This window comes from Ambystoma mexicanum, chromosome 6q, assembly GCF_040938575.1.
Source record: "Ambystoma mexicanum isolate Mex_15411 chromosome 6q, UKY_AmexF1_1, whole genome shotgun sequence".
Taxonomy (NCBI): domain Eukaryota; kingdom Metazoa; phylum Chordata; class Amphibia; order Caudata; family Ambystomatidae; genus Ambystoma; species Ambystoma mexicanum.
Window position 1 is genome coordinate 139,653,676 of NC_090937.1, and position 144,179 is coordinate 139,797,854.

A 144,179-nucleotide genomic window follows, 5' to 3' on the forward strand; every position below is an offset into this window, starting at 1 on the left:
ATCACATTGTAAACTCATAACAGAAAGTACATACAAGAATGTCCACCTTCTCTCCTCATGTAATCTTCCTATATTGCTAATTCTAATATCTAATGTGACAAGCAGTATTTGTTTCTATCACTGTATAATGGAACATAATATGGAATGGCTGCAGGAAAATGTATCCTACAGAGAGGAAGACATTAAAAAAAGATAGTCAAGAAAAGGAACCACAAGTAAATACATCAAATTCAGGATTTTGTTAGTACATTCTATATATGTATGCAAACTTGGACTAAAAATAATATGTTATTGAACAAACATCAGTCACCAAACAGATTTAGTTTATCTCACTAACTTTAAATGTATATGCAGCCAATACAAATATGTGTAAAGTATATTATATCTTCAATTGTTTAAAACAGATGAAGAAGTAATTCAAGTCTCAAGAATATTCAAGCTGGAAGCACCACAACAAGTACCCACACATACAATTATGGATTCCTTAACAAAACTAAAAGAACTATTAATTAATATTCAACGTGAAATACAATCAATGAAAAAGGACATTCAGAATTTAAGAAAAATCATAGGCAGTAAAAATCCAGATAATTGGGCTAAAGAAGATGTATCATATTTTACAACTAAAAGAAAAAGAAAACCAACAACCACACCCCTCTAAATAAACCTGTTTTCAACAAACTGTGTTTGAATATTTATTTACCCTTGAAGGTGTTCATCCCCAAAATACAATTGTAGACAAATAATAAGGACACACCCCTGTAGGGAATGAGACCAGGAGAAGGGTTGTGAGGAGAAGCAAGTTTTATAAAGGTATATGCATGCAGAGGACTCTGCTGCCTCAAGAGCGCTCTGACCAACAATACAGAATACAGTACATTATATGCTTTAGAATCGTCACTAGTGACGATTCTCTATAGGCACATCAAGTTGTATTGGGATTGGTGGACAACAAAGTTACAGTATGGCAGTAAATGGGCTGGCTCCACATGATTGGCTGGTGCAGGTCTGTTACTTCAAGCGGCACATGGTTAGCTGGGCTCATCTGGATGGTGTGAAGGTCAGGATGGTTCCATGGGAAGAGGTCATTCTGTCTAAGCTAAGCTACATGCTATCTCCTGACATGCAATGAATAATACAGAATATAAACCATGTACTAGTATGTGGGGACACCTATAAATTGAAGACACATATTTACACATTTCAGCCTCAGGCCTTTGTGGTCATGAGGGGTACAAGGACCTTTCCCCCCAGGTGCGTTATCTCTGGGCTTGATGTAAGATTTATTTACATTGGTGCCCAATTGCATGAGTGAGTGAATTGATAGGTGTTGGTTTTAGGTGGGATATATGATGGCATGATACCAGTTATATTGGTGGCACTCTAGGGTGGTCATTGGGGAAGGATCACACTCCTGCTACATTAAAGAAACCATGGAAGGGCAAAAGGTTGAAGCAGCAATAACTTTCAAAGGTGGAGGTGAGAGGAGCAAGAGCAGGTTTGTGGAGATGAATGGGCCACAATTGAAATTCATCCCTGGTCACACACAGGGCAATGAGCTCAGAGGAAGGAAAAAAGAATACAGTTTCTGTTCGCAACAATTCGTACCAGAGCATCCATGAGAAATAAGCCTGTGTAGCTCAGACATGGAAGGTGGAGGTGGGGGCTATCTGTGTACGCGGTGCACAACATTGCAAAAGGACAGAGGAGGCTTTGCAGGGCTTGTGATGCGGCCTAGTCCAAAAATGGAGTCGAGGTATGCATACAATGGAGTCTTAATGTGTCTTGCAGTAGCCCTGCTTCCACTGTAACCAGGGAAGGGCAAGGAGGACGTCTCCCCACTATTGCATGAGTAGCAAGTCTCTTTTGTGCCGAATGTGTAGGGTGGGCAAATCAACCCTTCCTCCCTTACACCCTTTTCAAGTATGTAAACTTATGAACAGTAAAAAAAGAGTACATAAATAATGCACTTTTTACACATTACATCTATAGCCTCGGTTAAAGTCATCAAAACTGCACCTAGGACTCTTCCCAGATGTTGCTATAGTTAGCCGGACCTCCAACATCCAACCGCTCATTGGACTCAAACGTAGCCGCTGTTAAACATCTATGTTTTTTTTAAAAAAAAGCCATCTTTCTGAAAAAATCAGTTCTATGACACACTTCCTTTAATAAATATGTTTTACAAACAATGTTATGAACCTCATATTTTCTATTAAGTGCATCACATGCACTATATATGATACAACAGTAGTTCTTAGTACACAGTTGTTCTCTTTAAACACAGTAATCATTGGGTGATTGGGGAAAAAAATCCAACTCGGATTAAAAAACACATACAACAATATAATAAACTATAAGAAAATACCACTACAACAACCAAACACAGATAGATAAACTGGGTGAGAATAAACAAAGGACATTATACTGTGTTGTTGCAGGACAGAGGGTGGGGAAGGTTAACAATATTTGGAGAATAAGAGAGAAATGGGTGGGATAATACAACTTGGAGAACAAGGGATAGAAAACAAGCACACATGTAGAAACACGAGTACTGTCATTTAAAAAAATAAAACACAACTACAGATAGTTCACAAAACAAAAGCATTCATTACACGGACGGCGGTAAGGGTTAACGGTCAACGTTAATGGCAACGGTGACCGTTAACCCTTACCGCCGTACTACGAGGTCCCTTTGCGGGTTGGAGGATTTAACGCCTGCTTCTTGCAGGCGTTAAAATCCAACCCGCTAAGGGACCTCGGAGCTAATTACGGCACCGCAAAATTGCGGTGCCGTAATTAGCGCCTTCCCCATTTCCATAGAGCCCTATGGGGCAGAAATGGGAATGGGGAAGGGCAATGGCGGAAAGGGGATTTACCGCCCCTCCAACCTTGGAATGGGGCGGTAAATCCCCTTTCCGCCAAGGCGGTGCCGATATTTTACCGGCATGAGCCATGGCGCTAATAGCGCCATGGCTCACCGCCTACCGTGTAATGAGGCCCATTGTCTTTTTACTGTTGTCATTTTTATTGTTTTAGATATTCCTCCCTGGTTGGTCATTTCAACATGTGTGACAATGAGTGTACCAGTAGTAATGACACTGGGCCTCATTACGAGGTTGGAGGTAGCCATGGCGCTATAAGCGCCTTGGCTCCCTCCAAAATCGTTCTGACTCCGGTCTGGTGGATGGAGCAATTACTGGTCCATTCCGAAGTTGGCGGGACCGGTAATTCCCCATTCACCAGAGCCATTCCCCATTCCCATTTGAGCCCCCATAGTTCTCAATGTGAAGGCGGCAATAATGGTACCACAAATTGCTGTACTGTTATTGACCCTGGTATCCCTTTGCGGGTCCGTCCTTAACGGCTGGTAAAACCACGCATTAAGGAAGGACCACAAAGGGAACTCGTAATAGGGCGGTAAGGGATTACTGTCACCGGTGCCCTTACCGGTGCTGGTAATCCCTTACCACCTACTTCGTAATGACCCCCATTATCATTTGGGTATCCAATCCATTGCCGCCCAGGAAGAAAGCAACTGGAATGGAAACCACTGCTGACAGTTGGTGCTTCTTTAAAGTCAAAGAACACTGTACCAGAAAAGAGGCAGAGGAGGTACTTTGCACATTCTGCAACAAACCTCTACGCTGTTGCCCTTCCACTGTTCCGTCTCAAAGCCTGGAAAGCTCTATTATGATTAATCAGCTAGTGCAAGCCCACTGGGATGTCGTTAATGATGACTATTGGAAATCACAAGAACATCACAAAAGAAAAACCCTGGGTCCCATTCCTAGTCTAGAGGAAGATCAACACCACCTGCAGAACCTCCATCCACCAATGCAACAACACCACCAACTGCAAATGAAGCCTCAACTTCAGCAGCTGTGACAAATACACAGCCTCCTATTTTACATAGTCCCGATATTTCCAAGTCATATGTAGGTGATGCGTCAAATGGGTAGCCTGGAGGGATGCCACATTTAAGGAATGGGAGAGGTTAATCACAGAACACCGGATTACCTGTCATACTTATTTTTTTTCAGTGGCTATTTGTTTTTCCCCTTCCAATGTCATGTCACAAAGACTAGGAACATAAATGAGAACCCATCTAGTGCAAATGAACTGCAAAGATGTGGATGACGTGAATCAGAAATCACATGAACACCACAAACTAAAAATGCATGAGGGTCATGTATTATGTGCACAAAAATCAGCACCACCTCCAGCAACTGCGTCAACCAGTACAACATCACCAACACTCAGAAATCCCTTGACCTCTGCAGCAGTGTCAGATTCTGCAGCAGTGTCACAAGCACTTTTACAATTTTACCAACTGTTCGATCTCCAACAGTGCCACTATGTTCTGAATATAGGTTGAACTCTCACTGGAGTTCATTTTACAACATCTAGTGAGAGTCCACAGGAATGAGATTGATATAGATACAATATAATATACAAAAAGAAAACACTAAAATAAACTTGCAAACCACCATGAATTCAACTACCTCACAAAACACTAAATACCTGAAAGTGCATTAAAATTACAAAAAATTCAATCAAATTATCCTTTCAACCTCTCTAACATAAATACAAAAACTAAATGCCTGCAGTTAAATGTGATTCATTGACAAATCTAATTTTATATTTCTAAAACTTGAAAAAAACATTACATGCATGCCCACAATCAAAGCAGATGAACACAAATCATAATGACCAACCAATAGCTGTGGTAATACAATTTACACACACACATGTTATACTACAATACAACTTAAATGATGAATACAGTACAACACTACTCATGTGCTTATGTAAAGTAACTGAACAATAAGAAAGCAAAGTAAAATACATAGCAATAGCATAACATATCACAGCCACACAATATAATAGCATAAATGAAAATACACAACTTAAAGTACATTGTATGGCACATCTAAAAGTAGACTACAATTGCTCCTTTTTATATTAATTTTGTTACTATTTTCTTTAGTTTCCCTCCAAAGTCTCATATTCTTAAACGTCTGAAAACACACATCTAAAATAAAAAAAAGACTCACTAATAGCTAACAGGTTACTGACCATGGCCTCCTCACCTCCCCTGACCTCTCCCTTTCACCCCAGAACACACGCTGCTTCTAAAACACAGTTTGCTTTCAGATATTGGCTCTTTGTGGCTATATCTGAAGCTACAGAAAGCTTTGTGTTGCAGACTCAGCCCGTGAACCCCCTCCAACTCCCATATTTCACTCAGTGCCATGTAGCCATCCCCCACCTCTACCCTGATGACATTTGTATATTTTTTGACCTACCTATAGCTTTTTCCTGTGTTTCATTTTCCCATAACCTCGGTTATAGCGACACATATATCTTGCATCGAGATAAAAACAAGATGGCGGTTGTTTCATTTCTAAAAAACCATGATCCTGCATTGCACATGGGAAATATCTCTATTTTCTGGGGAGAGCGACGTACCCCCTTCTCCGTCAAATATTTAAATAACTACTACATAGAATAGCCCCAAACCATGCATGGTGTGCGAGTGAATGCTTTGTGCCCAAGTTGTTTTGGACCTGGTCTAAATCAGCCCACCGGATAGGGTTGCGTGCTTTGGCAGCAATGTACCCTTTATGTCTATGGGAAAATGAATGGGAAGTAGGCCACACTTTTGGCAAAAAATATTTTTGGGATGCTTAATAACCTTTTTATTTTTCAACAAATGTTCACAAAACTTTGCAGTCTGATGGGCCCGCAGGCTTTTAATCACTTTCAAAATTTCAGTCAAATCCGTTACTCAAATCAAATGTTATTAACAATAGAGTTTTAAGGGGTTCCTATGTGTCTATGGGCCTCATTACACGGTAGGTGGTAAACCATGGTGCTATTAGCGCCATGGTTCATGCCGGTAATTTACTGGTACCGCCTTGGAGGAAAGGGGAATTACCGCCCTATTCCAAGGTTGGGAAGGCGGTAATTCCTCCTTCCTCCATTGCCCTTCCCCATTCCCATTTTGGCCCCATAGGGCATAATGGGAATGGGGAAGGCGCTAATTACGGTACCGCAAATTGGGGTACCATAATTAGCACCCCGGTCCCTTTGCGGGTTCGTTTTTTAACGCCTGCTAAAAGCAGGCGTTAATGTACCGACCCGCAAAGGGACCTCGTAGTAAGGCGGTAAGGGTTTACCGGTACCGGTAAAATACCGGTACCGGTAAACCCTTACCGCCGTCCGTGTAATGAGGCACTATGACTCATGTTAACTATAGGGTGGCTATATAATTTAAACATGCCGTAAAATATAAAAACTAAATTGAAAACACTATAAATAAAAGCTCATCCCTGTAGAAAGAACACAGAATATACAAGATATTAAGATGCATCAATCTGGGTGATTAGATATGCGCGTGGGGCAATTAAACCACAAAGTTCAAGAAGGATAAGAGGTTCTTGAGTTGCAGATATGGATTAATGTGACTTAGCCAGTCTCTTGGAGTCAAAAGGGACTAGATTGGCAGTTATCAGGCAATAGTAACTTTTGAAGGGCATTGACAATTTGACAACAGCGACACCGGCTTCTCTGCACTGTTCGTCAATGTAAGTCCCTTTGAATTGCAGTAGTCATGGTCATCTAGCAGCATGCAAGCATGGCTCAAACTGACAAAGGTTGCAGTTTGAAGCATTACTCAAGCGATGCAAATCGAGGAGGTAACCATGTTCGGTTCATTCGTTGAAGTTCGATGGCGTTCAAGCTGGAGACAGTATGCGCAGGTGAGTAAGTTCGATTAGAGGGCTCGAGGTTGTGGTTCAGAGAGAACACCAGGGCCTGTTTGATCCTTGAGCAGATGGGCAAAGAGGCTAGTGGGTTGAATGGCAGTTTTGAGCAATGCATGTGCAGCAGGTATTGATGGGCTGCAGCTGGCATGGTGTGAACTGGTCCAAAAAATGGAAATGTGATTCAAATGTTATGCAGTACCAAAGGCTGCTCTGGAGGTTCCTGTGACTCTAAATGGGTTGAACATGATCAAATCACAGATTTCAGCACTTTAAGAGCAAAATGGTTGAAATTATTCTGTCCTAATCTCAGGAGCTGTGAGTCCCACCCCATGGTCTCAAGGATAAAATGGGTCATTTTCTCAGTCACACAAAACCGGGGTATGCTGGCGCACACCTACAGGGGTCCTTCTAAATGGTGATATACTGGGCAGTAGTCTGGCTGTTAGAGATGGTCCTGGGCATGGTTAAGGGACAGAGCTTGCCTCTGCATTGGGACACCTGCCTTCACCTCACAACTGGAAATCTTTGGAAAGAACTGTACGCCCAACAGGGTCCAACAAAATATTCTTGTAAGTTTGAAGTTCAAGATGATTCAAAGGTGTGAGAGCCATGTGTTTAAAGGCAAACTGTCTAACTGCATGCTCTTCGAAGTTTAATAAGGCTCTTGATAATATTATGGTAAAAAGAAAAACTCTCATTCATTACAATAAGTCTATGATAGTAGCTCTTTTAAAAACAAAAACATAGTATTGTTCTGATATGTGTAATGAAATACAAAATACGAAGTGACAAGAGCATGTTATGAAATAATTGCCTAAGGTTAATGATGTAATGTATAATTCCACTGGAAGTATTCTCGCTTCTGTAATACTCCTGTTTAGATATTGTTCTAAACAGGAGGAATGGAAGTATAATTTGAAATGTAACACACTTGTTGCATGCACAAAGTGCTTTATTAATCTGTACACACATTGTATTTAATGTTATTGTAAACCATTCAGTTGTGTGTAGGAAGTACTTTTTGAATCTGAACGTAATCTGCTTTGATTAGTCCCACACATGTTAGTAATGTCTATTTTGAAGCTGTGTGACTAATCAATTGTATTGTATGCACACGGTTTTTACACATTTTAACTTGATAACTTTTCCTTGCATTTTATATACTGTATCGATGATGAATGCAATGTTGCCATGCCTGTTTTCATATGTTAATGTTAAAGGATATTTGTACTGTGCACTATCACCACCGGAGTGGTCCCGTGGCGCTCTGACGGCTCTGAAAGAGGGAGATGGGGGTGAGTTAGTGAAAATAAGCTGGAAAAATGCAAGAAAGCAGTGATGTGCTGTTGGCAACCTCAGCCCGGTGGGTCTGTTGGCTGGGCTTGGAGTGTTTTACGGTCGGTAGTCACTGTGTGCTGTTTTGCAAGTCTATGTGCAGTTTGTTTGTTGTTGCAGTGTAGTGAAGGTTGTGCAGATTGCTGTGTTTTAGGCTTGTGGTTGTGTTTGGTTAGAGTTTGAGAGGTGTATGCAGAGGGGTGAAATAGTTAGTGGATTGGTTAGTTGGCATTGCTGCCCTTGCAATTATGTCTAGGTGTGATGCTTGCTATCATTCACTATTCCATCAGAGGTTCACGCTTGCTAGCCCTCAATATTCTGACTAGATGTGAGGCAGGCTAGTGATCATGATTTCATTCAAGTGCTGCACTTGTCATCACTCACAGTTTCATTTAAGTGTGGCGCATGCTAACAGTCACATTTCCATCTAGATATGACGCAAGCTAAAGTTCAGAATTCCATCCAAGTGTGGCGCATGTTAACATTCATAATACTGTCTAGACACAATGCAGGCCAAAGTTCAGAACTCCACCTAAGTGCAGCGCACGCCAACACTCACACTTCCATCTAGATACGATGCAGGCTAAAGTTCAGAATTCTGTCCAAATGCGGCGCATGTCAACATTCACATTTCTATCTAGATGCGATGCAGGCCAAAGTTCAGAACTCCATCCAAGTGCGGCGCACACCAACACTCACACTGCCATCTAGATGCGACGTGGCTAAAGTTAAGAATTACATCTAAGTGTGGCACATGCTAACATTCACATTTCTATCTAGATGCGATGCAGGCTAAAGTTCAAAATTCCATCTAAGCGTGGTGCTTGCTAACATTCATAATCCTGTTTAGACGCGACGCAGGCTAACGTTCAGAATTCCATCCAAGTGTGGCACATGTTAACATTCATAATCCTGTCTAGACACAATGCAGGCCAAAGTTCAGAACTCCATCTAAGTGCGGCGCACGCCAACACTCACACTTCCATTTAGATGCGATGCATATCCTACCAATGATATTTAAAGCACTATATAAATGCCAAGTAACATAACATTACATAACAGTATGTTAGTGTGTAATGCAGTGCAACATTTATAGTCCAGACAAGAATGTATTTAGGTTGGTGTCATTAATCTCTTTAATTATGCATGTTGTAATTTTATGGCAGGCCACGTTATGGAGAGGCAAGGTAAAGTGGCGAGGGCTTTCTGGAGTAGAGTGATTGCTCTATCCTCCACCCATGCCACACTTACAGTTTTGTTGGTGTCTGTTTGCTGCTGGCATCCTTTGCTTCCCCTGTGGACACCTGCAGACACATCTTGGAGCCGTCAATGTAGTAGCAGCCCTTAGCCGAAGGGGCTGCCAGGCAGAGGGCTGCCCTGATTCGGTCTGGGATAAGGAGTGAGTCGGCCAATCAGGGCCGGTGGGAGGGCGCGGGAGGCGGGATGAGCAGGCGAAAACAATGCGCTTGCAATCGGGTAGCAACAGGGGACTGGGGGGTCAAATTCAGGCTGAGCATGTTTAAAATGACGATCTAAGGGGACCAAAGGCACTTTCATACTAACTTGCAGCTCGGGTGGAATGAGGGAAGAGCTGCCTTCTACACTGTGTACACTGTGCAAGGAGAGAAGAATGGGGAAATGAGGGATCAGGGATGGGCTGGGAGGTGGGAGTTAGGGCCAGGAAAGGAACCAGCAAGTCCGGGGAACAAGCACAGTGAGGTATGTGTAAATTAATGCTGGTGCTTTATGGTATCTTTATCAAAATAAAGCTTATAATGAATGAAGACAAAAGCCCTGAGGTGATTAGACTAAAGCTAGCCTGCTTTATGGGTCAAATCCCTGTTCTTGGAACAACTGGACTTTGCCTTCTGGCATCACACCGAAAGTGCTTTGTGATACAGGAAGTGGAGGTGATGGGAAGGAAAGATAGAGGGACCGAGAAATAAGATGGTTGAACCGTCCTCTAGCTGAAAATAGCTCTCTCTCCCTACACTAACACCACACCCTTCCCTTCTCAATAGAATCAAATATCTTTTAATATGCAGCACCCTGTTTTGAACCTACTCCTCTTAGGGATGGGATTTCCCTTTCCTGTTCCACAATCAGCTTCCTATGGAGTGAGCGTCTCACTGTGGAGGGTGTTACCTGCCCTCACAAAGGAACAAAGAGAGGTAACCCCCAGGTTTGCAGTCTTGTTAGTAGCAGAATACACAGACCACTTCTACAGCTGAACTGGGCTTGCAGGGCTGACACAGGTATGATATCAAATTGATGTGGCTAGGATAACTATGATAGATGTTGTCCACCATAAACTCAGGCATAGTTTATATTTAAAGTTGTGTGTGCTACCAGGATAACATACTCAAAGTTATGTCGTTTTGGAATTGGGGTGCAAATCTTAAATGCAGCCCCTGCTCTGCAGAGACTTGGCTGTCACGGCAGCAGTCAAGAGGGCACCTGTGACCCCTGAACCTGCGATGTGCTAGTGGAGAGCATGTGCTGCAGATCAGGCTACTGATGCAGCAGGGTACATGTGTACACTATGCCTTTGGGCATGGAGCTTAAATGGGAATCTGACTAGCAGATTGCTCTTTCAGCAATGGAATTATCTGCATCATGTTATTAATTAATACAAATCAAAACAATCCAGGGATTCTACACACCTTTGAAAGATGGCAATCCTCAGAGAATACAACTCTCATCAGTCCTAACAATCACAGTGAAGGAATTGTGGCAGTCGTAGTCCAAATTATCTGGAGAGCCAGAGGTCACAGACTCTGTTCTAGAGTATTTTGTCAGGAATAGGGTGGCATAGATTATTCCTAGCTATGCCGAACATACATGATACTTCCAATGTCTCCAGAATTGTCATGTATATCTAGAACGAGGGATCCCCATTCAGATACACTCAAATTAGGTGAGACTTTCCCATTGTGTGTGCCCATCCTAATGTTGCATTTGACCTATTTGACCTGCATATTTGATGTAGCTCCCTGTGCCTTCAGGAGCAGCTCTGCCAAAGCATGCTTCCTTTAACTTGTCAATTTGCACTTAATGTAAGTAGCGCTGCACGGTCATGGGATTTGCTATACATGCAGCAATAAATAAATAAATAAATAGCGTTAGAGTGTTCCGCTCTGTTCAGCATCTCCCGCACTCCCTTGCACTTCGTGTTACTGCACTTGCACGATCTGAATGTCACAAGGCTCAGTAGGAACGTTTAATTATTCTTCATCCTTGTTTCCCCCAACTCTTTTGTCTTGTTGCGCCTTGAAACACCACTTGCTGTATAGGGGCATTATACACAGCCAATAAATACAATGCAATACATGTAGGAGACTATGCAGATGCAAAGAAAACCACACCGATTTTGCAATGTGTGTACAATGCATCCACGGCACAGAGAGAATAACTCTGATTGTTATTCACTAAACATTGTTCTGCAGATGCTCCTTTGTGCAATCAGAGCACATTTACTGTGCAATGCTATATGGATTGCATCGGGCTGCTTTCTGCCCTTCACACACATTGTTCTTCTGCTTTGGACAGTGTCCCCGACATTTGAACATCTTTCCTTATTCAGGTGGGTCAGTGCAAATCTGACCCACTACTTTTAATCAATCACACAGGTTTTTAAAATGTAAACTCAGCATCGCTGCTTTGCCTACAAGTCCTTGGATTGCCAGATGGCGCCACAATGTCATCCCTCCCGCAATGTGTTCCCACCGAGAATCTATAACAAGTTTGTAAGACGTCTGATTTCTAAGCATCCTTAACGGCAAAATAATTGGACCTGCAGAGGCTCTAGAAGGATTGAATGCAGTCGATGAAGGATGTTGTGTGTTTCAGGTACTGCAGCACTGCTGCTCTCCATACACTTGAAGCCAAATGTATCGGCCTTACGTATTCCAGAACGGAACACCAGATACCTGTATCGGCCGTACGTATGCCAGAACGGAACACCAGATACCTGTATCGGCCTTACGTACGTCAGAACGGAACACCAGATACCGGTATCCACTGGTAAAGAGTATGGGTCTGTAGGATTGCTTCAATATTTGATTGACTTGCAAGGCTCTGGTAGCCGGAAGAGGGGGCTTATTAGGATGCATTAATATTGATAATTGTCCTCGCCTTGGCACGTGCACATCCAGATGGAGCCTCTTCGCTTATTGACAGATTGTGAAGATTGGCACCAGCAGCAGAGGCAGCTGCTTCTTGGGCCTTGCAAGCGGCTGCACCCGGGAGACAGATTTGGATGACCGAGCAGATTTAGACTGGCTGCTCACTTCTTAAGAAAACAGCCGCGCATGCCAATGAGCCTTCGATTTTACTGCCGCTCTTCTTTGTTACTGCCTAAAAAACGTGTGAAAACCTTAAACACATGTAGCTGCATCAGAAGCAGCACATACAGATGATCACGAAGACACAAGTATGTGCGACCCACCTACTCCATTTCTTAGAAGGGTAAAATGGCATGTCCTGATTTCCACGATATCACAATAATATGTATCAATTTTTTTTGTTTTGTTTTCAGTGAAGTCTTGAAAAAAAGTTCTGTTTATTCGCACTCTTTTGTTTTTACAGGTGGCAATTAGTAAGTAAAAACTGTACACTATTGGACTCAAAACATGTGATGCATGCAAACATGGGCTAGAAGTGTTACAATTCGAAGCGTAGTCCGCCAGCAACCAGGGCTCAAGTCGAGGGTACACGCAGGGGGACGGAGTCCACCCTCTTTTTTCAGAGGGTGGACTCAGTCCCCTCAGCTAAAATGAGCAACATTGAATGACCTCTTTGAATTTATGAATGAAAGCCAACCTCGGGGATCGAACGGCAGTCGTCAGCTTTACAGCCACTTTACTACTGTGCTATATAACCTGATGAAAAATAAACTAAAGGTGAAATGTTTAATGTCGGTACTGCAAGTTTCAGGCAACACATTTGTATTGGTTCTTGGAGTTTAAAACATGCACACCTTTAACGTTTTCAAAAACACTAGTAGAAGAAAATATCCTCTCTTGGTTTTGTGTGTGTGTGGGTTTTATGAAAGGGAAATGACATTCAACCTGTGCAATTTTGGTGGTTATACAAAGCCAATTTAATGAAATGTGCATATTTAACCTTGACATGCTAATTTATGGCAACGTCACATCCCATTGCATTTGTTGGTGAGTCCCCCCACTGTTATTTTTAGGATTAGACCCCTGCCAGCAACACCAACGCAGAGTTTGGCAGCCATGTTGCTGCAACATTTATTCTCACACATGACATATACAGATCTCCCACAGATTAAAACATGAATGAATACTATCTCTTTTGCGTACAATCTTATCTTCGGTAGAGAACCCTTGATTTGTAGTCTCCTTCGACGCTCAACAGTGCTGTACCAGAATGAGAGCCTTATAGGAATTATGCAGTAAGATACTGGAAAAGATAAGCTGTTCCACACAGGAACTGTTAGAACATCCAAGCAGGGTGAAATCACTGCTATATCGATATACACAAGGAGGGTTGTGTTAGCTCTTTTCCTAAGCATATACCCAGTTAAAGTGACCCATGCTGTCGTTATCCGTTTTCGCTGGAACTTGTTTAACTGCAAACAAATTATGATAAGGTATAACACGATTCTGGCGAATTCAGGATTATGCAGATTCTGTCAAATAAAATTTAATGAAGGTATGGTGGAAACAGCCAAACGCTGGGTTCTGGACTGCCCGGTGCTGAGTAATTTGCAGAAAAACTTTATTTGGGTAAGCTAGTTCCCCTGTCCTCTAGAAATAATATGAATGCGCTCTGGCACAGATGTTTGGCAGGCAGAACGACGTCCTCTGTAAAAGGAATTACCTGCTTTATTAGAACACTGAATTTGGATGAATCTTAGGATGTGTTATATCATATTTTAATGAATTTATTTATTCTATATGTAATTGATGAGAAATGAAATCTAACGCAATTGTGTTCGCAATCACTTTGTTCGTAATCACTTCTACTATTGGTTTTAATGATTGTTACATTAGAAACAATGTTTTTGTTTTTTCCTCCTTTTTCGTTTTAATTGTTACGTTATTAATCAATGTATCTGAAGTTTTATTAAATGTTGAGTTATCTCAACCCTAAAATAAAAAATAAAACAATGTCTTTCACCTTTCCTGTAGCTGTAACCGATCGGATCTGTACTCTGCAACCCACAAGCATATCCGTAGCCACTAAGACCGGGCAACACACTTAAAGGTTTGTGATGAAAGCCTTGTCAAAATTTACAAAATATGTACCGTGGACCCAAATGTTTTTTGCAGAAATGTTTCTATATCATGAGTGTACATGTTTTCAGCAAATGGAATCCCAGGTATAACTCACTGTGTTTCTCTGGGATTCTGGGTCTTTCCTAATGATTTTTGGTTCAACCAGGAGTGTCAGTTCTTACACGGAATCTCAACCCTAATTGTCCTGTTAATAGCCACCTCAGAGCACTAGAATCTCTTGAAGTAAGATTAAGCAAGTGCCATCAGACCCCTAAAATCTCCCCTCAAAAGTTAGAGGATATTTGCAAGGCCCAGTTCACATTTTGACTCATTGTGGGGTTTAGCTAGGCAGCACAGGAAGGTATACATACAGAAGTCTCGGAATCAGAGGGGGGCTGGAGGGTATGTGGAGAGTTTTGGCCAGCTTTTAAGGGTTTAGAGGAAAGTTCTGGACACTTTGCTAGTTGTGTTTGATTTAGAGTAGTTTGCTGGTCTCAGGAAAATGTGTGTTGCCAATTTGAATTCCTCATTATCTTAGTGATTGTTCAGTGTTTTGTTTATTCCCCCCCCCCCAAAAAAAGAAAAACGGACCTTTATTTTGTTCTCTTTCCCTTTTGCTCCTCCTAATAAAACAAAAAGCACGTCCCCAGTTCTATTTCAAAAGAAAGGAACAATGTTGTTTACCCATCCCAGTTTCATCTGCATGTTTGATGTTGTTGTAATCTCATTGCTATCATTTCTCTATTTGCTCTTGTTTCAGTTGAATTGGTTTGTCGTACACATTGTACCCCTGTACAAACGTGAGCTTTCTAGTGAGTTCACTTGTTAAAGCAATGTTTTTGGTTTTAAGAGGTTTCGGTTTTGTGGTTTCTTCGAGTTCTCATTGGTGATGGGTTCTCTTAAATGCCATGCATGCAACACTGTGAAGGGATGAAGATGGGAGGAGATGAAGAAGGTCCTTATTTCTCCCTATAGAAGTAGGACGATTGTCCTTTGAAGGATGAGGGGCAACATAATGCTTATCATTGTCCCTGATTAATTGGCTTACTTCATGCAGCTTTGCGGGCTCTCTTGCTCATTTGGCGGGCTGCTGAAGAATTGGGAGTGTCCTACTGAGAGTGACAGAGGAGGCAGGGACACGACAATCAGTTGAGCCCTGCAACACAAAGACAAGGCAGGTAGGCCCTCCAGTGGAGGCTCCCACAGAGGCACCAATGGCAGAGGAGCGGAGGGACTGCAGGTGGAGCAGGAGGATATGATTTTTGTTTTCCTATTGGAGGAAGAGATAAATGGAGCAATCACCCTGGAAGCGTATTTTAGATAAGATCCTGCCTTCATGATGGTCATAGAGAAAGGAGAAGTCTTCACCTAGCAAGGGCAAAGTGCCTTGATAGGTGAAATCCATCCGGATGAGTTTCTGTGTGAGGCTGGTGAAGGAAAAGGTCCTATGCCCTGTACTTACCATTGTCGATGAAGCAAAGCAGGTGAGGGAGGAGTACCAAAGAGAGGAGACTTTCATGCCCCTCCACAGTCCACTTGTTCCTGGGTGTGGGAGTTGTTTGGCCTGCCACTGGGGAAGGCTGCTAAGGAAGAGGATGTGGGGGTCGTCTGCAGGGTGTAGGGCTGTGTGAAGAAAGTGAGGTGGGTGCAGAGAGGCAGAAGCAAGAGCTGAAATACCACATTTTCTGGTGACATGCTGACAATTTCGATGCAAATGAGTCTGCTGCCAACCCTGAGCAGACTAGTGGCCTCCCCCTCCCCCAACCCTCTTTGGTGATGAGGATACGTTTTAGAATTCCTCAATGGGCAGGGTACAGCATAATGGCATCAGGTATAAAGTGTCAAGCAGCATAAACAACTGCTGCCACCCAGCTTGCACAATTGGTGACAGTGACACTGCCAAAATGAAGCCAGCATAAGCACCCCATTGCTGACACTGCCCCAACAAGCAGATGGAATGACACTGTGAGCTGTTGTATTTTTGGACAGAATCCTTAAGAATAGATTATGAGGCTGACAGGCACTAATTGCCCCAATTAGATTGAGCCTATAAACCAAGGGACCTGGACTTTTGGCCAGTAGCTGCTAACTGTCATGATGTGAATGCATTAATACAATCCTTTCCTACTGTGGGTACTGTGTAGGTGGAAGGGTTGATGCAGTCATGGAGGCTTGCATGGGGACTCACCACATGCAAGAGTGGCAGCTGTCTGTGGGAGAGATGGAGAATTTAAGTAGCATCCCATAATTTGTGGGAGTGCTTGTGAATGTTAGCTTTGGCATTCTCTGTGTGAGAGCCAAATAACATTTATGTGCCCTTTTTGATAGACCAAAACTGTAAGGAATGGATGAACCCTGTGAGATTGACCAAGGGCTTATTTGCGGTGACTGTGCACTGTGACAAAGACCAATAACAATAAGAAATGGCTGTACCCCATCTGAGAACAGGTAACCTTAAGGGTGGCTGCACACTGTACGAGTATTAGAACTATATGTAGTGGATGAACGTTATGAGATCCTCAAGTGGTGGCTGCACCATGTGAGAGTGAGTGGTATCGTTAAGAGGTATCTCCATACTGTCTGAGAACCTGATAACTTGAGCAGGGAGGAGCGCTGTATGGGAGAGACCAAGACATTTTGACAAGTGATGCTTTTTAGTAACATTCAAAAACGATACTGTTACATGTATGTGTAAGTCAGCAACAAGTCCCCATAACTACTACAGTTATCATTTGGTCAACCTTATTAAACCATGTAACAATCACGCTTCTCTTTTTAGCATCTGACATATACTAGGCTACAAATCACAGACAGCATACGTGCTGGTGTGTTGGCTATGGGTAGATGTCATTCTTCATTCTTCCGCAATTAATTGACTTATCATTTTCAACATGGGGCACTGCAAGGTTTAACCTGTGATTAGAGTCAATAGCGCTGACGGCCCGAAACATGCTCTCAGACTGTACACTTGTGGGGGCAAATATATTCAACAACATTTCTTACAAGTGCAGCTGTCAAGACACACCACCCACGGTACAAATAATGCACTGGGTCATCATCCATTCCCGCAGGAGAAGTATCCAGTAAATAGGAATCAAGCATCTGCACAGCTGATATTCCCATTGTCTGCTCCTGCTGACGACCCATATGTATTTAATATGCCTGAGCCATTGAGACGGATGTACCACATCACCTTCTCCTGGTAGACTTTCAACAGATGTCAATGATAGCCTGGGCATCAATGCCTTTATCTGTGAATGCTCTTCCTGATGCCTGTGTTCTTTTTCCAATTGCTATTGCAAGCAATGCTGCAAGGCATCTTTGCACATGTACACTTTGTTTTCCATCTGGTGATGCTTGCTGTGAGTTCATCTCCAGGAAACATGTGGGTCCACAGCAGTCACATTAAAATGTGCAGCCATAAAGGAAGGCACAATGTACTCAAGTTTACCTTTAAAATACTCTGCCTGGGCATCACCAACTAAAGTGAAATGCTGGTCCATCACCAGCTGGGGTGCATCAGCATGATCTGCCAATGCAGGAGCCTTGTCATGTTGGACATGTTGTGCACACGCAGGTACACCACTCAGTGAACCTCTTTGAGGGACACATTGTGCTGGTTAACCTACAGGGTGGCCTTCTTGAAAGAGTGTAGCACAGCGTAAACATCAGACAGCAGCTGCCATTGACACAGCGTGGAACGTATAACATTTAGAGCTGTGCTCTGAGAGTTGCAGTAATCTGTGATGACATCGCACTGCTCATGTAGCCTGCGCAACATATGCAAAGCAGAGTTCCAATTCATGAACCTCTCAGGTCTTCAGATTGTGCATTGGCAAATGCTGACACACCTACAAAGGGCATAGAACGTTTTTGGCCTGGTTGGAGGGTGACATTATTTACTGCACCATAGCGACCATTTCTTCCACAGGCTGACAATTGCTTATCAAGCATGTAACCATGAGTTGAAGGAAAGATGCAAAGAAGGCGGCATGGATTTCTAAGGCAGCAAGGACATTTGATTCATTGTATGCTGAACAAATCAAATTCTAATTATGCAGCTGAAAACACTGCTCCTCCACCTCCACGTCCTACAACTTCTCCCAGATGTCAACTCCCATGCAAGTTCTGCTCTGAAACCCATGCATAGACAACACTGCCTGATATGTCCAACTTGAAACCTAAGGGAAACCTCTTGCTGCTGTCTGTTCCCTTGCAAATAACACTGATAATTTCAAACAAACCATTTAAACAATTGCAATATGTTTTTTTAGATAACAAATAGTCCTCTTGAAAGATGCATGTTATATGGTAGGTTAAAAGGAGAAGACAGATTAATATGTACCATTCTCAAAAAGGTTTATTCGAAAATAATAAAGAAAAGGTCTAACTTTCCCTATCTAACACAACTAAACGAGGGTGCTCGTCATCAATGGTAAAGTCCACAGCAAAAGTATGTCCTCCCTCCAAGACCTGAGGTTTCGTCACTTTTTTTCTGGCATTTGGCCCCGATGAGGTCAAACAGAGGATACATATTGATCACAAATTAAGTCAGCAACCCAAAAATTCAGGAATCAGATTAAGCGGAGTCGCTGTTATTTGTGGTTCGATTTATTTGACTTTGTGTATTTGTTAGAGTGTTACTTATAAAAGTGATAGTGATTTTTGTACCATCCTGCATGAAAATGACGGGATTGAATATTCATTTCGGTTTTGTATACACACTTATTTGAAAAAGAGTTCTTCATTTATGGAAACTACAATGTACGTTTAATATATGTCTATGTATTTTTGTATACGTTAATTGAAAAATGAAAAAATGATTGATATATAAAACAATTTGTTTATCAGCTAATTAATACATGTTGAAAAATGCTTTTTTGAATACTGTATGTGTATTTGCATGCTTTAATCAGCAGATACAGTTAAAACTTTGTTGAGGATGCTAATGGGCAGATTGTTGAAAGCCCTATAACCAAAGAATTAGATGCAAATCAGAGAAGACTTACAGGAATTGGAGTAAGTTAGTAGAAATATATGTGGCAGGGCGAGAATCGTGAATCCTTGAATGACTCTCATTCTTCTTATGGTTTTGCCATTCACTGGGATGGGTTTGAGCCTTGTCAACTATGTGTTCCCCACTGGGACGAGTAGGCCAACTCCAATCATTATATCCATGCTTTCAGAGGGTTCAAATATACTCGTCATATATGCCCTGTTCCCCAGGTTTCCCGCTCTCCCTGTTACATTTATTTTAGTAGGGCTGTGTTGCTCATTGGCAATTGGCTCTCTTCGGTCTGCAGTCAGGATGGCATTACTGTCCGTACACTCTGCTTCATTGGAGACACGTCCGTGTTAGTTTGTGGTATCGGCATAGGAGGTGTTTGTGTCTCACTGCCCTCTCACTCCACCAATTAGATTCCTCTTCTTCCCAACGGTTTCTCCTGTCGGTAGACATACCTTCCTAGGTCTGTCTTCGGAGCGCTTCGGCTAAAGCACTTTTGTGTTGGGCTTTCTCCTAAACCCTTCTTGGATGTCCCTCCTGTGATGTACACGCATGTGACAAACTTCCTCCATTTGTTCTCCCACTCCATGCACGTCAGGCGCCTCCTTTCACACAATGCCAGCAGCTCAGCAAAGCAGTGTTCTCCCTGAGTCACCAGCCTCTGTTCTCCAGCCATGATATGATATGATGTGATAAGGCATATATAACACGCCTATACACAAGTGTTTTGAGTCGCGACAAGGCAAGGGAGGGGGAACAGAGGGAAGACAGACAGCGATCCTACTAGGCCAAGTATCATTCAAATCGCGCAAGTGCATGTGAAGGGGGAAAGGGAGAGGGGAAAGTGCAGTACATGGGAGAGGGGAAGTGCAGTACATGGGATAGTAGAATAAATAAGATAAATAAATGGCAGGATGGTGGCAAGTGCAAGGTAAGAGCAGACATAAGTGCTGGTGGGGGACTGTAGGGATACAGAATACAGTCCCCAGGTGCGGGGTTGCCGGGGAGGCAGTGCACGTGCGCAAATGGCGGGGCCTGGGCCCAAGGTCACAAAGGGTGGCCATGTAGCCAGTGCAGTTTTAGCTCGGAATTCAGTAGGGGAGAGAGGGAGACAAAGCAGAAGAAAAGAGGAAGGTTTGGAGGTGCTTCTGGTAACGGAGATGGTTCTCCTCAAGTTTCAGGGAGGCAGGAAGGCTGTTCCAGAGGGAGGCCCCAGCCGAGGTGAGAGATCTACCACCAACTCGTTGCTTGGAGAAGCGACTGACCCTGAGGGAGTTGGAGGCGGATGAGTGAAGAGCTGGAGCAGGAAGATATTTGGGAAGAGATAGTTGAAGGTTTTGCAGCCCCAGGCCCCAGAAGGCTTTGTGGACAATGCAGACGGTTTTGAACTTAATCCTTGCAGCCACTGTGAGCCAGAGCAGAGTTTTCAGTCCTGGAGAGATACAATCCCATAGCTTGAGGCCAAGGACAAGTCTTGCAGTCCTGTTCTGGATAAGTTGCAGAGGGCAGAGTGTAGAGGCAGGCAGATTTAGATATAGGCTGTTGCATTAGTCCAGCCTAGAGAGAACCAGGGCTCTGGAGACGGTGGGAAATAAGTGAATGCATATAACGAGCCAAATTGCTAATGCATGCAAATATTCCTTGGTATAACAACAATTGTTTTACAACAAACTAATGGGTGAAGAGACCATCCTAAAAGCAGCATTTCAACTAATGTTCGGATGCAGGTCCAACCACCTCCCCCACCCAAGCGGTTCTGACTGAGAGCTATGCGGTAAAGAGAGCTGCAATAGATAACATAAGGTATCAGGCAGGAGGGCGAGGCCTGCATAAGGGATATCATAATAGATGTAGGGAGTCCAGAATGGGGGGTAACCTCGGTGGGAAATATGCTGAACCAATACCATTTAGTGGAGTTAGGTCTAAAATGGGAAGGACTCAGCACTGGCAGAAAATGGCCAGAGTTGTTCAGCTCCAGCGCACATTTTCATCCCGTTCCCCTTGCAGGCTGGGGAGGAGAAGGTTATTTTGCTCACAAGATATAACTGTTCATTGTGCACACTGCAGGTCCTTGCCAGTCGAAAAGGAATGTGAGCAGCGAAGAATGGGTAGTGGTGTACCTGGCTACGATTGATGATCTCATAAAAAGCAGGGAAGAGGTCTGAAGCTGCCAAAACATAGATCCCTGATATAGAGCTCCCATGTGCCCCATCCCGCAGCCACTCTGTTTGAACTACCAGAGGTGCACCATCCAGAGCTCTAAATCTCTCAACTGACCATTGATTGTGTGTCTGCACCATGCAACCCTTGAGAGGGGGCAGATGCCAGTGGGGGTGTCCATAGACCATGCCCTGTGATTTGTACTGCGAGGTGCGCAGGGTAAGAATAGTACATTTAAGCCAACAGTGGGGAGACATGGCAGGGGTGCCAGAGCATCTGGGATCGAGCTAAGTTTCTCACATTTCTGAGGGCTAACTTGACCTAAAACGGTCCACCAAGCTCATGTCTAACTTACCAGGTGCACATCACATGGTCAAAATGTGAAATAAAGGTCTATTTATCTAATGAACCAATTAAGTTACTAGGGTGAACTCATCTCTGCCGAGGTTCATGTGAAAGAAGATCGACACACTCAACTACAGCCAATCATCGGATGCTCTATAAGCGGTTGACTGTATGTACATAGTGGGGCCCCAACAAAAATAATGAAGACATGACACTGTATATTGGTTTTCATCATGAGTGAAGTTTTTGTTCCTTAAAATGCTTTGTTTGCCATGAACTAACCATTGTGCTCCACAGCAGTAAGATTTGAATGCCCCTATTGACATGTATTTTTCCTTTTGGAAGTAAAACCTTGCTATTCTTGCAAATGATGTTCCGAGCTTTTTTTCCCTATACTGTTGCATTTATGCTGTATCTGTTTGTCTGGAGATCTGCCTCACAAATTTGGTGATCCCAAAGGTATCCCACATTTTCTGCAGAGACAGATGCTTCCTGGCAGTACATCTCGAGGGGTGGTGCCCACCTGCAGCAACCAGTCCGTTGTGCCCTAGCTGGAATGGTATCCTCATCCGACGTAAAGGGGGTGTTGGAACGATACATAGTCGTTTTTGTGGTTTATTGATTTTGTTGTTGGTTTTGACTGGACCAAGAGGGGTCCATGGTGTTTATGGAGTGGTGTATGGTGTGCAGGATGGAGGTGTGAGTGGTGAGTGTGGTAGATGGCATGGAAAGTATTGGTGCAAAGAGTGGGAGTGGGTGGAAAAAAAAGGGTGTGATACGGGTGAACAGTTAATGATATTGATGAGGACTTCAGGGGATGTGGGCGACAGATGGGTACAAGGGAATTGCTAGGGCAGTTTTCTGACAGACAAATACATTTTCTGAGCATAAAAAAGGATAAGACGGGTGGCAACGAATATGGCGCCAAGGACCCCATTCAAATATATGTGTACTGCATTGCCTTTGTATAAGGATAATATTTTTAAGTACTATAAGCAGTGTGTGTCCGAGACACGGGGAGGGTTGTTCCAATCATGGCCCGAGCAGGATACAAATAACAAAGGCATATTAGGACATATGTACACATTTTTGCCATCTAAATATAAGGATAAAAAGCTTCAAAAGAGGAAGGAATTGTTCAAATTGTGGAAAATGGTGAAAGATTTAGAGGTCGCTCCCTTAAGCCAGGCGAAGTCACATGCAGGAGTACTCACAGTAGAAAGCAGAACTGTCCCCACGGCACTGCCTGGGAATGATTGTCCTACCCCCTCCGGACCAAGTTCAGAGAACAAAGAGCGTTGTGCCATGCTGTAACCTCTGCTAGGATTCTACCCCACCCGTGTCGCCCTAGGCTACACAAACCGCACATATGCCCCCCCCACCCGCTAGTGCTCTCCCCCTATCACTATGACAAGCACAGTATCAAAATATTCCCAACACAATGCCCTCTTACACAACCAAGCCAAATGGAGAGGCAGCCAAGGGTATGATACCCGAGAAGGAGGTAGAAGATGCTTTAAAAGCATCACAGGAAGAATTGGCTGTATTTAGAGTAAAGAGACGGGAATGACAGAAATCGTTATTTGTATTGGACAAGTGGCGAGCAGAAGATATTTTGTTCAGGATCGATAGCAGCGATATCAAGAATGTACATTTGGAAAGGGAGGGCAAGGTAATAGGAAGACAGTGAGTAGGAAGTTTGACTTATGGGACGGTGAGGTCAGAAGACGAGATGGGCGGAGACCCAGGAGAAGACGGGTGGAATATGGTGGATGAGGTGGGGGAAGGAGAGGCCCTACCTGCGATGTTGCTTCAAGTGGAAATCTTAGAGGGACGCAATTGCGGAACAGATACGGGCGAATAGCAGTAGCTAAAGGGAAGGGTGTGGAGAAGAAGATGAGGAAGGTGAAGGCTACACAGTTCTCCCTACTGCACAAAAAGCCAGGAAGAGCACATTATATTTGGTGGCCACAGATGGACACAAACAACTTAATTAAAAGTTTGCCATTCCTTTCTGCTTGGGAAGAAGATTTACGCATTTGAGAAAAAAAAAGGTGGGGATTACATTGGCTGCGTGAGATCTGAAGAGTTTATTTGTCACAATACTGGGATGTAATTTGGGGAAAGGCGAGGTACCTGGGTGTACGATTAGGGGATGATATTCATAATGGCGCCCACTTTAACAACATTAGAGCCCAGGAGTTGGCAGCCCTGTGCTGTGCGTATCCTAATATGATCAATCTCCAATCGATTATGAAGTGTGCAATGGGAGACGATGAAGACCTGGCCCAGTATATTTTACAACCCCAAGAGATGTGGAAGGTTGAACAGGGGAATCGTGGGAATGGGCGATCCCCTTCTTTTATTTTGTGACAAAAAGGGGACGTCTCAAGGTGGTTCAAAAGGCCCTCAACAAAATAGTGGGGATAGAAAACAAAGGGTGGGTGGAGATACAATCTAGTATCATACACCACTGTAAACGGTTGAAAGAAAAGAAGGAAATGTCCCAACTGCTTCAGTAAGAGGAAGCAAAACTAGTACAAAATAAATTAGCAAAGATATGGAGTTGCCTGTGATCACAGCATTACACGGCCCCAGATAGAGACAAGGGTGGTGCAGGCAACATGTGAGCAGACACTGCATGGATAGGAGGGTACAACTGGAAAAGTGGGTTTCAAACTCAATACCAGGATTTATTTATTTATTTATTCCTTTATAAAGCGCTCAAAGCCTCAAGGCAACTAGGCGCTGAATACAAACTTATGAAGATGGTTACAGGTATTTGAAGCCTAGCGCCAGAGTTACAGAATTACACTTTTACAGAATTACGCTTTTACACATTACACAATATACATTTATATACACAAGAAGGACCCCAAGTAGTACCCTTTTACACTTTACACAAAGTACATTTATATACACAGGTTTAAGCGGTATTGAACCAATACCCAAGCATCTACTGTAGTAGATGTAATGGCCCTGGGGAGGCTACTTGCATGGAAAGGGGGGTTTTGCGGGCCATTTTAGAGGATGGGAGGATTTGAGGGGAGGTACGATTAGTGGAAGATACAATCACATTTTTTCTAGGACAAACACCTATCCAGATTTGGCCAGCCCACAGACAGTTCTTGTGTGCCCAGTCCTGTCCATCGCTGCTGACCCAGAAGAGGAATCCTTGGTGGGAGTGTACTTAGCCAACAAGCCCTTTATTTTTATGGTAGACACTGACACCACAAAATCGTGCATCAAGGAGGAATATTTCCTTAATCAGGTGACATCATGGACATGCAGGGCTTCTTTGGGGCACTTAAATCAGTTGCTTTTAAAGAAGAATTGGCTAAGAAATTGGAGGGCAAGAAAGTGTGGGCTCCCCTGTTATTTTCAGAAACCTCCTCTTTCAATTTATTGGGATGAGATGTGTTCAGTAAAATCAATATGACCATCTTGTTTAGTGAAAGAGGAATAGTGTGTTCCACCCCAGGGATGTGCGTATAACATCCATTGTATATATTCATACGCTAGGAAGTGAGGTGGCAGCTCGAGGAGTTCTGATACACCAAGGCGTGTTCTTTTACAGTCTGGCAATGTTGTTGCATGCAATTCCAAGCATAGGAAATGGGTGGTGCAGAGTACCCATTGATTTTATGTTCAGACGTGCAATGCCCCAAGAGCACATTGCGGGACGATCCTCATGCTAGATATTGAAGGAGCATTGGTGGCAAAGGACAACATTTTTTGATAGTGGTATACCCGCAGGGGATGCAGTGGCATACAGTGCTGTGCATTGATCCAACAATGCTATAGGAGGAATAGACTGACACTGTGTTGTTTGAAGACAAGGATGAGGAGGGGGAGAGAGTAGTCGCCATTATATCCTCTGTGAAATTATCATCCAATATCGGAAGGTCCCGTTTCCTATGTTTGTGGCAGGCAGGGTTCCATCATTTAGTAAAGAAGATGTGGCCCAGGTCCCTGATGTATTGTGGACAACCAACACCCATGATGTAGGTCCCCTGAGAAGTGTGACCTCAATACGAATCACCCTTAAATCAGGTGCATGTTACCACAAGTTAAACAATGCCCATTGTCAAAGGAGGTGGAGCAAGGCATCAATTACACCATCACTGCACTGTTACATCAATTAATTATTGGATCTTCTAATTCACCATGTAATACGGCCATCTACCCTATTAAAAAGTCAAAGGGTACCAGCTGGAGAATGATTCAGGATTTGCACCCTCTGAATGACATAGTGCAGTCAGGATTTCCAGTTGTACCAAACATCACAACACCATTATGCAACATACCCACAGCAGTTACACACTTCACGGTCATAGACTTGAAGAATATGTTTTTCTCTGTGCCTTTACACCCAGACTTTCACTATCTCACCGTATTTACCCATGGTGGGAGGCAGTTCAAACACACACGTTTGCTCCAGGGGTATTGTGCGTCACCTAGCATTTTCAACAGGCTGCTGTACACGGATTTGGGCAACATACATGTGCCCAGTATGATAATCCAGTATGTAAATGATCTGTTGGTGTGCAGCACTAGTGAACAGCAGTGCAGGACAGATTCAATCACTCTTTTACAATTGTTAGCAGACAAAAAGTACAAAGTGGGTATGACCAAGTTACAGTATTGCCAGCAAGAAGTGGTGTATCTTGGGCAGCTCATTCCTGTCCAGGGTAAACAAATAATACTTGATCGAGTAGCTGCAGTGTGCATCATCCCCAGCCCATCACAGGAAACTGCACGCATACATTTTCCGGACTGTGTAACTAGTGCAGGGCCTGCATCATTGATTACACCATGTACACACAACCCCTTTTGCAAGCACTGAGCGATGCCCAGAAAACAATAGCTACTATTAAAAGGACAGAGGAGATGCCCACTAGTTTTAAAGAACTCAAGGAACTGATTGCTACCACTCCTGTGTTGGCAACCCCAGATTACACTCACAGTGTTTACCTTTTCTCACACTCTGATGGTCAAATGATGACATCAGTACTGACTCAGAAGAGCACAATGGGCCAAATTCCCCCTGCATATTACAACGGTATGTTAGACCCCCATCCTGCAGGGTCAATTCCATGTAAACAGGTGCTTGCTGAATTTGCCATAGAGAAGTCTGCAACTATCACCGTGGAGTGTTCCATCACTCTCTGTGTGGAACGTGCACTATTTGCAATTCTAGAAAGCTTTAAATCCATGTTGACAACACAGTAGGCATTCATGCATGAGATAATACTGTCTAGCCCCAACATCCACATAGTACAGTGCAAACAGTAATCCTGCTACCTTTCTGACTGAACCTATCACTGATAATAATGAAGTGCACAACTGCACAACCTATGACGGGCCTGACAATGACATCCTAAAAGCATGCAAGGTATTCTTCGTTGATGTATCAGCAACTTTTGACCAAGAGACATGCAGGAGACAAGCAAGAGACATACAGGTGCAGCTCTGGCCCACCTAGTTGATAGAGAATATGAGACAGGGGCACAGAATAGTTTGCCCATGCATTATTCCACCCAGGATGCCAAACTGATGTCTTTGATCGGGGCACTGGAGGCTTCTCAAGGATGCAGAGTGATGATTTACTCCAATTCGGAATATGTTACCACTACTTTGCATTCCAGTCTGGCTAGGTGAAAGAGGAGGGGATTTAAGAGAGAAGATGGACTATTCTTCAGCATATTCTGGTTCGGTAATACCCTGGTCCAGAGTGTAGGGTCCTCCTGCGTCTTTCAGCATAATTGTTTTTTCAGCCCTTGGCTGTGCAGGTCTTCAAATGTGTACTTTTTTTGTACCCCTTATCTAGGGGTTTATTGTATGTATGAATTGTTTTTTCCCCAGTGTGGTTTTCGTAGCACCTGTTGGTGGAGTATAGCGACACCATGGCTGATTCAGACACTACCTCCTTTACAGAGGCACACATAGCAGAACTTATTGAGGGTCCTTAATATTTTGATAATCTACATTTATCTAATCAAGACAACAGTAACTCCAGTGAAGCCTTACTTAGGCTTAAAAAGAAGCTATTCCAAACAGAAATGCATGGGCATGTGTTGAAGGAATATTTAAAATCAAGCATTATACTACAAGGCCTGCAAGTGAAGATTTTTCCTTGTCTCTTTTTAGATGACTTGGAATATAAGACCGCTTTTAGTCAGGTGGCGACTAAATGTAGACGAGACTCATTAGTACTGACTATAACAACAGCCTAACGAGGGAGCCACAAAATAACAGAAACACTAGTTGAACAAGGAACAGATTGTCTAACTAATGCATTGATTACTGAGGCAAAACAAAAACTTGAACAGTTAGAGAAATCATTTCAGGAATTCAACACTATAACTATTGAAAAAAAGACACATAAACTTAAGAATGATATTTCTATGTTCATGAATGAGCATGTATATCCCTATTTGGCATATAACTTTAGCTATCAATTGTTCTGGAAATTAATACAGGAATGGGTCAAAAAAGATGGGTCACTTTTTCAGATACTTCATCAAGCAACTCATGCAATGAGGACTTGTCTAATCAAACAGTGGGTGGTTACCCTTTTCGAGCAAGGGGCAGTTGCAGAGGCCGCAGAAACGTCCATCAAGGCAGAGCAACCAGCAGTATGCAAATGTTGAATGCCCCCCCCCCGCAGGGGCCATCATAACAGGATTTTCAGACACACAACCAGGCTTACGGGTGGTAAAAGAAGCTTCTCACCAGCAAAGTAAAACACTTCTTGAGAAAACTTAGATTGAAGTTTTATTTTTCTGATAAAGCTAATACCACTGAAGCTAATGTATCAGGGTTGACTGTACCGTCATCCTTCACTCCCACCTCTTGTGACATTCCACCAGAGTTGGTTACTTTCGAAAGAATTGTGTTGAAAGAACTTGAAAAGCCTATCCAACACCAGACAAATGTCGTCCACCCTAATCTAGAACTGTCAGAATTCTGAGCCATTGAATCTTTGGCTCATGATACTTCGATAGTTATAAAAGCGGCAGATAAGGGCAGGAGCATTGTGGTCTGGGATGCAAAGTCTTATGATCAGGAAGTCCAAAGATTGTTGGACATTCCAGGCCACTACACAAGAATTTCCAAAGATCCAACAGTGATGATTAAGAAGAAAATCCTACTGTTGATTAAATGAGCGGTACAAGAAGGATATTTATCCACCAAACAATTTGAATTTATCAGTCAAAGTACTGCACTGTTTTATATAATTCCCAAGTGCATAAGGATACTTCCAATCCTCCCATTGTATCGGGCTGTGGGTCAAATCTTGAGCTGTTGTCTCAATATGTAGATTTTTTTATTAAACCAATTGCAATGGCCACAGCCACATTCTTACTTGACTCAAGGGATGTGATTAGCTTAGTGGAAGGCTTGGATTTTGACTCTAGTAAGCAAATTCTTGTGACACTCGATATTGAAGCGCTATGCACCTCACGATAAAGCAGTGCGCAGTTTACAAATTATGCTAGAAAGACGCCCCACACCACATGATGTGCCCACAGATGTTTTGGAGTTTGTGTGCTGAATTGGTACTTTAAGTTCAAGGAGACCTTTTTTTCTGCAAACTAAAGGGACCGCCCTGGGCTGAACTTTTGCTCCTAATTTGGCCATTATTTTCATGGCGCTGTTAGAAGAGAACAAAGTTTTGAGTAACATGAACCCGTTTTTTGAACAGATCAAATATATCAACAATATATTGACGATATTTTACTTATCTGGGAGGGCAATGTGAGACATTGCTATTGTTTGTGGATTGGCTTAACCAGGTTGATCCTAACATACATTTCACATTTGACTATTCTACTATGAGAATCTCATTTATGGATTTGGCAATTTATAATGAGTGAGGTACCCTGCCGACTGAACTTCATAGGAAACCTACTGAAAGAAATACTACGTTGCAATTCGACAGCTAACATCCTAAAAGTCTGTTACATAATCTTCCCTATGGGATGTTTTTACGTTTATGTCATAATTGCACAAACATCACAAACTTTAATAAACACGCTGATGTTATGGAAATAAGGATCCCCTAGGAAATTCATTAGACATTCTAGAAAACGAGTATGGTACATTAATCTTGAGTCACTGCTCTGCCATAATGTCAGACCTACTGATCAAGACCAATTGGTGTTCGTGTCTACCTTTTGCCTGCATAGCAATGCCATTAAAGGAATAATTCTAAAGAATTGGAGAATTCTCAACTCAACGGAAGTTAAATTACAAAAACCACTGTTTGCATTTAATAAAAGTAAACATTTAAGACAGAAACTCACGCGTGCCAGGCGAACTTCCCCTAAATGTAAAACAGTCAAAGGCACCAATTTTAATCCTGTGTTAGCACATTATCCTTGCACTTCATGTGTGGCTTGTATTTGCATTTGTATATGTTTATTTATAACGCGCAGACCATCAGGCCCGGGGGCATCAGAGCGCAATTTGTACAGGGTTGCAAGAAAAGAACATACAGGCAGATAGATTACAATAAAAGTATATCAAAACAGCATAATAACAATCTTAATAATTACAAATATTACACATGGTACAGTGTCCCTAGGCTCCGCAGAGGAAGTATCCCTGAAGTATTCAAAGAAAATTACATCTTTTTGTTGTGAAAGTAGGACACAGGACTTATGTACTTTTAGTACTTGTAAAAGTAAAAATGTAATCTACGCGGTCCAATGCCGTTGCCAAATGTTGTACATTGGTAAAACCTCAAGACAGGTACATGTACGCATTAACGGACATCGATCGAAAATCAGAACAAGCAATCTTAATGCACCCATGGTTCTCCATTATGTGGAGATGGGCCATACTGTGAAACAGCTACCATGGTTTTGCGTGGTAAAAATTCGAGAAAGCAATACATCACACACAATAAATAGGCTTGCATAGAAGGAACAACTTTGTATTTTCAACCTTAAAACATTAGATAAAGGCATCAATATGTTAGAACCATGGGATTTCAACTCGTAAATAGAGTGTAGAAATTTCATATTTTGCAAATTCTTGTTAATTTCTTGTACGGATGGGACTTTGATGTGCAGGCGCTGCCCATCTTTGTTGTTGTATCTGTGTACATTGGCCAGCATTTTTCCATTCTATTGATGCATATATATTTCATTACATACTGCTCCTTTAAATTGGGCATTGCTAGCTGGGTTAGTAGAGTCCCCTAGAAATGGGTCTTTGCATAGCCGCAGTGGTTGACTATCTTTCCATTCTTTATTAGTTGGTGTAATCTCATTTAGTAGTGTGATTGGCCAATTGGGTTACTGACATTCATAGTAGAAGGGCAGTTCCTTTCTCGTTTAATAATACGGCAGCCTTTCATGAGTCACGACGTACGCACTGATCACATGATACCATGGACAATCGACCTTCTGACGACTTGTGTACGTTTCCACACAGCGTTGTGGTGGCTAGCAGGCAGTATGTGCATGTATTCCGTGCACAGCCATATGTACTACATCAGTAAGTACTTCTCTGATGCTTTACATTCATTTATACTTTCAGAGCTGCTTCATCTTTATTAAGGTAGCTTGACACTGCTCCTTAATAATCTATGTTAGTGTGTTCATGTTATTCTAAACATTTGGTTGGCATTTGAGATGAAATATGTTTTCGTCTGTAAGAAGTGCAACAAACGATGTGGCCTTTATTTAAACCCTGATCCTTTTTTAGGAGACAGATAGGTTTTCCTGCCAGACCCTTTTGAATGATACATGATCTCTTGATTGTGTCCCAGATATACATCTTACGTGCTTTCGTCACATTTTTATGACACGTATAGGTTTTCTTATCGGACTCTTCTGAATGATATATGACCCCTTAATTGTGTCCAAGATATACACTTCATGCGCATTAGTTACATTTTGGAGACGGCTCTGGTTCCTGAGTGGGAAGCCTTAGTTTGCTTCTTGTACTTATGTGGAGTAGCAGGCTCCAAGTTAAATTCTGCAATCTCCTTTTCCACCCCATAGGTTGTATGGAAATGTAGCCTGATTGAATTATGCATCCTGTCTACAAGCAAGACACTACAGTGCTAGAGCCAATTTTATCCTGTCACTAATGTATAAATTAACGGTGACAGTATCCAATAGGAATGAACCATAATCTGTTCCTACTAGTGAGGTGAGCAACTCCTGTTAACAACAATTGACAACAAGTTCTGATAAGTGGCTGCATTTTCAGCATCCTCATAACTTTCCTTGGTTATGTCCATTTTAGACATTGGTGCTACTTCTGTACAAGAGAGCATATTATAAATGTATGCCTGTGGCGTCTTTGAAGCACATGGGCGCTGTTAGGTAAGATTTCCACAGAGCTGGTAAATCTTCCTTTCCGGGTTCAACTCCAGAACTATTTGCTTTTCCAGTGGGATATTTTTGATTAATACCTCAGTGAGTGGGAACCTTTTTCCACACTCACCTAATCTTTAACTCTTTTTATGGGTGTCATTTTTAAGACTCTCCATAGAGTCTTTTAAAAGTTATCATGTCTAAAAACGTATTGGAAATAAGTGCCTGTTGATACCCTAGGGGCTCCCCATTTAACTTTCTTGTGCTAAAGCTTGAGTGAACTACCGTTCCCATGGGTAGAAAGGATCTTTGGATCCGTTTTACATTTTATTCTGTGAAACCAGCACACCCCACCTTATGTGGAGTGCTGGGGAGATACAATGTATCCCCTTTCACATTAAAACTGTAACATTTCTGTTACAGTGACAAGCTTACCTTTAATGGCTGGTGGCAGTGTTACCTTTTACTCATTTGGTGCGCCTTTACCACGGGATGTAATCACAGCTGCAGTAAAGGCACCTAAAGGTGCTAATTTTTCCAAAATGGCCCCTGTCTTCTTTTTCTGCCATTTTAGTGTTTCGTGTCGTTTCTTGTCTCTTCCCCTGACATCCAGGGCAGGAAATTTCTTTGTTTGAGTTTTATCTTTGGCGGGATTCCCCTGGACACCCCACCCAGGCTCCAGTCAGTCTGTAAGCACAGGAAGTGGGGGAGGAGTCCAAAACTCCCTCATCCTTTGTTTTACGCCTTCTTTCAACTGGGATAAATCCCAGTGGGGGGGGCTGGCTGTCCTGATTGTACAACCAGATGCCCCTTTCTTGTAAAATGCAGGTAGAGAATGCAGAGGTTGTGCTGTAGTTCCTGATAAACTCCCGTCACAAGAGTGCTGGACCTTTTAAACAACAATAATTCAACCACGATTTTCTGTCTTCTGTGCTCCTTGAAAAGGCACCTAATCCGCAGAATTGCATTCAGCCGTGAGGGAAATCTTGCCTAGAGCCTTCTTCTTTGATCCCTGCTGCAAAGTCCCTTCTGAGGTCTTGTGTTCAGTCTCCAGGACAAGGAATCCACTAACTGGGTATTTGGCTGCATTCCCTGAAGTTCTCCTGCTGCAATCTCCTCTTCTTTGCTGAGGTACTGTGTTGGCTTAGGTATATACTTACCTTAAGCCTGTTGGGATTTCTATGTAGCTTTGGGGTGTCTTCTGTGATTGGGAGGTCCCTCGTCCAGTACACCCAGTCCCACTGCTAGAATCCATTCATTCGGAAACAAATTATACATAAACCATTAACAGAGTAAAAATGCATACATTACAAAGATCAATTCAACATATTAAAAAATGTCTAGAGTATATATTTACAAACAATACATACAGATTTAAAATGTGCATGTGTGTAAATTAGATAATGTCCACAAGAAGCAGCCAAACAATTCATTAAAATTAACATTTTAGAGCTCAATCAGATTCTCTGCTACAGTTTTGGATCTCCGATACCAGGCCCGTCTCAAATAATCCACCATAGGCCAGGCCACTGGAATCGTAGCCGCCAACAGCAAATAGCATAAGGCTGGCTTATCTGAAACATGCCGGCCGACCTGAGTAGTGGCAAGAGTGCTCTCCGTCTTAAGTCTATATAATGTGGGCAGAACAATACAAAGTGCAGGAGGTCCTCCGCCGGCCACTGACAAAAGGGGCAAGCTGTGGGTTGCACACTATCTGTCCAGCTTTTAGTTTGTGCCCCTAACCATAAGCAATCAAACCGTGCTCGCGTCAGAGCCCAAAGGTCTACAGGGTTATCACTATTAAGTAAATACGGCTGGATAACATCCGTTATTGCATACACAATATGCCTTCTGTTTGCAGCAATGTGTAAGGCAGCAGACTCACTATAAGCCACCAAAATGGTTTTGTGCCCTGACCATACATGCGGTCAAAATGTTTGGTGGGCAAACTAGGTTGGCACCGTTTAGCTGTTTGATGCAATTCTGAATATACCTGAGCCATGGAATTTTCTTTACTGCTGAGCTGTTTAGAAGGGCTCTTATAATCTTGTGGGATAGAATTGTTTTCTGATTTGCCCATAATGCCAACCAATGTGAGACCGGGGCCAATAGCTAGAATCCTGCTGGGGTGTCTTCTGTGAACCCCCTGGCCCCTCTTCTAACCCTAGAAGTAAAGTACTCACCTGTTTGCCCAGTTTTCCTAAGGAACTCTGGCTTTTGCTACTATAGAACGTATTCTAACACTGCCTGTTGGTCACTAGTCCTAGTGACCCCCATTCTGCCACTGAGAACACTTATGCTCCAAGAATAAGGGGAAGACTTTGAAGGGATTGGGACTTCTGTCTACAAAAGAAATCAAGTGTTTTATTTACTTGTAAAGAATTGGTTGGTAACTGTAATTCTAAGAGTGAACAGTTACAAAAGCTTTTACTGATCTTGAATGTTTGATGCACTATTCTTAAACGTATGGTTAACATCTTTACTTCCTTAGCCACTGTTTTGCCATTCTAATAGAAAGTAGATGTGAAGGTATTTTACTCTCCTGTGATTAGGTTTTGCCTCTTTACAAAAGTAATGTGTTGGTTTCACCAGAATATTCCTGTAGGGTAATTGTATGAGTGTCCTCCAACTGTTGGTATCACCATGTTAGTCATGTTAGGGTAACTGTATGAGTGTCCCCCAACTGAGTCTTGCTTCCCCTGACTTGCTCCTAGCCTGTCCTTAATAAGTCTACATTAGGTTGTTGCCTACCTAGAATAACTATTCAGTAAAGTGTGACAATGGGTTTTACTTTCCCCTTCATTGTGAACTTAAAGTATGTGGGTTGTACTTACCTTGTGTTAGCTGTGTGCCATCCAAAACAAGTTACCAAAATTATTGCTTACCTCAATCTGGGGTTCCCTGATTTCCAAAGCATCTGTAATTGTATATTACTTTATTAGGTTTGTACTGCACCTAGAATAAGTGTTTCACCATTCACCAAAAAGGTATATTGTCCAGGTGACTGTTTATGTGATTTGTTCCAAGAGTCACTGTACAACTGGAAGGGCTTACTGCCCTTGTATTACCAAAAGTAATCTGAAAGTAACCATTGGTCTTTTACTCCCAAAGAATAGGCTTAACCTATACTAAATGTGTATAACACGATTTTGACTTCCCTAGAACTACTGTTAGGTGTTCCAAATAAGGTTTATACTTGGGTCTGTGTACTTTCAAGTATAGTGTTGTGTTTTATATTGTGATTTCATGTAATGTGTTATTACTTACTTAACTCCTAGATTTATCTGGGCCTACCTGTATTTAAATAAATCCTTTAATTTTACAATACATAGTGTTTCAGTGTTTCTTTGGATCATTTGTATTACAATTTCACTTGTACTGTATCTTCTGCCCCCTCTCCCTCCTAAAATAAGCCTGGCTGCTCTGTCTACGCTACCCCGAACTCAGGTGGTACAGCCTTATACTAGGAGTGGAGTCTTGTACTGCCTCACTTGAATGGTTTTACTAAGCCCTTAGTTGGACTTCAGAAAAACTGTCCTAACAGGTGCTTATGTGAGGTCAGTCTGATATATCTATTTCCTTTGGCTCTCCTTTGAAGCACATGGTCCAAATAACATATTGGCAGCCTCCCTTCTCAGACTGATGCTATTTGGATTTCCTTGGTATTAGTCTACTCTCAATCACAGAGCACGTATTTCTTTTTTGCTTCACTAACCGTTTTGCAGTGGGATAAGAGGGGCACTGTTTTTTAATTTACATAGGTGAACCTGGGTATGTGAGATTGGTTCTTTTTCAACTATATGTCACATACTTCGATAAGCTTATTAAATTCGGCTGTTGTAGGCAATCTTAATATATTTAATGTTTTCCTTCTTTCCCCTTTCCCTTCTCTTGTTTGTTTGTTTGTTTTATTATTTATAATGCGCACCAGACTCAAGGGTATCAGGGCACAGCAGTTACAAGAAAATGCGAAGCTTAGTTACAGAGAATCATAAAGTGGGATACGTTTCTTGCAAAGCAGGGTATACTGCCATATACAGATATTACAAGGCATTATGTACAAAGTTATAGTTACTATCGTGGGGTAGCATATAATGAATCATGAGGTGAAGTACATTTCTTACAATGGCGGAATATACAAATATTTACAGATGTTATAGACAAATTACACAAAATAGAGGTTACAGAAATGGGGATAGCCAGTGGGCTATTATTATTAGATACAATTCAGTTGTACACGCAGATGGTTGTACATCATGTGAATTAGTAGTCATTGGATTTCAGCCACAGGATAGTATTGGTTCTAAATTTAAGGTAAGACTGGTCTATTCTCAGTGTAGGAGGCAGGGAGTTCCATAGTTTAGTGGCTTTTATGGGGGAGCTGTTACCTCCAATTGTGGATAGTTTAAATCTAGGTATGGACAAACAATCCCTGTTTGCTGATCTGGTAGGTCTTAGGGATGTCTGTTTGTGGAATCTCTCAGAGAGGTAGATAGGGGTGGCGTTGTTAGGAGATTTATGGGTAAGCAAGAGTTTTTAGGAGGATTGTGTCATTGGTCCAGAGTCAGTTATTCTATCGCCTGCTCTCAGAGATGTGCTTTCTTTTGGAAATACCTGCTGCTCTAAGGGCATTGTTTTGTAAGGTTTGGATTCTTCTAATGGTGGATTTGTTAGAACCTATGTACAGGGCGTTGCAATAATCCAAATGGAATAGGATGAGGGTTCTGGCCAGGATGGTGCAGCTGTTATTGGAGAGAAATGGCTTACTTGTTCTAATAAGTTTGCACGTATAGGCCGTAGAGGACGCTAGCGTGTTGACATGTTTGGAGAATGAGAGCATAAAGTCAAGCTAAAAACCTAATGTTTTTACCTCCTGTGCTACCTTAATGAGTTTACCGTCAATTATAAATGAGGAGTAGTCAGGTCCTAGTTTTTTTAAGTTAGTAAGGGAACCCAGGATGATGAGTTCTGTTTTATCATCATTCAGGCATAGACCGTACATGGCCATCCATGCCTGGATGATGATGCACACTCTGTTCACCAATGCCAAATCCTTGTCATAATTCCCTGAAAGTGGGAGGAGGATGTGAGTATCATCTGCATAGTTAGTGTAGGTGATACCAAGATGGTCCAGATAATCCAAAAGGGGCTTGGTGAAAATATTGTACCGTGTGGGTGAAAGGCAGGACCCCTGTGGCACGCCACAAGTGATGGGTATGGGGTCTGCCACTGCAGAGGGCGAGAGGACCCTCATTGTTCTGCCACTTAGGAAAGATCTAATCCAAGTTATGGCATCCTAAGAGAAGTGTGATGCTGTGTCGAGATGGTTGCATGAAATTGTATGATCCACCAAATCGAACACAGCTGAAAGGTCCAAGAGGAGGAGCAAGGCTGATTTACCACTGTCTCTAAGCTCATTGACTTGGTTCTTGAGATCAATGACAGCAGTATCTTTTCCCTGTTGTGGGCGGAAGCCTGATTTCCTAGCTCCTAGCAGGTGGTGTAATTCCAAATATTTTTGTATTTGTGTGTAAGCCACCTTGTCTAATATTTTTAGAAGAAAAGGGACTGTTGTAATTGGCCTATAGTTGGTAGGTGTTGAGAGATCTACAGTCGTTCTTTTTAAGAGTGGGAGTATCCATGATTGTTTGAGGTTAGTGGGGATGGTGCCAGTGGCAAAGGAAGCATTGATAAGCTTGGATATGAAGGATGATAGGTCTGGAGCCGCATCCTTAATTAGCTGTTCCGGGCAGGGATCACCCTGACAATTGGATGGTTTGAGGGACAGAATAATTCTTTCCACCTCAAGGATGGATACTTTGGAGAAGTTGAATTGGGTGGGTTGGGCTTCGGCTGTGTTCCCAGTTATTTTAGGTGATGGTGGGTCCTTTAAAGAATCTTTTTTTTTGGGATACTTTGTTTTGTAAGGTAGATACTTTATTAGCGAGTGCATGTTGGATATCTGAGCACCATTTTTTATCTTTGTTACAAGTGTCTGGTATAGCGATGGGAGTCTCTAATTCTTTAAGAATAGTACATAATTTGTTCATATTGCAGTTAGCTTGGGAGATATGAGTGTCGTAGGATGCCCTTTTTGCTTGGCAGATTTCTTTTTTTTATAGAGGGATGAAAGTTTGGTAAGCTATCATTTGTTGGCTTGCGAGGATAGTAGTTTCCAAGCAGCCTCGCAATTTCTTTTTTGTTGTCTTAGATTTTTTAAGAATGGTGTGAACCATTTGTTCAGATGGTTTTTTGGCTTACTTGGTCTGAGTTTGAGGGGGCGACCTGGTCCAGGGAGGAGGCCATGATTTTGGTATACTCCTCAACCAAGCTCTCTGTGTCAGTGCTGTCAGGAAGTGAGTTAAGGGTAGGGAGTAAGGCAGGGATAAGCCTATCCACTGTGATACTCTTTTTATTTCTAGTTAGTGTAGGTGGAGCCATGGGGGCAGGTGTGGGTAGGGGTTTGTTGGTAGAGAGTGTAAATGAGAGTAGATAGTGGTCGGTCCAGGCTAGCGGTGAGATGGTAAGGATGTTGGCATGACAGGTGTAATCTGCCACCCAATCTAGTATTCTATTTTTGTTATGTGTGGGGGTTGTGCTTCTTTGGGTGAAGCCTAATTCTGATAGAATATTCGCCATTGCCAGGGCAGGCTGATCCGAAGGGTCTTTGAAACCCAGATTAAGGTCACCTAGTAATAATACTTGTGTTGAACTTTTGAGGTTATTAGCTAGGATAGTATTAATATCTTCTTCAAATGTCCCAGTTGGGCCCATAGGGCGATATATCAAATGGATATTGAGGGTTTGGGAGTCAATCAAAGGTACTTTGACTGAAAATACTTCACACGATTGAATGTCATAAGGGGGGGCTAACCTCATAGAGAGGCTGCATTTGCAGATAATGGCAATACCTCCGCCTCTGGTCCCTTGTCTGTCTTGTCTCAAGATTGTATAACCGTTGGGGACTGCTAGCATAAGCATAGGGCCTGCTGCGGCATGTAGCCATGTCTCGGTGATGAGGAGGAAGTCTAAGTTATCCCTCAGAATCAGGTCGGCAATCTCTGTGGCATGTGCTACTAGAGAGCTAGAGTTTATTAGAGCTCCTTTAATAGGTGGGCTTGTGAGAGCTGTAGTTGCTGGGTGGGAAGCTAGCTGGTCTTTAGGATTGAGGCACTGGACTATGCAGCTTTTTTGTCTTATTGGGCAGTCGTATGCTAAATTGGTACTTACAGACTTTGGCCAGGCAAGGTTTTAGGTGTCCTTTTTCCTATAGAGGTGGGTAGCGAGCTGATAGGAAGCTCATATATTTTGGCAAGTCTAGCTCTAAGACAAGTATTCCTAGACTCCGTTGTACAAGGGTTGCTCGGGGTTCGGTGTTGAGAGTCATCCATAGCTAAAGGCTGTTTAGTTTTAGTGTTGTTAGACAGGTCGGGGGGTGTCGTGATCGATAGGTCCTCAATGGCCAGTGTGTGATGTCTAGCAAAGCAGAGTGTGAAACTCAGTATGAGTAATGAAATGCAGATAGTCTGGCTGGTAGCTGTAATGAGCATGCTAAAGCTTAGTGAGAATGTCACTTTTTAAGAGGACTGGTTCATGTAAAGCAGTGGTGACCTAATATATGTACGGATTGGGTAGTTGTGACTGAATATAGGTACAATCTGGTGGACACATTTGAGTATACGAAGGTGATAAACATAGAATAACAGACAGGCAGTTGTGTCCGGAGATAGCAATTGCTCTAACAGTGCTGATTAGAGGCAATGCATTTAAATGGTTAGGCTGTTATAAGTCCTTCATAAGTGAATGTGGTTATAAGCATACAGCTCAGAGTTAGGTAGGCAGTTAATAGTAGCAGCAGTGTGAGCCAGTAGGCAGTTAACAATGGCAGCAATGTGATCAGGTAGGCCGTTAACAGTAACAGCAGTGTGATCGAGATACATAGGAACTAATAGTAATAGAGCATATAATATTTTTTATAAGCTGTGTACTAGAAGTAGCATACATATGCAATAATATAGTTCAAGGCACCGTTAGGGAGTGCGCGCAGTTGAGTAATATCGCTAGGGATCAAAAGAGTGTAACTGTACATGTAGCATGAAAGATAATGGCAATGTGCTTGAGTAGCATACATGGCTGACACTGTTAATTAATGTGTGAACTCATTTCAGCAAATGCTGATATTCATGCAGAGCGCAGAATCACATTATGACAAGGATGGCACGATGGCAGAGGTAACGTAGTGATAGTAGATGTAGGAGTAGTACAAAGTCAAAATATATCTGTAGATGAAATTCAGGTAGAAATGCAATGGATGCACAGCGGTTAAAATTGCTTAGTTCAACTCTTACAGTTATGATAACAGCATATTAGTAACAGCGCAGCAATAGCACGTGTTTGCAGGCCTCTGTGGAACTGTGACTTGCATATCGGTGAAGGTCTTTGGGCATAAAACAGTATCTTTATAAATTAATGGGGCCGGCAAAGTGTCTATTGGCAGGCTGAGTTTGGGTTGTAAGGCATTTCAAAGAAGGTAGCAGGCGCTCCTCTCCAGAAAGAACATGGAATGATAACCTGTTCTGAGATGAGAGTTTGCAGCACAAGCTTTTTGCTCACTGTACTTTTCACAGATGGGAAATATCCATTTGCATATCAGTCTTTGTCCCGCCCACATGGGCAGTCCAGCACCAAAATGATATGGCAATTCCTCTCTGAACAAGAGTAGCAAAAGCAACCCCATACACGTGTTTCAGCCTTGTTGGGCCTCATCAGTGAGGTGAAGCTTTGTCGCTCTGAGCACAGTGAGCAGGGAGTACACGTCTGGTTGCCCCCAATAACTCAGGATGACCAACCCAAATTTCTTTTCAAACATTTCAAAGAAGGTAGCAGGTGCTCCTCTCCATAAAGAACATGGCATGATGACCTGTTCTGAGATGAGAGTTTGCAGCACACACTTTTTGTTCACTGTACTTTTCACAGATGGGAAATATCCATTTGCATATCAGTCTTTGTCCCGCCGACATGGGCAGTCCAGCACCGAAATGCTATGGCAATTCCTCTCTGAACAAGAGTACCAAATGCAACCCCATACACGTGTTTCAGCCTTGTTGGGCCTCATCAGTGAGGTGAAGCTTTGTCTCTCTGAGCACAGTGAGCAGGGAGTCCACGTCTGGTTGCCCCCAGGTAACTCAGGGTGACCAACCCCAAGTTCCTTTCAAACATTTCAAAGAAGGTAGCAGGCGCTCCTCTCCATAAAGAACATGGCATGATAACCTGTCTGAGATGAGAGTTTACAGCACACGCTTTTTTCTCACTGTAATTTTCACAGATGGAAAATTACCATTTGCATATCAGTCTTTGTCCTGCCCACATGGGCAGTCCAGCACCAAAATGCTATGGCAATTCCTCTCTGAACAAGAGTACCAAATGCAACCCCATACACGTGTTTCAGCCTTGTTGGGCCTCATCAGTGAGGAGAAGCTTTGTCACTCTGAGCACAGTGAGCAGGGAGTCCACGTCTGGTTGCCCCCAGGTAAGTCAGGGTGACCAACCCCAAGTTCCTTTCAAACATTTCAAAGATTGCTCACTGTACTTTTTACAGATGTGAAATATCCATTTGCATATCAGTCTTTGTCCCGCCCACATGGGCAGTCCAGCACCAAAATGCTATGGCAATTCCTCTCTGAACAAGAGTACCAAAAGCAAGCCCATAAACGTGTTTCAGCCTTGTTGGGCCTCATCAGTGAGGTGAAGCTTTGTCTCTCTGAGCACAGTGAGCAGGGAGTCCACGTCTGGTTGCCCCCAGGTAAGTCAGGGTGACCAACCCCAAGTTCCTTTCAAACATTTCAAAGAAGGTAGCAGGCGCTCCTCTCCAGAAAGAACATGGCATGATAACCTGTTCTGAGATGAGAGTTTCCAGCACACGCTTTTTGCTCACTGTACGTTTCACAGATGGGAAATATCCATTTGCATATCAGTCTTTGTCCCGCCCACATGGGCAGTCCAGCACCAAAATGCTATGGCAATTCCTCTCTGAACAAGAGTACCAAAAGCAACTCCATACACATTGGTTGTAAGGTAGGTGAAGATAAGTGTGCGGGGGCCGTGGTGGGCTGGTTGAGAGCAGAGCTTACTCAGGGTAGATGGTAGGAGGAGGGGAAAGGGGCAGGTAACAACAAAGGTGGCGTGAGCCTTGAACAAATAGTGCGGGCTCTGAGGGACATGGCAGTTGCACAGCGGGGTGTTTAATGAAGTCTCACCTTATTTAGGCAGGTCTGTAGGGTGCAGAACAGGCGATTAAGACCACGGGTGCTCTGTAATGCTTGGTCAGGCTCAGTCAGGTGGAGCCTTTTTCGGTTGCCTTCGTCGGTAGCCGGCTTTCACCTGCCGGTGCCCCACGATTGTTGTTTCTGTAACTGGCTGAGTGCACTAATGATTCTGTGCACATTTTATTCCAGCACATCATATTGTTTTCCTGATGAAGACATGGATTAAATCATTTCTATACGTCGAAGCGGTTGAACAAAGTTGTAGATGTGATCATATGAATTACAATAACTAGATCTACTCCATCAGTTGACTATATGCTCTATAACTGTTGAAATTCTAACATGAATGCATTTTACAATATGTTCCCTTTTTTTGCGACTGTTAGAATGTCTTATTCCACATTAAATTCATTTTGGTAGATGTTTTTGTTGAATATGGATGTATGGTTGGGATTGATTGTGGATGAATGGCTGAACTGCTCACTGTCATTTGTGCAACTGGCATGATTTCAAAGTTGATGTTTTCCTGCAACGCAAATGTAACTTGAAGTGTTGATTAACACATGATTGATTCATTTTTTTATACATTTTGTATCATGGTAAATAAATGTTGATACTTAATATTGGAATAAAGTCCTCTGGACAATTCTTCAGCATATTCTGGTTTGGTAATACCCTGATCCAGAGCGTAGGTTCCTCCTGCGTCTTTCAGCATAATTATTACATGTCTTTAAACTAACATGGAATGCTTCGAAGGGAAAGCATCTGTATCTGTGGGAAATAATATCAATTGTAATAAGAATCTGTACATTCCAGATCTCAAAAAGGGCACTGCAGCACTTATGGACACTTTCTGGATGTTCAGCCAGAAAGCGTTTCTGCACCTCTCACCATAATGGAGGGGCAGATGTTTACTTGCCACCCTGCATGCACCAATCCTTTTGGTTCCAGAAGCACATCTCATTGGTGTGCCAAAAGAGAGCACAATACAACTAGGGTCACCCACACCCCAGGACCAGCAAGCTACATAAAGTAAATGTTCACTTGAGGACAAAAGAGACAGTCCAACTACCTTTCCGAAGATTATTATAAGTTACTGAAAAAATTCATGGCAAGTATTGGTTATATAAGAAAGCTGAAGTATTTTTCGCGTCCATACTGTTGAGAGGGTGCAGGCTTCGGCAAATGCTAAATGGTTACAAAAAGTCAGGTTGGAAGTGAAAAAGCGAGCCAATGATACAGAACAATGACTCAATGCCATTAACAGCAACATGAGAGCGATCAGGTTGATGACACTCCAGAATAGATACATCTTTGATCTCCTCAGTGCAATGGAGGGATGAGTATGTAAGAATATTGGTTAATCATGTTGCACCTACCGACCACAAAATGATGCAGAAAATGGGTCCCTGCACAAGTTTATGACAAATATGCAGAGGGAAGGAGGAATTGAGGTGGATGACTGGTTCAACAACCTGTTCTCATGGGCTCCATTGTGGATGGAAACACTATTGAAGACATTGGTTCCCATCATAGTACTTCTGTTGGTGATGTTCTGCACCTGCCAGATGGTCATTCGGTGCTGTGCAAAGACTCTTCCAAATTGAGCAATGATGATGGTCACAATTCTGGTAAAATGCACACATTATGGTACAAAAGATGGGCAAGCACAAACAGATTATCCCATGTACAGCAGGTGTGTGAGGATTGAGAGGTGTATGGATCCCCTGTAGACTGTAACCACACCTATGCCAGATCCTGAAAATTATACTGAACACTGGATAGACTTATCCAGTTATGGGGGATGTATTTAGCTGATATGTACTCCTGGACAATATGTCCAGGTGGGTGAGAGTTTGTGAGATGTATGTTGAGTTTGGGTACCAAAGGAGGGAACTTGCAGGTATGAGGAGACACAGAGAATGGCAGCAGAGTTAGTTAATATAACATTAACTAAAGAGGGCAATTTTGGGATGCAGGTCCAACTCCCCCTCCCACCCATGCAGTTCAGACTGAGAGTTATGCGGTGAAGAGAGCTGCAATGGTTAACATAAGGAGGCAGAGGGCAGGGGGAGGTGTAGTTAAGGGATATCACAATAGATGTGGTGCCCAGAATGGGGGGTACCCTCAGTGGGAAATATGCTGAATTGCCACCATTTTGGGGAGTTAGGCCTAACATGGGTAGGACCCAGTGTGATGCTGGAAATGCATTTGAGGGACCAGACCTCTATGTCCTTGTCTTGTACTCCCTTATCATGTGTGGTTTGTGTTATACTTCTTCATAGGAGTCCAGTGGGACTCCTGGCAGTGCGCCTCTTCCTCTCTTTGGTTGTGGTGAACAGAGATGGGATACCCATATGGCACCCACGGGTGGGTGTACAACCCTGTACCACAAGGGCATGCTTTGTGCACCTGTGTATTGCCCACAGAGCAGGGTATGCGCTGGTGGCAGCTCCATGTTGAATTTCACAGGTGGTCTGAGTATTCTCCATTTTAGGATACCTAGATCCTGCCATTGGAACCAGTGGATTCCTGATAGAAGGCACAATGGTCCCTGTGGCTTCTTGGTTTCTATTGCATGTTACCTTGTTTCCCCAAAGTCCTGGGAAGCCCTGACTCTGTCCCTTCCCCTAACTTGCTGTTGGGTGGAAGAACCATATATCGTATTGTGCGGAGGTCCAGGCTAAACTGGCTTGAGCCTTCCCAGTGATTGTATGTTGTGGGTACACCTTTGGGGTGGAACCTGTGTGAGTAGAGCGTTTGACCAGTATGCATTCTATTTTATGGGTGTTCGGTTTCTATGAGTGTGACACAATGAATGAGACAGCACTGCCTGAAATTGACATGAAGGCAGCAGTGTGGTGTGCTCAAAGATTGGGTGTTTGCCCCAATCCACATTCCTTGTTAATGGGTGTCTAGGTGGACGTGAATAGCCTGAATGCCTGTGAGCCTGATAGGCTTTCTGCCTGCATGAATGCCCTTCTGTGTGATCGGCTGACTGAGCCTGGCTCACCCCGAGTGAATGAGGGACAGATGGGCATATATGGGACCTGCAATGCAGGAAGCTAAGTGAAAATCCTCTAGCTAATCCGATAAGGTCAATCTCTGAACAAGACCAAATTCCAAAAATGTCAGCAATATATCTCACCCATAAGTGGATGTTGCTTTTCCAATCAATTCTTGACAAAACATGGTCAGTCTCAAACTTGAACATAAAGCAATTTGCGTATGTAGGTGCCATAGTTGCCCCATTGATGTTCTGGATGTCTGTAGGCAAAATGTATCCTTGTACTGAAAATACAAGTTCTCTGCAATGAATTGTAAAAGAGCAAGGACTAACTCTTTGCGAGCCTCTATCTCTGTTTTTCTTAGGAGCATCTACTCTATAGCTTTCACTCCTAAGTCATGGGGTTTGGAAGTATAGAGACTTTTAACGTCTACTGTGAATAGTATGAAGTCTGGATTGTATGTGGTGTACTTCAGGATTTGCAGAAAATGTGTGGTATCTTGTATATAGGTGTGTGTGTGCGGTGGATCAAGGTTGCAGAAAATAATCAACATACTTGCCCAGTGGTTGTAAAATGCTGTTCATTCCTGCTACTATCGGACTCCCTGGTGTCAATGGGGGACGTTGTGTATCTTCGGAAGAATATAAAAGGTGGGGATTCTTGGATGGAGATTCAAAAGAAATGTATGTGTGTGGTCATAAATCCGCCCTAGACCTTCCGCTTTCTTGAGTAGTGCTTCTAGATTCAGCTTGATGGCAACCGTGGCATACCCATCTAAGGAGGCATACATGTTAGTATCTTCCAGCTGTCACATACATTCCTCATCATAAACATTGGTGTTCAGAATGACTAAAGCTCCTCCTTTGTCAGCTGGTCGAATTGTAATTTCTTTAGTGCAGTACAAGTTCTTGATCAAATGCATTTCATGAGGTTTCAAGTTTATATGTGTCGGGCATCTGTAGCTAATCTTTTCAAGATCCCTAGTTACCCGTCGTTGAAAAATCCCAATGCGTGAACGGTTATGGGAAGTTTGAAATGACTCTTAGCGCTGAATTCTTTGTATTCTGGTTCCTCCTGCTGACCGATGTTTTGGCCACTAGTGTCCAGTTCATCAAAAAAGACCCTCAACTTGAGTTTTCTTATGAATTTATAGAGTTACTTACTCTCAAAAAGGGTAGTTCCATATGTTGGTACAAAACTTAAGCCTTTCTGAAGTGCCAATTTCTCTGCTGAAGTTAAAGGTCTGGCAGAGATCTTGAAGACTACGTTTTCTTTAGCTGTTACCTCGTTAATCGACCTTCTCTTTGATTTCCTCCTCCCTCTATGGGTTCTTTTCGTCTGGCTCCTAAGAAAGACACCCCTGGTGTACTTGTTGTACTGGTTGTTGTCTCTGTGTTAATATTACTGTTAGCATTGTTGGCAAGTGCCATGCTGGGTCTACCTGCTTCATCTCTCTGAGATTCTGAGTCAGAGCTGGAGGTGTTGTCTGAGTTATTCCTGTTTGGTTTGCTAGGAAGCAATGGTCCATATCTATCCATCCATTTGTATACTTCCTCATTAATTCTCAAACCTCTAGGTATACATTCATTTTTGTAGTATCTGCCTAATGTTTTGGCATGCATTTTCCGGTTCGTCTCTTTTCTTATAAGCTATTCCATTTGTTTAATGCATTTAGCTGGATCTTTTGTACTGGTGTTGGATTTACCTATTGAAGTATCACTAATCAGAATCAAAATGGCTGATGCCTCTTCCGAAGTGAAACCAAACGTTTCTGCATATTTTGTAGAAAGACCTTCAATGTCTTCAAATGACATATTTAAAAGCAAAATGTCTCCATAACAATGATATGTCATGTGTGCCACCACCTGAGTGTATCGCAAAGGTAGAAATGTCAATGCAGATAGGTGGGCTTCAGAATAATTGTGTTCCACTTATTTCAAGTAGTGATATGTTGGATCTCAAAAAGGTCCAGAGACACCTGGAATGAAAGTACAGCAATGCAGGAAGCTAGGTGAAAATCATCTAGCTAATCCGTCGCTCTCAGACTGTACCCCGTGGGGTTACTGTTAATGAATACACACATAGAAAATAGATTCACAAGAAGTAGGGGTGTTTAGAAGCACACCAGCATTTCCCAATCTACTCCAATGAGTAGATCAGACGTGAGACGACGCTGCTGGCTGCACACTTCCCAGTGCGCAGCCCCACGGCGTCTATCTTGGTTGCCATTGCTACATTTCAAAAGAAATGAATGCGCAGCTCACGGCGTGGTCATGGTTTTCAACTTGCTTGCGGTTACTGTAGAAGCATTCTTCACCACATGTAGCAATCCCATCCGGGAGCTACGAACACCAGATATTGGAAAAGAAAATCTGTTATAGCATATGGTTCAGTACCTATTGGTACTCGCCAGAGACATCAGACGCTGCTTGCCAAAGCACACCCACAGGCGTGCATAGCAACGGCAACTGGTCACCATAACATCTGCATTTAAGTACACAAGCGTGCTCTCACGCGCGTTTTCCAGTCACGTTCGAATTGAGCAGTGCCCACGGGTAAGAGAAACCTGCGATATACGAAGCAGAGATAAGTTTCTTATTTCTAATCTCATCATTAGTTACTTATACAAGTGTCCTCTCCTTATTCCCTTAAGCGGAAGTATCCTTTTGGGGACAGCTCTGAATGTGACTATATCTCCATGCACATATCGTGCGTAACAGATACAGTGGTTACTTTGTAACAAGAAGCACACTTGTAAGTTTTGAATGCTTGAATGCTTCCCTTTCAGTGACACTGTTAAGCATATAAGAAATTGCCAGTACATCAGCAACAAGCCATCTATTTATTTTTCCCAGTGCAGTTTTTAACACAAACTGGCCAACACTAAGTCATGCACTAGGAGTGCAATTCTAAGGTACAGCAACTATACATTTACAATTATATCTAAAGGACAGCACTGTTTAGACAATTCATTACATGCTTTGCTTTTGTCTTTTTTCTTTTTGGGTAATCTTGTGGCACGTGAATTGTTGGTATGTAATTATACATTATTTGCATTGTTATTACCTGTACATTCTTGACTTTGTTGAATCATTGAATTTGGTATTGTGAAATTGCAATTACAATTAGGGTTTTGCCCTGATGAAGGAGTAGTTTGACTCCGAAATGCATTGGCAATGGAGCCCTCTATGTATTGAAGCAATTGCTGGCCAATGACTTGAAAATAAATCATCACAGAGTTGATTTTGTTCATCATCAAAATGACCATGGTCTTTAGTTTCGAATGAACGTATCCCTTCTAACAATCTACTTTGTATATGTGTATTAATTACCCACAGTAACCCCGCGGGGTACAGTCCTAGAGTGAAAGATTAGCTAGATGATTTTCACTAGCTTCCTGCATTGCTGTACTTTCAGTCCAGGTGTCTCAGACCTTTTTTCAGTCTGCTCCTTCTAAAACTTTTTTGTAACACCTTTTCCTTGAAATTCAACATATCACTACTTGAAATAAGAGGAACAAGATGATTATGCTGCCTGATATTATATGCATAGATATATCTGGGGACCTCTCACTTCTGACTTTGTTCAGAAGCTGACGTTGAAACTTGAAGCTGCTTATCCTTGAAGCCCAGCTGGAAGAAGAATTGCTGCTGCTTTCCTTCATCAAAATCTAAAAGCTGTTGAGTCTGTCGAATACTGATCTGAGAGAGGACCTGGCTAGGAGACCTCTCCCCAAGCTATGAGGAAACATTGTGAAAAAGCTGATCATCATCGAGGTACCCTGGACGCCAGTCCCGAAAATGCTGTCGACCGGAGAAGGAGTCCACAGAGAATCATGAAGTGAAACACCAGGACATCAAGGTCATTGAAGTCCATTGCCATTGACTGTGGTTCTGAGGATTACCGTAAATAATTGAAGCCAGTTGAGTCATGTCACCCAGAAGTGGGGACAGTTTGAAACTGTGCTGCTCGATGACCAGAGCGCAATCCTCCACCTTTGCCTAACAACATTTGAACAAAGGGCTCCATTGCCATCACCGTTGACCACTTTGACTCGCCGGAGATAGTTGAGGTCCTCAGCTACCGGGTATCCTGCCACCCAAAGCCAACAAAAATGCTGGCATAATGAATATCCAACGTCCAGCCAGTGGTTGAGTCCTGATCGCCAAAGCTATCCTGAGGAACGTGCTGCGGTTAAAGCACTGACATGCCAGAGGACCACTGAAGCATCTCCCAACACCCGATGCCTGCTGCAGGGCCTATATCCATCGCTGAGTCGTCTTTGCGGCACCAAACTCTTGGCATCGAGGTGGACGAGGTCTCATCTTCCCAGTACTTACACGAATGATCATTACAGAGCAACGCAAAGGTCGAAGCTGCAGTCTCGATGCAAGTGTTCATTTTTCTATGAGAAATCTCGACGCTCTGTGGCTCCTGCTTTAAAGGGAGTACACTCTTGTGGGATTCATCGATGGACTGTCAAAGAAATGCTTCTATCTCAGGTGGATTGGGGTGGTTGAACTTTTTGACTAGGAAACAAGACTGATTATACATTTATGGACTGGGCTTGATAACACTTTTATTACAGGTTGCCCAGGTTGGGGTGAGAAGCATTCTGCCATTGTTTAACCTAACTTGCCTCCCTTCCTATGATCTGTGCTGTTACACCTTGCTGCCCGATTTGTATGATATCTTATAACTTTCAGCAGTTGATGCATTTTAATGGAATCTACAGCTAAGTGTGGTACCACATAAACATTTTATATATTTGCCATATTAGAATTTCCAGAGTACAAAGTGTGTTATTAATTGTGTATATATCTCTGAACCTTATTTTTATATAAGGAATTGTGTAAACACATAACATAGTTTGTGTAAATTCCTTTGTGGGGGCTTGGGGACTCACAGTTCTTAAGAACCAGCCCATATCACTCATGAGAGCTTAAGCCTTGGTTGCTCATCCATTGCTACCACAATAAGGAAACTTGGCTGGGGTGCTCTGTGCCTCTGCTCTGTCATATAGATGGAAGAAGTCCAGATACCCCCCTCCAGTCTTTACACCCAGTACCATCAGAACATGGCCAGAGGTTTTCTGCTCCAGCACACATTTTCATCCCTGTTCCCATTCCAAGCCGGGGGAGAGAAGGTAATTTTGCTCACAAGAGATAACTGTTCATTGTGCACACTGAAGGTCTTTGTCAGTTGAAAGGAATGCGAGCAGCAAAGCTTGGGTAGGGGTGTGTCTGGCTTCAAAGGACGATCTCACGAGACACAGTGCAGATATTTGAAGCTGCCAAAACATGTATCCCCGATTTAGAGCGCTCAAGTCCCCCAAATCCCTTACACAGTGTTTGAACTACCATTGGCCAACCATCCAGAGCCCTAAATCGTTTAACTGGTGATTGATAAGTTTGCCTGCACCGTGCAACCCTTGGGAGGGGGCATTTGCCAAAGGGGGAGTCAAAAGACCATGGGGGTCATTACGACCCTGGCGTTAAGGGTTTAACAGCGCCGTAAAAGGTGTTGACGCCGTTAAACCCTTAACGCCTGATTACGAGGTCCCTTTGTGGGACCCGACCTTAACGGCTGGTGTACACCCGCAAAGGGACCTTGGAGCTAAGTACGGTACCGCAATTTTCGGTACCGTACTTAGCACCTTCCCCAGCCCCATTGAGCCCTATGGGGCGAAAATGGGAATGGGGAAGGGCCATGGTTCAATGGGGAATTACCGCCCCGCCAAGCTTGGAATGGGGTGGTAATTCCCCATTGAACCATGGCGGACCCGTTCCAACACCGGCACCAACCATGGTGCTAATAGCGCCATGGTTTAGTGCCGGTGTTGTAATGAGGGCCCATGTCCTGTGATTTGTGCTGCGAGGTGCACAGAGTGAGAATAACACATTTAGGCCAATGGGCCGGAGGCATGGCAGGGGTGCCAGAGCACCTAGGATCAAACTAAACTTCTCAAATTTCTGAGTGCTATCTTGACCTTGAGAGTATCCACCAAGCTCATGTCTAAGTTACCACATGGTCAAAATGTGAAAAGAAAGGTCTATTCAGCTAATGAACCAATAGACTTACTAGAGGTCCGAGGTCCATTCTGCCAAAGTCCATGCTGCCGAGGTCCACGTGGAAAAAGATTGACACACGCAACGTCAGCTAATCTTCAGATGGAATGTGAGTGGTGGGCTGTATTTAGATAGGGGCCCCACAAATAATAATGAAGAAATTACACTGTATATTAGTTTCATTATGAGAGACATTATATATTGTGCCTTAAAATACAATAAAACCATGTTATTGTTGTAAAAGGTGTTCCAAGAGTCTGTGTCTGGTTTTCTGGAGGTTTGCCACACACAAATCAATCCCTTACATTGAAAAACTATCGTACTGAGCTTTCTTTTCCCCGTGTTTTGTCACTAGTGGATGCAGCTGGAAAACAAGTTTTATAAAAGCTTTGAAGACAGAACAATTTAGCACCAATATGTATATACTTTAACTAAAATCTGAAAAAAAATTAGATGTAGTGCATCTCCATTTGGTTTAAATAATCCATGTTTAATGAAATACCAAAATCCACAAATTGCATAAAAAGTTCTAATTGACACATTGTCCAAAATTATTAAGAGCAATAGCCATTGTGCACAGGCAATGCATTGTTGAAAAACAGAAACTCAATCAAGGAACACAAATACCTCCTCATCACTATTCAATCCACAGGGTTTCATTGTGTTCAGTTGTATTTTGAATCTGGATTCTAATCTGTGTAGTTGAAATTCGCTGTTGCCTTTTCTTGCATGTTTAGGGACATGTGCAATACGAATGAATTTACTGAAATGTGCATTTCAACCATGTGTTTTAATAATGTGTGCTGTCAATGGATAACTTAGATCTTCATTCTTGATGGCTCTATATTGCTCGAGAATAGGTAGTTTTAGATCATTAGTAGTGGAACGTACATATGTTATCTCACACGCACAACAGATAATATAAACGGAAACCTGTGTCAAACATTTGATTAAGTGGTTTGTTCTCCAGATACTCTTGATCATCATTATATTGTATTCAATGCATTATTATCCCATTTGTCACCTCTTACATTTGTCACATTTACAAAAGTCTATCCTTTTTTTTTCAAGAAAAGTAACTTTTTCCTCATTCAAAACTCTTGTCAACATACTTGGAGATAATCTTGGTTTTAGAGTAGAGGTTTAGGAGTAAGTGATTCTCGGGAAGGAACCCAAAACCTTAGCTAGGTCTTTATGACCATGGTGTATTGGCCAATGATTACTTAAGATTTTTGTAATATTATCTGATTGGTTGCTGTATTTAGATATAAACCTAATTGGGCAAAAATCATTATTTTCTTTATGTTTTGAACCACTCGTCAATAGTTAATTTCAGCTTCTACCCTAGGTCCTCTGTTGTGTTTTCAATCATTTGTGGTAAATATCCTCTGGGCCAAAAATGGTCTCCTATATTCTCACCTTCATTTAAGAAAATTAACCTCTTCTGGGCAATTGCGTTTTGCTCTCAAAAGTTCTCGAAATGCAATACATCCTTTCAACTTTCTAGGATGATGACTTTTAGCATGTAATACTGAGTTGATAGAAGTTCTTTTTATGTAGAATTTACTAGTAAGATGATTGTTCACAATTTCAAACATTATATCTAAAAAGACAAGCTGGTATTTACTGGCAACGAGTGTCACTTGTTCATTCAATAACTTGCTATTAAGACAACCCACATATTCCATCAGCAGGTCCAAAGGACCATCCCAGTTATAAATAGATTGCCTATACATCTGTACCAATGGACTGCATGATCAATATGTTTATCATATTTCTCTGTCCATGCTACAGTTTCTTCCCACTATCCCAGGTAGAGGTTGGCATACGTAGGAGCAAAACAATTTCCCATTGCAGTCCCACATGTTTGCATGTAGTGCTTTCCTTCAAACAAACAAAAAGCATTATTTTCCAAATTGAATTTCAACATTGTCAAAAGAATGTCATTATGTTGTTTCAAGTTAATAGATATAGTATCTAAAATTATTTGTCACGCCACTAAGCCATTCTTATGAAGAATGTTGATTTACAGTGAAACAAGGTATAAGGACACCAATATGAAACCTGGTTCACAATTAATGTTCTATATCTTCTTAAAAAGATTTGTCATGTCCCGGATGTACAAATTAAGACCTAGTACACATGGCTGCAAAAAATTTAGAGGATGCTTCTAGCAAGGAACCCAAAATGGAAACAATAGGTGTGCCAGTGGGATTATCCGTGATATTGTGCATCTTTGGTAAAAAAAAAAAGACAAGATTTGTGTAACTGGATAGTCACATTTGAGAAACAATACCTCCTATGACTCAAGAAAATTCCTCAATTTAAAATCCTTCAGCTGAGTGTGAAATTATGTTTGTGTATCAATCAATGACTCATCTTCTTCTAGCTCATATCAATTAGTGTTATTTGGTTGTTGGTAGGTGTTTCTTAGGTATAAGTCTCTATCCCAGATAACAACACCACTCCTTTTTCTGCTGCTTGAATCACAACATGGGTGTTCTTTAGGGGGTCAATAATGGCTTGATGTTGTTCTCTGCTTAAACTAAACTGGTTATTTTGATTGGAGTGCCCAACTTCCCCAATTCTTCAATCACCATTTCTTTTATTTTTTGTATTTAGTGCTGCTGGCTAACAATCTAGTGTTTTGCATGCACTTTTACAAAAATGAAAATCAGCTTTATAAAAAAATAATCACACAATATACAATCTAAGTGGTAGTTAAAATAAAAATATGAAAACACAGTTAATACATGTGCTAGACCTGTTATAGTTAACCACAAAAGTTTTGAGTTACCTTTTTCAAGAGAATAGCAATTTTAAGAAGCATGCACTCCCAAACATGCAAGGCCGAAGCCGTAATCACCAAGGACTCAGCAGAATATATAGGTGATCTTAATTTATCAATCACTATTTTGTCAAACACATCTATGTTGGTATTACAAATCTGGGGGAAAAACTTAGATTTTAACTTAAGGCCACTCTCCATACTAGAAACTGTAGGGATGCCATATTTTTCATAAATGGTCAAATTATATAACATTTCATGTTGAATATCCCCAGAAATGTTGGACTATGCTAAGTTATCAAAACAGACCAATGCTGATAGAACTATTGACGAAACACTTGAGTACAGGCATGTTATAAATGCCATATCATATCATATCATATCATATGACTGTGATGAGATGATTAATTTCTTTAACAAACTGTTGTTTGTTCTCAAATATGTTTTAGTAGTGGTGAAATCTTAGCGGCACACAGGATAGAACATCTGTAATTTCAGTTATTTTTCCCTCTTTCTCTTCCTCTGCCTTGCTGTCCTCTTCTATAGCATGTCACTTGATTCAACATTACTTCTATCAGTTGACCATTTCTTCTGTCTTGTCTTTTTCTTGTGTTTCCTCTTCCTTTTCCTGGTGTCCTTCCTCTGGTTTTGTGCTTCAGTTTGCTGTCCATAGGGAGTAGTTTAAACTCTTCCAGGAAGTTTAAACAAACGTGTCCCTGCTCCAAATCTGAGCGTCCTATTTCTGAGCTGGCCTGTTTTTCAGAAAGAACTTCTGATTTTTGACATGCTCCTTTTCATGTTTCCATAGTCTAATCTCACCCTCAATTCTCAAGATTTTCTCCTAGCCTTGCCGTCCTTTAAAACCCTTGAAAGTCAGCAAATTGGGAAACTCATGACCAGCTTAACTTGACATATTCCTGTTGATCTCCCCATAATGCCATTTTGAATGGCATTGTGATTTCCTTCTCTTATAACAGATATTAGTTCTTGAGCTTTACAATGGGAATGTGCAGAGTTAAGCCTATCCTGAGTTTTCTTTTCCATAGCGCAGAATTTTAGGGGTTTTGTTGCGTTATTTTTACTCACCTTAACTGCACTTCAAGTAAAGTTTTTTTTTCTTGAATTTCAATGGTTTTGTTATACCATCATTTTTGTTCATGACCACTGTATATTTTTAAACACTAACTGCCCACTAACCATGCCACTAAATAATGCATCCCTGCTCTCCCAGACCCTCACTAGGTGCCACCCTCACGATTACCTGCTCCCACCACTCCCCAGATGGCCTCATCACCTCCCATTCCCTCTCTGACTCACCCCACAACACTTGTTGTTTATGTGACTCAAGTTCAGTTGACATGTTGGGTAGCTGGGATTATAGCCCAGGTGATGCCCAAGGGTATGTGAAAAATGTTTGTGCCTCGTTTTGCAAACATGATCCCTAGACCCCCTCCAACTCCAAAATCTCACCTGGTGTCCTACTGCCTCTCCGCATTTCTAAACTGATGTTATTTGCTTGTTTTATTTCATGCAAATGGTGTTGTTTGCATTTTATTTTCTGATACCTTGGGGTATAACTGCGGGTTTCACTCACATTGATGAAAATCAAAGATAGCGGCTGTTTCATTAATACTAAATTCAGAACACAGGTTGAATGAGGATACAATTTAAATAGAAACATTATTTTATTTACACATTTTTCATCTTTGTCAAACCGCCATAGCTGATTTATAATACATTAGCAATACATTATCCACACAATATAATACAATTAAAAACATCACAATATACATACACAGAAACATCATAAAGAGCAATGTGAAAAAGTGCTATAATGATTAATATCCACCAAGATGGTTGGGATTCCAAAGATGTGCAAAATGGACACAAATGCCACTGATAGGTGTAGTTATTACACCTCACTTATACCACATATACATAAATATAACAAAGATTAATAAAAAGCCACAGTCTACTATGCAAGACAAATATATAACAACTGTGTTCCAGATTCGTATGGAGCTCTTCTGAAGGGTATTGTTATTTACCACTTCTTGCTAGTTTCAACATCTCTCCTGAATATGGTAATATTTTCATCAGGACAGGCTATCCATATTAATTTCTTTTCAGAAGTTCATTGATCAAGTTGGTTCTAAGTGTTCTTTACTTCTTCTGCTCCTCACAAACTTTGATTTCTAATGACAATCTTGGTTCCCGTGTCACCAATCCACAGCTCCTCCAAATAGGTTTCTTAAAAAACATCACATATTCAAGATATGCATTAATGTATATAGTGCAGGAGTACCACAATGCCGAATGAGCCGGCTATCCCTGTTTCATTTATAAACATCCTAAACACCTGGATAGTCAATGTATCTGAGCAGATATAAATAGCACCCCCTTCTCTGTTAAATAATAACATGAGTGCTGGACAGAATAACCCAAAACCACAAAAGGATTATGGGACTAATTCATGGAAGTGTTTTATAATGGCAAATCCCCATTGATATGATATGATAGTTTATTTATATAGCGACCTATACACAATGTGTTTCAAAGTGCTTCAAGGAAAGGAAGGGAACAAGTGAAAATACAACGACATTCTTACAGGCCATAAACAGTAAGGATGTGAAATTAACTATCGTACTCGGCCTGACGACATTTCAGATAGTGCAAGTGCTAAGACATAGATAAGGAAGGGAGGGGGAGAGTGGGAAGGAAATGGAAACAGACAGGCGAATACCGTACTAGGCCTGACAACATTTCTGGTAGAGCCGCAGGAAAACAAAAGGTGCGGTAGAGGAGTGCAGAAAGGGAGGGGAGGAACAAAACAAGTGACTATCGTACTAGACCTAACAACGTTTCAGATAGTGCTGGAGGGAGGGGGGGCAACAGTAAGGGGATAGGGGAGCGACAGACGAGGTTGCTATCATAGTAGGTCCAGGGACAATTCTGATAGAGTAAGTGCATAGAAGATAGTAAGGGGAGGAGGGGAGGAGAAAGGAAAAGGGAGAGGGGAGGGGAGCAGAGAACAGAGAGTAAGCAGTCAAAAAGAGTGGAGAAGCAAGAGAGGAGAGCGAATAGCATTGAAGAAGTCAGTAGTAACACATGATGTTGCAAGCCAGGATACAAGATGAAGATGGAACAGCATGAATCAGGGCCACCATGAGTACACGATGCAAAGGAAGTCCAGCATGAGAGTTGAGAAAGGGTGACGCACCGTGAATCAATGAGGTCCTTAAAAGTAAAATCCAGCATTGGCCACAAGACGGTGATGGTGAAATCAGAATGTATCAGGACAGACTCCTGTGTGTGGGAAGGGGGGGCGCAAGGGAACAACACAGGGGGACAACACAGGGGGACCGGATAGGGTGGGGATGGCCTGTTGAGACAGAGGGTGTAAACACATGTTGGTGCATGCTTACCTGCTGCCTTAGCAGGGGGTCGGACCCTGGATCCTCCTGGTCCCAACAGGTCCAAACAGCAATAGCCCTTTTCTTTGACTGCCCCCCACTTTGGACGCCCGGCCTTCATCTAAGGGTTAAGAGCAGGAAGGAAGAGGCAGGGCTAAGAAGGTGGGCAGGGCTTAGGCAGGTGACCTAGATCCACTTACACCTGCTCCCCAGCTGCAAAGGAAAAGAGGCTGGAGGGCTCCTTAAGTAGGGAAAAGAGCAGCAAGCAGGAAAGCAGCAGGTGGGCGGGGCTTGCTAAGTGGTGAAAAGGAGTGGCAAGCAGGAAGGCACCAGGTGGGCGGGGCTTGCTAAGTGGTGAAAAGTAGTGGCAAGCAGGAAGGCACCAGGTGGGCGGGGCTTGCTAAGTGGTGAAAAGGAGCGGCAAGCAGGAAGGCACCAGGTGGGCGGGGCTTGCTAAGTGGTGAAAAGGAGCAGCAAACAGGAAGGCACCAGGTGGGCGGGGCTTGCTAAGTGGTGAAAAGGAGCGGCAAGCATGAAGGCACCAGGTGGGCGGGGCTTGCTAAGTGGTGAAAAGGAGCTGCAAGCAGGAAGGCAGAAGGTGGGCGGGGCTTGCTAAGTGGTGAAAAGGAGCGGCAAGTAGGAAGGCACCAGGTGGGCGGAGCTTTCTAAGTGGTGAAAAGGAGCAGCAAACAGGAAGGCACCAGGTGGGCGGGGCTTAAGCCAGGTGACCTAGATCCACTTACATCCGCTCCCCTGCTCCCCAGCTGGAAAACACTCTGTGTATAAGGGCCTATAAGTCTACGCTTCATGCTCAAATTGTTTGAAACCTGGTCCACATCTGGCCAGTGGTTTTGGCTGTGCGCTAGAGCAGAAATAAAACGTACCTTTTTAGTCTTTGGAAAAATGAATGGCAACTAGGTTGAACGTGTTTTTTTTGTTTTCTTAATAGCTTTTTCTTTTTTAAAGAATCTTTCTGAAATGTTCCAGTTTTGGAGGTTCGGGGAGTGACGTACAACATTGTCTGCAAAATGTTGACAACACCATCACACAAGTCAAAAGCTATTAGCAAATCACTTTTCAATTTCCTATGTAATTCTGATTCACATTAAAGATAGGGCTGTGACAGCCTCCCTATAATATATATTAAACAATGTACACAAGTGTTAAAGTTGAACAAACAAAAAAAACTCACCCTGTTTTAGTTTTGTAATATTTAGCTTGGGTTGTACCATTTTTTACAGTGAATGTGATGTAATATGTTTGATAAATATTTGTTTGGGTTTGATACAAATATGAAATTATGTTCATTGATTTATGTTTTGAATGTGTATTATATTTGGGCTGCCTTTTTTACTATTCACATTTTCCATTATTTAGTAATTGCTTTTTAGTATAAGTTGTTTGTTTAGATTTTTGTTTATGTATGACTATTACAATTGAAATGTTAATACATGGGTACATTGAATAAGCTGTGTATATATTGATGGGATTTGTTGACATAAACATTACTAGTTCGTATTGTATCATACACATTTCTTTTGTTCAGTGTATACTTTATGTTTCTATTTACAGCATATTGTATTTTATGTAATGTATTTCTAATTGTAAAATTTAATTGGTCTATGAATTTTAATGCAAATTATAACATGTAAATGTCTATCAGTATAGTGATGTTTTATTTTGATGTTAAAATATTTTTTTTGATTTAAATATGTGCTCAGTATTTTATTTTTAAAAATGTATTGTATATATTCATGATTTATATACATTGTATTATTTATATTCGGGAAAATGGAAATATAATATTTGTGATGGCCTCCACATCATCCCTTAAAACCACCTCTTAACTCCACATTGTTACATTTGAACAATTCCAATTATAATGTATGCATGTATACTAGTTTTTTCTGGGTATCATTATGAAAATCACCAAAAGTATATAAAAGTAGACTTACATGAAATTAATATTAAAATAATATATTTTGAACTTATAGTTTTTGTATGTTGTCTATAGCACATAGGAACATTTGAAGTTATGCTATATGTTGTACATATTTTTAATATTTATGGATTGTTTTAAATAGTTTAAAGTGTCCTTGTGTTTGTTGTATTATTTTATTAATGTTTAAAATTATATATAAATGATGTACTGCATTCTAATTGCATACATGTGAATCATTTTACTTTAAAAGTACATATGTTTGATTTACATTTTTATTAAAATATATAATTTTGTTTCAGTTGTATGATTTGTGTTATTGAATGTTTTATATGTAGGAAATGAGAATAGAAGATAATTTTAAGCATTTGTATTATTTAGTTATTTATTGTTTATTTATAATGAGCACTATACAGCAAAAATAGTGTTTAGAGGGGCATCAAGACAAGGAGGGCAGGATGAGGAGGAAGGTATAAAAAATAAACATTCTTAAAAGGTCTTGCAGCATTCAGAATGTGCAGGTGCTATGGCATGACAGCTAGGGAGGGGGGTAGTGCATGGAGGGGGTAAAAGTGATGAAACCAAACAGTAATGCTCTGAATAGATCAAGAGATGATTAAGAATGTGCCAGTGGTGAGACATGAACAGGGGGGAGGAAGGGGAGTGCAGGAGGGGAAGAAGGTGGGAAGTACAGTACAAAAATCAAATTAATAATTGCTGGAATAGGAGGAAGGTAACTGCAATTATGGAAACCAACCATGCAATCATGACAATCTGGTAAGAGTGCCTGCAGACTGGAAAGGCCTTGCCTCAAGGGATGAAGAGCTACACCATGCATGCAGGCAAGCAATTAAGAGCAGCAGGTATTAATTGCCTGCAGACTGGACAAGCCTCACCTCAAGGGATAAGGGGCTTCATCAGGAGTGCAGACAGGCAATTAAGACAAGCAGGTATGAATTGCCTGCAAATTGGAAAAAACCTCACCTCAAGGAATGAGAAGCTACATCAGGCATGCACATAAGCCAAATAAACGACTTTGGAGAGAGTGCTCATGTTTATAAAACCTCACCCTATGGTGCAGGGGGTAACATCACATTTGTAGGTAAAAATGGTAAGGAACATATTTTTACTGCCACCCTCAAGGTGAAGAGATGCATCAAATATGAAAGGAACAGGTAAGTCCCATAGCTGAGATCAGCATGAGGCAGGGTACAAGTCGGGGTAGGACAATAAAGTCGGAGACATGAGTCGCAGGTAGAACGAAAAAGAACAATAAAATGTGAAGTGCCGCCAAGGTAGAACATCAAGTCAGAGATAGTCATAATCTACAGTTGGAACGCAAGTGCCAGGTGAAGCCATGTTTGTTAAGGGTGAAAAGGAAGCAAAAACAGCCATGCAGGAGGCGAGGTGAAAGCTAGCTCTGATTAGAGTGGGGGCATAGAGAAAACAAATTACGGTGCTGTAGAATGAAGGAGGGGTTGGCGGTATGTCAGAATGAAAATAAATCCAGAGCCACAAGAGGTTGGAGCATGAAAAAACACTAGCCTCATCAACAGCCACAGTAGATATCCAGTGCGCATGGGCAGATCACTGGTGAAGGGGTGTAGAGGGAAATGTATAGGGGAGGAGAAGCAGGTAGTTGGAAACACTTACCGGAGAAGGACGATCCAGAAGGTGCAATATGAAAAATGATCCAAGGTATGCACAATGGCTATAAAATGAAAGGGCTGTGATTGGCAAACCAGCCACAGCCAGACAGGCCAGACAGGCAATGGTCTTGATGTGGGCCTTAGTGGTGGCCGGCTTCCAAGGATTCGCCAGATAAAGTCAAAAGCAGACAATCATAGCTGTGTTAGGCAGGAGGCAGAAGCACACAGAATAAGGCAACAAAGGATTGAAAGGGTGGTGGCCCTTTTTGAACAGCCACAATGCCAAGGAATTGCAAAAGCCCAGGAGGTCTTATCTTGTATGTATTAATGTAACTTATTATGTAAAACAAATTGATGTTTTTTATGAGTTTTGTAATTATTTTTAAAACATAGAATGTTACTATTATGTTGTAATACATGTATTATTATTTCAAATTGAAAAGATGTGTTTGTATTAATGCTATATTGTGGGAAACACCTAGCATTAATACATGTTTACTTTTTAAAAGTATGTCTTGATGATTGATAATATATAACGTTTTACAGATCAGTAGCAACATTTGTTTCTCCTACTGCAATTATTCTCCCACATTTTAAGCAATCTAATAATGTTTTTTTGCTGTACTAATTACTGAGGGATTCTTTTTATTTTTTAAACTTTGGATTTTATTAGCATTTTGCATAACATAAAAACAGAAAACGGGGCCTAACTGAAGCCCCCATCCCCCCCCTTCGTAGCGGTCCCCCTCCCGCCCTTCCCCCGTTTGGGTATTGTCCTTCACAGCGATGGTCACGCACTGACCATCCGGGGGCACGATTTTGGAACTAGTGAACATCCCATCCCGATGTCTGCTGGACCCCATACCATTCAGCGAGGAATGAGCATGAGTCATTGTTCACCAAGGCAGTCAGTTTGTCCATCAGGAACATGTTCTTAAGTTTTTTTGTCCAGTCTTCTTTGGAAGGTGTTTCCGGGCTCTTCCACCTCTGGGCTAGGGCCACTCTGCCTGCTCTCAACATAGTTTCCCACATCCTTGGGTACCGGTGTATTTCCGCTTCCTCCGGGGGGAGGCCCAGCAACATGGTCAGCGGGTTGAGGGGTAGAGGGTCCTCCGTTACCTCCGCTATCCAATCTCTCACCGATTCCCAATAGGTCTGTACCTTCGGGCATAGCCACCACATGTGACCTCTAGTCCCTCTCTGGCCACAGCTCCTCGGGCATTCGGGTGATACCCCTGTGAACATTTTTGAGAGTTTTTCCGGGTCCCTGTGCCACCCCTGCAGGATTTTAAAGTTGTGTTCCATATCTGAGGTGAAAAGATTGCCATGGAACGATATCCTGAAAATGCGAGCCCAGGCGTCCTCTGATATCTCCACCCCCACCAGATCGTTCCAAAAATCACGGAAACCTCGCCTAGCCTGGAGGTCATGGGTGTTTAGGACAGTGTACATACAGGAGACCGCTCCCTTTCTAGAGGTTGCTGAGTCGAGGAGTTTCTCGAAGGGAGTTAGTTGTCTCCGCAGGTTAGGGCCCCATGCAGGGTCATTGAGGATGCCCTTGAGACAGAGGTAATCGAAAATGGAGAGGGTCCCACCTCCCAGTCCCTCCCGGAGGTCCTCATAACTCAAGAATTCTCCCTCCCTGAACAGCTGGCCCGCCCATTCCAGTCCCGCATCAGACCAACTCTGGGATTGTCTAAACCCTCTGCTGCCCAATTTCAGGGGGGGCCCCCACAAGGAGGTCATGGGGGATGGCCACGAAGAAAGATGTGCTGTCCGGGGGCATTCCCTCCAAATGTCCCAGAGGACACCCAGGGTCGGGTGGGACAGTACTTGTTTCGGGATTGACCTGCGAGGGGCCCACAGGAGGTCACGCACTTTTAGGGGGTGGACGTCTATGTCCTCTATGTATGACCAATATGTCCATAAACCTTCCTTCATGTGTTCTAGAAGGACCTGCAGTTGTGCTGCGTGGTAATACAATTGAAAATCTGGGAAACCAAAACCCCCCCTCCTCTCTCGGGAGCGTCAAGGTGGCCCTACCAATCCGCGGGGTTTTCCTCTGCCAGATGAAGTCCCGGACCCCCTTGTGTAAGTCTATAAATGTTTGAGCGGGTACCCGGGTAGGGAGGGCTGTGAAGAGGTATAAGAGCCGAGGCAGTATGTTCATTTTGACTGCCGTCATCCGACCATACCATGAGAGGATCATTCCTCCCCATCTCCTCAAGTCAGAGGCGATCTCAGTTAGCATCGGCTCATAGTTGGAAGACCCTAGTTTTGTTAAGTCCCTAGTGAGGAGAACCCCCAGGTATTTTATGGTGTTCTTGCCCACCGCTATCCCATAAAACCTAGCCAGGGGGTCCAGTATCGGGTCCACCAGGCGCATCGGAAGGAGGACAGACTTGGTGGTATTTATTTTCAGGCCTGAGAACCTCCCGAAGGAGCTGACCAGGGACAAAGAGGGGAGGGATCGAAGAGCCCGGGTCCACTAGGTATGCTAGGATATCATCCGCAAACAGGGACAGCTTGAATTCCACCTCTCCCCTTCTAATACCCCTGATATCTGGGTGGGACCTAACCGCAATGGCCAAAGCCTCCATCGTGAGGACATACAGAAGGGGGGAAAGAGGGCAGCCCTGTCTAGTCCCTCGGGTAAGAGGGAAGGATTCCGACAGCACTCCCTTCACCTGGACCCTAGCGGTAGGGGCTCTGTAGAGGGCGGCGACCCAGCTCAGGATGTGCGTCCCAAAGCCCATTCATTGGAGGAGGAGGGTCATGTATCTCCATTCTACTCTGTCGAAAGCTTTTTCCGAGTCCAGGGACAGAATGCATGCCTCGAGATTTGAGTTTTGGGCGAAATGAACCAAGTCTATCGTTTTGCGGATATTATCCGATCCCTCTCTGCCCCTAATGAAACCCACCTGGTCCCCGTGGACTAGCTTCTGCATTATCCCCTCCATCCGCCTGCCCACCACCTTGGCCAAGGTTTTGACATCGATGTTAAGCAATGATATGGGTCGGTAGGACGAACACTCCCTCAGGTCTTTACCTTCCTTGGGAAGGACCACTATAATGGCTCCCATCATGGTGTCGGGGAGGGTGCCCCCTTCCAATACCGAGTTGAAAACTTTCGCCAGGTATGGAGACAGGGTAGATCGGAACCTCTTATAGAAATACACCGAGAAGCCATCCTCCCCCGGGGAAGTCCCCACCTTCATCCCGCTGATCGCCATCTTCACCTCCTCCTCAGTCACCCTGCCCTCCAGCCCCTCTGCCTGATCCCGTGCGAGGGAGGGTATCTGTATGGAATCGAGGAACTCTTCAATATGGGCATCGCCGCCATCATATTCGGAGGCATATAGTGACTCATAGTAATTACGGAAGGCTTCGGTTATATGGGGGGTGCCATAAGCCAATGTACCCCCGCTGTCCCTCACTCCCTTCACCATTCTGCTCCTCTGGACCTCCCTCAATTTCCAGGCCAGGATCCTGTCCGCTCTGTCCCCCTTCTCGTAGTATTTCTCTTTGACCATTTGGAGGCTTTTCTCCGTTTTATGGAGGAGTAGGTCTTTCAATTGGAGCCTGTAGTCCTCCAGGGAGACCACGCGGTCTCGCTCTAGGGTCTGTGCCGGGGAGCCCCCCGGTTGGAGGCGTGCTATTTTTTCCCTCAGAATCCTCTCCTGGGTCTCCCTTTCCCTCTTCTGTCGGGAACCAATTTTTATGAGCACTCCTCTTAGTGTTGCCTTGAAGGCGTCCCAGAGAGTGTGCATGCCCACCTCCCCGTTGTCGTTGAGCTCGAAGAACTCTGTGATGGCCTCCAGTACAGTCTGGGCATGGACCACGTCTCTCAAAATGGTGTCGTTACATCTCCAGCGTCCCCTCTGTTCTCTGCACCAGTCCCCTGCCAAGGTGGCCCTAACCAAGTCATGGTCCGACCAGGGGATGGGGTCTATCCTGTAGCCCGCTATGTGTGGTCGGAGTACCTCGTCCACAAGGATATAATCTATTCTGGAGAAGGCTTTGCGGGTGGAGGAGTAGTATGAGAAAGCGGGGGTCCCCACTCGGGGGGTGGGTAACGTGTCCACCAAGTTCAGGTCATCATTCAACCTTTAGAAGCAGCGTGACGTGGCATCACCAGCGGGTCTGGGGTTTGGTGCACCTACCCGTTGTCTATCTCTGGATGGGTCTAGGACCATATTGACGTCGCCTCCCACCACCAATGGGCCTTGGACAAAGGTTTTCAGCTTTTCCCCCACTCCCTCCCAGAATTGGGCCTGGCCATCATTCGGGGCATATACAACCGCCAGGGTTATGGGCGATCCCTGTAGGGAGCCTCGTCTCGTACGAAGAGGTAGCGGCCTTTCGGGGTCCCTTAGGAAGGAGTCTTTCTCGAACCCCGTCCCCCTAGCGATCAAAATTGCAACCCCTCTTTTCTTTCCCTTGTGGGATGCATAGAATATCTCCTCAATTCCGCCACCCCGCAGCCTGGGCTCCCTCCCCCTCGCCCAGTGTGTTTCCTGCACAAAGAGTATGTCCAGCTTAGCCCTCCTAAACTCCCTACTGATTAGGGATCTTTTCGTGGGGGTGTTCAAGCCCCGCACATTCAGGTTTCCACCCCTAGGGCCGGTCGGTCGTCAGCCATAGTCGCTGTCGCCTTTCCCCTTGGTCACCAGTGTCGCATGGACGCTCCCTCCCTGCTTACTGTGTTTTCTTGTTTGGACCTCTTTGAAACGTTTCCCCAACATTCCCCCCAACGCATTCCCCGCCCTAAAGCCCTCAACTTGTAAACAAACCCACACCCCCCTCCCCGGCGTCCAGCCATGTAGTTCTTCCATTCCTGGATTGTTGGCTGGACCACCAGCCGGTTCCTCTCGGCCAGGCGTCAAATCCCAAGCTCGCTACCGTAAGCCCCCCCTTCCCCCATCTCGTCGCTCCCCCGACCCTCTCAGTTTGGTTACTCTCCCGGGCCTTGGTTGATGCATCTCTCGGTTCCCACAGTAGTTATCCCCCCATGCCCCCTTATACTTGCAGTTCAAGGGGGTTCAGCAAACCAGGCATCTCCAATATCTTTCTGTTTTCTAGATCTGATGATCCCCGTGGGGTCGCTGGTGTCAACCCTCCGAGTCGGCCCGGTCTTCCCCCATTGGTGTTGGTGGCGCGTTCAATTTCTTGAACTTCCTCGCGCCAGTTTTTCTTCTTCTGGAGTTGGGCTGCCCGGGGGTGCCCCCTCTGAGCGCCTCCGGACCCACTGGTTCCCTCCGGGGGGCGGGCTCTCCCACGTAATCTTGGATAGCGCCCTTAATGTCTTCTTCGGTTACCAGCGTTGTGCGTTGGCCTGAATATTCAAAGTACAGGGAGAAGGGATATCCCCATCTGTAACGGACACCCTTCTCTTTAAGCTGTTGTGTCAGAGGGCGGCACATCCTCCGTTTGGCTAGGGTGTAAGCTGAAAGATCTTGAAAAATGGCGATCTGTGCGCCGTTATAGGTTATCGCCCCCGCCTTCCTCGCAGCCTCCTGAACTTTGGCTTTCTCCGTGTAATAGTGGAAGCGGGCTAGGACCGTTCTGGGGCCCCCCGCTCTTCCCCTGCCCTGTGCACCCAGTCAAACATGAGTTCCGTCGTCGTTTCTTCAGCAAACAAGAGGGTGATGATGTCTCTCACCACTCGGGTCAGCTCTCTCTCCGTTTCACCCTCCGTCTCCGGAATCCCAAAGAACCTTAGATTGTTCCGCCTTTCCCTGTTTTCGTAGTCGTCCATAATCCTGGCTCTCTCTTCGTCCCTCTTCTCCAGATCCGCTAGCCGTGTGCCAAATTGGATTTCCTGAGATGTAGATGACGATTGATAGTTTTCCACTTGTAGGACTCTATCCTCAATTTTGTCCACCCTTTGGTCCAGTTTCTCAAACTTCTGGGCAATGTCGGATCTCATTTCTCTGATCTCCTGAAGGATGGAGGCGAAGCCCTTTTCCATCGTCATTGCGGGTTGGCCTGCAGTTTCCGTGTGGGCCATGGCTCCGGATACAGTGGGGACCTCGGTCGTGTTTGCTGTTTCTTGGAAGCGAAACGTTTGTAGGGCCTTCTTCCAGCTCATGGGGTGTCGTTGATCCCTTGCCGCGGGGTCTGCTGCGGTCCGGGGGGCCCTAGGGGGGAATGGCGTGCCACCCCAGGACCAATCCGTAGTGCGTCGCACCAGTGGGGTTTGTAGTTGATGGATTGTCCCCTGCGGGGGGGTGGGGGCTGCCCTCCAGGCGGGCACTCGCCCCGCCAACTGAGGACAGGGCCTCTCACCTGGGTCGCGGGCAGTCTAAGGGTGGGCCGGGGGTGCGATGATGCGAAGGGCGCCGGAGGTGTGTGCTAGTTCTCTTGGGCGGCGTGATCGTGGGGTCTCCCTTCGGGGTTAGGGTGCCTATTGCCCCCCAGCTGCTTGGTGGATCACGGTCCAGCGGGCCCCTGAGGTTATGCTGCGCTGACCAGGGGTCGAGTTGTTGTGGGTCTCCGTGGCATGGGTTCTGGTCCTGATTAAAGATGGGGCGGCCCCCCAATCGGGCCTGATGAGTGGGAGGAGGCCTCCGGGCGGGCACACGCCCCACCGGGTCCTGGTGGAGGCCACACACCCAGGTCAACCTCCTTGGTTGGTCAGGTCCTGGCAGACTGCGGACAGGCACACGCCCCACAGGTTAGCACGGGGGCCTCCACCTGCTGGAAGAAGCAATGGGTAAGACCCCACTCTCCCTCCTATTCCTCCACCCAGCTGCGCGGTATGTCCCGATTTGGGTGGTCTATGTAGGTGTGTTCCGCTATCCCGGGGACGTTCCGATGTGTGTTGCTCAGGTGGGGCTTACAGGATCAGGCTGTAACTCCCAATGGGGATGGGGTAGGCCCCCCAGGTGGGCACACGCCCCACCGACCTCCGGCAGGGGCCTCTCATCTGGGCCGTAGAGTTGCTGTCATCTCCCAGGGGGTGTCCCCCCCGGGGTCCTCCGCTGCGTAGCTGGGCCTAGCCCTGCCTTGTCCACGAAGCACTGTGTGGAATCGAGATGGGATCCTGGCCGGATCCGTGCACTCCCTGTGTGCTTCAGGGGTAGTCCGGTTCGCTGGATAGCCCTGTGTGAGGTGGCTACATCGATGTCCTCCGCCCCCGTGGCGGGAGGGCCGGTCCACCACTCATCCGGGGCGCTGCCTCGCAGCCCTCCCAGTGCGGAGGCCTCCTCTGTGGGGTCGCGGTCCTCCGCCCCCCGGGCTCCGATCCTTGTGTGTGCCTCTCCTCCGGCGGGGTCTGGGGACTTGGGGCCGGGCTGGAAGGACAGCCTATCCCTCTGTGTGTAGTCGGGAGGGGGTGCCGCCGCCGGTCCCCCTCCGGGGGGCGTCCCTCCATCGGCACTCGCCTCGCACCCCTGGGGCCAGCGGGGGTGCGATCCGTCGCCGCAGCCTTCTCGCCGCGGAGGCCTTCTCCGCTTCTGGAGCCGCCGAGCGCGGCGTCTGTAGAGTCGGGCTCCTACGGTTCCCAAACTCCGGTTCCACGTGGAGTTGGGAGCCCGTTCCTTTGCGCGGGGGCGTCACGGACGGGTTAGACACTCCTGCCTGCGGTATGCTCGTTCGGGGGGCTCGGGGGGGCTCAATCCCCAAAAAAAGGCCAGGCCTCAGCAGGAACTCCGCAATCAGGCAGCCATTGCCTGTGCGCCCCCTGGTGGCCTCCGTGGGATTCTTTTTTAATTGAAGTTTCTTTGATTGTTTTATTTTTATAAACATTTTTAAAATATTTGTTCTCATGTTTATTTCAAATATGTGCAATCAATACTGAATTTCTTAAATTATTTTTTGGGCTTACCCCTTTTTAATGTTGCTTTGCAGATGGTGCAATTTACTTCAGTAACATGTTGCACATCATCTGGTTGAGGAGTTTCAAAGTAGTCCCAAATCCAAGATCTTAATTTACCAAATGGAATTGTTCCAGAGGTGGTTATATTTTGGTTATGCTTGTGAAAGCACTTTACTTTACTTTTATTTACTTTATTAACATGTGTAATGCACACAATAAACCCATAGGTGTGATGGCGCAGACAAAAACAAACAAACATTAATCCATAAACGGTACATGTTATGGGGTAAAAAAGATTCCACATAGAGAGTAAACAGAATCAATGTGACCGTGATAGCCATCGCTCCAGCCCAAAACCAGACATTCATTAGTAACACAGTAGTTATATTGGGGGAGAACACAAATGAACATTTCTAATGAAGGACTATAACATTTAAAGAAAAACTTGAAATGCTTTTACTATTGCTAGTACTAGGAACATGTTGTTATGATAGTACTTCAGTTGTTGAACTTTCTGATGTATAAGTTAAAGAAGTAGCAGAAATAGGTACACTTAGTTTTCTTGGATTTTGTGGGCCATGCTAGTTTTATTGTTAAAAATTCTACAACTTGAAATTGAAAAAATGTAAAGTTGTTTTTGTGCTGATATTATAAGAGTTGATATTGGGAAATCAATATTTCTTTTTTAGGAATAAAATGAGTTTCAGATTTTGAAATAGAACTAGTCAAAGTGCTATGATGTAGTTCTGTTATTTATCTGATTTAAAGTACTTTGCACCTTTCAAATGGTACTGCAGTACAAGGTAATACGTATTGTTGGGCAGCTTCTTTAATCACATTGTGTATTTGTCATAGTACTAGTAATAGTAATAGGGAATTAATTGATGGTATTGGTTAGAATCAGTTTACTTTCAACTCTTGAAGTGTAATATATTGAATATTAGGTGATGTATATTTTTTATTTTGGTGTAACACCACTTTTATTCATTGAAGTAGTGCTAGTACTGACAATAGGCAATGCAGTTTTTATTTCTAATTCAATAGAAGTATGTACTGTAGAAAGACATTCAAATTTAGACTGAGTACTTTTAATTCATTTAAATTTGTTGACTTTAGACAATTTGCACGTTGAATGTAATTGATGACATGTGGTACCAGTAGTCTCAGTGCTAAATCAGGAGTTTTAAATAGTATATCACTATTTTCAGTTGTTTCTTTTAAATAGTTTAAATGATTTTTGGATACAGAAGGAAATAAAGTCATCCAGTGAAATAAATGTTGTTGTTTCTGTAGTAATTTGTTTTTTAGATGAATGTTTGCAATGTTTTTCTTTATGTTTTTTCTTTAACCACTTTCGTTTTATGCTTGCAATTTCCCACTATACCAAAGGACAATTTGCTTATTGAAAGAATGCATTTTTTAAAATTGTTTATTACATTTTTATGTTTAAAATACAATTGTGTTTTTGGTTTTTGTTAGAAACTTAAATTAATTTTTACCGTTCTTGAACCCCAAATTTGTTTCACTTTTGATATAATTGCCCAAGTTTGAATTATTAAATGTGCAGTAATAAAACACAATATTATTTTAAATGTATTGGACAAAATGCAATTGGGTGTTACTTTTGGTAACTTTGCAAGTTTTACTTTTCAATGTTTTTATTTATTTGTATAATTAATTATACTTGCATGATTTATGGTAATGTTTACGTTATTTTTCTTTTGTCAATATTTGGTGCAATTGTTTTATTATCTTCTCTTATTGTTGATGTTTATGTTGATGTTTCTACTATAAAAATTTAAGAACAAGTTATAATAATACAATAGGTATCCGTTAGTAACAATGTAATCATAGTAACATTAGTATCATTATTTATTATTGTAAAGTCTGTAATATATCAAATGTAGACATATATAAGTGACATATATAAGTGACTCATTAAAAGATTATATTTGAATGAATATGCTTTGTAGTTTAAGCATACCTTTTATACAAGCTTTACATTATGTTTATTGTGTAAAGTCTTTTAAATTTTTACATGTATGGTGTTATACATACTGTTTAACATATGCATGTGTTGAAGCCATTACTAAAATTGTATGAATTTAACAAGAGTTGAAAGAAAAATAGACATTATATAGGTGCAAGATTATTTATGTATACTCATGATGTTATAACTACTGTTTGTGCTATACACCAGGCTATTATACATACTGATTGGCCTATACACTTGTTAAAAGTGTAAAGTGTATCACATATACGCAGTGCCACCAAAATGACATTAAGCTTACATGAGTAATTATTTAAGGTATATTACTTCATGTAACATTATGTATACATCTATAGAGTGATGATGTGGTACAATTTTTTGATTTGTACGTTGATGTTATACATACAGTTTTACATACAAACGTGTTAAAGCTGTTAGTAAAATGTTATGAATTTTAAACGAGTTGAAAGGAATGTAAACATTATGCAAGTGTAACATTATTTATGTATGCTGATGATGCTATATTTATTGCTTGGCCTATGCACCTGGATGTTACACATGCTGTTTGCCATATAAACCTGTTGAAGTTATAATCACATGTATGCAGTGCTTCAACACTACATTTGCGTTCATGATTAATTAAGTATACTATGTCATTCATGTTATGTATACATGGATATTCTTAAGATGTGAAGAGTATAGTTTACAAGCTGTGCATTGTGTATCATGCTTTTTTTTCTGTGAAGGATATAGTTTATAGTGCTATGAATAGTATGCAAGTGCCTACATTCATATTTATTTATATGTTGCATTACAAACATAACTGAATTTAGCATACACACTTACTGGAGTTATGCAGTATAGAAGGCATTTACACTATTATAAAAAATAAATAGTGCACTACAGTTTAAAGTTCTATTTCTAGTTGTATTGCATTATTAAATAAGTAACTAAAGGATCAGTTTTATTGTCTACAATGTTCACATTTAAACAATATTTCAATTTACTGGAAAAAATAATTTTATATAAATGACTTTACCAACTGGGCACTGTTGAAGGCTCTAGAGGAGTGGTTGTGGTTGACATTTTTTAAATTTGATGCGATAAAATTGTAATCCATTATTTATTTTATAATATGAATTAAAAAAATACAACTTTAACATTATTTATAAAACTAGAGGTTATTTTTATGGAAAAGGTATAAAACCTATTAAATGGAAATTACTTTGCATCTTCACTGGTCGCTGTATTCAATTGAAGTGTTTAATCTTTTAATCAGTCTAATTAGGCAATTTCTGTATTTGAGCATGGTGTAAAGCACAAACGGCATTTGCTTTAGTTGTAAAATAAATGATTCGGGATGTTTCTGTACAGTGTATGGTTAGTGTATATTACACATGTGCAGTTGATCATTTTTTGCATGTACCATTTGTGAAAGAAAATGTGTTTTTTTGAACAAAGAACATCATGTTGCAGTTTTTTTTAAATTACACACCAGATAAGTGTATATGGGAAAGTGGTTTGATTTTTTTTTATATTAACATTTTAATATTGTAATGTATATTAAGATATTGAAGTTTTGTAATAAAATAATGTTAAATGTAAGTAATGCAAGACTGTTCAGCAATACACATGCGTGTGTATTTCTAGTGTTGCAGCATCTTTCCAGTCACGTGAGTAGCAGTATAGGTGAAGGACTTTTACACTATACACACAAACTATGTTTGTATATTGAATTATGCATATTGTACGTTAGGCATGCATGTACGTATGGTATGCAAATTATTGTAGTTTACGTTTTGCATGCTTGTATGTGTATTGAAATACACATGTCCTTCATTACGCATGCACTTGCACATGTATTGTTTTGGTAGTTTACATTTCAAATGCTTCACTTGTTTTGTAATTATGCATGCATTTGAATATGTATTTTTCCACTAGCATGCAGTGATTGAATGTGATTTGTTTTTCCTTCAAATATTTGTAGAAATCATGGTAATAACTGGTGACTCCTAGGTGTTCTGGCGTGAACATTACATAAGGCGAGTGCTCACTGTTTCTCCATTTGAAAATGTAAACGTGGACAGGCATGGCTTGCGCTGTGGCAAGTGGAGAGAAATGATTGAGAAACGTGTTGTGGATTATGACATTGGTTGAAAAAATGAATTATTTGTAATACATGCTGTTGGCAATGATTTGGTCTACTGAAGTGGAGCTGAATTATGTTTTGACATTAAACAGACTTGATAGGTTTAGTTTTTCATGAAACACAATTTGTATTGTTCTCCTTGTCACCATGTAGGATTTGGATGCATGGAGGTGCAAACCATTGGAAATTAATCATGCGCACATTTTCTTTTATAAAGCATTCTGTATTTATTGGCTTTTGTATATGTACTTTCTTTGATTACATGTTTGTTGGAATGTATACACAGCATGGGTGGGTGCATATGTTGTGTGTGTGTGTTTTGTTTGATTTCTGTATTTCAAAGCTTGAGTGTCTTTTGAAATGTGTATGCATTGTGGGAGTGCGTATGTTGTGTGTGTCTGTTTTGTGTGAATTCGGTATGCAGTGTGGGTGGGTGCATATCTCTGTGTGTGTGTGTTGTGTGTGAAGTTTGTATTTTCTTGCTTCAGTGTCTGGTTAAATGTGTACACAGTGCCACTGGGGCATATAGTGTGTGTGTGTGTGTGCATGCGTGCATGCGTGCGTGCGTGCGTGCGTGCGTGCGTGTGTGTGTTACAGTATTTTTAGGGTGGATTGAGTTCATTTGTGTAATGAGGGATCAGTTTTTTTAGGCAACATAGTTGACAAATGCTAAGATGGATTTCTATAATCTGGCCTGGTGGACAGATTTTAGGAGGCCACCCTAGTTATTGTGAACAGGGCAACTATGGGAGTTTAGCCAAACCAATCAAGGTAAGCATAGAAGAGTGGTCAAGGCTATGTTTCAGAAAAGGTGAGTGGGTTCAGGGGTCCATAATGAGTCCACACAGTGAAATATACAATGATTCTGACAGGTAAGTACAGAAATACTATATTTAATATATGTCCAAACACACACTATGAAAAGGAATCTAGTAGGTAATGTTATCACACAACACTCTAGATATAGAACATATATACAGTCACAGTTGGTTATAACAATGCACACAATTCACCAATACACCAGAAAGGGAAGGGAAGTAATTGAGCAATTGTATAATCAGTCCCCAGGAATAGAAGAACTGATGACTTGAGTCCAACCTTAGGTTGAATGGGCCCTTGTGCCCAAAAGTTCACAAAGTACGTTTAGAAGATCGGACAAAGGTAGGAAATGTTCATGTGGGTGTGAAGATTGTTCCTAAAGTCTTTCAAGGGGATTTACATTTCAGTAAAGTACTTTTCCTAGCTTCTAGCACCCCTTTTTCAACAAACTTTGAAAAAGCAATGGAATAGAATATAAATCAAAAGTTCTTCACAAACTTTAGAATGGGAGCAATAGGGTCACTGTAAAGTATGCTGATTACTCACTGTTCTTACTCTGATTTCCCAAACCACATGGCAGGTCAAATGGGTGTTACTGGAGCTAGGTTTTCCCAATGCTGGATCTAGTAGAAGATGCCCAGGAGCTGCAGCTGCAAGGAAGTTTTTGGTCGGTTTCAGTAGCTGAGTGCAGCCCTTTTCGAGTGTAGAAATGCAATAGGCACCAATACAGGACTCTTCAGGACACTATACCAGATCGGTGAAAGCTGATTTCAGAGACAATCACATCACATGGGAAACAGCAGGTTTCTCATTAGTTACAAACAAAGGACAACTTCCAGAACAGGACCCATCAATGCTGGGCCACAAAAACTTGGCAGGAGGGTGACTTGGTGGACTAGCTGGAGAATGCCAAAGTTCTTGGCTAAAATGCAGAACAGTGATGTTTCTGATACGTTATCCCAAAACAGAGCTGGTCAGTCCACCGGGTGGTGCAGGGGCACTTTTAAAGGCTCCAGGCAGCAGGATCATGAGAAGGCATCAAGACTGGTAGGTCCTACCAGTTTAAAGAGTCAAAGCACCAGCAAGTGTCTTCTGAGATCAGGTAGTCCAGCAGGGCTTCACGGGATTGCAGCTAGAATGGTCATCAGGCCTCTTCGGGATTTGTCCTCAGGTCTTCCATCATCTCCGCAGCTACACAGGGTAATTGGCACCTCTTCTGATCTGCTGGAATGGCTGCAGGACTCCTTTTCTTATCTTAAATTCAGTGATAAAACGCAGCCCTCCAAAAGAAAGGATCTGCACCACTCATGCACACCAGCAGTGGTCCAATTCAACACCACTGTGTGGCTGACTCATGCATGCACAATAGCCACACTGGCACCAGTTTGTGGATTGGTCATGTGCCCATACACAGATGGCATGAGGTAGCCCAAAAAAACTTCCGCTCTCCAGGGCAAATGCATGACAATAAAATATAATTCCTCACCAAAAAACAAGTGAGCTGTCTTGTGGCACGGCCATCTTGGGCCATTAGCCACTGTTAGTAGTCAAACGCAGTAAATACAACTGTGTTAACTGAAAATATAGCAAAAATGGTCAACATGTAACTGCTTCCACCAGCTTGTCTTTAGGTACATTTAAAGTGATCAAAAATCTATTTGGTATAAGTCTAGGGCAGGGTTGTCCAACTCCAGGCCAAGAGGGCTGGAACCTGATGTGGTTTCAGGATATTAATCATTAATATTCATGAGAACAAATGTGCATACATTAAGAATCATTACATGTAAATTCATCCCATGAATATTAAAGAAAATCCAACACATTTCTATCCCTCGAGGACTTGAGTTGGACAACCCTGGTCTAGGGTGATACAAACATATCCCCATGGAAGATGCTGTGTGCAATAGGAAAACGTTACCAAAGAGATAACAAGTAAAAAGCCAAAAGGGAAACATAGTTTCTCAGTACTGACAGTCTGAAGGACTAGTCAGTTTCCCCATAACAAATTAGCAAAATGCCATTCAAGTGAAGCTGAAGGCTTCACTTCTCTGTAAAAAGTCAGGACAAGGTATACAACCAAAGCAAAATATGTGTGGATCCATATAATATGCCTAAAAGAGAAACCATTCCTAACAATGAACTACATTATGTTTTGCAGCAAGAGAATGCTTTACTTGTGTTTTTGTATACAACATTTGTCATTTATTTTGGTTTTGCTGCTTTGGTTGGGCAGCTTTACTTTTTATTTGCTTACAGCATAGTTATTTTTTTAAATGAATGTTTCCTCATTTAATTGCTTTAATGTATGTATTCTCTTTGATTACATGTATGTTGGAATGTGTAGGCAGTGTGTGCGGGTGGTGTGCTCTGTGTGTCTGTGTGTGTGTGTGTGTGTGTTGTGTGTGTGTGTTGTGTGAATGATGTTTTTCCTTGCTTGAGTGTAATTTGGAATGTTTACACAGTGTGGGATGGTGTGTATGTTTTGTGTGTCTGTTTTGTGTGAATGATGTATGCAGTATGGGTGGGCACATATGTTGTGTGTGTTATGTCTGGATTTGTATTTCCTTGCTTGAGTGGCTTTTGGATTATTTACACATTGTGGATGGGGGCACAAATTTTGTGTGTGTGTGCGTGTGTGTGTGTGTGTATGTGTGTGTGTGTTACAATACTTTTAGAGTGGATGAGTTCATTTAAGTGATGAGAGGGACTGTTTTTTAGGCAATATTGTTGACGGGCTACATAATATTTTGCAGTAAAGGGGTGCTTTACTTTTGTTTTGGTATAAAACAATGTTATTTAATTTGATTTGGCTGCTTTGGTTGGGCTCCTTTACTTTTTTTTTGCAAACAGCTTAGTTATTTTTTCAATAAATGGTTCTTTATTTACTTGCATTACAGTATGTATTTTCTTTTCTTGAGTGTATTTTGGAATGGGTACGCAGTGTTGGTGGGTCTCTATGTTGTGTGTGTGTGTGTGTGTGTGTGTCTGTGTGTGTGTGTGTTGTCTGTGAATTCTGTATTTCCTTGCTTGAGTGTCTGTTGGACTGTGTATGCAGTGTGGTTGGGCACATATGTTGTTATATTGTGTGTGAGATGTGTGTGAAGTTTATATTGTCTTGCTTGGGTGTATTTTGAAATGTATGTAGTGTGTGTGGTTATGTAATAATCTTGCCTGAATATTGTTGCTTCACTTAAGTATTTCCTAGCTTCAGTGTATGTTTGTAATGAGTATGCAATGGAATTGAGTGTTTATGTTTTGTGTGGGAATGACAATGGGGTGGGTTTTATGTTATCTGTGGTCATGATAACAGACTGAATACAATGTATTCATCAATCTCATGATAGACAGCCTATATGGGTTGTTCGAGTCCCAGAAAACCTTCCTTTTGATGCCACGGATCAGGGGAAATACTTGTGCTTCTTTTCAAACAGATGAACCGTTGGCTCTTCCTCCACCTCATGTGCAGGAGTCTTGAAGATCATACATTCGGCGACATAGCACAGGACTTTGGCTGTTGCTGCCTTGTCCAGGATCATCCCTTCAGGTCTTCCTTCTTCCTCTGAATATACTGATTAAATAGAGGAGGAACGACAAAGGCGTCTCTGTCTTTTTTCTAGATACTGAACCCTTTTTACTCGACTTTTCCTCCCATGGAGACACCTTTTTCAATCTCAGAAGTGCAGGTACTTCCCTGTCAGGATCACCCGTAGATCTTTTCTTAGAAGCAGAGTCCCCTGTGACCGAGGATGATGAGGGCTATTTCAAATGCCTCCTCTTCATTGATTGCTTCCTCATGGTCAGATTTGCACTGAAAAATCAGTCACGAAAACCCTGGCACACAATAAAAACAGGTGAGATCAGCCCCTCATGAGAGGACCAATCCTTCAATTCATTTTGGCACTGACAGGTGAGCCCACCCTTCAATGGTAGGGGATCAATCGTTGGAGTCCAGTCACCTGTGGGGTCCCCCTGCTACTCCAAAAAGAGGTGGAGTCAGGCGTGTTAGCGATAATTCTCCAAATGTGCTAATTTCCCTTACCTTTTGAGACCCCCAGTAACTTTGCTAGATTTATAGAATTATATTTTTTTTACCTGGGAAGAGTGTGAGCCTGTTTTCCCACTCTTTCATGTATTTTGTTTGTGTTTTACTTTTGTGTTCTTTGGTTATGGAGTTTTTAAAACAACTCCAGTGGCATCATCTTTTTCTGTGTGTCACACAGCACTTTCAGTGCAGTGGCACAGGGGTGTCCTTTCAGACTCCTCAAAGGTTTAAATACCTTCCCTGAGACTGATAACTGTCTCTCAGGACATGTAAAGTTAAATTGACTTTACTATTCTCTTTAAATTTACTCACCCAGCACACCCTATCTTACTATAGAGTGCTGGATGGGTTGCTTATCTTCCCCTGAGTCAAAACACTCAAGTAACAGTAAAATGTTACCTTTCCTATTTTACATGGCTGGTGGCAGTGGTTTAGATAAAATACCGTGATTTTTTCGTGACCGCTAACGACGGTAGCTCAAAATCAGGGGTAGCCATGTTTTTCAATATGGCGAACCCAGACCTATCTGTAAAAACAGACTTCGGTCATGTTTTTTCGCCATTTCTTTTAGTAAAAGTCTTTCTTGTGTGTATCTCTGTGCGCCAAACCAGGTTTGGTCCCTTTGTTCGTGCCCTTTGGCGGGCCCCTGTGCTGAAGCCCTCCTCTGGTGCCAGAGTGTCTGGGGTGGACAGGATGTGAGGGAGGTGCCCAAAACTCCTTGTGCTTAGTCTCCCAGGAGACCTGAATGCACTCTGGTGTGATTGGCTGGCTGACTTCCGTCAAGGACAGCCACCCTGCTGGGTGAGTGAGAGCCAGGCTGAATGAATGGGGGAAAACTGTTTAAAAGCGCGTCTCTGGGACTTGGAAAACAGAGTCAACCACTGGAACGAAATAACCAAAGAGGGGAGGAAGGAAGAAAAGGGCTGCTGCAACTCCTGGACGACCGTTGAAGCCCTGCTGCAGGTCCGAATTGCCTGAAACTCTGACGACAGAGAAGCCCTTCAAAGACAACTTCTTCTCTTCAGTTTGGTGGGAACAATCAACTCGCAAGACACCTGGACACCGTCCTACTCTGGTCGAATTTTCAGCAGAGTGCTGTTGAAAACCGGATAGCCAGAGGGAAGGAAACCAGGGGGACTTTAAGGAACTCCAACCTTAAAGCCGACGTCTTGCTACAGCTTTTGGCCTCTTCCCTGGGTAGTGCAGTAACCTCCCGATGTCCTCTTTCTTGTCCCCACGACTGAAGCACAGGAACAGCGAGATATACTCAAACTGCCAAGAACAACTGTCTCGGCTACAGCTTTCTTCATTTAAAAAGGTACTGTGCAAACCCGGTCCGGAAATCTTTTCGGCCATCGAGAAAGTGCGTGAAACTTTCCTCAACTACCAAGGCTTGTCCTTCCCTAAACAATCGTTAAACTTTTTACCTAGCCAAATTCTTTAAAAATCTGTGCCAAAGACTTAACCATTATATACCAGAACTGTGCTATTCTATACAAAAGACTCTGAACTGTTGGCTTTGACCCAGGCCTGTTGAGAAGAATTGCTGATTGTATTTAACTGAAACCCTTTGCCCTTCCTATGAATGTATTTGGGATGTCTGTTCTTTTAACCTTGTCTTTTCCTCTGAAGTATCTGAAGTGCCATTTTGCTTCTACTTCATTTTTGAGTTAAACTTGTTAAGTTACTTACGGGCTGGATTTTTGTGGTGTATCTGTGTGTGATATTGAGCTGCTTTTGCTAGTGTAATGTTTTACAAATGATTGAGTAAATAAAGAAAGCCTGAGTAATTCTTTACTTGAATCACTGTATTGGTTGGTCCTTTATGTTCTACTGCTCACTTAAACTCTTGAGATAAGTCCCGCTGCTCAGCCATCGCTACCACTTTACTGTGTAGTACAGGCTTGTACCAAAGATGAAATTGTGCTTACACTTGTAGTCCTAATTTCCTGTAGTGTTCCCAAAGAATACTACAGGTGATTCTGCCTAATGAGGTGAGCACCAAAGCCTATGTGTCTGGGACAGCACTCTGTCATGGCACCACCCCCTGATGCCCAGCAACAGATTGGGACCTTGCCCAAGGAACCCATCTCTTGAAGGGATTGGTGGACACAGAAGAGTGGGCTGGCCCGCACTTCCCCAGCCTTACCTGTGCTGCACTGCATGTCGGGTCTATGGTATTCTGCACCCCAAAGAGCTGCCGACTGGAAGGAACTTCCCTGGGGCATGGTCCCTGCTGACCTCCTCTGCGGTTTCTACCCTGAGGAGGATGCTACTGACCCAGGAAACCAGCATGTCTACAACAACAAGCCCTGAAAACACAGAAGGAATGTAGGAACTCCCTCTTTTTGCCCCAACCCTCCAAGCATTGGTGGCAACCTTCACCTGCTTCAAGGATGGCCCAACAGTACCATAGTATTGCTACCAGAAAGTAGAAGAAAAAAAAACAGGAAGATGAAATATAAGCCTCATCCTTTATAGGGAGGGGGGTCTCAATTGGGGGCTTTAGCTAATTTTGGGGGTTGCTGTTAGGAAGGGCAGACCTTTCATGATTGTGATTTGTGACGAGGAAGAGGGATGTGGAGGTAATGTGATTTGTTTTTGTGGCTACGTCGTTTTTCAGTTGTTTTTACCAATATTGATGGACTGGTCAGATCAGTGGCAAAAAGAGAAGTATCTATAGGACAGCTTTGACATAATAGAAATGCTGAGACATGGATTGATTGGAAAGGAGGGATCACATGCGTTCTCCAGAGGGATGTGGGATTTGAAATTTGTTTAAGTGGTGGTATTTCTGTTTTTCTGATGTTCACTTCTCACTGCTGGAGGACAACAGAGCAGAGTTATGTTGCATGACACTCACCTCCCTGCCATTTATAAAGTCCTGACTGTTCTACATTAATTACTGGTAGCAATTGTAAGTTCCAATCCAGATAAAGGGAAGGGTATACTGTTGGCACGTGAAGGAGAATATTGCAAAGTTGAAAGGTAGAAAGTAATTTAAAAACGAATGTCAAAAAGCATTGATACATATGTGTCATCCCACAGACCATCTCTCTTTACTGTGTGCCCATGTAAATACGAATGGATGGCAAAAGATCAACAACAGGCAGGTTAATAAGAAGCAGAAACTCGAAGCAGGGATGGCACTACACAGTCCACACGAACTTTTTAAAGCACATCTGCCTGGAGTCTGGCGATAACTAAATGTTTCCCTCGATAATCCATTCCATTCCAAATCCTATAACTGAATGAACGCAATGCATTGCATAACTCCAAAAAGGAGAGCTTTGAGCAGTTTTTTGGTTTAAGCAGTTCCTGAGTCTGGCTCTGTCCAGACTTTCGCTTGAAAGCAAAATCAAATAAAAAAGCTGCAATAAACCCAAATTGAATTCAACCTTAAAACACCCATTGGCGTTCTCGTCGCCACCAGGCTGTACTACATTAATTGATTATACATCAAATGTGTTTTATTATTGATGTAATCATATTCGGAGTTAAATAACTCAGCAGCAATAGCATTAACACTTTCAAAACAACATGCTTAGGAAGCTCAATCACTAGCAACAATAAATACAGTCAGACAATAAACTCTGAATTCTGGGTATATTGTTCCCTTGTGTACTATAGATATACTGCATTTTCCAAATTCATTGAGTATGATTTTATGTTAATTAATTCATACATTGTGAGTCGCTATAATTAGACTGCGAACCTCCTAGTATGCATGAAATAAAGCTCCTCCATCGCCGAAATAGGTACAATGTGCCCAGGAACCTGACGCTGTTGTGCCATGGGACAGTTGAAATGTATTTCTCTTAACAAGATGTTCGAGTAGTCCTTAATGAGTGATTCCTGTTATGTACCGGGGCTCGGGAGGCCCCGCACGTGGGGCTGGCACCGGTCCAGGAGGCCGCGTGGCCTGGGGCGCGGCATCGGCAGCAGCGCAGACAAAAGGAGACACCCACACGCTGTGCTGGGTTCGCCCGGAACTGCCTCCCACTGTCGGGGGCGGGGCTTTTATTAAGAGGCCCTACGTCACCGCGCTGCGGGACGTAGGGCGGATATAACATTCCTCCTTTATTTCAAATAAACTTAACAATAACACAATCAACATACTCAACTTCAAACGCCTGACACAGTTCTCTTTTCACACTGTGCCAGCTCCCCCTTGTGTGGGATGCTTGGCGACGGTGTCTGCTCAGCATACATAGTCATTTAGCCTCGCGGGCGGCCTCGTGTTGGCTCTCAGACTATACCGCTTCACCTGGGGGCTGTCCCCGCTCGGCTCGTGAATCTGCTCACCTTCACTGCAGGCGTCCCCACTGCCGGCCAGGCTCTCTGGTTGCCAGCTGCGGTCTCATGCGGCTTCTTCCTCTGGGTCTCGCGCCAGCTCTTCGCTGTCTTGTTGTAAGTTGTCGTCGTCTTGAGGGCCCTCGCAGTCCGTCCAGAGAGTGCAGGGCACGGGCTTGAACCAGGAGGCATTCCTTGTCACTTTCCGACACCCCCGGGTCACTGTTATCATGGTTCCGCGCCGGTTACTGACAGTCCATGGCAGTTCCTCGTACCTGGTGTCTAGCTTGGACTTCGTGGGGTTTCATAACATGATGACTTGGTCACCCACCCGATGGTCGGACGGCCTTCCTCTTCGTTTGGCACTCATGTGAGCATTGGCACGTGTTCTCCTCATCTCCATGCGGGCATTGTCGACGTCATCGGGGGTCCTGCTTGGGTGATGGGGAATCGACGATTTGATGATGGTTCCAAACATGAGGTCAGCAGGTGGTATGCCCGTGGTGCTGTGTGGGGTGACCCGATAGTTCCGCAGGAAACAGTATAGGTCGACCTTCCACGGGCTGGCGTTTGCCCTTGACACTCGGAGCACCCTGTGATGGTCCTCATAAACCGCTCGACGTCCCCATTGGCTTGTGGCCACCTCGGCATGATGTGGTGGTATTTGATGCCCAGTTCCTGTAAGTATTGCTTGAACTCTTCCCCTGTGAACGGGGGTCCATTGTCACTCTTAATGGTTGTGGGCAGACCATGAGTGGCAAACATCTTTTCTATCACCGGGATGACCACTTCCGCGGCGGTGGACTCCAGTATCTCGACCTCTGGGTAGCGTGAGTGATCGTCGATTGCCACTAGTAGATGTAGACCCTCTCTGATTTTGCAAAAGTCAATACTGATCGCTTCCCATCGTGCCCAGCCGCGCTCGGCCGACAGAATCGGTTCTGGATCTGGGGGCCCACCCGTTATTTGGCAGGGTAAACAGGTGTTCACTAAGCCTTCGACCTGATCATCGATGTGCGGGAACCACACCCTGTGTCTGACCCGGGCCTTTGTTCTTGCGAGACCCTGGTGTCCCTCATGCGCTAGGGCTACTATCCTGTCTTGCAAATTTGGGGGTATGATGATACGATCTCCCCTCAGCAGGAGCCCTTCTTCGGTGATTGAGAGGTCTTGTCGAACCGTGAACATGCCGGCCAGGAACTCCCTAGCCCCCTTGGTTCTGTTGCAGGTGTGCGTCATGAATTCCTTCCAGTTGCCTGACATGATGGCATCTTTTACCAGGTCGCAGCAGGGGTCATTTAGGGTTTCAGTTGCAATGTCCTTAATGTTTACCGCTTTGGGCCTCATGGTGCGAACCACTTGACAAATGTGTTCCTCCGTTTCTTCGGCGATCAGAACTTCCTGCTGAGTGGCTGGACGTGGGTGTCTCGAAAGGAAGTCCGCCGGGTTGCTACTGCCCGGCTGATAGACGAGTTCGAAATCATATTGCTGGAGGTGTAGCAGCCACTTGGTGATTCTGGCTGGTGGGTGCGCTGATGACCCGGTGAAAATTGGTAGTAGGGGCTTGTGGTCAGTGACTGCTGTGAACTTGCGCCCATACAGGTACATGTGGAAGTGTCGACACCCCCATAGTACGGCAATGGCCTCCTTCTCTATGTGGGAGTACCTTTGTTCCGTAGCTGTGAGTGCCCTGGATGCATATGCGATCGGTCTTTTTTCGCGCTCTTTCGTGACTTGCATCAGGATTGCTCCAAGTCCTACTGGGCTGGCATCCACAAATAGTTCTGTCGTTAGGTCCGTGTCGTAGTAGGCCATCTTGGTATCAGTCGACAGGGAGTCTTTAATGCTCTCGAAAGCTTCCTGGCATTCCTGCCCCCAGACCCACTTGGTGCTGACCTTTGTAAGTTCCCGTAGCGGTTCAGATAGGGTCGCTAGGTTTCGAATGAATCTGCCACAGTAGGTGGCCATTCCCAGAAAACTGCGTACTTCGGTGGGGGTCGCTGGGGGACTAGCAGCTTGGATGTCCGCCACTTTTTGGGGATCAGGTGAGATGCCAGTGCGGTCAAACTTGTACCCGAAAAAGGTTATTTCCGATTTTAGGAACTCGCACTTCTCTCGATGGATTGTGAGTCCGGCTTCTTCCAACCTGCCCAGGAGTGTCATCAGTCTTGTGATGTGTTCCTTGGTGCCAGGTGCATGTATTAGGATATCATCGCTCACGTTCAATACCCCTGGTATGCCTCTGATGACCTCCTGGATGGTCTGTTGAAAGACTTCCGCGGCCGAGGAGATGCCGAAACTCAGGCGCTTGTACCTCCTCAGACCCAGGTGGGTTGAGAACGTGGTAATGTAGCGCGACTCTCTGTGGAGCTTAAGTTGGTGGTACCCCGCTTTTAAGTCTACCTTCGAGAACACACATGACCCAGTGAGGTCGGTGATGATTTCATCGATTGTTGGTGTTATGTGTCGTTCCCTTTTTATGGCCGCATTGGGCAAACGCATGTCAAGACAGATCCGGACTTTTCCGGGCTGTTTGGGCTTCCTGGTGACCACCATCGGGGAGACCCACGGTGTTGGTCCTGTGACTTCTTCAATGATTCCGGCAGCTTCCAGTGACTTTAACTCTTTCTCTACCTGTTCCCTCATGTGGAACGGTGTCCTCCGGTGTCTCACCGCACGTGGTTGCACTGATTGATCAATGTGTAGTTTGATAGTCTTTCCCTTGAGACAGCCTATCCCCTTCTGTAGCTTGGGGTGTTGCCTGAGACAGTTCTCGACTTCGGCTGCGTAGTCAATGTGGCAGATGAATTTGACCACGCCCAAATCTTAAGCCGCATCTCCGCTCAGTAGGCTTTCGATCCCCGCCTTCACGACATATATCTTTGACCACACCTTCTGTTCGCCATGTTCAAGCATCGTGCGGAACCTCCCAATGACTGGCAGGGGTCTCCGGCTGCCGTAGGCAAATAGATGAGTGTCTGTAGATTTGAGCTCAGGTGGTGGTGTAAGAGTTTGGAAGACACTGGTTGGCATGACGTTTACCGAGGCTCCCGCATCAATGGTCATCTGTACGTACTGGCCTTGGATGGAGACCGTGCATTTTCGTCGCCTGGCGGTTCTTTTCGGCGGTACTGGCCCCTGGTTCAGTGCGGATACCAGGTATACCTTTCGGCCCTTTCCTTCACTCTCCATGCCTGCCGTTTGCCGTAGGGCTGAGAGATCATCGCCTTCCTCTTCCGTCGAGGAGATGACTACCGCGACCCTCCTTGCGCTGGCTTGCTTCTTTTTTTTCTGGGACCCCTTGTCCTGAGTGCCTTGTGGGGGCTGCAGTGGTGTGTTCGCGGATCTGCACACTTTCGCGTAGTGATCCTTCCTGCCGCACGCTCCGCACGTGGTGCCTTGCGCCGGGCAGTTTCGCCTTCCGTGTCTTTGACCACCACACCACCCACATTCCGTGGGTCCTGGTACTCGAGGTTGCCACCTGTTCTGGGTGTGGTTGCCGCCGCTTTCACCTCTCGTAAATGGTCTGTCGGAGATCTGGGCGACCATCGCTGTTGAGAGTGGCGGCTGCAGTTTCTGTAGTGTCGCTTCCATGTTGGCGGCCCTGGAGTGGGCAAGCTCCCTCTGTCGACCCAGTTCCAGGATGCGTTGTAGAGGGATGCCTTTCTCACTGAGTACGAGACGCCTCAGCTTCTCCGAATGTATGCCATTTATGATTTGTCGTCTGATCTCCCTCTCAGTGTTCGTGAACTCACACGACATGGCCAGTTTCCTCAGCCTCGTGTGGTAGGCGTCTAGAGTCTCATCAGTGGCCTGGATAGTCGTGCAAAAAATGAAACTCTCATAGTCTGGATTTAGTTGCGGGAGGAAATGTGCCGTTAAGGCGACCTTCGCACTCAGGTACGCGTCTTGGCCATCATCAACATTCAGGGAGTGGTAGATGCGTAGCACCTCGTCGCCCACACTGAGGAGCAGATGAGCTTTCATCTTTCTGGATGACGTGATGTCCTTGCATTCCATGGCCATCTCGAACTTTTGTAGCCATAACTGCCATCTGGGTCCACTGGACGACGGGTCGGTGAATGGGTCGAAGGGTTGAACCAACGTCGACGAACTGCCCAGCGAGCGGGGTGGTGGCGACGCCATCGACAGGTTTGCTGCGATCCTGGACGGCGTGGAAGGTCCAGGAGTTGATGACCCAGCCGCCATGGTGTCACGTACCCTCGGTCTGTTGATTATGCTGTCGTGCTGGCCTGATGTCGTCCTGCCTCATCAGTTCGTCCGCACATTGCATTGAGGAGTGTTCTTTCGCGGTGAATGTGCCCCCTGGCACTTGTGCGCCGACCGATGGGCGCCTTGTAGCATGTGCGCCATGCAGGAGGAAAAGCACACGAAGAGAGAGAAAAAAAATTCTCGGCCCCTTTTGGATAGGGAATGAACGAGAGAATTTTTTTTTTTTTTTTTTTTTTTTGGGGTGGGGGTCACGTGGTCTTGGTGGCCCCCCACCGGGTGTCCAAACATTTGTGCGGGACGTCCGTGTGGTGTCCGCGTGTGAGGTGATGTAGAGCGCGTGGTTGCTCGCTCACTTCCTCGTTGCCATTGTTATGTACCGGGGCTCGGGAGGCCCTGCATGTGGGGCTGGCACCGGTCCAGGAGGCCGCATGGCCTGGGGCGCGGCATCGGCAGCAGCGCGGACAAAAGGAGACACCCACACGCTGTGCTGGGTTCGCCCGGAACTGCCTCCCACTGTCGGGGGCGGGGCTTTTATTAAGAGGCCCTACATCACCGCGCTGCGGGACGTAGGGCGGATATAACAATTCCCAAATCGGTATTTTTCTTAGCCACGTCAGGAACATGTATTCTCACGTGCCCCCATCAATGTGACAGTGCCAAGGAACGGCTTCAGTTTCCAAGCACATCTTTGCAAGCGAACTGTCAGTAGAGTTCTTCCGGAACATAGAGACAGGGTCGGACTGGGACAAGAAATAGGCCCGGTCACCCAAAAAAAGCTGGGCCACTCTTTGCCTCAAAAAAGTGGCCTACCCCTCGCCTCACGACCCTTGACCTCTGATGACATCACCAGAAGTGATGTAATTTGACAACGCCCCAAAGTGACATCCAGGGAAGCGATGAAACACGACCTTTCACCCCTTGACAAAACAGGAAGTGGCATCAAATAGCATTATTCCTAAGTACACTAAATTACTGTGATTCCAAGCAGACTTCCAAGGGTAAATGATAATGTTATTGTATAGCACTTAAGCTTAAGCTCTATTTTATAGAACACATATGCATACAATATCACCCAACCTGTGTTGGTACTCATTTATCGACCTAAGAAGGATGAAAGGCTTTTTGATGAAAAAAATAAATGTGAACAAAAAATAAAAAATTCTATTTTTTTTCTTCCAAACTGGCCCAGGCATGGCCAGAAACCGGCCCCCACTCCCCAGGGACAATTTCGGCCCGGCCACGGGATGAAAGGCCGATGGGCCAATCTGACCCTGCGATAGAGAAATATTGAGCTCACATTCCAGAAAGGGCTTTCTTGCTCTGTTCATCAATAAAGTTAGCAACATTTCCTAGACGACTTGTCCCTCATAAAGTGGTAACCAACATGATGCACAACGCTTAGAATTTTGTAAGCCAGTGAGATACTTCCTTCTGTGGTTTGAACTCACCCTCCGTTGGTCTCCTTTTATATCACAGTTTTATTCTGCTACGGCCACGCCATTAGCTATGACACCACTGCGTGCATCCACTACTTACAAAGCTTGGTCGCTGCCAGCTAAGTTTACATTTGGGTTATCTCCCTGAACACTCACATCTGGCACCCCCTTGGTGGATGATCTTGATGAATGATGGTTCTTTCCTGTTAGAGCTAACCAGGGCTGGTCTTCGAACAGATTGCACCCTAGATGGGAAGCATAGTCGGCGCCCCCCCAAAAAATGATGAGAACAAAAATTGCATGTTACAGTGCCCTTCGATAGCTATGCAGTGCTTCAGCCTGCATTCATCACCCATCTAAACTACAGAGGCCTTGGATACTATGGTTCACTTCCCGCAGTCACAGTGATCTTCAAATCTTCACCTCTAGAGCAGTGGCACGCCCCAGATGCCAGTCTCCTTAGAGTTCAGATCTGGCCTGCCTGAAATAAATCTCAGCGCAGAACTAGGTCCTTCCTCTTGGGGTCTTATGGGGGTGGGGGGACTCACCTGTATGATGATATGATATGATATTTTTCAGGGCGCGATGCCACAGGATTCCCATTTACCTGCTGTACTAGTGAACATATACACTGGGCCTTTCTAACATGACACTAGCATTATGATTTAAAAGTGCAATTTACATGCATATGATAGAATATATCTCTGATGTATACATCACTTGATGTAAGCTACAAAGTACCTTAGGTAAGCATATTTTTTATTCCTCAGTGACAATACTTAGTTTAGTAGCCAGTACGATGTGTGTAGTGCCTTGGTTCCACACCATCGTAGCAATGAATACATTGCCAATGATACGTGTGTAAGCCCTACTTGTGCATTATGCACTGCTTTTGCGGCTTCCATATGCAGACCTAGCTTCTGAAGCTAAGTTTCCCTCAACTTGTCCTTCATTCCATTCGATTGGGCTGTCATAGCGATATCCTTAATAACAACACAGACATGATAGGAGTTTATGAACCTACTTCAAATGGAGGACACGCTGAGTAGAATTTAGCTTGGGATCTCAATTAGGTTAACGGGCACTTCCTTCTTAGAGCTCAGCTCTCGCCAAGTACTGATTTCTAAACATACATTTATTCGGTATTTTAGGCACTAATCTGCTACCCTGAATCATGCCGCTTCACATTCTAATAATACATGTAAACAAACACATGCTGCGACTGCAGCCTTACAGATGTGATATTTTTCGGACAGTGGCGAGTCAAAGAGGTTACATTTGTGGAGTTGTCTTAGGCTGGGACAGGTCTCCTGCAAATGCGATCGACCCCCTCTGTACCAGTCTGCTCTATTGTTACTCTGAGTACATCTCTGCATCACATCTGCCATTCGGAGAGAAAAGCCTTGTCCGAACAATAACCACTGAGATTAGAAAGACATTAAAAGTCCACCTGTTTACTTCACATTCTAGCCCCACTGTGGGGGATACACAATTACGACGCTTAGGTCATATGACACTCCTTGTAGGGCGCTAGTGGAATCTATGTCCTCACTGGTTCATCAGCCAGCGCCTTCAGAAGACACAAGTGTTACTAAATAGGCTCACTGGTAAAACTGTACGTTTTGTAACTGAAAAAAAAGGGCCAGGCAGGGGAGGACGAGTCCGAGAGGAGGTTTAGGGGCCATGGAAGAATCTGCCAGGAGAGTGAGACAAAGTAGGATGAGAAGGGGAGTGAGTGGCATAGCTGCTAAGTAGTGACCCCATGTTGTAAGAGATATGCAGTGGGGGGCATTTTTGTCCACAGGAGTTCATATTCCAGGGTGTGTAGTGTGCTTAAGGGTGCAAGTGTGTGTGTCCAAGTCCCACAAGACCCAGATAGCTGCAATGATGGTTATCAAATGATATGATATGGCATTTATAACACACCTATACACAAGTGGCGCGATGAGGCAAGGGAAGGGGGAACAGAGGGAAGACAGAGACAACGATCTTACTAGGCCCAGTGATATTGAGATCGCGCAAGTGCAGGATTAGGGGAAAAGTGCAGGGAGAAGGGGGAGGGTGCAGGGCAGTGCATGGGAATGACAGTAAAAAAAATAGAAATAAGCAATAAGTAATAGTACGGCCAGCTGTACCCTTGTGCAAGTGCAAGGGTAAGTGCAGACATCAGGTGTCAAGTGCTGGTAAGGGGCTATAGGGATAAAACAAACAGTACCCAAGTGTGGGGATGCCAGGGAGCCAGTGCAGTGGTGCAACTGGCAGGGAAGGGGACCTGGGCCCGAGATCAGAGGGTAGCCATGTGGTCAGTGCAGTTTCAACCAGGAGTTCAGCAGGGGAGAGGAAGAGAGAAAGCAGAAGCAAAGAGGAAAGTTTTGAGGTGCTTCGGGAACTGGAAATGGTTCTCCTCAAGTTTCAGGGCGGCAGGGAGGCTGTTCCAGAGGGAGGCCCCCGGCCAAAGGAAGAGATCTACCACCACTCTTTGCTTGGCGAAGCGACTGACCCTGAGGGAGTTGGAGGTGGATGAGTGAAGACCTTGAGAAGGAAGATATTTAGGAAGAGAGAGTTGAAGGTATTGAATCCCATGCCCCAGAAAGCCTTGTGGACAATGCAGAGGGTTTTGAACTTAATCCTCGCAGGCAAAGGGAGCCAGTGCAGAGATTTCACTCCTGGAGAGATAAGATCCCTGGGCTTGAGGCCAAGGATAGGTCTTGCAGTCCTGTGATGGATGTGTTTCAGAGGGCGGAGAGTAGAAGCAGGCAGATTTAGAAAGAGGCTGTTGCAGTAGTCCAGCCTAGAGAGAACCAGAGCTCTGGAGACAGTGAGCTTCTGTGGCATGGTGAGTAAAGGAAGAATGAATCACTGTACCTTCAGTTTGGGTTGGTGCTTGGTGGTCAGTGTGATGCTGTGAAGTCAGACATCTAGAAGCAGTTTGGGCAACAGTCACCCTACCCAACGATCAATATTCCACAGCAGGCTGGTTCAGTTGCCCATGCTGGTACCTGTTGGTCGTGCTTGGCAAGCAGAGTAGATGGCCTGGCCTCCTATCCTGCTGAACCTGATGCCCCTGTCTGGACCCTGATCCTTCTGAGCCTGATGGTGACTCAATGAGGCTGCGCTGCTAGAGATAGATTAATCTATTCAAATTAGCCTGGTCCCTGTTCTCCATCGGAATGAAGGAGCTGACTGAGCAGCCCAGCCCAATCAATAAATTCCCCCAATTAGACTACAGTGCATGTGCTGATGAGGAGCCACGTGCGGTCAGGCTTGGCCTGGCTGGGCCCAGGGAACCTAAGCAGCAAATGTTGTTTTTAGGATCATGAAATCAAGTATCTGGGGCTTTCAGACCCCAGCCAGCCGCACTGCTAGCCTGGCTTTGTCTGCCTGCCACACTGCTGCTGACAGGAGACATCATGCAGTGCTCTCAAACTGAGTCTGATGATTTTTTCATAACACTTTATTTTTATGTACATATGAGTGTATTGCACTAAAAGTAAGTGATACAGCATTAAAATATGGTGCCCCCTAGAGACTGGCACCTCAAGCAGCCACCTGCACTGCCTGATGCAAAGACTGGTCCTGCAGATGACCATTCATTGTGCCCTTCTCCTTCTCAGACACATTTTGGATCATCGCCAGTTTAGCCTCATCCAAAGGCAATGGGGCACCAGAATTCTTCCTCTCCTGACAGAAATAGTTTGCTTATTATCTATCTTTGGTAAATGTACCTGTTCCACCAGGTATGGGTTATGGACCCAACTAACTTGATTCTTATCTCTTTTCTAACAGCTTCACTTTTGTTGGTAGGCTTGGACCCTACCAGTCTCTGACTGCTGCACATCAGGGCTTTCAATTGTTTACCCCAGGTATGTTACCTTTAATTCAATTCGGGTCTCACAGGCGTTCACTTGACAAATGTTTGGCTTTCTCTATCAACCTAACTTTCCACCATCTTCTTCCTCTAGCTTTCATGGCATTTTCTCTCCACCCCTCTTATAACTTCTGCACTTTCCCCTCCTCACAGCCTTTCTTCTGCTGCCCAAAATTGCCTTTGTACAAACTGATTCCTTTTCGTGCATATGCCTTCTTCATTCCTCCTCCTGAACATGCCCTCCTCCCACTCCCCTTTGTATTCAAAACCCAGCTCCAGCTCTGCTCTGTCACCTCATCTTGAAACTCCCTCAGCCTTCCCAAACACTGAACCCCTTTTAGTATGTTGGCCTCTGTGTAACTGCACCATTAATACGCTAATTGGGGACACCTGGGCAGGTTCATTGCTTCGGATTGGACAGATATGTTTGTCCCTGCCATCCTCTCCCAATGTTGGTAATGTGTTGCTATGGATTGGTGGGTATCCCATGGCTAAGGGGGATGAAGTTACAAATAGCTGGGTGTCTAATTTGCAATAGGCCGACCCTGTCATGGCAGCTGCCTGATTGCGCAACGGGGACTTTCATCCTCTGTCGGCTATATCTTTTCTCCCTTTGTCAAGTGTTCACATACTACAGAATAGAAAATGTCCGTGTCTGTGAGGGTTAAGCTGGGGCTTGTTCTCCACTTCTTGCTCCTGCTCACCAAATGAAATCAGAAACATCCTTCATTTGAATCTGTAATTTCGATGTAACGACTATTGTGCTTATTTTTCATGAGCCAACAAATGCCCCAAAACAGGAGCTGGGAATTGAGATGAAGTCCCAGGGGATCTTTCTTGTTCTATCTTCAGGGTTGTCATCAGGGTTGGCATCATTGGACAGGTGGCCTTCTTGGCCATCAGGGTCCCTCTCATCTCACACATGGGCCTTTTTCACAGTCAGTGCCATTTTCTGTTGTACAGATTGATTCGCACTCAAGGGAGTGGAGTATCTTCAAGGATCTCAATAAATGTTGCGAAAGGCAACATAGAGTGATGTGTTTCTCTGCTCTAGCTTTATTCTACTTGATGATTTTTCATCTAACATCAAATTATACGATTCCCCATCGTGTTGGTGCTTTATAAACCTGTCAAATGGTAGTTCAAGCATTTCTTCTACCTTTAGAATAAAGCATCAATATGGCATTGGGTTTACCTATGTTCTCTATGTTCTCTCATGAAGTGATTGTTGCAAACCGGATGTAGTAATTGCATGCCACTGTTGTTCTGTAACAGTCCTGTATGTTCCTTTACATTGCCATGTCAGGTAAAGCCCCGGAGCCAATGTTACAGGTACAAGCAAAGCTGTGGTCTTAATGTGAAACCCCTGAGCATTACCAGTAATGTAATGTACACCCTTCAAAGGGTTCAGTCCAGTTAGAACCCCAACATGTTTTCTGCTGTGCTAATAGATTTTATTTAAGCTGAGAAATGGCATTAGTACCATTTCTCAACTTAAAAAATAAACTTAAAAACAAGATGGCCACCATGTAGTCCCTTCTCCCTTTCCATGGTGTACCAAGTGTTCCAGGCTCTGTTGAGGGACAAGGCAGTTGCAGGTATGTGGCACAGGGGTTGGGTGATCTGGAGGTGGGTAGGGGAAGTGAGTTTGAAAATCACCTGCTGCCTGATGGGAATGAGTCTGCCAAAAACCAAAACAGCCCAATGTAGATCTGTCTTCCTAGGCTCATTGGGTGTGTAGTTGTTGGTGCAGTATCTCCCTTATTAATAAATCACCTCTTACTTCCTTCCTAATCTCTGGTAGTTTTGTGCCACCTACCCAAAGTATGCTATTGCTCACTCTGCACTTGGATACCTAAAATGTCCCTAGGTCAAATATCTACACAATGTCAAGCAGCTCTCTACTGACATGTATATCCTCATCATTTATTTAAAAAGTATTATCGTTCTATATAAATGTATGTCTCTTGTAGAAGGATGGGGGAAGCCTAGATCTAGATGGGACCATTTACATATCGATTTTTGTCCAAATTTGCAGACCATTGAAATTGGAAAACCAGTAATCCTCAGCCTAGTATTCCTTCAGATGCCATTTCTGTTTTCTATTTCAGGTGCAAACATTTAAACTTAATGTTTCTGGATGTTGTAATATCCCCGCTTTATCATCAGCACTGCTCACAATTTCCTCACACAGCCTGTCTGCACCTCACACACAGTCAATGGCTTTTCCTCTCAGGCACAGTCAAAGCCAGACACCAACCCAAAGTTCACGGAACATTGCTACTGAAATCATTAGAACACATTGAGTCTGTGTCGTCAGCCTTTTAGCTTACACTTGCTTATTCTATTTTTAAAGAATGAGTAAATGGGCCCCTTACACACCTACATGACCTCAAAGTCACAAAGGATGAATAGTGCCAAAGTGCCTACAGATAACAATGGTATCACTTTAAGTTTGTATCTTTAGATAAAGTGTTTAGTGTAATATACCAAATGTACCAAGAATCCTAAATCTGTTTTCTTGCATTCTCTAGTTAAAGGTCACCCTGGCTTTGCTGAATTACCATATGGCGTAATTGTCTATATTAATTGTAAACAACTGTACACGTGTCATAGCTGATACTGTGGGGATAGGGTATGTTATCTCCATGGAAACTATGTAGAGACACTCTATCAGAAGATTTTCCTCCTTATTTGATTTAGTGTTCCTGGGATCCTAGCTCCCCCGTATCCCATTGACATATTTTTGGACACCAGTTGGCCAGAGTATGAGGTTACTTGTCAAAGTAAAAGGAGTTAGGGTTACCTTGGGGTTTTCAATGTCCTGGCCCCAAATAAATTGATACTGGCCCATCTGGAGCCAGAGATAGAACTGCAGAAAAGCAATGATCTAGCAATACATCTTCAGGCAAGTTAACAATCAGTCCTACTGTGACTAGATACCTTTCTTGGTCATACTGGACACAGAATTGTTCACAATTGTATTGTGTCTGATGCCCATGCACAGAGGTTACAGTGGTATTTCTGGGGCTTGATCATTTAGAAGGTCTTGTCAGCTTCGCCATGTAATTTTCTGACTTTCAGAGTCTAGGAGGGGCTGTACATGGACCTGGCCTATCTGGGCAGATAAACAGTGTTTCCTAGTGATATTGTTTCCTGGTACACAGTGTTGTAGTGTGCAGTCCCCATACTAATTACATTAATAATTGGGGCATCTGGAGGAGGGGTGTCAGGTTTCCATTTTTAGGAATGTCTTGCCAATGTATTATTCTGCTCTCTTTCACCTATGCTATCAGTCATCACCCCAGTCATTGATATCATTAGGAAGGAATAGGTTAATGGGTGGGCTACTGTCTGTTTGAATTGCAAGCAAACTAATACATTGCTTTTTATTTTTACTATCACTGAACATGAGATGAGAGTCTGAATACTCTGACAATAGTGGCAAGTTTTTCTCCACCATCTGATTTCAAAAGGATAGAGTTCCTAGGGCTCAGTATCAACATATGACTGTCCTTCCAGGTCCTCCTAGTGCCCCAATGGCAGGTCTTACTGGTGGTCTTCCAACAGATCTTAAGAGGTTGCTTGGTAGGAACCTAGTTGAGGTCCAGTCCTCTCTCTTCTGGGCCATCAGTCTAGGATACTGGTGTCTCCATGAAATCACTACTGGATGCCATGTTGGGTTATCATAGAGAGTGAAGTCTAGGGAGATTCCTAGAAACATAAGTGGTATAAACAGCCCAGGTCTGACTCCTCACAATTCTGGGTGGTTTATAAAATGGTTATCTAGCATGGTTCTTAAAGGGTTTTTTGTACCTGAAATCTCAGAGAGGGTATTTAATTCTTGTGTTTTGGATGGTGTGATATTCTTGTGAACCACAGAAGAGGCTCTTCCAATGTTGGACAGGTTCCGCAAAGGCAAAAGGCAATGTCTCCTTTTGTCAGGTTTTCCACCACCTGCCCGATGGGCTTACTTGCCTCTCTTTCTTTTCTTTGCTGGCTTCTTTCTCAACCTTGCTCTCAATTTCTGCAGGAGCCCCAGACTATGCTACTTGGATTCAGATCTCTTCTGTCAGAGACATTTAAATCAACATAGGCAAACTGCGCTGGAAAATCAAGTAGAATTAGGTACCTCCTTAATTCCCCAGAAAACCTAATTTGTGAGGTTTGTAGGTCGAGTTGCTATGACCAGGTTGGCTATCCTGGCTTGGAGGATTTCCAATACTACACTCCTTGGTCACTCTTATGGGCAGTTCTAGTTTAACTTTAGACCACCTTTGCTTCTGTCTGTTTAACCCTTGATCATGCAATGGTAGAGGTATCCATCCTTTGCTGATGCGTTTCCACGTGGGTCCTTCAAGAAAGGCTCAGCGTGTCCTATGGCTGAGGATGGAGAACACTTAAATGTAATCTATGTCATCCATTTACATTTTATCTAGTTGTCCATCCGGTGCGTAAATCAAAAACTTTCACAAGGTACATAGACAACATCCCCTTCCTTATAATCCTCATTCAACAGTTGAGCATATTTATGTGTGTGATCACTATGGTCGCTTCATAAATGTTTGTATTTCCCCTATGCAGGTGTGCTCAGGGATTGGAGGAGAAGACCCAGCCCTCAGTGCAATTTCTACCAATATGTCAGTATCTAACAAAACTTTCTCTTTCCCTAGGACCCATTAACTGCAGGCCATACAGTTCTCATATCAGTTGGCCCAATTAATTCTAAAGATAAGAGTAAAAGCCAGGATTGGAGAGGCCAGAAAAATAAACCACACTTTTTGTGATCTATTGACTGATTTATCATCAGGAGATCATCCTCATTGGGACCCCATCTCCCACTTTCCCACTCTCACTCTGGCCGGCCTCCCCCACCAGTGAGGCAAGAATTTTGTGGGTCATCTTCCATTCTACTCTCTCCTTCTCTTCTCACACCTCGGACTAGTCCAAAAAGTCCCACTACCAGCTGCATCTCCTCAGAGGTATCCTGCCTTTTCTCACCTTCCCCCAGAGGCTCACTTTCTCCGGAGCACTGGTTCTTTCCAGACTTGACTACTGCAACAGTCTCTTTCTCAATCTTCTTACTTCTACTCTCTGACCTCTTCAACCTATGCAGAAAAGAGCTGTGAGATCTGTGTGACTTATCCTTGGCCTCAAGCCCAGTGACTGCATCTCTTTGGTGCTGAAATCTGTCCACTGGCTCCCCATGGCTGCATGGGGTTCACGTTCAAGACTCTCTGCACAGACCACAAGGTTTTCTGAGGCCTGGGCCCTTACTGTCTACAAGACTCTCTTCCCAAATACTCTCCTTCTAGAGCCCTTCACTTGGCCTCCTCCAACTCTCTGCAGGTGACTTGTTTCTCCAAACAGAGATTTGGGAGTAGATCCCTATCCTCTGCAGGTACCTCCCTTTGTCTTGAGCCGTACCTCTTCAAGTTCTGGAAACTTCTCAAGACTTTCCTCTTCTCTTCCTCTTTCTCTCTCCTCTCCCCTGCTAACCCCCCTCTTTTTGGCTGTTTCCCTCTTTCTTTCTCAACCCCGCTGCACCTCCAAAACCTTGCAGGTCCCAGGCTCCCCTGCCAGTACTTCACTTGTCTCTGGACCTCTGCACTGTGCCTGGGGATACTGCAATATGCCCCATGATAGGGGAAATCACTCTGCACTTAACCCTGGCCCCTGCTGGACTTGGCTCACTTGTCCCCCTCCCTTGCACTTCCAGTTCTGCGCATGTACTCAACTTTGAATGTTCTAGGCCCAGCAAGTCTGTCTGTCCAATCCTCCCTCTCCCCCTCGCCCCACACCCCTAGTTTTGGTTGTGCTTGAAATACTCATGCTTAGGCGCATTGGATGACCAACCACCAAGCAATCTGAATTGTTTTCCAGACCAGTACTGTAGTTCATTATCTGTATGTTCTCATCCCTCTCTCCCTTATTTTATTTTGTTCCTTCACCCTTTGTCTAGCACTTCACTAGTAGATAAGCCTCTGTTCCTAGTACACTAGCTATTGTTGTTAGATGATTTGGGATCTTCAAGGCCTAAGCATGACACTATATTCCCTTGTTCCCTTCCAGCCTTGAAGCACTTTGAAGCACTTGTCTTGGGTATATGCACTATACAAATAAACAATTATAATTACAATCTCTCCTACTGATTTATCTCTCCTTCCTGCTTGAAAAAGGTGTGCTCATGCATATTGGGTTGAAATGGAATCCTGATTTCTTAGGCCCCACAGGGACTGAAACATTGAGACAGTTACAGTCAAGTCCATACCTGACAGTATTTCATTGCGATATGAGAAAAGAGGAACAGAACACTGAGACATGTAGAGGAAGAACGAGACCTTTTTCTTATGGTTATAACAATGGTGTGAGATTGGTAGGGAAAGGTGTGTAAAACCAAAAGAATTGACTTACTTGGCATATGAGATGTCCTAAGCCAACAGTAAGTATTCCCTCAACTACAGATTAAACTAACCAATAGGCATCAGTAGTTTTTGGATAATTTGGCATATGTTGCTTTGTATTCCCCACCCTAGTAAGATATACTCCTACTGGACCTCAGGGGACAATTAACCATAAAAAATAAGTACAAATTAAAATAAGAACAATTATAAAAAAAACAGTGTTACGATGGGAGCTTAATCAAATCAAGTGAAGGCTAAATGCTAAGAAACTAAGGGGGTAATTCATAGATTTTCGCGCACATATGGCGCACGCGGCTGGTGCACAGTGTGCACATACATATCTCTGCGCCAGCCGCGTGCACTAAAATCCATTTCCGCGTACAGCGTATTCATGGATTTTAGCCTCCAAAACCAGCCGTGGCGCAGAGTGGCGCAACGACCCTGCAGCAGCGCCAGTTACGCCCCCAGGAAAGCTCCTAGCGCAAGGAAAAGCCATCAAAATCCCCAATTCAGCGCAAAGGGCTGCGCTAACCCTGGACCAGTTAACAGGGATGCCAAACAGCAAACGCCACCGGGGAACGTGTATTACTGGGGTTTGCGTGAAGTTGCACACGCGATAGGCCCTGTGGGAGTGTGGTACGTGTATAGCTGGGTTTCGTGGGAAGTTTCACACGCGATTTGAGCATGGTACGTGTATTACTGGGGTTCGCGTGAAGTTTCACACACAATAGGCCCTGTGCGAGCGGGGTACATGTATAACTGGGTTCTTGTGAAGTTTCACATGTGATTTGAGCAGGGTACGTGTATTTCGGGGGTGCGCGGGAAGTTTCACACGCGATTGGCCCTGTGCGAGTGGGGTACGTGTATAACTGGGGTTCATGGGAAGTTTTACACACGATTGGCCCTGTGCGAGCGGGGTACGTGTATAACTGGGGTTCGCATGATGTTTCACACGCGATTTGAGCTGGGTACGTGTATTTCGGGGGTGCGCAGGAAGTTTCACACGCGATTGGCCCTGTGCGAGTGGGGTATGTGGCTAACTGGGTTTGTGTGAAGTTTCACACGTGATGTGAGCAGGCTACGTGTATTTTGGGGGTTCGCGGGAAGTTTCACACGCGGTTGGCCCTGTGCAAGCGGGTTACGTGTATTCCTGGGGTGCACGGGAAGTTTCACACGCGATTTGAGCAGGGTACGTGTATTTTGGGGGTGCGCGGGAAGTTTCACACGTGATTGGCCCTGTGCAAGTGGGGTACTTGTATTCCTGGGGTGTGTGGGAAGTTTCACACGCGATTTTGCTGTCAGAGTGATGTACGTGAGTTTCGGGGGTGCACGGGGAGTCCTACATGTGAATTGGGAGTGTGGGTCCTCCCAGGTGCTCCCGCGATACCCTCCATGGCCCCTGCAGGCAGCCCACACCACAGGGGACTACCCTGCACCCCTGGCCATGTCCCGCAGGCAGCCCATCTACCATGGCCATGCCCCCCAGCCAAGCCACATGTGATCTTGCACTACTGATAACTACTCATGTCCCCCTGCACCCCCACCCCCCAGCAGTCAGGGGCACCTGCCATCAGGCCCCCACTCATGTCCCACTCATGTCCCCCTGCACCACCACCCCCCAGCAGTCAGGGGCACCTACCATCAGGCCCCCACTAATGTCCCACTCATGTCCCCCGGGACCCCCACCCCCCAGCAGTCAGTGGCACCTGCCAGCAGGCCCCCACTCATGACCCCCTGCACCCCCACCCCCCAGCAGTGCGGGGCACCTGCCAGCAGGCCCCCACTCATGTCCCACTCATGTCCCCCTGCACCCCCACCCACCAGCATCAGGTGCACCTGCCAGCAGGCCCCCACTCATGTCCCACTCATGTCCCCCTGCACCCCCGCACCCCAGCAGTCAGGGGCATCTGCCAGCAGGCCCCCACTCATGTACCACTCATGTCCCCCTGCACCCCCACCCCCCAGCAGTCAGGGGCACCTGCCAGCAGGCCCCCACTCATGTCCCCCAGCACCACCACCCCCCAGCAGTCAGGGGCACCTGCCAGCAGGCCCCCACTCATGTCCCCCTGCACCCACACTCCCCAGCAGTGCGGGGCACCTGCCAGCAGGCCCCCACCCATGTCCCACTCATGTCCCCCTGCACCCCGACCCCCCAGCACTCAGAGGCACCTGCCAGCAGGCCCCCACTCATGTCCCACTCATGTCCCCCTGTACCCTCAGACCCCAGCACTCAGGGGCACCTGCCAGCAGGCCCCCACTCATGTCCCCCTGCACCCCTCCCCCAGCAGTGACATGCCGATCTCATGACACAAACCAAAAGTCAACTATGTACATCAACACATGTCCGTCACACACACATACACACAGGTTGCCATTCAATAAGTAAACCCACATTCTGACATGCATGAACCCAATGAGCGAATCCCACACATTGAAGTAAAATATCAAAATGTATTAACATGAAAATCAATGCAAATAAAAGAAAGCATAAAATAATTGCAAACATGAAATGAAATGCATGTCCAATAAAAAAGTTAATTAAATGCAGAAGAAATCCAAAGTAATCCAAAAGAAAAATGGCAAAAAGTGTCTGTCCACCAAACCAACTCCAAATTAAAAACAAAAAGGAAAATCCATTGATCCATGGAGAAACGAAATGAAAAAGTCCAAATAAATCCAACGTCCAACTATGTACAATCCATTTGCAAGGGTCCGTGAGCCCAACAAAATAAATGAAAGCTACCTATAACCTACCAAATAAAAAAAACTATATACAAAAGTGTGGGGCAAAGTCCAATTGCCCCAAAATAAAAAAAAACGAAAAAGGAAACCTAGCACTACTAACTATTTACAATGGCGGCGGGCAAGTCCTGCGGCTCACTCAGTGATATTGTCAGCCAGGGCATCAATGAACTCCATGTCTATTTGCCAGAGCCGGGCCTCTGTCCTGGCCCCGAGGTCTCGCAGGGAGGCACTCATGGCCTGTTCCAACTCCCTGCGAGTTGCCTCGAGGCACTCTGCCAGCCTCAAAGCCCGACGCATGGAGAACTCCGCCCTGACCATGGTGCGCTGCGCTTCTTCCGCCCGCCGCCGCTCCACACCTATCTGCTGGCCCAACCGCTGCCACACGGAAGACACTCCCATTCCTGGGTCCTCCTGCCCTCTGGCCGATGCCTGCCCCTCCGATGTTGATGGCCCCGAGCCATCATTGCTCCCACCTAGAGCCTGCTCCTGCTGCTGCTGTCCATGTGCCGTGTCTGATGGTGCCTGCACATCCTCCATCAGCTGGTCTCCAGTTGTGGTGTCCACCCCTGCTGGGCCGCCGACTCCTGACTGTGGCAGGGATGTGAGCTCCACCAAGCTGGCTGTGTTGGTCGGGCCAGGTCCACAGGGGGCCCTGGTGGAATCTGGTCCGGAAGACGGTGTGGAGAACGACTGGCGCATGGTCTCCACAGAGGAGGAGAGGTCCGCCAGAGTGCGCGACACATGTAGGAACCCACCAATCAGGGACCCTCCCAGCAGTGCCACGTCACGACGCTGCTCTTCGTGATGGCGTGCGTTCTCCACTCAGGAAGAATGCACGTCATCACGAATGACACGCGTGCGCAATGCGACACCAACCAGGACGGAGCCCATATGTTCGTGGGACTCCTCGTCCACAGGTAGTTTAGAGGCAGATGACATGGCACTCTCCCCTACCTGCGGACGGGCCTGGGAAGGGGCCTCCCTGCTGGTGCATGGTGGTGCAGTCACAGGGTCAAGGACAGCGACATGCACAGGCCCCTTCGCAGTGACATGTGCTGCCTCCTGACCCTGGCCCTGGACTGCACCACTTGGACCAGTGGTACTACCCCCACCAGGCCCCATGTGCAGCTCAGTAGCGGGCTCCTCCTTCTCTGTGGAGACCACCAACCTGGATGTCTCCACACCGTCTTCCGCCATTGGAAGCCCCTGTGGGGGCTCACCCGGCCCTGCCGCCACAGCTGTTGTGGCAGACGCAGCACCAGACCCCTCACTCACGGATGATGGTCATTCCTGGGAGGGTGGCTGGGCCTTGCGTCACCACCCAGTGGAGGCATCCCCGCCGCTTGGCTCCACAGCGCCATCTCCGCCCACTTCTTCACTTGACGCTGCGTAGAGGGAGACATAGAACACAAGAATCAGGGTACAGTACAAAATACCCTAGACAGGAAGCAATAACGCATGAGTGGCACTGTCAAATGTCACTTCCATCCTGTCATTCCACAACACATGGGTGAATGCACACAACAAACATGCAGAAACAGTCCCGGCGCCTGCAATCAACATCAACATCCATGTAGAAGGGCCCCTGTAAACCAAGATGTTGCCTTCAAAGTCACATGCATCCATGGCGTTTCAAAGTCACACACACACTTCTCAGGCACACACACACACATGTGCACCATACATGTACATGACATCAGCACCCATTCCTCACCCCCCCTTCATGTCCAGGAACAGAGACAGCCATGCTTTTATTTGTGCATTCCGCAAAGAGCTCCCCATGTTGCATTAAAACACATGCACCAACCATGTGGTTCACACATAACTGGTCTCACATGCATGACCATGATGTCCCTGCACACACACATCCATACATGGCCTATGTCACACATACAGGCAAGCATCAGACTACCAGCACACTGCAACATGCCTTGTCTCACACAGCAATGCTTGGCCACTTACCGCTGATCTCCAGATGGGTCTGCCTCCGAAGGATTTGGGCGTGGAGCGCTGGTCTACGCATTCCAGGACCTTCATCTGGATGTTACTCATGCGTGCCCGGCCCCCCTCTGCGAGGCAACGGCCCTTTATGAGGGTCCTGGACCTGAAGTCCTCCCAGCGATTCTTGATGTGCTTGATGTCACGGGTTGCCACCCCCTCCTCGTTGATGGCAACCACTACGTCGTCCCAGGTCCTCTCCTGTCCTTCCTTGTTGGCGCGTGATGTTCCGAAGAGGGCATCATAATGCCCCAGGACATGCTCCACCAGGACACCAACTTCCTTCACACTGAAGCTGGTGGCCCTCTGCCTCTCTGGTTGGGGGTCGCCAGTGGTCTCAGATGGTGTTTGCCCCGACATGGAGACCCCTGAGGCAGGTGTGGGTGGGCAACTGGGTCCTGGGGCTGGGCTGTGGAGCGATGGTATCCCAGTCGGGAGTCTTCTGTTCCAGCAGGGGTGGACACAGCAACTGGAATCCTGGCTGACGTGCAGGCACCAAATAGCAGGGCATGTGGGCAGCACGCAGTCAGGCAGCAGCAGATGGCAGGTGGGAGCGTGCTCGGGGATCTGGGGGGCAGGAAAATGGCCTTCAGGGCAGGAGCGTGGTCTTCTGTGTGTGTACGCGTGGCCAGCTTGATATGGAGTGAATTGGCACGTGAAAAAAGTGCATGTCAGTGTGGAATCCGAGGAAAGGCCCTTAGCGCGTACGCGCGTCAGCACACGTACGCAATTTCTTTGGACCAAAGGCTCTTAGCGCGTAAGCGCGTCTGTGACGTATCGCGCACGGGCATTGCCCTGCTACGGGCTGAAGATCCCACGTGGCTTTCCATTGCTCTGTACGTGCTTTTCGTGGGGTGCGGCCGTGTGTTTTCCAGCATTTGGGGTTCACACGCTATTACTTCACAGCGGGTGGGTGTTGGCTACGCGTTCTTCTACACACAAGGTAGATGGTGAGTGGTACCCCACTCGCACAGGGCCAATCGTGTGTGAAACTTCCCACGCACCCCAGTAATACACGTGCCCCACTCGCACAGGGCCCTTTCACGTGTAAAACTTCCCGCGAATCCCAGTAATACACGTACCCCACTCACACAGCACCCTTTCGCGTGTAAAACTTCCCACGAACCCCAGTAATACACGTACCCCACTCGCACAGGGCCCTTTCGCATGTGAACCTTCCTGCGCACCCCAGTAATACACGTACCCCACTCGCACAGGGCCCTTTCACATGTAAAACTTCCCGCGCACCCCAGTAATACACGTACCCCACTCGCACAGGGCCCTTTCGCATGTGAAACTTCCCGCGCACCCCGCATTTGAGCTGTTGCAATGACGTGTGTGCCCGTGTGCGGCAAGCTCGGGTTTGGCGCACATCTCAAGGAAAACACGCGCAGGGACTTCCATGAATCGCACGCGTGCGCCGGTTTTTTCATGCATGCGCCTGCTTGCGCCAAGATTTTCGGCGCACGTTTGTTCCATGAATCGGCCCCTAAATATTCTAAGTCCAAAATCCAGTCCCTATTGTAACCCATACAGTTGTGTGTGCGTCTTCATCCGGTTTTAGATGATCTTAATGATAAATAGTAATTAGGGACACTGTAGCTGTGATGTGATCCTGCAGAGACAAGACTTGTCCAATCCTGCGTCTTGCTCTAGGAGTTCTCGTGGTGCTCTTGACCAAAGGAACACTCTTGCAGCTTTTACCCTGTTGCCTGTGGGGTTTCCTCAGCATATCAGTGTATCTCTGCAGTGGTGCATGCTTTGCCTCTGTTCCTTTCACTGCTGTTGCACAATTTTGATCAAGCTCTTTGCGGCTTGAACACCAGATGCGCACACAGAAGAGACCAGTGCTGCATTTATGCACACGCAAATTGAGCCAAGAGCAATCAACCATGTTCCTGCTTGTACTGCCACAATGACAAACCTTTATTGAGCCTGATTTCTCACTTATTTTATTAAAGAATTCTACAGACCTTGTTTTGAAATAATTACTATTCATCATGTGATAGGGCATCTGAGGGAAGATTCAGGAAGATCTTGGAGGTCCTTCAGGGATTTAGTCATACAACATATGACTTCTCCTCAGCCCCCGAGTTCCCCAGTCTCACTCAGTAGTCTTCATAAAGGTGACTTTGTTACACTCCCTGCAACTGTTGTCTGCAACCTTCAAAATCCTTGCCTGTGGGGAAATACATAATTATCCTGTTTGTAAAGGATCAAGGATCAATCTGTACCAGAGACTTGTGCAATGGTTCATTCTTCAGCTCTTGTCAGAACTTTCAAATGAGGGGCCTCATCACGAGTTTGGCGGTAACCCTTAAATGCGGCGGTAGCGCTATTACTGCCGCATTTAAAGGTCCGCCAAATCACGGCTTCGGCTGATTTCCCCTCAGCTTTTAGCTGGGGGGAAATCCCCCGAAATTTCACGCTCTTACCGCCGGCAGGAAATCCGCCAGCGGTAAGAGTGTGATATTTCCCCCTTGAGCTCAATGGGGAATGGGGAATTCCCGAATGGGCTCAATGGGGAATGGGCAATACCTGTTCCGCCGAACCCATGATCCGGCACTATTAGCGCCGGGAGGTTCGGTGGTAGGGCTATTAGCGCCGGCGTTACCGCCCAACTCGTGATGAGGCCCGAGATCAGTACCTTGTAGGTGTTGGGAGATACTGAACATTGTGGTTGTATTACCCGTCGTCCCCTCTCAGATTTACATTCTTTAACTGCCTGCATGATTCTTTTCTTCACTACCTTGCAGCATCACCTTTCGACCCAGGGTGGGAGCATCCTGCTTAGTGGGACACTGAGAAGAATCACACTCAAGATTTTATATGTGCAGCTCCACATCTTATTGGTCACCCCTTGCAGATCCCTTTGTGTAGTTTCATCAGGAGTCTGAAACGAAATTAATGGATGTGACTCAACATCAGGTGAGAGGGCAGCAAGTTCAAATTCATGTTTGGAATATGGTTGCGTGTACTGTGTGGGATTGGTTTGAGACATTTTGGAGACATTAGGTTATACTTCTTGAAGAAATGATCAAGGAAATAGGCCCCTACCTCAATCAGCTGAAGAATGGCTGACAAAGCAGCTCTTTGCGGTGTGGTTTGAGACTGCTCTCAGCCATCCAACCAACATACTAAGAAACATGGAATTAGTGGCTTTGGTTGTAATCTGTCTGGCAACTCCTCTGAACCAAAATGTCCATGCTTCCCATAACCAATGGCACTTTGCTTGGAATGATGTGTGGAGTAGAAATTCAGCCCTCTCTACACAATGTATAATGTATCCATTTGGGAAAGAGAGAACGAGAAAGGAAGAGTAAGAAAGAGTGCGAGAGAGAGAAAGAAAAAGCCTAATGATGGGAGCGAGATGGAATGTGAGAGAAAGAGTTTAACACTAGTAAAGTGATACATGAAATGTAGCTATCTGCAGAGACCAGTGGTAGGAGTGCAGAGAGAATGGCATGTTGTTTAGCTATATCAGGCCTTTACATTCCTTTCTACGATGTGTAATGATGTGTTATGCCTTTTGTCTTAGCATGCATTCTCATACTGTGCTATGCCATATGCTTCTTCCTGATTATTTGAACTTTTGTACCTTTGCGATATTGCTCCCAAGTTTCCAATTTCAATTCTGCTCTTGCGTGTTCTCCTCATTCTGCTCTCGTGAGTCCGACTGCATTTCTGCTTCTAGGTGTCCACTGTGATTGTGCCCACAGAGATGTGTACCCCAGTCTCTAAATGCAATTGTACTTCCCTGTTTCCTACTGTATTTTTGCCCACCTGTCATTTTTCTCCTATGTGCCCCATGGGTATGTTCTCCTAGGACAATTTCTCTGCACTCTTAACGTGGTACCCACTGCTGATTGCTCCTATGAGTCTCCCCTGTTGTTGTTCTCCACTGTCATTTAAGAGGGGATCCTGTATGCTGTCCATTTGTAGGAACACCCACGTGTGGCTGGATGCCTTGGTAATTCTCCACCTGTCTGAGATGCACACGGCCATGGTGTTGGCCCGGGGGCTCTGTATGGATGCTCCAAAGGCCTATAACGCCGCCAATGACTGCTCCCTGCGCTGCCACACACACAGTATCAGCCTACGTCAGAAGTGCATGAATCTAGACAGTGGCAGAGCAAGCCTGCGTTTCCCACGTTCCCCACTATCCGCATCAAACCCCCTCTCACTCTGATCAGGCGTGTAATGAGAGATGCCAAGAACAGGGCAATGGTTAATAAAACCAAATAACATAACATACATTCAGGACATAGATAAGGGCACATGGTGCTGTGAACATCCGTGGGTTTCGGGTTGTCAAGTGGTCCATCTATCTATCTTTCTAGCGATCTATTTTTTTATATAGCGCCACACATCCAGAGGCCTTTGCTAGAGGATATTACTACATATAATATATGACTGTCGAATCCCCTGAACCTTGCTGAAGGTGTCTCCTTAGAATGGATCCAACCTCCCACCACAACTTTCTACAACTAAAGTTAAGGCAAAACAATGAATGTGTTCTTGGACGTCAAGAAAAAAAATCTCAGGTGCTATTATGCAAAAGGAAATGGCGACATACAGAACAGGAGCATGGCAAGCATTGGCAATGCCAACAGTTTGGGCTTTTATGTAGGCACGGAAAAGACACATGCCAGGTACACGCATAGCAATAGTACCTGTCCAGCTGCAAAATCATGCATGGGCATATCATAGCAGTGCCTGGGGAATGCCTAATGCTTATTATACACAAGCCAAAATGGTTGGCTTTGTCAATGTTTGTTTTTAACACAATTTCAGTGAAGGACACGCATAGTGCTAATAAATAGAGTGGCTGTAGGAAAACATGGTTAAGAAGCATGTTTACAAGTCCAATTAGATCATTAACTTTCAGAAGACTGCATTGAAAAAACACTGGCAGGCACTTTCAGTGCAAAGTTTGATGGTGGAGCTATAGTAGCTCAAAGAGATCCCAGGATGATGTATTTTGGGCATGGGGATCAGGAACTGGGCAGCAATGATCATAAGGATTAATATGGCCATGGGCAGTCAATGGGTGGGTAAATAACCAACCAACACATACTAGCTTTTATATTGCTCATGTGACCTTTCTCCCTAGATTGTACTCGAATGCAATAGTTTCAGATTACAGTTGGTGCTCTAGCACCACCTAATAGCCAGAACTAAACATCATGTTATAATTGCATGCCTTTAATGTGGAGCTGATTTTATTAAAAAAAAAACACATACATGCTTAGGGACCACTGCCTGCAATGTTCCACAATTACAAAACAGTAGAAAACGGAAAAGTAAAAAGGGGCAAACGTTTCCATTTTACTCTGTTTGTTAAAAAAAAAAGTAAATAATTTCTGCAAATTGTGTTTTGCATATGGCATTTGAGCCTTTTAGAATTGGCGATTTCATGCAGAGGACCACAGACCTTAGCCCTTACAAGCTATTGGGTACCTTGCATGCAATTTTCCAAATTTCAAATTGTAGATTAAAATGAAGAAGTAACAGACAACTTCGCCTGTATTCGTCCATGTTACCCCCGTTAAAAACAAAAAAAAGTAAATACTGGCTACAAATTACGTTTTGCAGACAGGATTTACTATTGGGTTCAGTGCAATCCTCCTGCTTTCAGTAGGAAACACATGCAAATGGATTTATTACAAATCCATAACCTTCACGCCAGCATGAACATCTCAAGCTGGTGAGTGATACAATGCAGGCCAAGTGCGAAGTTCAAAGCAAAAACATTAGAGTTATGGCAGTTTTAGGCATTGTTTGATGTATTGATGTGCTGCTCTGAAGGATTTAAAACTACCCCAACGACTGGTTTGAATTTTCTCATTCAGAGTAGAGTAAAGAAAGGACTGAGAATCTTTCTGTGTCCACCGTCCTTCCATCTTCTCAGACATCAACAGACCAAACCTCTGTAGCCCATTTCATTCTTGCTGTTACGAATGTCAAATCATAACTTCCTTTTAAACACTAGCAGTCAGTAAGTGCACAGTTCCAAACACTCTGTATTGCGCATGGTGCCCACAACACCTTATGTTAACCCTTTAATTCCTCCAAATGACATAACTATTCCTCGGAGGAAAAAGCTCTTCTCAACTTCTGACATCCTTGTACTCATCAAAACACACTGTCATGGACATGGGCCCAAGAGCAGCAACTTCCGCCTGATGGTCACAGTTTTTTAACACAACGCAGGAACACATACCACACTTCAACATAACACACTGCTGAGGACGGGTCTTCACTCCTTTTTTTTTCGGTAGCTAGTGATAGCTAGTGATAAAGTCGACAAGGAACATGTCGCCAAGGGGTAACATTTCCCCAAATTGCACTCTGAAGAAAATCCAGCACTTTCCCCAAATAGTCTAGGACGGGAGTTTTGAAAAGTGATACCCATTTTAGACTATGTTGGGGAAGGCCTTTTACGGTGAAGGATATAAAATCACATCACTGTCGACATTTTCCCAGAAACTTTATCACGTAGAACCTATTTTTGTAGCCAAGATCTAAACCCACATTCTCCTTCTTCAGATAGTATATGACAATATTTGTTTGCAGATGGTCTTGACAATCTGATATTTCCCACCAAAACAGCACTCCTGTTCTGCTCCTCCCATGCTTGGGTACGCCCAAAAGATACCACTTTGGTAGTGGCTGTCACACTTTATAGGAGGTAATCATATTACCACTACTACTGTTGATTTTGAAGATAATAATAATACCTAGAGGAATCGGCCAAATCACATGCAGGTCGAGCTCATTCTCTCTCTCTCTCTCTCTCTCTCTCTCTCTCTCTCTCTCTCTCTCTCTCTCTCTCTCTCTCTCTTTTCTCAGTTTATGACTTACTCTCAAATCCTTTCTCAGGGCGAGGCACATTGTGAGGTGCATGTTTGCTAGCGAATTCCATTTTTTTTTTGAACAAGTCGATGCTAAATTAAGAGCAGGATATAAGGAGATTACCAAGCCTGCCTTTTTGTATCAAGGGAAAGAGCGTATAAAGCGCTGGTGACAGCACACTGGAGAGGGCAAACAGGATCTTATTGAAGACATCCAGCCCCAGTGGGAGTCATCAGTATACATAGCTGGAAGGGTAGATGAAGCTTTTTGAACCAAGTGAAACGTTTCAGCGTTGATGGAGTGATCCCGGGTGGCATAATTAATACTATATGGACAGAAGATATAGGAATACAGGCATGAAGTCCTCAATCAACGGGATATTTGTCTAAACTGAACCAATTGAGGTTGAGAAGAAGACTCTGGGATAGAGAACCCCCGAGTTAGGAAGGGTTTACAGACTTTTAACAAGAAGATAGAACTTTGGAAATGTGGTTTCATCTTGAATAAGATCTACACAAGACACACACCCCTGAAGAATGTCCCACATGTTTGTGATAGAGGGACAGAAACTTGTACAAGTTGGGTTTTTGGGAAACTAAGAACTGAATTAGTTATAAGTTTATCTTTGAAGTAAGGGGACTCAGTGTGATTGGGTCATACGAGCCTACCAAAAGATCAATTTTGAGATCTGATTCGATTGAAGCTGAATTACTTGTGTGGTTTTAGAAATTGATTGTTTGTTTTATGTGACATGATTATTTTTATGATGAATTTTTTTATCTCAAAATGAATTTTGTATGATTAATAAAATTTGTATTTACGTTCAATTTTGTCTAAAAACATATTTTTGAGATAGGGTACCCATGTAAGTGGTGGCATATCTTTCCTTTTTTAGGAAAAAACGTTAAACTTCTTTTTGTAGATATTAGATTTTACTCCACGGAGTAAGAGGTTTATTAATCCCCAAACTGTGGTTCTCCACTGTCTTGAGAATAGAGTGCTAGCGAATTCCAGCCATATCTTACGGTGTCAGGACTAGAGAAAAACACACATCCAAGGAGGGCTTTTTTTATGAATATAAGTAGAATGAGAGCAGTAGTGACAGAGATATTGTCTGAGGTGTGGACCTGCCTGGAATTATGTCATCTCCTATTGTCTGCAGGAATGTCGCCATCAAACTATGGGCACATTGTTCACTCTAAAGGGATGCTGGGGTTCATACAAATCTTGTAAGGTAGCAGAGGAACAGGCTGCACAGTCTGGGTCTCATCACAATTTTGGCGGTAGCCCTTAAATGCTGCATTAATGGTGTTACCGCTGCATTTACCAGTCTGCCCAATCCATAATCTGGCATTTTTACCCCAGCTCAGAGCTGAGGGTAAAAACAACAGATAAATGCCAATTTTTCGCACAATTACCCCTGGCAGTTTTACCACGCAGTAATTGCACTGAAAATTCCCTAATGGGTCCAATGGACCCAATGGGGAGTAAAGGTTAGCGCTCAACCCGTGAAACAATGGTAATACTGCCGGATCGGGAGGATGCTAACGCAAATAAAGTTGGGCGATATCCCACTAGGGATACCGCCAAACTCATGATGAGATCCTATGTTTGTTATTATGTAGGTTATTTAAAAATATTTTCTTAACTATTTGTGTTTGCTAATTTTGGAGCAAATGAGCAGGTTCTGCGCCACTCCCAAAAAATCTGTGTCAAGGAAACTTAAACAGTTAAAGGTGGACAGTTTGCTACACACATGTTGTGCTCTTGCAAAATAGCCCTCTAGCAAAGGTGAAGGGGACGCATAACACACCATTGAGGGTTACCACCTGCTTTTTCATTACATAAAGAACATTTTGATAACCTTAAGATGAATAAATATCTTTATATTTGAGAGGTATATCTTGGATGAAGGGATTGCATGCTTGAATCACTAGGTACATATTGCAGTCTAGGATTGGTGATCATTTTAATTTGAATAGCACTCATGCTAGCCTTATAGTTTTTGTAACCATTAACCATATGTTCTCTTTTAGACTGCCTCAGAATTTGGATAAAATGACACATTTGTGTTCACCTTTGTCCTGCCATTAAATCTGCCCTGATTCTCGCGATAGAATGTCCTCTCCCAAATCAGGAGCCTCACTGCATTTTAGAACAGACGACCAGTCACCAAAACACAACAATAATCTCATATGCATTATCAAATATGTATACTATATAAAAAAAAAAAAAAAAAAAAAAATATGTATACTATAAAGTGAACATTTTATCTCTTACCATGTGTTTGACAGTAGCTGTAAATGAATGCATTGTATTGTTTAGAATACTCGTTTTATTGCTACTAAAATGTAATGCCACTTTTCATGAGGCAGTTTTGTTTTCTGTAATTGCTTTTCTTCGAAACATTAATGCAGGCAGTAAAAATAATATGAGATTTCAAAATAATAATTACATTTATACTAGTTAGTATACTGACATCAGTTTTTGCAGCAGTGTGAAGACTGTGCAATGTTTTATAAAGGTAAACAGTATTTTTTCAGGTGATCAAGTAAACGGTGTGCAGGTCTGCATTTGTTAATAATACATATATGTTTAAATATATATATATTGATCTTTCATTTTAACAATTTGGATCTGAGATGCATCCAGCCCCATATGTCTAATGGATAATTGCTCACAGTACTGCTGTTTGTGGGAATGTGGAAACCAAATGAGGTAGGCCTAGATTTTGTAGTTGACATTTTCAGCAGTGGTGAGAGACTCAGAGCGAACAAGAGAAGTACACTGTTCTGTAAAAGGTTGTATTGAATTAGCTTGAAACATACATTTTGCGAGACTGCTTTGGGGTATTGCCGGATATTAGACCATTGCAAATCCTCAAATGTGGCAGCCCAAGTCTCATGCGCTGTTGATAGGAAGATATGAATGTCCTGCTTCATCTATTAAGGAATCATAGAAGGAAGTTATTACTCGACCCACATCATCCCTTGCATATAATCAACTCATAATTGGGTTTCATAATGGTTCCACAGGCAAGGTGGGGCAATGTTTCCATACAACAGGTTAGGGCTATACACGTTAGGAATCAGCATAGAGGCATACAGTGCATATTCATTATGTCTGCACATTGTTATTATCGCTGTCAAGAAAGACATGTCCCCATGTCGTTAAGCTTCTGGGTCCCCACATCAAATGCACTCATTTCAGTTACTGTCCCAAATGGTATGCCATGATAATGTAGGATACCCATTCCTAATTTACTGCAAACTCTAATCCATATCTCGAGGCATCATCACATCAATACAGCGGTTTTGCCATATTCTGGATGTATCGAGGGTCCATCCATCATTGGTGAGGCAGAATGGAATTTCTCACAAGTCGTGCCTAAGAGGTATCTTCATCTGCCAGCCAATGTGCTCTACACTGCAGCCTTGAGACTATATACAGGGTAAATCATAGAATTTCGCAGAAAAGTGTCGCAAGCGGCTGGCGCAGAGTGTCCACGTGCGATTGTCTGCGCCAGGCACGTGCGCTAAAACCGATTTCCGCGCACAGCGTATTCATGGATTTTAGGCTCCCAAACCAGCCGTGGCGTAGAGAATCGCAGCGACCCTGCAGCAGCGCCAGTAACGCCCCCAAGAACGCCCTCGCGCAAGGAAAAGCCATCAAAATCGCTAAATCATCGCAAAGGGCTGCGCTAACCCTGGACCAGTTCACCGGGCTGGCAAACAGCAAACGCCAAGCGGGGAACGTGTATTTCAGGGGTGCGCGGGAAGTTCCACACGCGTTTGGCCCTGTGCAAGCAGGGTACGTGTATTCCATGGGTGCGCGGGAAGTTCCACACGCGATTTCAGCAGGGTACGTGTATTCCAGGGGTGCGCGGGAAGTTCCACACGCGATTCCAGCAGGGTACGTGTATTTCAGGGGTGCGCGGGAAGTTCCACAAGCGATTGGCCCAGTGCGAGCAGGGTACGTGTATTCCATGGGTGCGCGGGAAGTTCCACACGCGATTTCAGCAGGGTACGTGTATTCCAGGGGTGCGCGGGAAGTTCCACACGCGATTTCAGCAGGGTACGTGTATTCCAGGGGTGCGCGGGAAGTTCCACACGTGATTCCAGCAGGGTACGTGTATTTCAGGGGTGCACGGGAAGTTCCACACGCGATTTCAGCAGGGTACGTATATTTCAGGGGTGCGCGGGAAGTTCCACACGCGATTGGCCCAGTGCGAGCAGGGTACGTGTATTCCATGGGTGCGCGGGAAGTTCCACACGCAATTACAGCAGGGTACATGTATTTCAGGGGTGCGCGGGAAGTTCCACACGCGATTTCAGCAGGGTATGTGTATTTCAGGGGTTCTGGGGACTACTACACGTGAATTGGCCGTGTGGGTCCTCCCAGGTGTACGCTCCACAACCTCCACGGCCCCTGCAGGCAGCCCACACCACGGGGGACTACCCTGCACCCCTGCTCATGTCCCGCAGGCAGCCCATCCACCATGGGCATGCCCCCCAGCCAACCCACATGTCACCTTGCACTACTGATCAACAATGCATGTCTCCCACCACCCCCACCCCGCAGCAGTGCAGGGGCAGCCTCCACCAGGCCCCCACTCATGTCTCCCACCACCCCCACCCCCCAGCCACCAGGGGCACCCTCCACCAGGCCCCCACTCATGTCCCCTATCACTCCCACCCCCCAGCAGTGCAGGGGCACCCTCCACCAGGCCCCCACTCATGGCCCCTATCACCCCCACCCCCCAGCCACCAGGGGCACCCTCCACCAGGCCCCCACTCATGTCCCCCTGCACCCCCACCCCCCAGCCACCAGGGGAACCCTCCACCAGGCCCCCACCCATGTCCCCTATCACCCCCACCCCCCAGCAGTGCAGGGGCACCCTCCACCAGGCCCCCACTCATGTCTCCCACCACCCCCACCCCCAGCCACCAGGAGCACCCTCCACCAGGCCCCCACCCATGTCCCCTATCACCCCCACCCCCCAGCAGTGCAGGGGCACCCTCCACCAGGCCCCCACTCATGTCTCCCACCCCCCCACCCCCCAGCAGTGCAGGGGCACCCTCCACCAGGCCCCCACTCATGTCTCCCACCACCCCACCCCCCAGCAGTGCAGGGGCAGCCTCCACCAGGCCCCCACTCATGTCCCCCTGCACCCCCACCCTCCAGCATCCAGGGGCACCCTCCACCAGGCCCCCACCCATGGCCCCTATCACCCCCACCCCCCAGCCACCAGGGGCACCCTCCACCAGGCCCCCACTCATGTCCCCCTGCGCCCCCACCCCCCAGCCACCAGGGGCACCCTCCACCAGGCCCCCACCCATGTCCCCTATCACCCCCACCCCCCAGCAGTGCAGGGGCACCCTCCACCAGGCCCCCACTCATGTCTTCCACCACCCCCACCCCCCAGCAACCGGGGGCACCCTCCACCAGGCCCCCACCCATGTCCCCTATCACCCACACCCCCCAGCAGTGCAGGGGCACCCTCCACCAGGCCCCCACTCATGTCTCCCACCACCCCACCCCCCAGCAGTGCAGGGGCACCCTCCACAGGCCCCCACTCATGTCTCCCACCACCCCCACCCCCCAGCAGTGCAGGGGTAGCCTCCACCAGGCCCCCACTCATGTCCCCCTGCACCCCCACCCCCCAGCATCCAGGGGCACCCTCCACCAGGCCCCCACCCATGGCCCCTATCACCCCCACCCCCCAGCCACCAGGGGCACCCTCCACCAGGCCCCCACTCATGTCCCCCTGCACCCCCACCCCCAGGCACCAGGGGCACCCTCCACCAGGCCCCCACCCATGTCCCCTATCACCCCCACCCTCCAGCAGTGCAGGGGAACCCTCCACCAGGCCCCCACTCATGTCTCCCACCACCCCCACCCCCCAGCAGTGCAGGGGCACCCTCCACCAGGCCCCCACTCATGTCTCCCACCACCCCCACCCCCCAGCAGTGCAGGGGCACCCTCCACCAGGCCCCCACCCATGTCTAACACCACCCCCACCCCCCAGCGACCAGGGGCAGCCTCCAACAGGCCCCCACTCATGTCTCCCACCACCCCCACCCCCAGCCACCAGGGGCACCCTCCACCAGGCCCCCACTGATGTCTCCCACCACCCCCACCACCCAGCCACCAGGGGCACCCTCCACCAGGCCCCCACCCATGTCTCCCACCACCCCCACCCCCCAGCAGTGCAGGGGCACCCTCCACCAGGCCCCCACTCATGTCTCCCACCACCCCCACCCCCCAGCAGTGCAGGGGCAGCCTCCACCAGGCCCCCACTCATGTCTCCCACCACCCCCACCCCCAGCAGTGCAGGGGCAGCCTCCACCAGGCCCCCACTCATGTCTCCCACCACCCCACCCCCCAGCCACCAGGGGCACCCTCCACCAGGCCCCCACTCATGTCTCCCACCACCCCCACCCCCCAGCAGTGCAGGGGCACCCTCCACCAGGCCCCCACTCATGTCTCCCACCACCCCCATCCCCCAGCAGTGCAGGGGCACCCTCCACCAGGCCCCCACTCATGTCTCCCACCACCCCCACCCCCCAGCAGTGCAGGGGCAGCCTCCACCAGGCCCCCACTCATGTCTCCCACCACCCCCACCCCCCAGCCACCAGGGGCACCCTCCACCAGGCCCCCACTCATGTCTCCCACCACCCCCACCCCCCAGCAGTGCAGGGGCACCCTCCACCAGGCCCCCACTCATGTCTCCCACCACCCCCACCCCCCAGCAGTGCAGGGGCACCCTCCACCAGGCCCCCACTCATGTCTCCCACCACCCCCACCCCCCAGCAGTGCAGGGGCACCCTCCACCAGGCCCACACTCATGTCTCCCACCAAACCCACCACCCAGCCACCAGGGGCAGCCTCCACCAGGCCCCCACTCATGTCTCCCACCACCCCCACCCCCCAGCCACCAGGGGCAGCCTCCACCAGGCCCCCACTCATGTCTCCCACCACCCCCACCCCCCAGCAGTGCAGGGGCACCCTCCACCAGGCCCACACTCATGTCTCCCACCAACCCCCACCACCCAGCCACCAGGGGCAGACTCCACCAGGCCCCCACTCATGTCCCCCTGCACCCCCACCCCCCAGCCACCAGGGGCAGCCTCCACCAGGCCCCCACTCATGTCTCCCACCACCCCCACCACCCAGCCACCAGGGGCACCCTCCACCAGGCCCCCACCCATGTCTCTCACCACCCCTACCCCCCAGCAGTGCAGGGGCACCCTCCACCAGGCCCCCACTCATGTCTCCCACCACCCCCACCCCCCAGCAGTGCAGGGGCAGCCTCCACCAGGCCCCCACTCATGTCTCCCACCACTCCCACCCCCCAGCAGTGCAGGGGCAGCCTCCACCAGGCCCCCACTCATGTCTCCCACCACCCCCACCCCCCAGCCACCAGGGGCACCCTCCTCCAGGCCCCCACTCATGTCTCCCACCACCCCCACCCCCCAGCAGTGCAGGGGCACTCTCCACCAGGCCCCCACTCATGTCTCCCACCACCCCCACCCCCCAGCAGTGCAGGGGCACCCTCCACCAGGGCCCCACTCATGTCTACCACCACCCCACCCCCCAGCAGTGCAGGGGCACCCTCCACCAGGCCCCCACTCATGTCTCCCACCACCCCCACCCCCCAGCAGTGCAGGGGCACCCTACACCAGGCCCACACTCATGTCTCCCACCACCCCCACCACCCAGCCACCAGGGGCAGCCTCCACCAGGCCCCCACTCATGTCTCCCACCACCCCCACCCCCCAGCCACCAGGGGCAGCCTCCACCAGGCCCCCACTCATGTCTCCCACCACCCCCACCACCCAGCCACCAGGGGCACCCTCCACCAGGCCCCCACCCATGTCTCCCACCACCCCCACCCCCCAGCAGTGCAGGGGCAGCCTCCACCAGGCCCCCACTCATGTCCCCCTGCGCCCCCACCCCCCAGCATCCAGGGGCACCCTCCACCAGGCCCCCACTCATGGCCCCTATCACCCCCACCCCCCAGCCACCAGGGGCACCCTCCACCAGGCCCCCACCCATGTCTCCCACCACCCCCACCCCCCAGCAGTGCAGGGGCAGCCTCCACCAGACCCCCACTCATGTCTCCCACCACCCCCACCCCCGAGCCACCAGGGGCACCCTCCACCAGGCCCCCACTCATGTCTCCCACCACCCCCACCCCCCAGCCACCAGGGGCAGCCTCCACCAGGCCCCCACTCATGTCTCCCACCACCCCCACCCCCCACCCACCAGGGGCACCCTCACCAGGCCCCCACCCATGTCTCCCACCACCCCCACCTCCCAGCCACCAGGGGCAGCCTCCACCAGGCCCCCACTCATGTCTCCCACCACCCCCACCACCCAGCCACCAGGGGCACCCTCCACCAGGCCCCCACCCATGTCTCCCACCACCCCACCCCCAGCAGTGCAGGGGCACCCTCCACCAGGCCCCCACTCATGTCTCCCACCACCCCCACCACCCAGCCACCAGGGGCACCCTCCACCAGGCCCCCACCCATGTCTCCCACCACCCCCACCCCCCAGCCACCAGGGGCACCCTCCACCAGGCCCCCACTCATGTCCCCCTGCACCCCCGCCCCCCAGCCACCATGGGCAGCCTCCACCAGGTCCTCAATATCCCCAATCATGTGCGTTATGGTCAGCCTCCACAGCCAAAAAGCCCTACCAAGTAACCCATTCACCCACATGGAAATGGAAATTACATGTTACACCCACAATGTTCATAAAGCTAATGAACCCATGTCCGTCACACACAATGGTTACAATTGAATGGGAAAACACCCAACATGACATGCATGAAACCAATGAGATGATACCACACAGTGAAGTATGAAAACAAAATTGTATTAAAAAAAATAAGAATGCAAAAGAAGTGAAACAAACTACAATGGCAATGAAAAAAAGATAAGCTGCATGTCCGTTTAAAAAAATAAAAACACCAAATCCTAAACCAAAAAAATGCTGTCCAAAGTCAAATGAAAAATAAAATCAATCCAATGAAGAACTATGTACAATACTTCCAAGGGTCCATGAGCCCAACTGAACAAAGGAAACCTACAAAAAACCCTAACTAAAATGCAACTATATACAAAAAGTGGAGCAGTGTCCGTCGACTCCAAATTATAAGAACAAACAAAGAAAACCTAAAACTAAAGAACTATATACAAAGGTGGCGGGCAAGTCCAGCGGCTCACTCCGTGGTGTTCCGGGCCAGGGCATCATCGAACTCCTGTTCGATGTCCAGGAGGCGGTCCTGTTCCATGGCCCCGAGGGTCCGCAGGGATGACGCCGTGTCCTCCTCCAACCCCCTGCGGATTGCCTCGAGGCACTCGGCCCGCCTCAGGGCCCTCCGCAAGGAGTTCTCCGCCCTGACCATTGTGAGCCGCGCCTCTTCTGCCCGCCGCCGCTCCGCATCTATGGCGTGGCCCAACCGCTGCCACACGGAAGACACTCTCTGTCCTGGGTCCTCCTGCCCTCCGGCCGATGCCTGCCCCTCCGATGTCGAAGGCCCCGAGCCTTCATGGCTCCCACCATGTTGCTGCTGCTGCTCTGCCTCTGCCCGTGCACTGCCTCCTGCTGCCTGCACATCCTCCGCCGGCTGGGGTGCAGTCGTAGATGTGGCCACCCCTGCTGGACGTCCGACTCCCGACTGTGGCAGGGATGCCTCCTTCACCAGCCTGGCCGCACCGTCAGAGGCAGCTCCACAGGGCACCCAGGTGACTGATGGGTGGGAAGATGGCACAGAGGATGACTGGCGCGTAGGGGGTCCAGTTGAGGAGGGGGTCGGAGCAAGCCCCATCAGACGGAGGAATCCGGCCTGGGTGACCTGTCCCAGCAGGCTGACGTGGTCAACGAGCCATTCGAGATGACGTGCAGTCTCTCCATGAAAAGACTGCAGGTCACCTCGCATGGCCCGTTGACGCAACGCCACACCAGCCAGGACAGGCTCAACCCGGACCTGGATAGCCACGTCCGCAGGCAGAGGAAGGCCAGTTGACGTCAGCTCATCCCCTGCCTGAAAACGGGTCTGGACGTAGGCATCCCTGCTGGTGCAAGATGATGCAGGGAAAGGATCGGGGACAGGATTGCACACAGGCACCTCCGCGGCGGCCTGTGCTGCCTCCTGTCCCTGGTCCTGCACTCCACCACTAGCACCAGTGGGATCCCCACCTCCAGACCCCGTCTCTGGTGCTTGCACGGCCTCCTCCTCCACCAAACCCCCCACCAACCTGGATGACCCCGTGCCATCTTCCCCTGTTGGGCCCTGTGGGGTCCCAGCTGCCCCTTCTGCTGCTGAGGAGTCCAACTCCAACCTCCGCCTCTTGGACCTCCCCCCGGCAGCTGCGGCCTGGGACGCGGCACCAGACTCCTCACTCCTCGACGAGATGACAACACGGGACGGGAGCCGGGCCTTGCGTCTCCGGCTGGCGGTGGGATCCCCGCCGCTGTGCTCCACAGCACCTTCTCCGCCCTCTTCATCAGTTGACGCTGCAGACAGGGAGAAACAAAACACAGGCATCAGGGCACTGTACAATGGACACATACACACATGACAGTTGCACATGAGTGGCATTGGCAAACCTCAGACATGTCATCACAATCCCCAACACACATGTCATTACAACTCGCACACATGAGCCATACCACAGCCATATCGCAACTGCCACCACCATCCCTACACATACAACAGCATGAGCAGCCAAAGGTGAGCCTGACATCACATGCAACACAGGAAGTGCACCACACATGTACACACACCACCACACTTGCATGCATGTGTACACCTCTGCCAAGTGTCGCACTGTTCAGACGGGCATCCATGTCACATCTGCCAATCAGGCTTCCACATACCGCTGTCACATGCATCCATGTTGCATCACTGTTGCACCCTTGTCAAATACACACACATGCACATGTACACAGTGCTGATACATGCAGCCGAAAACAACATACATGCGTGACATCACGGACATGTCTACTTACATACACATTCATCCAAACATGAGTGCCCACACAACTGCATTTGGCATGCAAGCCTACACACACAAGCACCATCCATGTCTCACACATTACAGCCCTCGCATGTGTCAGCCCCACGGCCCTGTACACCCCCAGCCATACTCGACCCCATACAAACAGATGTGCAACCTGCACACTACCGAATAATCACCACACGCACTGCTCACAATCAGGATGCATGTACACTCACCGCTCGACTCCAGACGGGTCTGCTTCTCTAGGACCTGGACGTGGAGCGCTGGGGATATGCGTTCCAGGACCCTCATCTGTTCTTCCGACAAGTGGCCCCGGCGCCCCTTGGCATCCGCTGCCTTCAAGGGGCGCCGGGCCTTGTTCAGGGTCCTGGACCTGAAGTCCTCCCAGCGCTTCCTGACATGTTGTATGTCGCGGACTGCCACCCCCTCCGCGTTGATGGCAGTCACGATGTCAGTCCAGATCCGAGTCCGTCCTTCCTTGTCGGCGCGGGAACTTCCGAAGAGGGCATCATACTGCCCCAGGACTTGCCCCACCAGGACACCAACTTCGGTGGCACTGAAGCTGGTGCCCCTCTGCCTCTCTGGCCGGGGGTTGTCAGTGGTCACAGATGGTGTTTGCCCCGACATGACAACCCCAGAGGCAGGAGTGGGTGGGCAACTGGGTCCTGGGGCTGGGCTGTGGAGCGATGGAATCCCAGTCGGGAGTTTTCGGTTCCAGCAGGGGTGGTCACAGCAACAGCACCCCTGGCTGATGTGCAGGCAGCAAATGGCAGTGCACGTGGGCAGCAGGCAGTCAGGCAGCAGCAGATGACAGGTGGGAGCATGCTCGGGGCTCTGGGGGGCAGTAGTTCGGCCTTCTGGGCAGGAGCGTGGTCTTCCGTGTGTATACGCGTGGCCAGCTTGATACGGAGTGATTTGGCACGTGAAAAATCTGCACGTCAGCGTGAGGAAAGGCCCTTAGCGCGTAAGCGCGTCTGCACGCATATCATTTTCATTGGACAGAAGGCCCCTCAAGCGCAAGCGCCCCTGTGACGTGACGCGTACAGACGTGCATGCTCATTTCAGCGCGTGTGAAAAACTGCACGTCCACGTGTAATACGAGGAAAGGGCCATGCGCGTATGCACGACAGCACGCATATGCGATGTCATTGGACCAAAGGCCCTTAGCGCGTAAAGGCGTCGCCAGCATATGTGCGTCTATGAAGTCACGTGCACGTTGAATTGGGCACACGTTTGAAAATGTTGCGTGTTAAAAAAATGAAAGACACGTCCGAGTGTCAAAGCGTGTAATTGGTGGGAATGGGCCTAACGCGTACACGCGGCAGTGACAAAGCGTGTAATTGGTGAAAATGGCCCTAGTGCGTGCACGCCGCGTAAGTGACGCTGGACATGTGGGCCTGTATAAAAGGTACGTGTAGAACACCATTTCCTTGTACGTGCTTTTCGTGGAGAGCGAGTGGGTGAATTCTGTACTTCTTGTCATTTCACATGCGATTTACTTCACGGCGTTTCAAGTTCGTATTCCCTGTTACCTCTGACAGCTTTTTCTCTTTTTTCTCTTTTACTGGTTTACCTGGGCCTGTTCCCTCAAACAGTGTTCCCTTCTACTGTTGTCCTGTCTCCTCAGACAGCGTACAAATCTTCTTTTGGCGGGGGTGTTGCCAACCAAACGCGCTCCTTTTTCACGCTCTTTTACCTGGCAGACGGTGAGTCCCGCACGTATCTAACATCTGTGCTTGCCCCGTGTGTAGCCTACCCCTTCAGAGGTCATTCTACGCTGCGTGTGACACGCATACGTTCATTCTTGTGTTACTGGGTGCCACAGCGTAGTGCAGGTTTTTCTTTCTGCACACGTGGTCTAGGAGGGGTTGCGTGCACGTCATCTCCCTTTTTTTGGGCTCCTGTGCGTAGCGTGACCCGTCATCTTTCCCCAGGGGTTACATTCAGCCTTGCTAGAGCACTAGGGTACAATTACCATCTGGTACCCAACCCCTTTGACCCCCAATTGCCCAGGACAATAGTTTACAGCCACTCCCATACGCACATTAACATCAGTGCCATGGCTGGGAGGCGAGGATTCCGTAAGGGTGGCAAAGGTGGGAGAGCCACAAGTGGTGGCCGTGGTGGATCCGGTAGGGGACGTGGTCGTTACTTGCAGGGTGAGCCTGTCCCCCCATGTGTGGAGGACCAGTCAAGGGCACCCATAATCCTCTCCCCCTCCCCCCTCCCGTTGAGGCTGATGTGACTGACACCATCCATGCTCAGCCCTTGTTGGACCAGCCCATTGTGGCACCAGACCTGGCTGACTCCATGGCTGACTTCCAGGTCAGCAGGCCTATGACACGTGCGCTGGTGCACGTTGATGTCATCATGCCACGTGCATCTGGGGCAGCAAGGTCATCTGCTGCCCCAAGTAGGCAGGGCGGAGAGGCTGCAGGGGCAGCTGCGGCTCCATCCACCCCAGCTCTCACACACCCAGCCAGGACAGTGTCGGTCCTAGTCCATCCTGCTGACATTCCCCCTGACACCATTACACTTGAGCCAATGCCTGCACCAACTCCCATGCTGAGTGTGCAATCCCACACTCCTGATACAGAGTCCACCAGGGCTCCTGCCCCTAGTGTCCAGAGCGGCGCAGGACACTCAGGATCACCACCACCTTCCAAGCGGAAGAGGAAGAGTGCTCGTCCGGCACAGGCTGATGCCCCAGACACGGCTACACAGTCCGGCCCGTCGAGGAAGCCCAGCTTCACGGATGGCGAACTGAATGCACTTGTCGAGTATGTGTCCGCACATGATAACGAGTTGGTCATTGTTGCAGGATCCAAGACCACACCTGCACAATGCCAGGCACACTGGCAGACCGTTGCGGACATCGTAAGTGCCCTTGGAATCGTGAGGCGCACAGCCAATGATTGCTATAAGCGCTGGACTGACCTAAAGCGCAGGGCAAAGAGTAAGCTGGCCTCAAGTCATGCCGCAACTCTAGTGACTGGAGGTGGGTCTCCAGTAGTAGACATGGAACTCACTCCACATGAGTCAGTCGCTGGGACCTACGTCACGGAGGAACAGATCCAAGGCGTGGGAGATCTGCCTGATTACGAGGCATTGTCCGGTGAGTGCACATGCATGTGTGTCATCCATGTGCATGGTGTGTGTGTGAGGGCTTCTGTTTGTGTGCCAGGTGAGAGTGTGTGCGCCTGAGTCATATGGGTCAGCCATGTGCTTCATGCAATACATCCTGCGCAGCTGCATTTGGCCATAGCAGTATCCCTTCTGCCAACAGTAGACATCTAGCCCAACTGCACGCCAGTTGCCCTTGAAGTGTCACCTTGCCACAACATTGTTGCTTATTTTTCACTGTTCATTCAGTCAGATTGTTTGCATTCCACCACTTTTACTAGGCATTTCGCAGTCCTCTAGTCACATGTCTGACATGGCTATGGTAAAGTGGAGTGACTTTGTTTCCTGGATATCATTTGTTCACACATGTCCCTGTGCAATTGGACCATTTTGGACTGGCAGCTCCAGGTGAAAAATCTGACCTGTTTGAATTAGAAAAGCTATTACATGCGGGAACTGGACTGAATGAATAGGTGCTGCCCTCCTCTCCATGTTCACTCAATAGCAACGGTACATGCCATCTGTGTGATGGCATGTGTGTTTCACCTGGCAATCAGAGGCCAATGTGTGATGCCACTGCCAGGCAGCATGCAGAAAATGTGTTCATCTTCCATCTTGGTGTCATCAATGTGTGCCATTTGCCTCCCCTTCATACCCAGTGTGGGTGCATGCATGGGAGGGTTTTAGTCATGTGGGACATGTGTCAATCAAGTACTGGTTCTCTTGCTTCTCAGCCCTCATTGTGTGCCATGGTGCTAATGCCTGTTTCCATTTCTTTGTTTTTATGTCTTTGCAGGGGAAGACGCACCTGATACTGCTGGGGTTGTGGAGATGGTGCAGACCCAGGAGGGGTCCGAGGGCCGACCAACCACCAGTGAGGGACGTGGTGTGGTGGTGGGTGAGAACCCACAAGTGCTGCAGGTCGTGCTCTCAAGGGGTGTCTCTGGCTGCACCTCCCCCGAGCTGTACTCAGGTGTTGATTCGGATGATGAGACCTACGTGCCGTCGCAGGTGAGTGTTCCAGGGAGGGATTCTGTTCTGTCCCACCCACCTGCACCAGGGTCAGAACCCTCAATGGGGATGTCAGTGTTGGCAGCTACGCCTTTGGTGGTTACGGATGCAGGGTCACACTCCGCGACATCTGATCCTGTTCCTGGGCCAGCAGATCAGAGGGGGAATGCAGTCCTGCAGCCTCAGGCAGTGCCAGCACAGCAAGGCGCAGTTCGCCTTTCCCCAGACAGGTGTGGTGCCCGCCGACGTGGTGGCCGTACGCCACCTGGCAATACCGCATGGGAGCAATCCATTTACGGTATGGCAACCCAACAGGCAGCATCATCCGAGATGATGGCTCAGGCCATGGATAGGGTGGCCACTTCCATTGTCCCCCCTGAAAGGCTGATGGAGCGACTACAGCAGGCAACCGACTCCATCTGCCAGTCACACAGGGAGGACATGTTGGCGTCCAACAGGGACAGGCGGGCGGCACTGGCGACTCTGCAGGATGCAATCTCCATAGAGTCCCAGGGCCACAGGGAAGCCCTGAGGCAGGAGCTCCTTCACCTCAGGACGACTCTTGTTGAGCTTGAGGCTTCAACACACCAAAGGACAGAACAGCAGCTGGAGCGTCTCACCCGTACGCTCTCAGCTGAGATGCAGGCAACGAGGGCGGAGTTCCGGGCATCCCGTGAGTTGTTGCATGGGGACCTCCGCACACTCATCCTCCAGAACGAGACCTACCACACCCGCATGCTTGCAGCCATGGAGGAGCAGACTAGGGCCTTGCGTGGGCTGCCTCCCATAGTGCAACCACCTCCGGATGCAGCTGCACAGGGTGATAATAGCGACAGCAGTGATACTCCCACAATAGGGTAGCCGTGTGGGCCATGAGTCCATGGAGGTGTTTTTTTTCCCAGGATCCACACAGGTGGGTTTTGGTGGGCACCCTGTCCTCGGACCTCCTGGGTGGCCTCCCCAACCCCCCCGGGCCCATCAATGGCCATTTTTTATTTTTTTTTATTTTTATTTTTATATATTTTTTTTATTTTTATTTTTATTTTTAATTATTTTTTTCCCATTTTTTTGGGACAATTTGTTGCCTTCCGTGGTTCCTGTGGGCAAAGGCTGCATTGTGGCTGGGCACATGCAGGCTTGTCATGTATTTGGTTCAGATGCTTGGGTTTGAGTCACACACACCCCTCCTGCTTCCCGTTTCCATGGGCTTGCAAAGGGTGTGCCCAAGTGACATTGTCGTACATGGTGACATTGGACTCCCACTACATGTGTGGGTAGTCTAGTCAATACTGTGTATATATTCCTAGTGCATATTGCTGTTGTGTTGTACACTGCATGTTGCATTGATGTGTAACTCATCATCTGTGTCTACCTCCCAATTTGCAGGTCCCTTCCTCATGTCTACACAAGGCCCTCTAGTTTGGAGATGGGGTCCATGTTGGCAGCAGTGCACCTACAACTCTACATGGCGCCAACACTGCACAGTTGGTAGTGGTGGGAGTGCAGGCATTTCCAGGTGGTGAGACTACTAATTTATTACATTTGTGATGTCATGTTAATGGTAGTACCTGCTCAAGTTTGTTGTTGGTCCTGCATTACTGTGAGCATTTCAGGTGTTGCAAGTTTCAATTAGGGACACTGTACATTGTGACACTAGTGTCATGTTGTGGGGATTACTTTGTTTACCTGCAAATAGCATGACATGGCACGGTGTGTCGTGTGGCGGTGCTGGGGATGGGTTGGCTGACATGGCACTGTCCTCTTGTTGCATTTTGCAAGTGGGTATTCATTTTAGCTGCTTGAATGTGTTTCTTCACAAAACTGCATTGGTGGTGTCTGTGTGGGTAGGGATGCACACATTGTAACACTTCCAGGTGAACAATCTCAGGCTGATATGGTTTTCACGGTTGATTCTCCAGACATTCAGGATCAGTGTCAGGTTGAGTCATCATTGATTGTCAGATGGAATGTGCCAGGGCAGTGTGCACTCCACAGGGGTGTGATTTCTATGTGAAGTAATTAGCCACTAGCTGTGTACGGGCTGCCTCCCCCCGTGCCCTTTCCCCTCCCATGCGCAGCGGCTGTGCATGTGGTTGGGGATGTGGGGCCACCACCATGTCCACGGGCAGGCCCCGGCGTGTTGCAACATTGTGCAGGACACATGCTGCCACTATGATCCTGCACACTACTGGGGGAGCATACAACAGCTGCCCACCAGAACGGTCAAGGGAGCGAAAGCGTGACTTTAGCACTCCGAATGTGCGCTCCACTATGCCCCGGGTTGTAATGTAGGCTGTGTTATATCTTACCTGGGGTGGCGTGGTGGGGTTCCGAATTGGCGTCATGATGTGGGGGCTGAGAGAGTAGGCACTGTCCCCTGTGGAGGTGGTGATTGGTATCATTGGTGGGGTCGTGACCTTGCTCAGTATCTGACATGCATGCATGTGCAGTGGCATTCATACTCACCAAGCAGCCATGTATCACCATGCCGCCCAGCTTCTAGCTCCCGGCTTAGGGGGGACATTCGGTAAATGAAGCTGTCGTGGGTGGACCCGGGATAGTTGGCATATACTGAGGTGATGATTCCCTTGGCATTACATACTACCTGCACGTTGATGGAATGCCAGTGCTTGCGGTTCCTATACATGTGCTCTGATGCCCTGGGGGGACGTAGAGCCACATGGGTGCAGTCAATGGCACCTAGCACTTTGAGGAATCGTGTCACACCGTAAAAATCCAGGGCGGCAGCATGCCTTTCTGCAGGTGTTCTGGGCAGGTATATGTGCCTCCGGACTGATGGGCGTGCAGTGATGATGTTCAAGACCTGGTGTAGGCAGCGTGACTGGGTGGCCTGTGATACCCCACCCACTATGGCACTTGTCCGCTGAAATGATCCAGTGGCTAAGAAGTGCAGTACATTGAGGACCTTCTCCAGGGGGCTGAGTGCTTGGGAGCACAGGGTGGGTGATGTGAGGTCATCCTCCCACTCACTCACCAGGTCCAGTATTATGTGTGGTGGAAACCTGTACCTCCAATACACCTGGTCATCAGGCATCCCGAAAAGGCTGGTTCTGGGTGTGAATATTCTGGCCCTGACTATCCTCCTCCTCCTCCTTTGGTAGCCCACGCCCACTGCTGCTAGGAACGGTATGTTCATCCTGGGTCTGAGCTTGTTATTTTGTTAGCGCGCAAATTTATGCGTTGCGCGTGTTGTAGGCGAGCGTGTGACCCGCGCACCCCTGAAATCCAGTACCCAGTCCAATAGCGTGTGGAAATTCCCGCACACCCCGGGATACAGGTGCGCTGACGTACTTGCGTGTGTAAGTGCCCGCGCACCCCTGATATACACGTACATAGGCCAATCGCGTCCAATTGTCCAGTTTGTCCAATTACACGCGATGACACTCTGACGTGCTGTCCAATTACACGCGATGATACTCTGACGTGCAGTCTTTCCACGTGTGCTCTGTCATCACGTGCTGTGTGGGAAACACCCGTGCGGGTCACGTCACAGACGCGCTTACGCGCTGAGGGCCTTTGGTCCAATAGAATCGCGTATGCATGCTGACACGCTTACACGCTAAGGGCCTTTCCTCGAATTTCACGCTGACGTGCAGGATTTTCACGTGCCAAATCACTCCGTATCAAGCTGGCCACGTGAAAACACACGGAAGACCACGCTCCTGCCCAGAAGGCCGAATTACTGCCCCCCAGTGCCCCGAGCAGCCTCCCACGTGTCATCTGATGCTGCCTGCCTGCCTGCCTGCTGCCACCGTGCCCTGCCATTTGGTGCCTGCACATCAGCCATCTGCAGGGGTCCAGTTGTTGTGTCCACCCCTGCTGGAACTTGAGACTCCCGACTGGGATTACATCGCTCCACAGCCCAGCCCCAGGACCCAGTTGCCCACCCACACCTGCCTCTGGGGTTGCCATGTCGGGCACTTCCACATCTGGCACCAGCGGCAACCCCAGGCCAGAGGGGCAGAGGGGCACCAGCTTCACTGCCACCGAAGTTGGTGTCCTGGTGGAGCATGTCCTGGGGCAGTATGATGCCCTCTTTGGATCGTCCCGCGCCAGCAAGGAAGGACGGGAGAGGATCTGGCCCGACTGTGTGGTTGCCATCAACGCGGAGGGGGTGGCAACCCGCGACGTCCAGAAGATCAAGAAGCACGGGGAGGACTTGAGGTCCAGCACCCTCGTGAAGGCCCGGCGCCTCGTGGAGGGGGGCTGGGGCCGCATGAGTTCCATTCAGATGAGGGTCCTGGAACGCGTACACCCAGCGCTGCACGCCCAGATCCTTGAGAGGGAGACCCGTCTGGAGTTGAGCGGTAAGTGTCCAAGCATTGCTGTGTGAGACAGGGCATGTTGCGGTGTGCTGGTTCTCTGATACTTGCCTGTATGTGTGACATAGGCCATGTATGCATGTATGTGTGCAGGGACATCATGGTAATGCATGTGCGACCAGTGATGTGTGAACCACATGGCTGTTGCATGAGTTTAAATGCCACATGGGGAGCCCTATGCAGATTTTAGACATGAGAGCATGCCAGTCTCTGTTCCTGGACATGGGTGGGGGTGAGGGATGGGTGCTGATGGCAGGTACATATATGGTAGCCATGTCTGTGTGCCTGACCTGCATGTCTGTGTCTTGTGCATGCCATGGATGCATGACTCATGTGTGTGACAATGCACAGATTCACTGATGCAGCCTAGTTACCCTTGTATCCGCTGTGTTTGGGGTGTATGGGGCCAGATGGATGTGACTGAGGTGAAGTGTGTGCATGTGATAGGCACGACCCATGATGCATGTGAGTTCCATATCATTGTATGTTTCAAGAGTCCATGGAAATGTCCATGGCATGCACCATGCCTGTTACTGTGTGTGTTTTGCCTGGACTGACCCATGTGTTGTGGAGGGACATGATGGAAGTGTACTTTGACAGTGGTACTCATCTGCTATTGCTTCCTGTCTAGGGGACCATTGTACAGTACCCTGATGCTTGTGTTCGTTGTCTCCCTCTATGCAGCGGCTAGTGAAGAAGAGGGCGGAGACGGCGCTGTGGAGCAAGGCGGCGGGGATGCCCCCACGGCTGCAGCGGAAGGGGTGGGTGAGCCCCCACAGGGGCCTGCTACGGTGGAAGATGGTGAGGAGCCATCCAGGTTGGTGGTTTCCACAGAGGAGGAGGAGGCCGCCACAGGGGCACACATGGGGCCTGGTGGGGGCATCCCTGCTGGTGCAAGTGGTGCAGTCCAGGGCCAGGGGCAGGAGGCAGCACAGGTCACCGTGGAGGGGCCTGTGCATGTCGCTGTCCCTGACCCTGTGAGTGCACCACCATGCAAAAGCAGGGTTACCCCATCCCAGGCCCGTCCGCAGGTAGAGGGGATGTCCATGTCACCTGACTCCCCTCCACCTGCGGACGAGGGGACCCGTGTCCGTATGGAGAAGGTCCTGATTGGGGTTGCGATGCGCGCGGGTGCAATTTGTGAGGACGTGCGTGCTTCCCGGGAGGAGCACGCACATCATCACGAAGAGCACCGTGCCGACGTGGCCCAATTGGGATCTTCCATGTTCGGGGGTTTCCTGCATGTGTCGGCCAATCTGGCGGCCCTCTCCTCCTCTGTGGAGGCTATACGCCAGTCGTTCTCCTTGCCGTCTTCCGGCCCAGATGCCACCAGTGCCCCCTGTGGACCTGCCCTGACCTATGCAGCCAGCTCGGTGGGGATCCCATCCCTGCCACAGTCGGGAGTCGGAGGTCAAGCAGGGGTGGACACCACAGCAACTGTACCCCAGCAGATGGAGGATGTGCCGGCATCTTCAGGCAGGGCACGTGCACGACGGCGTCGGTGGATTCCATCAGCCTGGATGCCGTCGTGCTGGCAGAGGCAGTTGCGTCGGAGGCAGCAGCAGAGTCAACGTGGGAGGCATCATGGCTCGGGGCCATCAACATCGGAGGGGAAGGCATTGGCCGGAGGGCAGGAGGACCCAGGACAGGAAGTGTCTTCCGTGTGGCTGCGGTTCGGCCAGCAGATAGGTGCGGAGCGGCGGCGGGCGGAAGAGGAGCGGCTCACGATGGTCAGGGCGTAGAACTCCATGCGGAGGGCCCTGAGGGGGGCCGAGTGCCTCGAGGCAATCCGCAGGGGGTTGGAGGAGCAGATGGCGTCGTCCCTGCAGACCCTCGGGGCCATGGAACAGGACCGCCTCCGGGACATAGACGAGGAGTTTGATGATGCCCTGGCCCGGAACACTACGGAGTGAGCCGCTGGGCTTGCCCGCCGCCTTAATATATAGTTCTTTAGTTTTAGGTTTCCTTTGTTTATTCTTATGATTTGGAGTCGACGGACACAGCTGCACTTTTTGTATATAGTTGCTTTTTTGTTAGGGTTTTTAGTAGGTTTCCTTTGTTCAGTTGGGCTCATGGACCCTTGGATATTTTGTACATAGTTCTTCATTGGATTGTTTTATTTTTTAATTTTATTTTTTCTTCTCCATGGAGCAATGGTGTTTGGATTTTATTTTTTTTCTGTCGGATTGATTTCATTTTTAATGTGACTTTGAAGTACATTTTTTTTGGATTTGGTGTTTTTCATTTTTTGGGACGGACATGCACCTTTTCTTTTTTTCATTGGCATTGTAGTTTGTTTCATTTCATTTGCATTCATATTTTTTTAATACATTTTTGTTTTCATACTTCACTGTGTGGTATCATCTCATTGGTTTCATGCATGTCATGTTGGGTGTTTTCAAATTCATTTGCAACCATTGTGTGTGACAGACATGGGTTCATTTGCTTTATGTACGTTGGGGGTGCATTATGTAATTTTCATTTCCATGTGGGTGAATGGGTTACTTGGTAGGGCCTTTTGGCTGTGGAGGCTGACCATTACGCACATGGTTGGTGATTGTGAGGACCTGGGTGCAGGGGGACATGAGTGGGGGCCTGGTGGAGGCTGCCCATGGTGGCTGGGGGGTGGGGGTGGGTGGGAGACATGAGTGGGGGCCTGGTGGGGGCTGCCCATGGTGGCTGGGGGGTGGGGGTGGTGGGAGACATGAGTGGGAGCCTGGTGGAGGCTGCCCCTGGTGGCGGGGGGGTGGGGGTGATAGGGGCCATGAGTGGGGGCCTGGTGGAGGGTGCCCCTGGATGCTGGGGGGTGGGGGTGCAGGGGGACATGAGTGGGGGCCTGGTGGAGGGTGCCCCTGGTGGCTGGGGGGTGGAGGTGGTGGGAGACATGAGTGGGGGCCTGGTGGAGGCTGCCCCTGCAATGCTGGGGGGTGGGGGTGGTGGGAGACATGAGTGGGGGCCTGGTGGAGGGTGCCCCTGCACTGCTGGGGGGTGGGGGTGATAGGGGACATGAGTGGGGGCCTGGTGGGGGCTGCCCATGGTGGCTGGGGGGTGGGTGGGAGACATGAGTGGGGGCCTGGTGGGGGCTGCCCATGGTGGCTGGGGGGTGGGGGTGGGTGGGAGACATGAGTGGGGGCCTGGTGGGGGCTGCCCATGGTGGCTGGGGGGTGGGGGTGGTGGGAGACATGAGTGGGAGCCTGGTGGAGGCTGCCCCTGGTGGCGGGGGGGTGGGGGTGATAGGGGCCATGAGTGGGGGCCTGGTGGAGGGTGCCCCTGGATGCTGGGGGGTGGGGGTGCAGGGGGACATGAGTGGGGGCCTGGTGGAGGCTGCCCCTGGTGGCGGGGGGGTGGGGGTGATAGGGGCCATGAGTGGGGGCCTGTTGGAGGGTGCCCCTGGATGCTGGGGGGTGGGAGTGCAGGGGGACATGAGTGGGGGCCTGGTGGAGGGTGCCCCTGCACTGCTGGGGGGTGGGGGTGGTGGGAGACGTGTGGGGGCCTGGTGGGGGATGCCCATGGTGGCTGGGGGGTGGGGGTGGTGGGAGACATGAGTGGGGGCCTGGTGGGGGCTACCCATGGTGGCTGGGGGGGTGGGGGTGGGTGGGAGACATGAGTAGGGGCCTGGCGGGGGCTGCCCATGGTGGCTGGGGGGTGGGGGTGGTGGGAGACATGAGTGGGGGCCTGGTAGAGGCTGCCCCTGGTGGCTGGGGGGTGGGGGTGGTGGGAGACATGAGTGGGGGCCTGGTGGAGGGTGCCCCTGGATGCTGGGGGCTGGGGGTGCAGGGGGACATGAGTGGGGGCCTGGTGGAGGCTGCCCCTGGTGGCGGGGGGTGGGGGTGATAGGGGCCATGAGTGGGGGCCTGGTGGAGGGTGCCCCTGGATGCTGGGGGGTGGGGGTGCAGGGCGACATGAGTGGGGGCCTGGTGGAGGGTGCCCCTGGTGGCTGGGGGGTGGGGGTGGTGGGAGACATGAGTGGGGGCCTGGTGGAGGCTGTCCCTGCACTGCTGGGGGGTGGGGTGGTGGGGACGTGAGTGGGGGCCTGGTGGAGGCTGCCCATGGTGGCTGGGGGGTGGGGGTGGGTGGGAGACATGAGTGGGGGCCTGGTGGAGGCTGCCCCTGGTGGCTGGGGGGTGGGGGTGGTGGTAGACATGAGTGGGGGCCTGGTGGAGGCTGTCCCTGCACTGCTGGGGGGTGGGGGTGGTGGGGACATGAGTGGGGGCCTGGTGGAGGGTGCCCCTGGTGGCTGGGGGGTGGGGGTGGTGGTAGACATGAGTGGGGGCCTGGTGGGGGCTGCCCATGGTGGCTGGGGGGTGGGGGTGGGTGGGAGACATGAGTGGGTGCCTGGTTGGGGCTGCCCATGGTGGCTAGGGGGGTGCGGGTGGGTGGGAGACATGAGTGGGGGCCTGGTGGAGGGTGCCCCTGGATGCTGGGGGTGGGGGTGCAGGGGGACATGAGTGGGGGCCTGGTGGAGGGTGCCCCTGCACTGCTGGGGGGTGGGGGTGGTGGAAGACATGAGTGGGGGCCTGGTGGGGGCTGCCCATGGTGGCTGGGGGGTGGGGGTGGGTGGGAGATATGAGTGGGGGCCTGGTGGGGGCTGCCCATGGTGGCTGGGGGGTGGGGGTGGTGGGAGACATGAGGGGGGGCCTGGTGGAGGCTGCCCCTGGTGGGTGGGGGTGGTGGGAGACATGAGTGGGGGCCTGGTGGAGGGTGCCCCTGGATGCTGGGGGGTGGGGGTGCAGGGGGACATGAGTGGGGGCCTGGTGGAGGCTGCCCCTGGTGGCTGGGGGGTGGGGGTGGGTGGGAGACATGAGTGGGGGCCTGGTGGAGGGTGCCCCTGGATGCTGGGGGGTGGGGGTGCAGGGGGACATGAGTGGGGGCCTGGTGGAGGGTGCCCCTGCACTGCTGGGGGGTGGGGTGCAGGGGGACATGAGTGGGGGCCTGGTGGAGGGTGCCCCTGCACTGCTGGGGGGTGGGGGTGATAGGGGACATGAGTGGGGGCCTGGTGGGGGCTGCCCATGGTGGCTGGGGGGTGGGGGTGGGTGGGAGACATGAGTGGGGGCCTGGTGGAGGCTGCCCATGGTGGCTGGGGGGTGGGGGTGGGTGGGAGACATGAGTGGGGGCCTGGTGGGGGCTGCCCATGGTGGCTGGGGGGTGGGGGTGGTGGGAGACATGAGTGGGGGCCTGGTGGAGGGTGCCCCTGGATGCTGGGGGGTGGGGGTGCTGGGTGACATGAGCATGTGTGCAGGGTAGTCCCCTGTGGTGTGTGCTGCCTGCAGGGGCCGTGGAGAGTGTACAGGGAATACCTGGGAGCACACAGCCAAATCGCGTGTGGAATTTCCCACGCACAACTGAAATCCACGTACCCTGACAAATCGCGTGTGGAACTTCCCGCGCACACCTGAAATCCACTTACCCGGCCAAATCACGTGTGGGACTTCCCGCGCACCCCTGAAATCCACGTACACGGCCAAATCGCGTGTGGAACTTCCCGCGCACCCCTGAAATCCACGTACCCTGACAAATCGCGTGTGGAACTTCCCGCGCATCCCTGAAATCCACGTACCCGGCCAAATCGCGTGTGGAACTTCCCGCGCACCCCTGGAATCCACGTACACGGCCAAATCGCGTGTGGAACTTCCCGCGCACCCCTGAAATCCACGTACCCGGCCAAATCGCGTGTGGAACTTCCCGCGCACCCCTGGAATCCACGTACACGGCCAAATCGCGTGTGGAACTTCCCGCGCACCCCTGTAATCCACGTACCCTGACAAATCGCGTGTGGAACTTCCCGCAAACCCCTGGAATTCACATGCCCTGCCAATTCGCGTGTGAGACTTCCCGCGCACCCCGGTATACATGCACACGTATTTTTTGTCAGCGGGTGTCCGTGTTTGTGGGTACCCCTTTGCACGTCATTTGTCCTGGAGGGCCACAGTATGGGACATTCATCATGGCAGTATATAGGTGCTATTTTTTGCCGCACCTTTTGGCGCACATTTCTTACAGGCGCAGAGACGCTACCGCCTGCTTTCTTGTGGCGGTCGTGTTTGTGCCTGTGCGCTGGTTTGAGCGTGCGCTTTTTTGCCCTATTCTATTCCATGAATACGTGTTGTAGGCGAGCGTGTGGGCGTTCCGCGCACTTGTACCCTGTACTTCCCCCGTGACGCCCACATTTTGGCAAGTTGTTCCCCATTCCGAGTGTTACGCCCCGTGTTCCGCCTACTTTTGTAGCGTGCGCCGCGCTATGTGCGATTTTCGCTGTGGCCTGTGCGATTTTCGCTGTGACCTGGCGCACGCAGTTAGATGGCCTGTGCGCTAACGTGCGCCGCGCACTTTATTATCGCACATCCGATGGTTTTCTCACGCACAGCCTTCCATGAATCGATGTGCGCTGCTTTTCGTGCGATTTTCGCACTTGCACTGCGATTTTCGCTATTCCACTGCGATTCGCACGTTTTTGGCCACTTGCGCCGCGCTAATTATTCCATGAATCGGCCTCTTAGTATTTTTCCAAATCAGGGACTCAGAGCCCACCTTTAGTTGTTGGTCTGCGCAGTTAGTAACAATATGTTGTGCCGACTTTTTGACCACAGCAGCTCCCTTAGTTTAGCATGTAGAATTAAAAAAAAAACTACCATCATATGGGTAAGGAATAGCAGTAACATAATAGAGAATGCCCATCAGTACATGCATTTTCGATATACCTAATATTCCCATTATTGAACGGGGGAACTTACTCGAAACATCTAGGGATCTCTTCAGCTCAGCAAGGGTTTTAAGTATGTTATGCATACTTATATATCGCCTGCAGCCCGCAGGCATCAGGGCGCATGTAACATACAACATAGACTAGATCTACAAGGGACACCATTAGTAATCCCAACAGAGGCTCTCAGTTTCCTTACTGGGTGCAATCACTTGAAGAGACACGTCCTCAGGCTTTTCCTGAAAGTATGGTCATTCTCTTCCAACCGCAGAGTGAGTGGAAGTTTATTCCACTGTTGCGCAGCACGCACTGCAAATGATCTGCCTATACCTGCCTTAAGCTTATATCTTGGCACGTTAAGCAGTCCTTTGTCTGCTGAGCGTAGCTGTCTCAGAGGCATGTATTTTACAAATGGATTCTTATGGTAGAGGGGAGCGTCTCCAAAAAGGCACCTGTGTATGATGGTCATAGACTTGAAAATCACTCTATCCTCAACTCTTAGCCAGTGCAGAGATGTTCTTGCCGTTTTTATGTGATCTCTAATTTTGATTCTCTTCACTATATGTGGCGTGTAATTTTCCATGACTTGACACCTGGCAAGATCTTTTGTAGTTGCTCCTATAAACAGGGCATTACCATAATCCAGTCTAGACAATACTATAGCACTCGCAATAGCTGCTGTATTCTCCTCATTCAAGTATGGTCTAATTGCTCTCATGAGGCGGAGGTAGTATGCAGTGTTCTTATGTTTATCATATTATATGATATGAAATGATATTATAAGTGATATATAACGTGCCTGTACACAAGTGTTTCTAGGTGCAACAAGACAAGGAAGGGAGGACAGAAGGAGGACAAAACAATGATCTTACTAGGCCTTCTGTCAATCAGATTGTGCAAGTGTGGGGGAAGGGAGGGGACAGTGCAAAGTAACTAGTAAGTTCTGCTGGGAGGTGGCTCATAAGTGCAGATATTCTGGAGACTGTAGGGTTGCAGATACAGTCCCTTAAGTGGTTGTGAGTCCCGGAGGCAGTGCAAGGGCAACTGGTCACGAAGGAGCCTGGTCCCGTATGTTCAGTCAGTGGCCAGTAACCTGCATGCGCAGCAGACAGGGACATCAGCAAAGGAGAGGGAGAGAGAAAGCGGAAGAGAAAAGGAAGGTCTTGAGTTGCTTCCCAAACCTTTGGTGGTGCTGTTCAAGTTTGAGAGAGGCAGGGAGGCTGTTCTAGATCGAGGTCCCAGCCGAGGACAGAGATCTACCCCCACTCTCTTCCTAGTGAAGCGTCTGACCCTCAGAGAGTTGGAGGTGGATGAGCAGAGGGCTTGAGAAGGATGGGAAGCCACAGCAGGAGAGGGAAGGCGGGAACAGGTATTCCAATGAGGATGATCTCAGTTTTACTGGCATTAAGGCATAGATCGTTGTAGGCATATCATTCCGTAATTGCGGACAGTCTGGTATAAGAGATGGAGCAGAAGAGGCTGAGAGGAGCCTGAAATAGAGCTGGGTGTCATCCGCATAACACTGAAAGTTAAAGCAGAAGGTAGAGTTTGTGGTGGGACAGAGATGCCAGGTAGTGGTTAAAGAGCCAGGGAAAGAGGTTACACCATTTTGGAACACCACAAGTAGAGAGAGAGAGGGATAGAAGAGAGGAAAGACCCAGGTTGGACATAGGCGGGTTGATCAATGAGAAAGGTCAACCAGGGAAGGGCATGACAAGAGATACCCAGGTTGTCATGGAGATGATTGAGAAGGATGGTCTGGTTGACAGTGTCAAAAGCAGCAGATAGATCAAGGAGAATGAGGACAGAAGGAAGGTTAGAATCAAGATTGGAGAGCAAGTCTTCAATGGTGTTCAGGAGAGCAGTTTCCATGCTTCTGGCTGTTCTGAAGCCAGACTGGTGGTCATGGAGACAACCCACAGTTTCAGTACATCGATTAAGCTGGGAGATGGCCAACTTTTCCAAGAGTTTGCCCAGGAAAGGAGTGATGGAAATCGCGTGATAGTTTGCCAGATCGGAAGGATAGGCAAAGGGCTTCTTGAGAAGTGGGTGCACAAGGGAGTGCTTAACGGGCGAGGGGAAGGCACAAGTGGCAAAAGAGTGAATGCAGAAATTGGCCAAGGCTGGAACAAGGATGTCAATGTGTTCCTTAATGGTTCTGGGGGAGCAGGGAAGCACCTGCTTTGACAAGACTTTTATAGATCGTACTTGTCTAGAAACATTGTCAGGAGTGAACAGGGGGAAGGAGGAGAAAAGAACAGTAGAAATGGCTGGCGAGGCCTGGAATGATAAAGGGAGAGGAAGAGGAAGAGGAGGTAGAGGAATAGAGAGTCGACAGGATGTCCTGATTTTTAGTGGTGACATAAAATGCCAAAACCGTGAAAAGGGCCTGGGAGGGAACAGGAGAGGTAAAGACTGCAACAGGATTGGCCAGCTCCTTACAGATTTTGAAAAGTTTGGCAGAGTTGTTAGAGGCCACCGAGATGCAGGCTTAGATGTAGGCTCTCTTCTTAGAGAAGACAGAGGGGGTCATTACAAGTTTGGAGGCAGCCATGCCGCTATTTGCGGCATGGCTGCCTCCAAACTCGGGTCCGGGTAGGGGTTCCTTGAATGAGGAATTACCTGGCCATTCCAACCTTGGAGGACCTAGTAAATCCTCATTCAATGTACCCATCCCCATTCCCATTCAAGCCCCCATATGGCTCAATGGGAATGGGGAGGGAGCTAACAACGGCCCCGTTAACTCCCTGGTCCTTTAGCGGCTCCTGCTAAGGGCGGCTGGCCTTAGCGGGACCCGCTAAGGGACCTCGTAATGCGGTGGTAAGGGGTTAATGGCACCGGCATCCTTACCGGCACTGTTAACCCCTTACCACCAACCTCGTAATGAGGCCCAGAGAGTATGTATTTCCTTTGGAGAAGGAAGCAGGCCAGTTTGTCAGAGGATGCACTTGTTGCCCTCCACTTCCTCTTGGCCACCCTACACTTGCACTTAAGGGTGGCAAGGTCAGAATCGTACCCAGATTTGCACTTGGATGCAGGCTTCAAACAGATCCTCATGACAGGGGCAAGGGAATCAAGAGTGCTAGAGATAGAAAGATGAAGATTGGAAAGGGCTGTGTCAAAGTGTGAGTCATCCAAAGGTGTAGGAGGAGAGAAAGTAGCAGCGAAAGCCTCCCCTGCACATGCTTCAAGGGGCAGATGATCGAGAAGGTGGGTGACAGTGCTGGAGTCGGCTTAACCTGGGGGCAGAGAGCGACAGGTGAGAGGACAGAAGAAAGTGGTCAGTCCAAGAGAGAGTAGTGGTGAGAGGGTTGGCAAGGGGGAGGTCTGACGAGATCACAACATCCAGGGCATGCCCTGCAGAGTGAGTCGGCCCAGAGGGTACAATAGAGAGAGAGAGAATCTCAGCAGTTGCGAAATAGCCACCAGGAGGGGCTAGTAGCATCCAAATGGAAGTTAAGATCTCAGAGAAGTTGAGAGGTAGAGGCAAGGAAGGAGGAGGAGAGGTCAGCCCATTCAGAGAGGAAAAGGGTGCCTGGTCGGGCAGCCTGTAGATGGTGGCCACAGTGATAGAGAGGCCGGGAGAGCTAGAGAGCCTGAAGACCAGGCATTCAAAGGAGGAGTAGGCCTGCATAGGAATGACAGAAGCAGGCATCCCCTCCAGGAAGATCAGGGATACTCCCCCACCTGGATGGTTGGATCTGGGTTCTGAGAGGATCTTGTAGCCATCAAGGAAGTTAGTCTAAAAACTTGTGACAGAGCTGGCCATAAACCAAGTCTCGCTGAGACAGAGTACATCCAAATCAAGCTCTTCCAGGAGATGGCAGATGTCCGAGGAGTGTTTGACAGCGGAGCAGGAGTTAAGAGTAGCAACATGGAACAGACAGATTGCCACCTTTGAGATATGCCCTACAGAAGTGTTAGAGGTGCCTTTGTATGGGCAGAGGGGGAAGGAGGAGATGGATGGCAAGGTAGTCAGAGAAGAAGAAGAGAGTGCCAGAGAGGTGGCAGAGGCAGGAGAAGGCAGAGTGGCCAGAAAAGCCGGGGAATTTGCCAGAGAGGTGACAGAGGGAGGAGAAGGCAGAGTGGCCAGAGAGCAGCAGTGGGTGCCAGAGAGGTGGCAGAGGAGGAAGGCAGTAGCGAATCCAAAGAAGCAGCGGTTGTTTCAGAGAGGTGGCTGAGTAAGGAGGTGGCATAGGAACCATTGAAGGGTAGATAGGAGTATCCGAAGAAGAAAGGAAGTTGATAAGATGCCGGAAGCATCTATCAAAAAGGAGGAGATTGGCCTGCGGGCCCTAGACCAAGACGTAACCATTTAAGTAGACATTAATGATGGCCTTGGAAGAGTGGAAGGGGGGCAGGAGGGCCTCCCATCAGGTGCCACCATGGGTGAGGAGGAAAAAGGAGAGAGAACAGAGACCATATGGGGGTCCAAAGGCCTGAAGTGGGAACAACAAAGAAGATGTCGGTAAGGGTCTTTCTAGAGGAAGCACTATCATTATCTTTGCAAGTGTTGTGTGGTCTGTGGTAAATATCTAGGCCTAGATATCAGAATGCACAATTCAATCTTGTGCATATTGGGCAAATAACTATAATTGGCAAAGCTGAAGTGTAAAAGGCAGGACTTTACCCAGTTGATGCATAGACACTCTTCCAAAGTCCTCAAATATTTCCAAAATGCATGAAAGAGCTTTTTTTTTGCTTTTTTTTAGTACAACAGAACATCATCTACATACAGAGATATCAAATTGTGTCTTTGCCCACAGTAATTGCTAGATCCCAATATTGTGCTCTTAGTAAACAAGGTAGCAACTGTATTGTTTATGTGAATAGTGTAGTGGACAATGGGCAACACTGCCCTGTCTAATTTGCTAGGCATCTGATATAAGCAAATACGTTTTGACTCTTGTGGTGGGGTTTGTATACATCAGTTTAATCCATTGTATAATAGAATCTCCTATGCCAAAGCTTCTAAAAAACCTTCAGCAACCATTTTCCTTAAACAATATCAAATTCCTTAATGGTATCTAAAAATAAAAATGCTATTGCAAAGACTTTTCTCAAGTCAGCTGTTTCAGCTAACATGTGATGTTTCTTCCTGGTTTAAACCCTGCATGGTCAGGACAAGTAAGATGCGGAAGCAGTCGCTGCAGCCTGCAAGCCAGCATACTGCCAAGAATGTTCACACCAGTGGTTTGTTTGTTTGTTTGTTTGTTTGTTTATTTATTTGTAGCGTGCGCCAGACCCGAGGGTATCCGGGCGCGTGTTCAAGAATACTTTAATCTTACATGTTACAGTTACACATTTCAGGAGGGTTACAAGGTGCATTAACAGTAAATGATGACAATGTACGTGTTACAGTTACACATATCAGGAAGGTTACAGGGTGTATCAATAGTAAGTGATGACAGTATGCGTGGTTGCATGCGCAGGTGAGTGTGCACAGGGATGTGTACACAGTAAGCATTGAGTGTCAGGAGCAAGGTGGGTTAAGCGGGTGATGAACGCGGTATGCGTTCGGCTGCAGATTAACAGGTGGGTCAGACGTGAATAGTCCTAGTCTAGTAGGTTATAGGTCATTTTCTTTGAGCCATTTAATGCAATTGAGTCTGAAGTGTGGATAAGATTGGACAGATCTTAAGGATGATGGGAGGGAGTTCCATAGCTGGGCCGCTTTGACAGGGAAGCTGGTGCCTCCGGCTGTGCTCTCCTTAAATGGGAGCACGGCTAGTTGGTTGGTGTATGCTTCTCTGGTAGGTCTGTTAGAAGTTCTCCTTTTGAATCTTTCTGTTAGGTATTTGGGGGCTAGGTCATTAATACTTTTGAAAGTCAGTGATGCTGTTTTGAGTTTAATTTTGTCAGCTGTGGATAGCCAATTAGATTGTCTTCTGACGTCTGAGATGAGCTCTCTTCTTGGGATTCCTAGGGCGGCTCGAAGGGCGTTGTTCTGCAGGGTTTGGATTTTTTGCAGTGTGTGTTTATTGGACCCTATGTATAGTGCATTGCAGTAGTCCAATTTAGCAGTTCATGGTTAGCATGAAGGGGGGCCTGTATGAACCCATATCTCACAGATTCTTCATCGATGTCAAGACTGTGACCAACATTGTCTCCCACCTGCTGGTTAAATGTCCCTTTTTTGTATGAATGTGAGAATATGCTCAGCAGTGGGTTTAAGTGTTTATCACAATGTGCTTCATGAATAAGCCATCAGATCCCAGTATTTTCTGGTTTGGAATGACACTATCACTGCCTGTAGCCCTTCTGCTGTTATAACCACATCTCAGTTTTGTGCTGGCTTGCATAATTGGTGGGAATGTAATTAATTGAAGGTTGTTCTCTATTTCATTTTCTGAGGTCAGCCTAATTGGACTCTATGGGAATGGGTATTAACGAAATTGTCGGCGACTGACTTCCTGGCTGCTGGACTTGGAATAGCCCGGTGGTACTGGGACTCAGGCGCCTGTAAAAATGTTCATTGTCTGACATTTATTTATTTAATTGTTTTTTATAATGTGCTTAGTGTGGTTTCTAAACACGGAACCAGGATTCAAACCTCTCTGCGTGGTCTTGCTTCCAAGACCAGTAAATTGCCTCTGTGCTCTGTTACATTTCACAAACCTTGTCATAACAGCAAGACATTCACTTTTACATCCCCTATCATGATTTTGAGCAAGGAGTGTAAGGCTTCTATAATTTCAAGTGGCTGGTTGTCATCAGATGTCGTTGGTACCTCTATCTTAGTCACACATTTAGGTGTCTGCATTTATGTGTAATTGTGGGTGGATTTGTGAGTAAACATGTCAATTTTGGATTGTTTGGGTCTTAGGTCAGGCCAAATTGTTGTCTTTGCATATTGGTAGGAAGTTGAGGGCAGAAAAACCTCTCCAGGGTTTGCTTCAGGAAATGCAGATAATATTAGTGATGGTCAATGGAAATGTGCCCTCTCAGTTGACTGCACAGTTCCTCACATGGGGGTTCAGCTGCCAATTCAGCTATCCCCTTTGCAGTATTTCAGGATGTCTCATCAGACTGATGACATGGTGACCAGGCCTCCTCACTTAAAAAAATAAAATAAATCTCCATTTAATAGTGATGTGCAAACTATTCTATTCTATTTTACTTGTTACATGTTTAGAGTCTCTCCCAGGTTTTCCAACTTGCCAGCCAACCCACACTTGGGGAAACTACCTATTGGGAAGTGTATATACACACAGCATATAGATCCCCATTGTGCACACTGACACAGGGCAGCCAAGAGACCCCTGAAGCAGAAGCAGTGTCTCCTGTACTCTTCCCAGACCTCACCTCACACTGCACTATGTACCCATAATTTGCCAATTTGGGTCATTACAAGCTTGCCAGTCCGGAAACAATGGTAACGGTAAGCTTGCCAATACCGTTGTTTCTGGACCGACAAACTATGGGTTCTGCAGGCGGGTGCTGTCCCGCCCACCAGGTCCGACATGGTGGGAGGAACGGCACCTGCCCGCAGACCTTGACGCTAGCACGAACACCATTCTGAATGGTGCCAGTGCTATAGTCCTCCCCATTCCCATTGAGTCCAATGGGACTCAAAAGGGAATGGGGAGTCATTTTTTCCAGCTCCCGGCAATGGGCAATTACCGGATCCGTCGGGGCTGTAATGCCGCGGTAATTGCCCATTTCCGGGTGGCGGAAAAAAATGACTCTGGCAGCAGCCGTGCCATTTTTACCGGCATGGCTACCGCCAGACTCATCATGAGGCCCAATGTGTGTTTACATGGTCTACATTAGATGCAAGAGTCATGATTAAGACTGACTTGTCTGTTTGTCTCCAACAACTCCTTTGTGTCCCGGTGTGTACAAAATAGGATTCAGGCCATGCCCTGTAGCAAATCAGGTGCATTACAATGTATGTCTGATAGTTTTGAAAAAGGCCTTGCCATGTTTACTTTGAGGGCTCATAGGCAACTGTCAAGTGTTTGGAGAACCCTGTGGGAATATCTCAGAAGGGG

General features: G+C 46.8%; 1 long non-coding RNA gene across 1 annotated transcript; it reads left to right on the forward strand.

The window, feature by feature from the left end:
* Positions 1–14,258: 14,258 nt before the first annotated feature.
* LOC138515462 (uncharacterized) lies at positions 14,259–106,042 on the forward strand. The gene is made up of 3 exons (XR_011282015.1): positions 14,259–14,339; positions 91,892–91,968; positions 105,877–106,042. It is a non-coding gene; the product is annotated as an uncharacterized lncRNA (long non-coding RNA).
* Positions 106,043–144,179: the final 38,137 nt, after the last annotated feature.